This window comes from Scleropages formosus, chromosome 8, assembly GCF_900964775.1.
Source record: "Scleropages formosus chromosome 8, fSclFor1.1, whole genome shotgun sequence".
Taxonomy (NCBI): domain Eukaryota; kingdom Metazoa; phylum Chordata; class Actinopteri; order Osteoglossiformes; family Osteoglossidae; genus Scleropages; species Scleropages formosus.
In genome coordinates, this window is record NC_041813.1 from 20,598,753 (window position 1) to 20,720,162 (window position 121,410).

The 121,410-nt window shown below is 44.5% G+C and overlaps 8 protein-coding genes across 12 annotated transcripts; 5 read left to right on the forward strand and 3 right to left on the reverse strand.

Annotated features, from left to right (window-relative positions):
• Positions 1-9,538: 9,538 nt before the first annotated feature.
• On the reverse strand, positions 9,539-15,161 carry prdm13 (PR domain containing 13). The gene is made up of 4 exons (XM_018757012.2): positions 15,021-15,161; positions 13,355-13,486; positions 13,148-13,268; positions 9,539-10,998 (listed from the first exon to the last, which is right to left on the reverse strand). Exons 1-4 carry the CDS (start codon positions 15,159-15,161, stop codon positions 9,539-9,541), a joined length of 1,854 nt encoding a protein of 617 aa, XP_018612528.2.
• An 8,329-nt stretch (positions 15,162-23,490) lies between these two features.
• On the reverse strand, positions 23,491-29,502 carry LOC108937216 (desmin). The gene is made up of 11 exons (XM_018757011.2): positions 29,287-29,502; positions 28,804-28,972; positions 27,385-27,534; positions 26,846-26,965; positions 26,459-26,554; positions 26,205-26,339; positions 25,736-25,846; positions 25,228-25,338; positions 24,974-25,098; positions 24,586-24,756; positions 23,491-23,584 (listed from the first exon to the last, which is right to left on the reverse strand). Exons 1-11 carry the CDS (start codon positions 29,496-29,498, stop codon positions 23,491-23,493), a joined length of 1,494 nt encoding a protein of 497 aa, XP_018612527.2. The 5' UTR covers positions 29,499-29,502.
• A 2,211-nt stretch (positions 29,503-31,713) lies between these two features.
• tstd3 (thiosulfate sulfurtransferase like domain containing 3) lies at positions 31,714-33,959 on the reverse strand. The gene is made up of 4 exons (XM_018757107.1): positions 33,767-33,959; positions 33,325-33,507; positions 32,464-32,623; positions 31,714-32,079 (listed from the first exon to the last, which is right to left on the reverse strand). Exons 1-4 carry the CDS (start codon positions 33,897-33,899, stop codon positions 32,013-32,015), a joined length of 543 nt encoding a protein of 180 aa, XP_018612623.1. The 5' UTR covers positions 33,900-33,959; the 3' UTR covers positions 31,714-32,012.
• Positions 33,960-34,856: 897 nt separating this feature from the next.
• On the forward strand, positions 34,857-67,894 carry usp45 (ubiquitin specific peptidase 45). The gene is made up of 18 exons (XM_018757349.2): positions 34,857-35,019; positions 35,708-35,816; positions 37,353-37,516; positions 37,626-37,726; positions 38,833-38,933; positions 52,395-52,543; positions 53,646-53,741; positions 53,935-54,065; positions 59,741-59,828; positions 61,681-61,762; positions 61,903-61,994; positions 62,500-62,556; positions 62,643-62,777; positions 63,118-63,643; positions 64,276-64,373; positions 64,460-64,546; positions 65,484-65,625; positions 67,094-67,894. Exons 2-18 carry the CDS (start codon positions 35,714-35,716, stop codon positions 67,222-67,224), a joined length of 2,283 nt encoding a protein of 760 aa, XP_018612865.1. The 5' UTR covers positions 34,857-35,019; positions 35,708-35,713; the 3' UTR covers positions 67,225-67,894.
• Positions 67,895-71,121: 3,227 nt separating this feature from the next.
• On the forward strand, positions 71,122-78,704 carry pnisr (PNN-interacting serine/arginine-rich protein). 2 transcript variants are annotated; one of them, XM_018757339.2, is made up of 12 exons: positions 71,122-71,163; positions 71,760-71,874; positions 72,776-72,955; positions 73,117-73,337; positions 73,450-73,606; positions 74,077-74,270; positions 74,454-74,603; positions 74,693-74,792; positions 75,359-75,412; positions 75,799-75,990; positions 76,102-77,176; positions 78,182-78,704. In XM_018757339.2, the coding sequence occupies exons 2-12, from the start codon at positions 71,787-71,789 to the stop codon at positions 78,210-78,212; spliced, it is 2,442 nt and encodes an 813-aa protein (XP_018612855.2). In that variant the 5' UTR covers positions 71,122-71,163; positions 71,760-71,786; the 3' UTR covers positions 78,213-78,704. The 2 variants fall into 2 exon arrangements, with proteins under 2 accessions (XP_018612855.2, XP_018612856.2); XM_018757340.2 differs by having other exon boundaries at positions 72,776-72,922.
• A 708-nt stretch (positions 78,705-79,412) lies between these two features.
• Positions 79,413-84,844, forward strand: coq3 (coenzyme Q3 methyltransferase). The gene is made up of 6 exons (XM_018757045.2): positions 79,413-79,644; positions 80,449-80,595; positions 81,235-81,334; positions 82,102-82,344; positions 83,861-84,020; positions 84,466-84,844. Exons 1-6 carry the CDS (start codon positions 79,466-79,468, stop codon positions 84,681-84,683), a joined length of 1,047 nt encoding a protein of 348 aa, XP_018612561.2. The 5' UTR covers positions 79,413-79,465; the 3' UTR covers positions 84,684-84,844.
• Positions 84,845-84,899: 55 nt separating this feature from the next.
• faxcb (failed axon connections homolog, metaxin like GST domain containing b) lies at positions 84,900-94,419 on the forward strand. 3 transcript variants are annotated; one of them, XM_018757302.2, is made up of 7 exons: positions 85,785-85,830; positions 85,919-85,995; positions 86,991-87,126; positions 88,176-88,372; positions 89,267-89,484; positions 90,081-90,197; positions 93,696-94,419. In XM_018757302.2, the coding sequence occupies exons 2-7, from the start codon at positions 85,955-85,957 to the stop codon at positions 93,983-93,985; spliced, it is 999 nt and encodes a 332-aa protein (XP_018612818.1). In that variant the 5' UTR covers positions 85,785-85,830; positions 85,919-85,954; the 3' UTR covers positions 93,986-94,419. The 3 variants fall into 3 exon arrangements, with proteins under 3 accessions (XP_029109865.1, XP_029109866.1, XP_018612818.1); XM_029254032.1 differs by lacking the exons at positions 85,785-85,830; positions 85,919-85,995 and adding an exon at positions 84,900-85,731; XM_029254033.1 differs by having other exon boundaries at positions 85,751-85,995.
• A 16,778-nt stretch (positions 94,420-111,197) lies between these two features.
• fbxl4 (F-box and leucine-rich repeat protein 4) lies at positions 111,198-120,905 on the forward strand. 2 transcript variants are annotated; one of them, XM_018757300.2, is made up of 8 exons: positions 111,198-111,270; positions 112,760-113,357; positions 113,468-113,804; positions 114,479-114,723; positions 115,933-116,146; positions 116,645-116,716; positions 117,057-117,369; positions 118,782-120,905. In XM_018757300.2, exons 2-8 carry the CDS (start codon positions 112,864-112,866, stop codon positions 118,988-118,990), a joined length of 1,884 nt encoding a protein of 627 aa, XP_018612816.2. In that variant the 5' UTR covers positions 111,198-111,270; positions 112,760-112,863; the 3' UTR covers positions 118,991-120,905. The 2 variants fall into 2 exon arrangements, with proteins under 2 accessions (XP_018612816.2, XP_018612817.2); XM_018757301.2 differs by having other exon boundaries at positions 118,827-120,905.
• The last annotated feature ends 505 nt before the right edge of the window (positions 120,906-121,410 follow it).

The following is a 121,410-nucleotide window of genomic DNA, read 5'->3' on the forward strand; positions in this document are numbered from 1 at the left end:
TTTGTTCCAGTCCCAAGTGCCCCTCCTATCAACTCCTGCCTCTTGTCCTCCAGTCCTGGTCCGTCGTTCCAGTCCGGTATTTCGTCACGTCTCCGTGTTAAAGTCCTGCACGTAGGTTCGCGACTCGCTGTACAGCTTTGCGCGAACTCGCTGTTTGTTTCTTTGTCCCACGTTCATTTTTTCACCGGCTTCACCCAGTACTTTACAGTTTGCACTGTGCACTTTTAAAAACACTCTGCGCTTGGGGTCATTTTACTTTTCGTCCGTGTTCGGATGTAACAGCAACGCGCGTCTCTGTCGAACTCCCGTCCGGACGCAACACCGTTCCTCCAATTCTCTGTGTGGAACTGACTCAGATGAGTCTTTTATTCATATTGCGTGTGTAATATTAAAATTAGCTGTAGCATGAAGCCCATAGTTTTTTTTTTTTTTTTTTTTTTTTTTTTTTTTAAACCCTGTTGCATAAATGTATGTGTCTTCAATAAATGTACGTGGCACAGCGAGTAGCGCTGCTGTCTCAACACCTGGGTGGTACGAGAAGGCATGATGATGGGTTCGATCGCATCTCGGTCTCTGTGTAGTTTGCATGTTCTCCCCGTGTCTGCGTGGGTTTCCGCCGGGTGCTCTGGTTTCCTCCCACACTCCAAAGACATGCTGGTCAGGTTCCCCCGTAGTGTGTGAGTGACAAAGAGAGTGTGTTCCACTGATGTATGGATGAGTGACCCAGTGTAAGTAGTGTATCTAGCAGTGTAAGTCACCTTGGTGAATAAGGTCTGTGGGCTGGTAACACTACATACAGTTCATTGGAAGTTGCTTTGAGGAAAAGCATCTGATCAATGTAAATAATACTGCTCTGATGTAAAGACTTTATTTTACATTCTTAATATTCTGAAATCCTCACTGATGGGTTACTACTTTATTTTATTTTCATTGTTTTGTGTACTGGGTGCCATGTATTTCTTTTATCATTTTTTTTTCTCCCCCCATTCATTTAAAAGTGTAAATCCAAAGTCAAGCGCTGCTTTGTTTCTCTAATATATACTTTATGCCTTGTTGCTATGGTAACTTTAAAAATTACAGATTTAGACAAGCTGTTTCAGGGTTTAAATTTTTTTTTTTACTTAAAATTTTTGTGGTCTGAAAGCTGTGAATAAAACGACTAGCTGTCATTGTGAAATGTATGTCAGTTATGAGTACTGGAGCTTAGTACAGCTCAGTACACTATAGGGGCATTACACCTTAAAATGCTTATTGATTATAGCTACAGAAAGTATTAAAATAAAGACAACATAATGAATTTTCTTCTTACAATACAATACAATACAAGCTTTATTGTCACATCATCATCAACATAACATGTAGAGAAGAGTGAAAAATCTTGAGTGCAGCTCCAGAAAGTGCAGTATTAAGAGTATGTCATAAGTTACGTTAAAACCGAGTGTATATACCAATTGTGTTCGCAGATACAGAAAACTGTATTGGCGTGCTGGAGCATGCATCACGGCAGCCATCTTCGGCGCCATTTCCAATGTGCAAAGGACCAATCACTTTCAAGAACTGCTTGTCCAATATATGATTGCAGTGGTTCAGAGCCAATTTCGGGTGGCATGTGGCCCTATTCAGGATGCGCTGCAGATGGAGCACCTGGCCATCGAAGGCCAGTCAGATGCACTCGCACACCATGGACGATTTAGATTCGCTAGTTTGTTTGAAACAGGTATTTAAATGAAATTCAGGGCAGGATTGCATTATGATGGAAAGACTACTGTTGCAGCAAGTATGGTAAGACTGTTGGACTGGAGGGTAGAGACTGGAGATAATAGACAGCACTGTACTTTGTGTAGGACGGCAAGGGACAGTACAGTGTCAGTTGCACACCCTTTGGTTATCCCAGTGCTCCTCTGCTTCAGACACACCCAGCTGATGTGCTGGGACTCAATTTCTGCAAAGGGGATGTGGGATAAGGCAGCTCAACATCTGCAATATACAGCAAATTCTGAAGAATTTCTGAAATTTATAGCATGTCTGCTTGATGAAGAAGGACTTTTGAGCAGAAAAATAACTGCAAGGGGACAGCATTAAAATATGAAATGCTGTATTGAAAAACTTGAGCTTACTGCATATAAAGGCAGTTAGGGGAAAAAAGTCTTGGTTCCAGCCCATAGTAATGCTACTGGAGCAAACAGTCTATACTTCTGAACCCTGTTACTTTAGTTGTGCTGTAGAGTGATTATTAATAAACCATTTAATGTGCAATTTGTTTCTGCCAAAGTTTCCCCATTGGCTGGAATGTTCGATTATCTGACCACGTATAGTTTATGTTCAGTTGGGATACTTAGCATTGTAAGCAGGGTATTTTTATGTCTGTCTGCATGCACTAGCTTGGGTGGTATTGATCGCTAAAGTATATTAACTTTAAGCCCCAAAGCTCCAGCAAGCTCTTAACAAGCTCAAGCAGGGCATGTTAATGAGCTGGACTGGGCCCACTGGACTGCATATAACCACTAATCAATACTTACAATTGAAAGCTTAGGTGGGCAGTCCAACTGGGCATTTAAGTACATGTGGGACTCAAGGGACAGTGGCACGGGAGAGGAGAGGAGAGTTAGCTGAGATCTCCGCATTGTAACGCTGAAAATGTGCGTTTGGAGAAAAGCGTCAGCTAAACGAATAGATGTAATATTTATGCTGCACACAAGCTCAGATGATGCTCAGATGTTACCCAATAATAGCGGAACAGACTGAGCACTTTCCACCGCTGAAGTGTGCGTGTGTTTTAGATAAATATACAAGCTGTCGCCAGCAATCTTTTTTTTTTTTAAACAGTCTAAATTCATGGAAATGCATCACAAAGTCAACGTCGTCATTATTGATCTTCCTCAGTGATGACCGAGTAGCACTGACTAAAAGTTATTTAAGTGCACCGCTAATATGATCTGATATGAGGTCAACTGCAGGTAGAGTGTAGACAGTCCCGCGAATCACCAGGAACTCCCACCTAACCCTTTCCCGTGGTGGGAACAGGGTGGCTCTTTACAGGAGGTGTGTTTGCTGCACTGCAAGGGGGGCTGTTTTCCGTTCCATCCCGGGCCTCTGCGCTCAGGGTCGCACAATGGCCCCATACAACAGAGATCCAGGCCTCACATCAAACAGGGACGACCTCATTTGCAAGTGAATGTGCTGCCATTGTAGGCCCAGAGGGAGCGTGCGCTGCGATTAGCATGTGCTTGTGTGTTTCTGTGTGCGAGGGAGGAGAGGGCACCAGTGGGCCTCAGCTGGTGTGTCCCACGCTTCTACCTGTTGCTCCAATAGCGCGGCTGCATTGTCATGGCAGCCGAGGCGCAGAGGTCAGTGTGACATAGTGCATCGGCCAGCAGTGGTCAGGGTACCAGTTGTCAGTATGCTATGCATTTATGCTTACGGTTACATCAATTCTTTAGCAGACACTTCTCCAAAGCATCGTACAGCAAGTTATAATTACAGATGTGTCTGTAGTAGTAAGTTTTAATACCATAATTTTTGCTTGTGCAAATTGTATTATAGAAGCTGTACACATTATGTTCAAGTTTGTCATAAGTACAAGTACTGTGTATAAGTATCATGAAATTCTTTTGGAATGCTTCTCCACAGACTGTGAACAAAAACAATAGAAATACTGCACAAAACAATAACGGTGATGATGACAATGAGTAACGTTAATAAACAATAACAGTAGATGGCCAGAGAACTCAGAACATGAGAATGGGTAAAGTACCAAGTGACATCCATCTATCTTCCTTCCATCCATCCAGCCATCCATCTTCCACCCATCTTCCATGTAATATAGTATCTGTGTATAGAGTAGTTCAGTCATTGTATTTTTCTGTAAGATGTACATCACTTTGGGGGGAAAAAAGTGTCTGCTAAATGAATAAATGTACATGTAAACAGTAAAATTGATAGGAAATAGAGGCGCTCAGGGTGAATGCTGTGATGTAAGTTGATATGGGAGATCAGGACAGAATTGAGTCTCAAAGATGTTTTGAGAGCTTTCTTGACTTTTGAAATGGATTCAGCAGCACTGAGGGACTGATGGAGCTCTTTCCACTACATTGGAGCTAAACCCAAGATGAGTGGCATAGTGTTCATGGCATCATTTCTCAACAAAAACCGGTGGTCCTTCTGAAACAATGTAAAGCAGGAGATCAGTAATGAGTTGTGGTCGCCGTGACACAGTTGAAAGTTCAAACTGAACAGCAAAATGGCAAAGTGGGTGGAAGATGTATAGATGGACAGATTTTCAAAACTTTCCATGTTTTATATACATAGGTAGGTGATGCTAAGTTCATAAATGTAAATGATCATTTCCCCAAAACCAGAAAAGTTCACTTTTCATATTCTGAAACAACATGACCAGGTACGGTTTCCTTGTTCATGCAACACTTGAACCTTAAACAGACATGCAGTTCATAGAGGTGATTCTTTTACCAAAGCCATGCAGGTGAAAGAGGGCTTGAAACAGAAGCCTCCTGGTCACAGAAGTGTGATTATTGCCACTGGATTTGAACCCACATCCAAATACACACCCCAGGAGCTGTGAGGCACCAGCTCTTCCAAGTAACGCAATAATAATTTTTTTTTTTTTTTTTTTGTGTGTGGGGCAGCAAGAGGAATATACTATTAGTTTATTCTGAGAGAAGTTAACCAGGGGATGATCAATCACAGAATTAATATTAAACATATAGGTTATATCAGTCTCACCAAAGCTAGTATTTAATAGCAATACAAAAAAAAAAAAAAAAATCACAAATTTCCTGTGGATTCCTCCTGCAGGTTGTTTTTCCCCAGTGGCTACAATATTTTGTATTATCCATGCTTCTATCCAAATGGCTTCTGTACTGTTTTAACTGAACATTTGTGCAACTGGAGTCATTTGTGAGAATGTGACATTGAAATCCTTTTTCTCAAGGACGCAACAACAGGACTTGTTCTCGTACAAGCGTGGATCTTTTCGGTTGTAATTCAAATTCCGTGTCCCTTATCTGTGCGGTTCAGGTAGCATTCAGCTGAATTCAGAAGACAAATCCTGCTTAGATCAGAGTTATGATTACCAAACATACCACGAGCAAACCAACACAAAAAGGCACATTTCATCTTTTCAAGACACAAATACCAACAAATTTTTTGTGGAAGGTGTAAGACAAGGCAGACATAGGTTTGTTTTTGTTTGGTTCGTAGATGAACTCAAGGCCACCCAGTGAATAAGGATCTGATTTAATTAAATGTTTTGCTCTCTTTTGTTGATATAATTAGTCAAATTTAATTAAACTGTATCCCCCTGCTGATGTGACTGGAATTATACTATTAACTCCACAGGTACTGGTGCAGGGACATGTTTTCTTAAAGTAATACCACATGTAGTCTTGTAGGCATATGTTGCTTTATTGTAACTCACAAGTAATCTTCAAGATTGAAATTGTATTAATTCCTCAGATAATTTACTGTGATTTTTGTGTTGTGTGGTAATTTGCTTGTTGTGCCATTTTTGTTATGTCATTTACATTTATTTGTTTCTCCAAAGTGACTTGCATTGTTAAGGAACTTATTGATCTATTTATATATACTAGCTGATTCCTTTGTTAAACATATGAGAATAAGTGCTTATGTCCCATTTGTCCATATGTACTGTACTACAGCAGTGAAGAGTTTGAAGAGGCTGAGTTTGGATCCAAATTGGATTAATATTTTGCTTCTCAAATCCTTCATAGCAATTTTATGAGCTTAAGTTTTCTTTCTGTTGAACTATAGTCATCCTAACGCTGTGCTTCTTGTCTTGAACAAGCCACATAGTTCAACGCAGTGCAAACCTAGAGCAAACTGGGACTTGCTTCATTTTTCTTTTTTTTCCTTTTCCCCTGTTAAAAGCCATGATGGCAGCAGGTTTTAGCGAGTAATTAACGGGTGGATGAAATTTCACTGAGTTCCGGGCTACGTGTAACCACTCTGGTTTTCCCTGCAATGAATGGCTCTCATTGATCACAGGGCTGGTGGAAGTGGGTGCAGTGGCCTCAAAACACACACACACACACACACACACACACACACACACACACACAGAGTTGTGGATGTACATCAGTGTATGGTACCCATATACTGAACACACACTTTTCTCCTCACTTGTACTCTCATACACTCTCATATGTTCACATTTATTAGCATTTCTTCCTTTTTTTATAGTTTTCTCCAAAGCGACTTGCAATGTCAAGATACTTAAGCCAATTATTTACCCATTTATAAAGCTGGGTGATTTTACTTGAGGAATGTAGGGTAACTATAAGGCAAGCTGCAACCTTTGGATGTGGAGGAAGCACCTGGAGCAGAGTGTGCCAAAGGGCCAGTGTTAAGATATTTATACATGCACTATCTCATATTCATACACAGGGAATCCAACAAACACTCACACTTTGCCATGGTCACATACATAGGTAAATATACTCGCATTTAATCATTTTACAGATGTGTTTTTTTTCCCCCAAAATGAGTTACAATAACACCAAAGTGCATGAAGCTTAAAATCCAGTCATAAGTTTATCACCAAACAATATGTTCCATTCTGTTTAATTGGTTTCTGTATTACCAAATTAATAGCTCATAAAAATGATTTCTCAAGCATGTGTAAGGAGATGCATTATGTTAAGACTGAGTTTCTTAAGGAGGGAGAGGGGCCAGTGCTGAACAGAAAGGTGTGTGTGTGCGCGTGTGCGTGTGTGTGAGTGCACGCACAGACACTTTCCTATTAAGTCACAGACTTTTAAATGCCCTGTATTCTAAATAATGTTTTATTCCCTGTGTATGAACATGCATGTGGGAGAGAACATATGTTTTTGTTCCTGTGTAGCAAGTGCATACAGAAGATGTGTGTAAATGTATGCTGCCACATGAATGTGATGGAAGAGCTCAGTTTAGCTAGTTTTCTTGTTTGCTTGTATTGTAGCAGGATCTTGCAGCGAATGGGAAATGCACTGAAGGCCATGTTCAGAATGAATTTGTCTGCCTTTTGTATACCATCTGAAATAGGAGGTGAATTATGACGGAGCTACTGGTTGCAGATTCAGTGATGGATGACGTTTGACCGGTTGTTCTGTGGGAGGGAATGACTGGCAGCCTTGTGTATTGGTGTGGTCAGACATGTTCGCCGGGCCTGAAAAGGCATGCTGAAATAACTGAATTAACTATATTATAGAAATAAAAGCACATTGCACAAACTAATTCTTGCTGTTAATAATTTCTGTTGTGCAATTTAAGAATAGCTCCCAGTTAAAACAAAATCACATAAATGCACAGGCAGCTTTGTGGAAGTAACTGAAATTTATTTTTAAACGCTATTAAAATCGGAGGAGGTGCTTGGCATGCTGCAGCAAACCTGATATGCAGTTCTTAACATTTTTCTTACACTTTTTTTTTTTTTAAGTTGTCTGGTCTCGTCGCCTGTACCCCTTGCTCTTTTGTCTCGCTGAAAGACTGCACACAATACCCTGGTAGGCTACCATAAATTTGTGGTCTGTTTTCAAGGGAGAGCAGGACTCAACCTGACCCTGACAGGTTGCTGTTAGAGGGGTGATTGGTGGCAGGAAGAGGCACCGGAGTGTGTTCTCGACTGTGTGACCCGGTGTGTGTGCTGAAGTGTGGTGGGGAGTGTGTGACCTGAGTTTCATCAGTCCACCACTTCAAAAGCTCAGATTATACTGTTAAATACCATATTTTATTCATTGCTAACAAAGAGATGTGGCAGATACTGTAGCTCATTGTACAAGAATATATTTTAAGTGAAGTGCTTAATTTGGTTCTTGCAGTGGCTGCCATGGGGGACCTTTTGTATTTCATAAGGAACCATAAATAAGTTTGTATTGTAGTCCTGAGAAGTGGGTCTTAAACCAACTAGATGCAATAGGTTTCAACTGTTGTGCTTTTCCAAATGCTGTTGGTTTTTTTTTTTTTTTTTTTAGCCATTTCAGTGTGAGGGAATCAAGTCAGTCCCAGTTGATATTGCAGCATAAACAGTTTTTCGATGTCTTTCTGTCGTTTATATGAAAAGAATCAGAGCCTAATAATAATAGTAGTAGTAGTAGTAGTAGTAATATTATCCCGTGCCATTTTTAAAGCACAAATAAATTTAATGCTGCCGCGCTTGGCCCAGGTCAGATGCTGCCCTTTCCAGATGTTTATCAGCTGCTGAAAGAGCGCGCGCCGTTTGTCTCGCGCTCACCGCACCTGCACTTGTAACGGCGCTCTGCTCCTTTCGCACACGATTTATTGCGGATTTACTGTAGAGTTCACAAGTGAACCATTTAGTCTGGACGAGATAAAGTTCCCAGCGCAGCGTCGAAAGAGCAAATGACGGAGTAAGGAAAGCCACACAAATAAGAGCAAACTGTATTGTACTATTAATTAAGGCATAAAGAAATCTGGTCTTAAAATGCAATCACATAAATAAACACGCATCTTCAGTCTTAGTTGCTTTGTTTGGTTTTTCTTCTTAAATCATTCAGCAACAGTAGGGACATTTATGTACATTTAAAATATACTTTGGTGTTGGTAGCGCATTTTACAGGATAGTCTTAATAGTCGATAGTTATCACTTAAATTTCTCGGAAAGTGTTCATGATACGTCCTAGAATTCATGGATCACATCTTTGAAGGTTTTAAAATTATATTTATTTAAGAAGGAACAACAGAATAATGAAGGAGGAATAGCTGTACAATATTCATTAACAAACGCACATGATTTTAGCTCTAAACAGTGAATGATTGTATAATACATTTATACATTACGCGGGTTTTATTTATCATGCTTTTCAAGCTAACGATATGAAAATTTCGAAATCGTCTGAGCGGTGGTGCACATTCTGCGATTGCTATGTCAATAAAAACGATTTTTAGATTATCTTCACATCCAGGATATTGACAGTCATAATGTAAATGGGGTGATTCGTAATAACTATTCCATGATCAAGTATACATGAGCTGTGTAATTTAAAAGCATTTAGTTCATGGAAAAATACGTGTAGATTTTAATATCCAGTCTGGTGGGTTAAAGTGCAGCTGTTAAATATTGCCGGTGTGGCGGCAAATAAATGCGTTATATCAGAGTTCTTAATTACGGTAAAACACGAAACATTGGACAAGGATGAAAATGAATAGAAAAGAAAAAAATTAAACATACTGTCCATTGACAAAGTCCAGTTTATTGTGCCATAAATTAACTTATCAGCGTCCAACAGAGAGGATGACATTTTAAATTACAGCTTCTTGGAAGGGAAACCAAACACAATTAATATAAAACCGGAATACTGGGGAGGGGGAAAAAAAAAAAAAAAAAAACTGTGGAAATGTTAGTTTCCCGGGTGTCAAAACTTCCGTCTGAACCGACGTTATTTAATAATAATTAATTATTTATAGTATCTTTGCCTTATAAATAAATTGCGACCTCTGCGTGTATAAATGATGAGGTTAAGTAGTAAACGTTCTTTGCGCGCGCGCGCACGCGCGTTCAGCCCCCCTACGGCGTGCCGCGTTTACTGGGCTCCGCGTCGCTCTGGTCGTCGGTGAAACACACGTCCACGTCGCTGTCATTGTCACTCTTCTGCTCCTGCTCGTGGAAGATGTCCCCCGCCTTGTCGCTCGTTTTCCGGCCCGTCTGTCCCGGATGTCTCGACTTGACGTGTCTCTCCAAGTCCCTGCGGCGCACGAGCACCTTGCCGCAGAACTCGCACCTGTACGGCGTGTTGCCCTCCGCGTGCAGCCGGATGTGCTTGTTCAGGTTGCTGGGGTCCCCGAAGGGCCGGAAGCACACCTTGCACTTGAGCGGCTTATAGCCCGTGTGAGTCCGCATGTGGATCTTGAGGCCGTACTTGCGCGAGTACAGCTTGCCGCAGTAGAGGCACAGGTGGCCCTTCTTGGGCTTGCCGGAACCCGTGGCCGAAGCGGGGATGGGCTCGAGTCGCGCGCGGCTCTTCTCCGCGGAGATCTCGGACAGCTGCTGCGCGTGCATGGCGATCTCGCGGTCGATGTTGGTGATGGAGCCCAGGTCGGGGTTGAGGCCCGGGCTGCCGAAGTAGGACACGGACTCGGGGTACTTGAGCAGGCCGCCGAAGTGGAACTTGAGCGGGTAGTAGGGCGGGCTGTACAGCAGCTCTCCGTTGTAGACCGTGAGCGGCACCAGCGGGATGTTGCAGTCTGCGCCATACGGCTTGGCGCCCTCGAACTGCGGCAGCGAGAAGCGCTCCACGTGGAACCCGGACGGGATGTGCGGGTAGCGCGAAGGCGACAGCGCCGGGTGCGCGCGGCTCTCCAGGTGCTTGAACGCGGAGGGCTCCTCGAAAGGGGGCAGCAACGGAAAGCCCCGGATGGCGTTGGTGCAGGGCACCACGGGTGAGGTGGGGTCTATGGGGTGCACGCACTTGGAAGATGTGCCACCCGTCAGGGGCTCGCTAACGGAGCGCGGGGGCTTGATGCCCCCTAGGAATTTTCCGAAGGCCACGCTCGGCTTCACGCTGGGCTCGTCTCGCGACGCCTCCCCCGCGCTCACCTTTGACAGCCCGGCCGGTTTGAACGCAGAGCGCACTCCGGGGTGGAAGCCCACGGTGAGGGCGGAGGACGCCCCGCGCAGTCCAAAAAGATGGTTCCTCGTGGACGTCACGCTCATGTCGAGCGCCCGGTCCTGCTCCTCCATGCTGGACTTCTTCGGTGTCCCGGCCTTGCCGAGAAACGGGGAGGAAGACACGGTCCGTTTGAGGGCCTCCGAGCTGGACGCGCCGTGGCCGCTCCGTGGAGACGCTGGCGTGTTGGCAAGGTCGCCAGACTTGGGAGACCTGGAGAAGTTCTCGGCGATCCTGCCCGGCTCGTTGGTCAGGAAGCCGCGCCCGGTGCTCGCAGCGCAGTGGAAGTGCACGTGCGCCTTCAGGGTGTTCGGGTACTTGAATATCCTCCAGCAGTACCAGCATATATAACGTTCCTCACCTGTAAATACATGCAAGCAGAGAAAATGAGCGGTTTTGCATACAGACACCCCGCCCCCCCAATTTTATGATATTGCAGTCGGTACCTGCGAGACTAAAAACCAGTTGTTACTGGTGTTTTTATCCTTCTCCGCCGTTTTAAGTTATTTTATTTGGCTGACACCATTGCCCAGTGCGACTCAGTGTAAAGGTGTTTGCAGTGATTTACTCATTTATAGAGGATTGTCTTACTATAATAACTCGGTAAGTACTTTCATCAAGGGTACTACTGAAGGGGTGGGATTCAGACCCAGGACCTTCAAATTACTAGGGAATATTTCTAACAGGGACACTACCTGCTACCCCGACCAACACCCCCCCACGACCGATCCTCAGTCGAAACCCATTTACGCGCAGTGATTTTATAATCCCTTTATGGTCGTTGTTTATGATTGCCCTAAAAGAGCAAATGCCGGGCCAATCTGGTCAGGAGCGCGCAGCGCGCTCAATGGAGACGCTCTGCGCGTTTTCCCGTGGAACTGATAGCAGCTGTTGCTTGAAATCGGACGAGCGGAGAGACAATGCGACCGCCCATCTGTTGGCCTCTAGAATAGGACGCGTATGTCGGGGAGCGCGCAGTGCGCCGGCCGGAGGGAGCGCGCCGCGCACGCTGCCTTGTAGCCAATCAGCCCAATATACATCCGCATAAAAGTTAGTATTCATTACAGAACAATTCTTTATGTAGCCTGCTAATTCACCGTATAGCACCTTTCTCACTTTCATTCGTTTTGAATGAATGAATATTAAGGACGTGACATTTTAACCCCCCTTTACCCTTGAATTATTTTTGGAAGACTCTAATGTTAAAGACAAAGCTACAAACATATATTGTTTCCTTGCGTTTTACAGTATTAAGGCTTTCCTCTTTAATCAAAGCTAAATATTTTTAGTCTTAAGCAAAAGTTTTTCATTTACCCGGCCAGTGGTTGTAAACCATTATTTTTGCTATTAAGGAAGATCTGTTTAATCGGTGAAATGGTTAAAACATTATGGAGGGAAAATGTTTTGTTTCGAATAATTGTAAAACCTAAAAGTACTCGAAAAATGTATTAAGGCCAAGGAGCTGTCAGAGGAGCTCCGTTAATCCTATTTGTTTTGTCTGTAATCCTGTGAAAAGTTGAACGATTATTACAGGATTTTGGGCTTGCTGTTGATACGCATATAACGTTTTTTTCCCCACCTGGAAGTATTTTATCATTCTGCGCACCTTATACAATTAGTCGAGTGTCTTGTAGATGGCAAAAAACGGGGTAACTTACTGCTGCAGCTCTTTCTAAAGGTCTTTTACTTATTTGTACTGTTCTTGCCATGGAGTCACTTAAGAATTAACGAAATTATGAAATCTTTATTTTTAAGCACTGTTTCAGTTGTAGCATTTAATTTTTTTTTCTTTTCAAAGCATCCGCACAATATCAATTTATTATCCTGCAGTTCGCATTATAACACACGTTTAAGTAAAACGCAATTTTACAATGTAATATTTTTCATCCGACTATAAAATTACTTTATTAAAGCCTGATACAAATATTAAATGATATTCGTGGAAAATTCTAGATTCACTAGCAACGTTAGGCAATTCCGTTAAGTGTTGTGAATCAATATTTTAAAAATTAAATCACGCTTAAAATATTTGAAATCGACTTAAAAAAAATAAAGTAGCACCTTGAGTTGGTCGAGGCTGAAAAATACCCCGGGCATAGTGTCCTCTGCATACAATCCGGGAAAAAAAAAATGATTTAATATCTTAACATTTATAACATAACATAATTTTCTGGACTTTCTGGCTGGGAATATTACGCAATTTCGTCACTTCACATAACAGCTGAACACCTGTTAGGTTAGAACCGATCATTTTAAAAAATAATAAATGGTAAAAATTTATTTTTGGTGGTTTTGGCACGGAGCCTGTTTTCGAAGGCGTGTTTAATAAATAATTTCAGCCGGTACATGTGCGACATTATTTAATATTATCCCGTGATAGAAAAGAGACAAACGCATTCGCGTCTGGTTGGAGCGTCACTCTACCGCTTTCATCGCAGATGTAGGAAAGATAAATCTTGAAAATCCCGGAATGTTAGACAAGGATGAGTTCAAAGAGAAGCCGTGTGTACCTTTCTCGTCGTGGGTCGGAGTGGCCGTGGTGGGCATGTCGAACCACTGGGCTAGGGTGCTGGAGTACCACACACTCAGCTCCTCTCCTTGCTGTACGTCTCTTAGAACCCGATAGAAGATCTGCAACAAAACAGTCATTTCACTCTTAATCACGTGCAGCACTTCCAACCGCAGACATCGTGTGTGTCCACAGGGTGAGGGTTTACCTGTCCCCCAGGTGAGTCCGACACGGCCTCCAGGTTCTGCTCCTGGCCGTTTCGGGCAGCACGGATTAAGCCGATCCAGTCCGGCACTGAGCATCCCGATTCGTCCACGAACTCGCCTCTCAGTAAACGAATCTATACATTTAAAACACACCAAATGTTGGTTAGAACTCTCTCTGTTTCTCTGCAACTTAGAATTTAAAATTTATATATTACGTGTGCTTTTCGCTGAGATGTACGTCGCTTAAGAGAAAAGCGTCTGCTAAACGAATAAATGTAAATATGTAATAAAATGTTACATGTGAAAAAAATCGGTCTCAAAGTCAAACTAATGAATGAATGATAAAACACTGCGTACAAAAATTAAGGTCACTAAACATTTGGTTTCACTTTGTTTCATTATTTTTTTAAAAAGCAGTATTAAATACTCATCGGATTATTAAAAATAATTTACCGTCCTCATTATTTATTCCTCGTCATTTAATTAAAGTGCTAATTAAAGAACGGAACTTTAAGATGTCCTGGGCGACGCGGCCGTTAATGCGCCTTTTATTTGCTCCATTAAGTAGCGCCCATAATTTCCCAAAGAAAACGACCTATAATTGAGTTGATATGAGAAACGAATTTGAAGAGTGTCAAAGCGTTTCTAAATTGTTGGGCTGAATTAAAAATTAAAGCGTGACATTTGACAGGGCGAGTGCACCTGATGATTGCCCCAAGGGCCACTTTCAGAGTCATCAGTCACGGACGTGGACCGTGTATTTATACCTCAGTTACTGCGAAAACAAAATGCACCAAGCCCAAGGGGATACAAGAGTTAAAAAAAAATAAATAAATAAAAATTACAAAAAAGAAACGTCTATTTTTCGATTCTTTATTTACATTATATAAACTAATACAACACATTTAACTATTGTTCTCTATCAAAAATAAATTTGTATTAACTGATTTAATATTTTCCCCCCCCCAAAAAAAACCCGGTGTTCGTTTTTCGTTCTTTTGGAACATCTTATTGTGGTCTGAATTCACAGGAATCAGTTCATCGAAATAACTAGCCCGATATGGGATTTTCAGTGGAAGAAGCCATGAAATCCCTATTAGGGCGGTTAAGTAGAGGCGCTGAGTGACAACTTGTCTCACTAATATAACTCAATTATTTACAGTCTGACAGCGCAAACCAATTAATAACTGAACACAGGACGATTCATGACAGGTTCGTTTTAATGTTAAAAGTATCCGTCCTTCTTTCACACTACCTGGTGCCCAAGTATTGGTGCCAATTAATTTCTGATTCATCAGTTCTGTACACTACTGTTTAAAAGTTTTTTTTTTTTTCTTTTTTTTTTTTTTTTCCCCCAAAACATTATTGCGCTTAATTTTTATTGCAGTTTTTGGTGAGGAGTGTAGCGTATATTCCAGAAGTTTAGCCTGATCAATTTCTTTGCGATGCGCCGTTATCATTTAAAGTAACAGTTATATGTGCTCAATTAAATATTCGAAAATGCTTAGTTTGATTTTAACACATTTACTTTGCTAGAGTAATTTATAGTACTAACATGAATGACTTTGCTTTCTAGTCTTAACGACTTTACCGTTTTGCACTTTGATGGAGACGGCTGAAAATGAAAGAAAATGAGAGAAGCCCCATGACACGGCTCGTTTCCTTTACCTTCTTCTTGAGGCCGAGCTCCTTACGGTCCGACATGTGCTTCCCCAACCTGAAGGCGCCGGGAACGGGCCCCATGCGCAGGCCCGCCGGGATGCTGCAGTCCGCGAACACGCTGGACACGGGCGCCCGCGTGGCTTGCATGGCAGCAGGATGAGAAGCAGGAAGACCAGGGAGACCAGGCGGGGAGTGACTGAGACAGACAGGGAGTGAGACGGCGAGATGAGGACAGGGCCAGTCTCCGCCTGCGAAGTGACGCGGTGGCGTGCGTGATCCCGCTTTTCAAACGGAGCGGCAAGGTATCCGTGGGCTCATTAATGCGCAGGGGGGCGCGCGGCCCGGTGAGAGAGTTGGCTCTTTTAGCAGCTGTGAAGAACCCTCGGAGCGGGTCACATGGACACTTTCCCTCACCCTGGCGCATAATGAACTGCTCCAAACGGACGAGAGACAATAGGCCGCTCGACCTTCCCATCCCCAAAATCCAATTTGTCAAGGGCAGAGAAAAGAGAGGAGAGAATCAAAGGTCTGGGGCATCCATTAATCCTCAGCATGTGGCTTTGTCCTCCAGACAGTTCCGATATTTTAACTGACAAATCCACTGTATAATTTCTCCATAAATTCTCCCTCTTTTTATTGTTCCCATACAAACCGGTTTTTTTGGAAATCACCGACTACTTTAAATCTACTTGGCTGCATCCTTTTAGGTTTAATATACTTCAAAGCTCTTTATTCCATCTCCTTGGTTGTATTGTGTGGCCGGGCTTCACAAAGAGACGGGAATGTTTGGAAGACTTGTTAACTTCTATTGACTCCTGGCGTGTGCCTGGCTGAAATCGGGCAGGTACTCGACGGGAGAACCACCAGAAAAATAGCAACAGCGCTCAGAATAACCACCATCTTATCATTTCACACTTGTGGTTTTTCTTGTCAAGAGCTCACATCCCAAGATGCTTGCAGTCAAGCGGGTTTATAGAGAAATGCAGATTCCAAATGTTTGGACTGCAGGGCGGAAAAATAAACGTACCTCTTTCAGATAAAATCAATTCAGAAATTTCAATCAATGTAGCGGATTACAAATTTTGCACAAATTTTACCCAACAATTAACTAATGCAATTTCTATTTTCACTGAAGGCATTTTAGGAAATCTGCGACGATTTTTTTTTTTAACGGAAAACAAACAATTCTGACCAAGAAATACATTAACATTTTTTTAATTTTCGTAATTGATTTTTTCAAAAGTTAAAATTTAAAATATTTTAAAGCAACTATATCAGCATTATTCTGGAAATGATTTTAAATTTTTTTTCCCCAAATCATGATCTTCGAATTGTCCTCTTTTCTGGTGTTTAATATTTTTCGTTGTTTTAAATGAATTACTTTATTATATTTCAGTGCTACTATTTTCATATTTCCTGTGAAGAAGACAACAGTTGAGGTCGCCAGTAAATTTTCATTAAACCGAAAGTTTGAAATCATTACATTTTTAAACTTTTTGCTGAATGAAATTGTTGAGGAGAAAGTTGACTATAAACCATGGAGGTTTAAGACTTCAGAAATTAACTCCTCTGTCTTTGTGCTGCAGGCTTTAAAACTATGCCTGACCCCTTTGATCACGGGCCTGAAAGCCACAACAGAAGAAGGAAAAAACACGAAATTGTGGGCGATAAATTGAAGCCATGAACATGTCCTGCTAACCCCTGCCTTGGAGACGCGGAGGAGACTGTGGTGTGCCATTGGGCCAGAGGAGGCGAAGCCAGCGCTGCGCAAAGGTACCCCACGGCTCCCTTCTGGGCCCCCTGCTTTTCCCCGCTTAATGAGTCAATGAGCGTGAACGACACGCGAACAATTTTATCAATAGATGCTTGTAAAGGCCGGCTGTGCGGAGGGTTATTTATTAATGTTGCCATTTGTGACTGGTTCCCATCCACCGGAGAATAGCCGGTTCGGCCTCCAAAGGGCTCACACCAGCCAGCCAATTCTTATTCTTATCCTGTGGCTCAAAGTCGGAGTTCTCCAAATGAAATAAATTCTGCACAATAGAGAGAAGGAAGACATTTCCTTTTATATTTCTCCTAGCTCGAAAGCAGGGGTGCAACCCAACTAATGCGCGCACTGGAGCACAGGGCACACTCAAAGGCTCGGCCTTAAAAGTGAACGTAGTGTTCAGAGCCAATGGGATGGAAAATTAAATGAAATTAAATAGCTTGAAGGACGGCTTTGTCTCCCTTTAAAAAGACACATTAATTACATGGTCGCAGCTTTATTCGAGAACAATATTGTGGTCTCAATCAAAACATTCCACCACTCTTTTTATGGACTTCCACGCTCTTCAGAAAGTTTCACCGCGGAATCGGACACTGAGCTGGAACGACGGAGGACTTATTTCACCTCCTGGAGCCGAAGCGTCCACCGGCCGAGGCTCTGCTTTACAATCCGAGTGTAATGCGGGTTTTGATTTAACAGGTTGCCACATAGTGCGCCCTAAACGCAGAGGAACAACCCATCTGTAAAGCAGCGCAGTTGCGGCTTCCAATGCCTCTCCAGGGGATCCCATTCAGAGAGTCAAAAGCCGCGGAGCACCGAGGATTCAGTACCTTCCACATGGACCACAATGGACCACAGCGCCTTTTTCCAAAAAAAAAAAAAAAAAAAAAAGCCATCAGGGGAAAAAAACTTTCAAGCCATAAAATCAAAAATGACCTGTTCCTTGTTTGTTCGTCTCTCCCGTTTCCTCATTTAATACACCTCTGAAATTTAAAATATGAACGAAGCGTCCGATCGTGCCGAGGTGCGAACGCCACGTTAACGCATAGTCATTTCAAATAACCGCATTCCAGACGCATGTATTCGTGACAAAATTTCAATTTCATTAACGAAGCAATACGAAATATTTTGATGTCTAAAAAAAAATTCCAGATCTTATAATTAGCGTTAGAAAGACAGAAGTCATATTGCATTTAATTCCCACAGATGACAAATTAAAATAATTGCGGCCAAATGATTCTGCCGTGATCTGTCATGTGATGTTAATAAATATAGACGTTTTAAAGTAGTAATTGATTGCAGTGTAAAAAAAAAAAAAAAAAAAAAACTCAATGATTAAAACATTTTGAGTATGCTAGTAATGCGTATTCCTCTCTCGTGAATCCCACAAAGCGTTGACCAGCTGCTCGCGCACAGGACACGCGGGTGGGACATTACGGGCGCTTTTGAATAGTAATTATGCTTGTATGGGAGTCCCACCAGATGACATGATTGGGATTTTAACCCAGACTAATATTCAGAATCACATTAGAAAGTGTCGATATAAGTGGCGGCGGATTGGACGCAGCTCATGCGTGATCTCATTGTTAAACACCCCGCGCAGAAAGGGATCTTCAGCAAACTTAGCTGTGCCTTTTGAACCCAATTTCCCTAACTTTGACTCGCTTGTTTCGCTCGAAGAAGCGCACATAAAGGATGGCGAGCTCATTTGAATGGAAATGTTTTCGGTGTACCTTATAAATTCATACCTTTTTTCAGTCGAGCGCCTCAGAAAGAGCCCCCAGTCCCCCCCGATTCTCTGTGCTGTCGAGCGCTTTTGGGCCGGGCTCCATTCGTGAAGTTCATTTCTAGGCAAAGCCATTCAAGGAGAGCTCCTCATGAATGGAGCTGTGTGTCAGCCGCCCCTAATTGGTGTTAAAGCACCTCAACCATATGCATGCAGCGGAGGAAGTTCTCAAGTTTTCGCAGCGCGCAAAGCCCAGCCCCCTCGGAGAGACTGTGCCATTATTCCGCTTCTCTCCGGGACATTTAACCGAGATTTTCCACCTGAATGTGCGCACTTCCCTGCCTACTTCATACATGTTTCTTTTTACTAGCATGCCACTGCATCTATCGACTTGTCTGCAGCTGATTTTTTGTGGCTGCCTTCATCTGGATGCTAAATCTACCTACAGGGATTGCAATAATTCAGGATCATCACGTATGATTACACAGCAGTATTATAATAGAATAATGTATCGGTAAAGAATATCATAGTTAATAGCGCACTATTTTAATACGAGTTTTGGCTTCCGCTGTATCTTGAATTCTGGTCTCAGATTTTTTTTCGTGTCAAATTCCTTCACATATCTGAGATTCAGTCCGTCCAGCATTCGTGTCAGTCCTTTGTCTTTTCCTCTTGTCCTCTTCTTTACCCCGTACGCCGTTTTAATTGGTCTGACTGATATGTTCATAATAATCAACAGAATTTTTGCAGGATCTCCATGATTAAATTTGGCAATGCTAAGGTCTGATTGTCATTTCAATAAGATCATGTATTTAGAATTTAGAAACATCTCTCCATAGATTTACGGAATTACGTGACTTTACTGTAACGTGAATCTCTAAACATTTTGAAAAATGTAACTTTTAACTGAAAACGTACATGCTCCCACGAAAAAGGAGAGCCAGTTGTTCTTCTAATGAATTAGAAAAAGGTCGAATTTTAATTTCGTCCTTTCGTCATTTCCCCTACTCAGAAAATCAAAATTCGTTCCTGTTATCGCAGCACAAACCATATTTATTATTGTTTTAAAAAAAATTCTGTGGGGGGGAATCTGAAGCCGCACCTATTATTATTATTAAGGAAGCAATTTGTGTTCCAGTCCAGTTAATATTCTAAATATTTCTACATCGTTTGAAATTAACGGATTTTATTTAATCGTGGTGTGCTCTTAGCATTTCTACTAAGAGGAATGTTCGGAGTAACTGTGTTCTGCTTTTAACTTTATTTAATTTCATATGAAAATACCTTCCACCTTCCTATCACTTTGAGACTCACGAAAGCGGCGTGAGCGGCGTCACGTTCGACAGATATCCGAATAATGGTGCTTTTCGTGAATATTAATTCCCCTGATAGAACGCTTTTTATTTCGTTAGGGAGATGCGAAGGCTGCGCGCGTCCGACGAGCGATCAAAGGCTGTGCGGAGATGGCCTTGACAGGACCCTGGAGAGCTCCCGGTCGCGCGCCTTCCTCCGCGCAAGGGCGCGCGGCCTCCTGCTAATTATACCGATAATAAGGAGTGTCCGGCGCGTCGGTGACGTTTCCTTACGGTGGCTTCTGTTGCTTTAAGTCCTGAAATTTGTGTTCGTCGGATGCGCTTTCAGTGCGAACTAATGATGCGAGTGAGCAGTAATCAGTGACGGTACCACGGTACAGAAGAGTCCAGTACCGCGTTCTCATTAGAGGGCCCGACTGACAGTTGTAGAATTAACGATCCCCGGTGCGTTTCTACCGCGCCTGCTCTTTAATTGCGCTTCAATTTCGTACGCAGTGGGTTTGTGGAAATGACGGCCAGAAGATCCCGCTTAACTAGCATCTCCTTTTAGTCCCCACTTCATCTGGATAATTGTGAACATGTCAAATTCCAAAAAGACTGCAGGTTCAGTTGTGTCCTTCTCGCATCCAGCTTCGCATCCATCTGTGCCAGTCCTGCTGTAGCGTCCTGGATCTTTTTCTCTTTATAGTTCTGCACTTATTTCAAATGTTACAGATTATTGTTCTTATCCTATGGAGCGTCAGATCATATTGCAGGACAGGGAATAAATTAATAAATAAAAAATTAATATTGTGACTATGGCAACATTTTACAGTAAAAAGCTCAAACTAGAAAAATGCTGTGTCTGAACCAAAGTTGGCTGTTTACACTTATATTTATGGTTTAAACAGATGAATCGTTACCACCAGCCCAGTGATGGACAAAATCCATGCTACATGCATGTTATTTCCTTGATTTCTGTGATGCTCCACTCAAGTCCACATATGAAAATTTCAGTTTCTAATAGTATGATTTTTCCAAAATGACTTGTCTCACTGTTCCGTAACTACGTAAAAAGGATTTAATAGTTTTGTCATCTATCATTTTCACAATATGTCACTCAAGTCCACATGTGAGAATTTGTTTCCAAGAGTATGCTTTTCACTTAAAACATTAAACATAACTACTTAAAAAGATAACATGAGAATTATTTTGTGGAAATGCAATGCTGCTCCCTCTAAAATATATAAATGCTACATGAAGTGTCTGCGCTAACATGAATTTCATATTCACATGTGGAATATAACTGTTGCATTAGTATTGGTTATAAGTTGTAACTTCTCAGTTAAATGCATGTTTCATTATCTTTTTAGTAATAAAAAAAAAGGTTTACACAGATGCACACGTCTGTCAATGCCTTCTCTCGTTATAAGAAAACATCTACCATGATTTATATGCCTTGAAACATCAGCGTAAACACAGCATTCCTCAAGTTCTGAACATGTCTTTCAGTGAAAAGTGACACAAAGTTGACCGAATCTTGTGATGCCGTTACCATGGAGATACACTCTACATGTCTGGTGCTGTGTAAATGTTTCTGGATATGTGCTTTACTTAAATTTTTATTTTTTTTTAATAACCTTAGAAAGCTTTAAATGTCTTTCTGAAAACATTCTTCATGTTGCGCACTGTAATGGCACTCTCTATGGCTCCTTGACCTCTGGTTAAAACATTTGTACTGTGCGGCAGCTAAGGACAGAAGTAATAAAAGCTGGACTTTTTTGAACATTTGTGCAGTGACTGTGATGCCTATGATTTAAAAGCGGATTGTCTGTGGGTCAGGTGTCCATGTCTGCTCAGTAGGATTCTTGCCCCCCTGCACACCTGGGGTCTCGATCCTGGATCCCTCTTCTGCACTGATTCCCTGAAGGCCCTGTGCTTCTGCCAGCAGCACGCACTTGCACCCTACTCTGTAAACAGAAATGATGGCACTGTCTTGATCTTGCAGTTACCCATCAGTGTGATGATTTTTGGAGCTTTTCCGCAAGATGCAGTTTCAAGCTTGTTCTCGTTTCAGCTGCACTTGCTCTGGCTGGATTTGTGCTGGTGATGGACAACTGCTGCGATCACATCCTCACCCTGAGCTGTGGGACCGTCCCCTGCGATGCACTGGCCCGCTGGGACGCTGAGAGTGTTTGGCATGTGGCGGGAGAGCCGATCGGCCCTCATCAGCGGCAGATGGAGAGGTGTGAGTGGGGATGGAATGAGGACACCGAGCGACTGCTCCATGTCACTTCACTGCATGCCACGTCTGCGAGGGTGAGGCTTCCTCAGCTGGGAGCAGTTGTCGGCGAGATGGACGATACCTCAGGTGCCAGCCCTCTCCTCACACTCCAGTACACCAAGGTTCAGCTAATCAAGTTTACGCCATGCACGGTTTGGACATGGAGTAGCAGTCATTTCATGTATGGTCCAAAGATGGTAGTGAGAATTAGTCTTGCACACAGTTTAGAGACAAAGAGTGTAAAAATCATACACAATTTGGTGTCGGGGGCATGAGAGCCATTCCTGTTTATGGTGTAGAGAGTAAATGGGGCTCATTTTGGATATGGTTTGGAAAACAGAACATTCTCTCCTATGTACAATTTAAAATATTAACCCTTTTGTTCAAGAAAGTATAGTTTTTTTTTTTTTTATCTAAATTTGTGCATCCCACTATGTTTTATGAAAAATTTGTTTAGTAGATGTTTTTTCTCCAAAGTGACTTCCAAGAAACTCTAGTGTTATCAGCCCACACTACTTATTCACTAAGGTGACTTACACTGCTAGATACACTACTTACAATGATTTACTCATCCATACATCAGTGGAACACACTCTCTGCCACTCACACTATGGGGGAACCTGAACAGCATGCTTTTGGATTGTGGGTGGAAACTGGAGCATCCAGAGAAAACCCATGCAGATATGGGGAGAACATGCAAACTCCACACAGACTGAGTGGGGATTGAACCCATGCCCTTTCATACTACCCAGGCGCTGCAAGACAGCAGCACTACTCACTGTGCCACCATGCCACCAGTCAAAAAACATAGATTATCATTTAATGCTATGCTACACATTTTAACCAACTTCATTCATAGTTTCACACATTCTGCACTTTGTGGAATTTATGGTCTATAGACCTCATTTACCTAAAATAATACCACTTGTGTGTGTCTGAAGAACTAAATCTGGTTATCATCCCATTAAATTGAGTCAACATATGTGTGGTTTACAGCTGAGGGAGTTTTCTCTTAATAGGATATTATTGATTAAAAAAATAGAATAATTATAGAGGAATTACCATGCTATGCCTCATTTTCACCCTGTACCTTTTTCTTCTTGCAGTTTCATATAGTAAATAAATGTGACGAAACCCTCTAAGGACAGGTTTGCAAACATTTCGTATTGTGACTGATACTAGATACCACAATACCACAGTAATGAAATGCTGGAAACTTTATTTGTTGTGTGATAAGGCAGTATAAGCAAAGGCAAAAAAGGGGACATGATGCCAGTACAAAAGTCATGTTAGACACATTAGTTTCGCCTGATTTGCATTGAGGTTAAAGCCCATGTTGTCTTGAAAGTGTCATCAGTGCCAAGCTCCAGAACAGGTTAAGGCAGCAGCTGCAAGGTCTGCCAACTCTAGTCTTCATCTGTGTCATCAGCCGCACCAGAAATGGTGATGGTTCGTTCCTGCGTGTCGCTCTGCATCGTGTCGTCCTCTGTTTTAACTGTTCTGAGTAAAAAACATGGCAAATGATTACACACCCATTTTCTGCCTCGTATTTACTTATATGAATCAGAGTCTTGAGTTGTAAAGTTTGTTGATTACTCCTTTCCCTCATATAAAGGGGACCAACAACTGCTTATGAAAATATTTACTGAATAATAAGCCTGTTTTATAAAAAAATAAAGCTGCATTTTCCTGATAATGTGGACACAACGGAAGTACCTGGTGTACATACTTCCTGTTTCCTGTCACATGAACAATCTCAACCAATCATAACACTGATTATGGTAAATCTAGCTCTTTCAGAAAATAACCTGTATGAAACATGTAAATATTAATTCTAAAAATCACAGAAACAGCTTTAATATTAATATAGTAATATAAATTAATTTAATCTATGAATATTGTAATTAAAGTGTTTCTCTTGTGGTTTACAAGTCAGGACTGAAGGTAACAGTGACAGTCCAAAAAAATGACTGTTGCACAGGGCCTGCTACCAGTTTTTACAATTTGGATAATAAGAGACAGAATTCGATAATGTTTTACAAATATTATAAAAGATGCTCGTTTTACCATTGTTGTGCAGGAAAACTTTTATTTTGATTACACACACACACACACACACATTTTCAGAACCACTTGTCCCATACGGGGTCGCGGGGAACCGGAGCCTACCTGGTAACACAGGGCGTAAGGCCGGAGGGGGAGGGGACACACCCAGGACGGGACGCCAGTCCGTCGCAAGGCACCCCAAGCGGCACTCGAACCCCAGACCCACCGGAGAGCAGGACTGTGGTCCAACCCACTGCGCCACCGCACCCCCCTTATTTTGATTATTTTTTTTAATTTTATGTGACATTTTTAATTTTTGAATATGTCTTCCATTACCCTGTTAGGCATGAGAAGATTGAATTTAGACATTAAGATGATGATATTTTACTTATTGCTCAGTCTGGCTCATCTTTCTGTTCTGTGTTTTTTTATTGCCCTAGAGAGAGTACGGTTACCTGATGAGCACAGTCTTTCTCTCGGTCATCTCCACCGCCTGCTCCTTGGCATAGGTCTCGATGGCTCCTAGTTGGCCGACACCGCCAGCCATGACACCCAGTCTGCCGCTTATCAGGGATATGCCTGAGAATATACTGGCCAGCCGAGAGTCTTCACCTTCTATCAGCTTCCTGTCAGAAAAAAAAAATCAGGTATGAGGGTTAAAAAAAAATTACATTGCTTAACTGTTAATAATGTTGCATTTCCCAATAATTCTGTGGACTACAGCTTATTTCATAAAACCTGATGGCTTTTACCAAGTCAGATCATCTCCAAACACTATTTATGCATTGTGATTAAATATAGATACAAGGGTGCTACACCTTAGTGTCCCTGTATTGAAGCTACCTGTAGGTGGTGATTTCAATCTCAAGAGCCATTTTCATATTGAGTAGTTCCTGGTACTCCCGAAGATGTAACGCTATTTTCTCCTTCGTAGATTTCAGTTCTAGCTGCAAACTTTCAATTTTTGCCTATTAAACAGGAAGAACAGTGGTAGGATTTAGAATGGTTATTTTTGCAGTTGTATTGTGTGCCGTAAGGCAACTATAACTTAAAATAATTTTAATGGTGCGATTACTGATACATTCTAAAAAGCACACCTGTAGCTCTTCAAGCTCCTTCTTATGCCTTTCTTGTGCCTCACGAATCTGTGCTTCCAGTGCCTCCTTCTTGTTCTTCAGGGCCTCAAGGTCACGTTCTTTGTTTTGGATCTGCAGACCGAATAAATAAATCCTACTGATTTATTCCTGGTAATTCTCTTATTATTCTTTCTTTAATCTCTATATATTAGTAGAGTTTTAGCTTTAGTGGTAGAAAGGTTTTCAACTACTTTGTTTTAACTTTTAAAATTTCATACTATTTTACTATTTATAACCCCTTGTCTAGTGAAGGGTTGCAGTGATTCAGAGCCTATCCTGGAAGCATAGTGCACTAGGCTAGGCAGCGTACTCTGCAGATGGGACACCAGCTCATTACAGGGTTCATATATAAGACCTATGTCCATCATAATTAAGCCAATACAACAAAATATCATAAATAATAAACCAGCATGAGATATTACACACAAGACATCCGGATAAATTTTGTGCATTCTCAGGATGAACGCACATCTTTTTTGGCTCCTGCGATTTCCTGTCGCACACTTCGAATTCTGTCCACATGTTTTGTAGATGCCTGATTTAGGTCTTCAAATTTTGTGCTATACCAAGTGTCCATTTCCTGAGAGAGAGAGAGAAAAGTTAGTTTGTAGAAGTATGTAACAACTACAAGTACAAAGACATTGTAGATACTCTGTGTATATATACATATAGTATATATAGCAAATACATAGCAAAATAGTTGGCCTTTTCATTTTCATGCACAACTGGAATTGGAATGCTAGGTCTCTTTATAGAAAGAAATCTACTAAATATACTAATAAGGTGTGTGGGCTGATAACACTACATACAGTTCATTGGAAGTCACTTTGGAGAAAAGCATCTGCTGAATAAATGTAAATGCAAATATTTCTCAAAAATGTTTGCATGTTTGTTACTTGAAAGTTTGTAGGTTGAGGACCCGTTGTAGTTGAATTCACCTGTAAACTCTTTGCAGCAATTTCATCGTACTGGTGCTGGATCTGTTTAAGGGCAGTGGCAAGGTCTGGAAGTGAGAAGGCCACTCCCACTACAGCTGTCACTCCATATATTTGCTTCATGAGCTCCTCAATTTCCTACAGGTAAAAATAACGTTACGCAGTTTCATATTACGTCCAAACCTGTGGAAAATGCTGCAGAAAGCGACACAATGACACAGTTAGGCTCCCGTGGCTGAAGAACACCCTCAGTTCACCTCTTTGTGCACCCTCTTCAGAAACTCAAGTTCCACCTCCAGGTTCTCCAGCTGTTTCTCCAAGGCAATGCGAGCAGAGGTGGCTGCATCCACATCCTGGACAGCAGAATGCAAGGTGAGACTAGCAAATGTGCGTATCGTATCATTTTGATTTTACCACAGCTGTTGGCAGCTTTAAAAGGGCACAGCAGGTGGTGGAGTGGTTGAAACCGCTGCCTCGCACGTGAAAGAACCAAGATTTGAATCCTACCTCCTGCTGCAGTACCCTTACCCTGAACTGATACATTAAAAATTACTCAGATGTATAAATTATGGTAAGCTGCTTTTGGAGAAAAGCATCAGCTGATTTAATATAAAAGTATTTTTGTAGTATTGGAAGTTGATTACTGGGCGGAAAGCTTCTATAGCCAACTCGGCCTTCTTCCTCAGCTCCACTGCCTCTTCATATTTTGCTTTCAGCATCTCAAGCTGGCCTGCCATAGCCTCTTTGGCAGCAATAGCCATGTCCTAGAAAACAGGAAACAGAAACATATAAAATGAAGAGTAATAATTATCACTAGGATACAGATAGCATCAAGTTATATAGCGTTCAATAATCTATCAATAAAAAAGATCAAAAGGGCTAAGTGTTATGATCATTTGCTATTTGACTTTGTCGAGACACTGTAATGCTACGATGAGTTACAAAAAGATGCCCAAAATAACCTGAATGTATGTGACCAATGAGTGTAATTTATGATGGTCATGTCTAACATGACATTTCAAATGTCTTTCTGTTTATATCTTAGTGTAACGATATGGTTTCTGCAAGTAGTCATGCCCTCACAAACTTCTTTAGTGGAGCCAAGATGTCTGTCAATGCAGGTGTTACCGGGGAGTGGATAGAGGACAGTGTTGGCGTGTGTGTGACTGCCACGCCTGCGCACCCGTTGCATTCTCATCTGATCTGCAATCCTCTTCATCTCCTTCAACTGCTCTTCGTAGAGTCGCCGCAGCCCCGAAGGCTTCACAAACCGGTTCTGCAGGGCCTCGATCTCAGTCTCCAGCAGGCGATTTTGCTGCTCCAGTGATCGAACCTTTTTTTTTTTTTTTTTTTTAGGAAACAGGAATACTCAACAGTGAAGGTGCAATGTGGAACGGGGAACAACATGCTAATATACGTGCATGCCAAGTGAGGATAACGTATTTCTCCATCTCTGTTGCCAGAAGGGGCTTTCTAGGTGCTGCTGCTTCTCCACCATAACCAAGTCACACACATTATGTCAAGATGGACCCGCATCTCTGCAGCAGGTTACAGAACCCTGCATGCAGCATTTTACTGGAAAGTAAACCTTGATCTGAAAAAGTTTCTTCAACCTAAACCCCAGCTTCATCCCTGTCCTTAACCCTAATCCAAACCATGTCCCTAACTCTAACTATCCATCCATTGTTAACAACCGCTTGTCTCAAGCAGGGTTGCGGCAAGCTGGAGCCTACCCAGCAACACAGGGCGCAAGGCCAAAGGGGGAGGAGACACAAACAGGAAAGGACACCGCCCGTCACCAGGCACCACAAGCAGGGCTCAAACTCCAGACCCACTACAGAGGGCACCAGGCAAACCCACTGTGCCACCACATTAACCCTGAAAACACATAAGGTATCAGTATGCCTGCTTTAACAAAGGCTCACTTGCAGAATAATTCAATACATTACTTGCCTTAAGGATGGATGACCCTTTTTGCTATATTTGCTACCAATACCATTCTAAAAGCATGTCTCCATCACAATGTGGATATATATTTATTTTGGGATGCAGTAGTGTATATGAAGGGGGCGTGCGGTAGTGCAGTGGGTTGGACCAGGTCCTGTCTTCCGGTGGGTCTGGGGTTCAAGTCCCACTTGGGGTGCCTTGCGACGGACTAGTGTCCCGTCCTGGGTGTGTCCCCTCCCCCTCCGGCCTTATGCCCTGTGTTGCTGGGTCAGGCTCCGGCTCCCCGCGACCCCGTATGGGACAAGCGGTTTCAGATGGTTGTGTGTGTGTGTGTGTGTGTGTGTGTGTGTGTGATGAGTAGTGTATATGATCTATAATAGGGGACCAGCCAGTGGAGGGTGCGGTGGCACAGCGGGTTGGACCAGGTTCTGCTCTCTGGTGGGTCTGGGATTCGAGTCCCACTTGGGGTGGCTTGCGACGGACTGGCATCCCGTCCTGGGTGTGTCCCCTCCCCCCTCCAGCCTTACGCCCTGAGTTGCCGAGTAGGCTCCAGTTCCCCGCGACCCCATATGGGACAAGCGGTTCAGAAAATGTGTGTGTGTGTGTGTGTGTGTGTGTGTGTGTGTGGAGGGAGGGAGGGAGGGACCAGCCTCACCTTTTCAATGTACATGGCCAGCCTGTCATTGAGCACAATCATCTCCTGGCGTTCACTGCTGCGTATGCTCAGGAATTCCTGGTTCTCGGCGGCCGCTGCTTCCAGGTCGAGCGCGACCCCAATGCCTGCTCCCACACCCATGCCCACGCAGATGGCGCCTGTGCCCACGCTGCAATGACAGTCGAGCCGTGCTGGTATATTATATGTGACATTGGCATGAAGGCAAAAACCAGCTGCATGAGTGTTGAAATTGAAAAGCACAAACTGCTGATTATACTCATGTATACAAATATATAAATAGTACTTGACATGTGTGATGGAACAATAATTGTAAGAGAATGTGTTTTTAAACATTTAACTGACTTATTTTCAACCATCTAATCACATTACTGCTGGTTCAGCCTCATTGACCACCCTGTTTTTTACAGTACAGGCAGACAAAATGTGTTACCTGTGTGATGTGATATTCTGGATGTGGCTTACCTTGCAGGGCGGGCCCTAAAGGCGGTGGAAATGGTCCTCCTCCCCACTGCCTGAGCACGCAGGCTAGATGTGGTGCCACGGGTGAAGCTGGCAGAACGGTGGCGAGTGTCCTGACGGGTCGGCGAGGGGCTCGACACCCGCACCTGGTAGGTGGCGCTGGTGTCTTCGAAATGACGCCGGTAGGAGGAGATTCTCTCTGGGCTGCGGCTCATGGTGGTGCCGATGGGCTGGTCTCTCTTTGGGTGGTGTGGAGAGGTGTTCGCTTGGGTGTCAAGTGCAGTACTGATCTTACACACAGCTGAAACTGCTCTTATAGTCCTGACTCGCCCACTCCAGCGCAGTCCAGCCCATGAGACAGTACCTCCAGAATGTAGAGCCTCTATACAATTGGGAGCCTAGCTGTCCCTCAGACATCTGTCAAAGGGCTGTGAAGAGCACGGCATGGAAAAGAGCAGGGTGGCACTAGATTGTTGGCAAGACTGCCAACACACTGCTGTAAATCCATGGTACGTGGAGTTCTTTGTAAAGACTTTACATATTCAGTTCTCAGTTAGTCTGCACTATCCATACGAGGAGAATCAAAGTGATGACTGAGCTGTGAGTGGAGACTGCGCAACAGCACGAGTGAGGAGAAACGCAGGCGTCAAACTTACGGCTGACACTTCTCAACCAGACATGCCAGATGACACCTATTTGAGTCATTTGGCATCGCAAAAATGTAATATTGCCTTAGCTGTGTGTGACACGGAGACAGGATTTATTTGTTTAATAACAACCAATGAATAAGATGCTATTATTATCTGATATTATCATCCTTGGTGTACTTAATGTTCAGGATCATATTATATTGTATTAAATATTTTATTTCATGTAAATATATTTTCAAAACAATTTTTAGAAATGTGTATGGTGTTAGTGAAACACTGTCATTCGTGGGGTGTTTGATTTTGCCTGGTAGACACAGGGTACCACCCCTGTCCTTTACAACAGTCAGTGGCCCTTTGATTTTTGTTATTGCTGGTTAGAAATAATGCATTTTTCAGCAGCTTCTTGAGGAAATGTGTCAAGTGTGTAAGGTTATTTGAGATTTTTAGGGCTGATACTGTCTCATCTGCATCTTGGATTTCAGTAGCGCAAGTTATGAGTAGTACACATTAGTGAAGTCCTTGGGCTGGAAAATAATATATCAAGTTTATTGACTATATCTTAATATACCTAAGTGGGAGGCATAGTGGGTTTGGTTGGGTCCTGCTCTCTGATGGGTCTGGGGTTCAAGTCCTGCTTGGGGTGCCTTGCGGTGGACTGGTGTCCCATCTTGGGTGTGTCCCCTCACCCAGCCTTGCGCCATGTTAGGCTCCAGTTCGGCGCGACCCCCCCTTGGGACAAGTGGTTTCAGACTCTGTGTGTGTGTGTAATATACATAAAATGCAGTATATCAACTATATTCACTATATGTCTTAATGTAAATATTGCTTATCTTAATAGTGTAAAATGTCAGTTACAAGAATGAAGGACATGGAAATCTTTTAAATTGTGTGAAGCAGCTTTTCAAAACTCTGATTTTCATCACTATTACCACTTGGCATAATAGTGATTTTCTTCCAATTATTCATGAACTGTCTTGCAGTCATATTAGTCTCCTCAATCTCACCCCAGTACAGTAAAAGGTATAGGGTATTTCTCATTAAGGAACATAAAGCTGAGCAGGAGAAGATGGTACCGTATTATAAAACAGAGTGATGGTGTGTGGATGCAGAGGGCCATTTATACAGTGTGAGTGGTATGTAGTATTCATTTTACAGGACTCTGAGTTTATCTACAACATTCCTGGGGTGGAATTTCCACCCAGGCAGTGATGTTGGCATCCCTAGTCACACCTCCGCACCCTGCATTCCTTCTGAGCGGCTCAGTGCTACAACCTTCAGCTCAACATACTGCAATCCTGGTATTTATAAGGCCTTTTTGATTAGTTGGGTGAGGGCACCAGGAATAATATGGCTGTCAACCAGGGGACTGATATGAAATATGAGTGGTACACCATGGTACTGGAGGTAGCATTAACCGAAAGCCAACTGCCATCCATGTTCCTCTGTAGACTTATGTGTCTGTTCATTAAGTACTTATCAGGGCTGCTGATGTACCACACCCATTATACCTACAGTACATAGATGTATAAATTTTAAAGTATAATATTTACTCCTGAAAGTTGTGAAACAAATTCTCAAAGGATTTTGGCAGGAAGACAAGTGTGAAATTGAATTAAGTTGTACAGGTTAAGACTTTTACATCCTATAACTGATGTGCACCTTATCACTTATCTTGGCATAGAATTTCAGATACTGGATGGAGACATAAGAAAATGCTTCTATACAAAGGCATGGAAACAAAACTGTGATACAACACAGAAAACACTGAGTGAATACGCAATTAAGTTTTTATATTGTTTTTTATTCCAGCTATTGCCAAACAAATTTGATGGATACCACTGAGAAAGAAATGATCAGCTTCAGACATCGGAAGCTTTCTAAAACATTACGAAATGTGTAAAGCAGTGCCCTTAAAGAATGGCTGATTTCAAAAGTAACTGTAATCGCAGCTGCTAAGATTAGAAAACTCAGCTTTCATTAAATACAGTTGATTAAAAAAAGCACATTATGAGGCACAGTTTCTTATATTTCCTGAACATATGGTAATGTGAACACTCCTAATCAGAGTGAAATATAATTTCAGTTTTTGGTCTGTAACACTTCACGTTTTGCCCATTCCTCCCATCCACCAGGATAGTGATGAACACTGCACAGACAAGAGGGACAGAGAAAGAGTAAAAAAAACACAAACTCTGGGACAGTATTTCTGAAGTGACATTTCACACACTTACAGTAATTACAAATAATTCTAGGCATACTACAAACATGCATAGCACGAAGCCTATATTTTAAGTGTTTGGAATTGAATGTATTCAAATGCTCTAACTAAACAGAAATTCAGTCTGCTCAATAATGCATTTCAAACCCAAGTCCTCTTATCGCTATTTTGCATTATTTTAGTGTTGTGGTCTGTATCTGAATGGTCCATATGTATGTGGACATATTCATAACATTGGGCCATGACCCAGTGTTGCTGCTAATATTAAATAATAAAATAAAATGAGAATGTTCTCCTGTGTGAGACACTTACTTGGAGTATCCTAAAGAGATGGCTGTATCCAAGGCTGTTTTACTCCTGACGCCTGCCAGGCAGGAGAATACAATGAGGTTGTTCTGAGATGGCATGTCAGACCCGTACTTCTCCCGAAACTCCTCAGCACTCATCTGAAGAGCCTGGTGAACCTGTCCCACTGAGACCAACACCAGATGAGTTTAAGGCTAAAATGCACGATTACAGTGACACTGTTACCATTATGGGCATATGAATCAAGCAGAAGAGGATCTTTTAAATTGTCATTACGTGATGTTTTAAACTTTGCCCGTGAGCCCTCAGTCAGGCCAAAAGATAACAAATACCGCATATGCTTATGTGGTAAATCCGCCGCAATGCGGCTTGAATACGAGGTTTTGGAGGTGTACTTTTATTTTCAATAACTCTGAATTAGTTATGCAAACCACATTAAAATTAAGTGTTGCACTGCAATGAGCTGGAGTCCTGTCTATGTATCTTGCCTCACACCCTATGCTTCTCTAATAGGATCCAGACCTTTGCAGTGCAGAACTGGACAAGTGGTTACTGATAACAAACTGATGGATGAGTGTGTTGCAGAGGATTTCTTATTTATAGCTTCAATCTAAGGTTTTTACTGAACTTCAGGTGACTTCAGGTCCCAACTGTGAAGAGCCCATGATGTACTGGGCTGACAGATAAGGCCTCCCTTAATGGGGGGGGCACATAGTCTACATGAGCCCCACTGGTAAAAAAAAGAGATTACGATTACTGTAACTATGCTTAAAACACTTCCGTGCCCATTTTAACACGTTAACAGCCAGTTTATGGCACAGATCATTGTTCGGCTGTGCCGAAGGCCGGAAGGGCCAAAATACTCACGGGGAACATTGACAGATCCGGGGATGTTTCCGTACTCGCGCAGCTCCCACGGCTCGCGCACGTCGATGACCACGGCGCTGCGGGACGACAGCAGCTGCTTCAGCTGCTCGTGGGACACGGAGTGCTGCGCCTGCGCAGTCGAACTGAAGCTGCGCAACAAGTGTGCTCTGCGAGTCGCTCGAGCTGAGGGAACAGAGACCAACGAGACAAGAGACACGGTGCATCATGATGAGTCGATTTTTAAATAGTGCTACGGAGCTCAGTTTCGAGATTCCTCCATGCCATACTACTATGGCATGATTAACGCTTATCCAACCCTGCGTTTCGACGGGAAGCTACCTGCTCTGCGCTGTTTCACGTGACATTCTAGTCTACGGTTACTGCTGTAAAACACTTCGAACAGTCTGAGCTCGGCGCCCCAGGCGAAGCTGTCGACACTCACAGAGCGCGCACTTGCACTGAGTCCTCAAGGGAACCGCCGACAGTTCTCTGGTACAGGCGGTGGCTACATAGCTCCTGCTTGACAGCACACGGCAGACTATCCGTGTCAGTTTAAGACATTCCCTCACAGCCATGTTGAGTTACGTCGCAGCCGCACGTTGACTAGCTTATGGCACTAACACTTCTTCCGCACCCCAACGCTGTACGTTCGCTGTCATGACGTGAGTGCGTGCGCGGCGTCCCGTGCGTGCGCGCGCCCGACCGAGGACAGAGGGCTACTCCCAGAACTACAGTATAATTTCAGTTGAGTGAAGTAATAGTAACTAAAAACTAACTTTTTTTTAATAGTTCAAAAAAAGTTTAAAAGAAATTAGTTTTATCTTTTCAGACTGATGTGTAAGAGTGTTATGTTTTTGCAGTGGTCGTATGCTTCAAAACTTTGACTCAAACGGAAAGATTGAGAACGTGACGTGATGGGAGACCGTTTCATTCTTGTTACTTCCAGAATTTCATATTGATAAAATTAATTGGGAAAAACTGTTGTTTTTTGTGATGACACCAAGCGGTATATCAATACCATCTTGACCTACAGTAGCCTTAGCCCTAAAGACTGCTGAGTTGTGCACTTTGCCAGCTGTTTTGTGTGGTGTCCCTAGCTAGGCTTCCCCTGGAATTTTGTTTGTTGTGACCCAGGCGTGTTGTTGTTTGTGCTATTAAAGCCTTTAATGGTAATTTTAAGTTAAGAACAAAACGCTCCATAAAAGGAAAAAATGTAACCTGTTTTACAATAACTTTCAGTATTCTTGAATTTCATAAATAAACATGTTGTAAAACATCAAAATGTATATTGTTGTGTATCCAATACTGTTTAACTTATATTTGAAATCCATACAGCTCTTTTAATAACTAACGTACAGATTTACTCAACATCCAACACGTACAATAACCAATGTGATAACTCCTTATAATCAACATTCTCTTTGTACTGTGTTGTACGGGAGTGTCCCTACGGTAAACCGCAAGTGTCAATCTGTACGGCCCTAACAGCACATCGCGCGATGGGTAGGTCTAGTTTGTCCGCTCTCGCTCTCCGTAGTCCGCCGCGGCACTGACACTGTCTCATCTTCACTTGATGCTTTCAAGGAAATACAAGAAAGGTACACGGATACCGCAGAACCTGCTTGTACAAAGATTTTACAACTTTTTGGAGAGTCACTGTTCGCCTTCTTAGACAACTAAACGCGTTCGCAGCAGGTGAGTTGTGTTCAGATGACGGGATCATGACATGGCCACTTCAGGTGAATGGAGGCCCGGCGGCCCCGGGCGGCCCGCCTCGCGACACTCTCCCCGTCCCGCCGGTGTCTTATTTATTATTTACTTACTGGTGTTAAACTCAGTCTCATACTAATATAGCAGTGGTCTTCCGTCTTGTTCTTAAGTTCCCGCTGTTGTTGCTGAAGTAAGGTTTAAAAAGTATGGTAATGTGTTTTTGACAGCCACGGTGATGAGGAGGAGGAAATCTCAGTCAGTCAATCTTAGACAAATCAAATTAATGAGGGGAGTCCTGGTGTCTCCACACAGCTGCAGTGATTGTGATAAAGCAGATCGTGGTTTTATACTGTATTAAGACACAGCTATTATAACCACCATCCAGTTCTCACACAAGGTTCTAACAACGAGATAGTTAAAAACAAAAAGCAGAGGGTGAAGTTAATATACTCATATTCCACAGGGTGGTTAATGAGTATGAATATGAATTTGGGATGCGACCTGATGGCTGACAGTCACAGTCAGTGTGCGTCATTCCACACACTCACCAGTCTACTCAGGAGTGGGCGTCCTGTCCAGTTCTGTCACTTTATTCCATCTTGTGTGAGAGTTGCGGAAACGTACCTCAGTGCTCTTTTGCGCCGATGCCGAAACTGCTGGGCTCTGTTTGCAGGTACTCATGCGGCTGAAAGACCCATTCTCTATAAAAGCCGCTGACATGACGAAGCGGACAAACCGGCCGAAAAAGCCTTGTGATGAGGAGTCATCTGATGAAGTCAGCGGTAAGACGGCATAAATGATTAGCACAGTTACATTTAAAAACACGGTCCTGTAACTAATTAGGATGGCAGTGTAGTGCTGTAGTAATTGAGGAGCACAAATCACTGTGAAAAATGTTCTGTAGGGGTTGACAGTGTGAAGTTGTACCCTGTTTTACAGTGAACCTTACTAGACTGCTATGTATAAAATTTCCAAGAAATGTAGACTATCCCACAAACATTTAGATTTATTCCTTTAGCTGATGCTCATCTCCAGAGTGACTTACAACTTAGGGTAAGCAAAACTGCATTCAATGGCAGATGAAGAACTTGCGTAATTGTCCAAACATGGTTTTCTCATAGTTTTACCATTTTTCTGGTACGCATCCCACTGGGTCCTCACCTTAAAAACATTGTTCGAAGATCTACCCACTCCATCACAATCAGTCGAGGCTTAGGAATGCAGATGTCTCTCGATTTATTCACTGTTTAGGTTCTGTAAAAATCTCAGCTAAAATTATAATTAACTCAGAATGAGCTATAAGACATTATTAATTCTGTTTTCCTCAATTACTTGTCCTGTGTCGGATCAGTGTGACCCAGAGCCTGTACTGGAATCATAGGGTGTGAGACTGGGAACAGCCTGGATGGGGCGCAGTTTGAACTTTTATTATACTTTATTAACTTCTTTACTTAGGCAATGTGCTATCCAGTATTTACTTTATTATGTATGCATTAAATACGAGGGTAAGAATAAACACATACCTTGATTTATTTGCTGAGTCGGTTCTGCAAAATACCTCACAAGGCATATTTTAGCATTTTCGTTAACTTTGAATTACAATAAAATTAGAACTGAATTAAACTGACTGAAAATAAGAAATGTTTCCCCCACAAACTTTTCAGTTACACTTGTTAACTAACTTATACAATAAACACACAATGTTCTTCATCTTTCTTTTGATCATCTGTACCCAGGAACAGTAGACATGAGCTGTAAACACTCTGGAAGTGAGTTGAATCAACTTGGTCCCACATTCCTGTTCTATTTACTGTCAAGTAATGGCTGAGTGTGGAAGCACAGGTTGTGTTCATGAGCAAATTTTTGAAACTAGGCAAGAGCAGAAAATAAACAAAAAATACACTGAAAAATGTCCATGTCTTTGAGAATTAGTAACTCAAACATTTCTAACATTAGAATCCAGTGTACTTAAGCTGCCTATTGAGGTTAGTTCCGGATAACAAATACGCAAATGTTACACACAGATTCACGCAAGCAGTGCTTATAAGACTATCACAGCAGAAATGCACAAACTGAAAACTTTCCTAATCGAGGGGTGTGACGTTCTATCATGATGTCATGCCCCAATTTTGTGATATAGACATTGTCTTTCATGTGTTACTTTTGCTGCCATGTTGCTCAGAGTGTTTTATGTAGTTAAAGGAATGAGACAAGGTGGTAATATTTTGACGTCAGCAACACTATCGTATTAGAGTGAAGTGCTGAGTGTTCAGGCAGCAGAGTCTTCCATAGCTGCTGAGTCCTCACTGTCTCCCCAGGGCTTACGTGTCAGCATGTGAGCAGGGCGGTTGATCTGAACTCGGTGAAAAAAGCGGTCACACAAAGCCTCTGGTCAGTATGTGCCGAATGTCTCAAGGAGAGGACCCCATTTGAGGGAGAGCCATCGGGGGATGTCCTCATCTGTCTCAGGTGTGGCTTCCAGGTGAGACGAAAGGCCCCCCAGTGGGCCCAAGTGCTCTACACACTGCTTTGACTGAGCTTTGAGAGCAATTGTAAAGCAGTTCCATGGTGCACTGCGTCTGGCTCCGCAGGGTTGTAACCAGTCAGAAGCTCAGCATTCAACGAAGCACCAGCTGGCCCAGCACCCTGAGTCTCACTGCATTTCCATCAGCCTCAGCAGCTGGAAGGCCTGGTGAGGATCAGTTGCCTGTTTCCACCACCCACACACGCATCACTAACTAATGTCAAGGGACCCGAACATGGCGCCCATTAAAAGACACAATGTAGTCGGTTGTGATTTTGCCTCCATCGTGTTGGCCTCCAATTATCTCTGGCAGTGTGGTACAGACAGTCCTCGACTCTCAAAAATGCTGATGAAGATGCAGATGATGCGATTAGTGATGTCACACGGTTTCTTTATTGCGATGACATTGGTTGTTTTACATTTATTCATTTAGCAGACGCTTTTCTCCAAAGTGATGTTCGTCTCACAGAAAATACAATGTGCGCATTACATCAGCTGAAAAAGAGAGACTTGGATGCAGACGTGTAATTCTAAAGCACAGTTAGTTTGTTACTTTCCACCATATGAACCAATGTACATCACACGAGTAGCTGGATGAAGAATTATCCAAATAATCGACAATTCCTAATCGCATTCCTATTATTCTTTATTTTTTTAAATTAAACATTTACATTACAGGAGTAGCTGTGTGAAAGTTTATCTGTTATTCAGCAGTTATGATCTCAAAGTTATAGTGCACGAACACATTTACACATTACACGAACTTAAGAGAACATAGGAGAAGCGAGTCCGGAAGGGTTGAGTTTTAAGACCCTTTTTAAATGTAGACAGAGATTCAGCAGTTCTGAGTGAAGGAGGAAGTCATTCCACTACATTGGAGCTAGAACCGAAAACCTTTCTGCTTTTCCTTTTGGACCTTCTGTGCGTGCGACCACTAAGCAGGCAGAGATGGAGGAGCGTAGCAGTCTGTTTAGGGTGTAGCGAGTGATCAGGTCTTTTTGATATCTGGGAGCAGTTCCGTTTTTGCTTTTCTACGCCATAACCAGAGTCTTGAATTTGATCCGGGCAGTTTTAGGAAACCAGTGTAGAAAGACAAAGGGGGGGATACGTAGGAATTCTTTGGCAAGTCAAACACAACTTGTGCAACACTGCCCAGTGATCCAGTTCAAGCCACAAGCCGGACTTGTCTTCAAATACACGACTTCACCACCCTTACAGCAGCTTTTATCACCAAATGCGGAGTAGCCTAATGTGCGATACTGGTGACCCTGCAGGTGTCTGGAGTGCAACGAGGAGCTGTCCACTCACTGCAATAAGAAGGTGCTGGCTCAGACGCTCGACTTCCTACAGAAACACTCGGTCAAGGCTGCATCAGGTATCCTCCCCCCCCCCCCAGCTGCATGTGCAAGTGTGCCCTCGGTTCATAGTGCTCCAACTCCACCTGGTAACCACGCTTTCACATTCCTCTGGTCAAAGGCTGTAGTGAAGAGTGCAGCTCAGGATGTATACATACCATTTCCATGAACAAAATAGACATATTTCTCTTTTCCATCTGCGCATTTCTTTCCTCTGGACTGGGGGTATGTTGTTCTGCTGATAAAGATGAATTTAAATTCTTATTTTGTCATGGTGCTTTTCAGCGTTAAACGCTTCTTTCACTGTGAACTGCTTTCCTTTCTATAAAGGAAACCCTAAACGGTCCACCATTGAAGGAAAAAATTACAAGTCAGAGCAGAAGGAATAACAGTGAATAGAACCTAGTCTTAATAAAAGATGCACCTACTCATCTAATTATTGATTTCAGCTCTCATTACAAGGACATTTAAGTAAAAAAAAAAGTTCTTTATCGTACCTGTAGAGTTCACAATATTTTTAAACTCCCATTTAATAATATCAAAGAATTTTATCTAAGAAATTTTTTTTTTTTTTTTTATTAACTGCTGCCTCACCTCAGTTTGACACAATGGTTGTAATGGTGAACTGGAATCTTTATCCTTATACTTAATAATTGCACATAGGGAAGTATTAAAAGCTGATAACGAAAATTGTTTCCCGTGGAAGATGACTGCCGATGGCTTTCGAGGTGAAAGGTAATTCCAAAGGGAAAATGTGTATACAAAAACCCTTTGGCTTTGGATACCGTGAATGGCTTTTAAAAATTGCTCCAGGTTCCTAATGAAAAAAGGGAAATAATGTAATGAAATATATTCTCTGGAGATACTTTTCCTAATAAACATAATTATGTTGGATTTCGGTTATGTTCATTTATACTCTTAACTTATATAAAATATGTTCATTATTGCTTGATTTGAATAGATGTTTTCCAGATTCCCTTTACTGCCATTTTTTTTGCACAAATCAGTAACACAGAAAGGTGCTTCGGTTTGCACAATAGAGATGCTTTGATTCAGTTGAATGCGCTGTTCCTTTTCTCTGTTAAAAATGTAGTGACCCAAGGTGGCAGAGATCACCGCAGCACCATGGCGCCTCCTGGTGGCGACCCGAGTCCTCAATCAGGGTCCCCAGGGCAGTGGGCATTACTGAGCTGTCAGTTTGCGTGCGCTTCCTGTCTGTTACTTTATGGTTTCATTTCACAGTCAATATATATTGACTGTTCATATCATAACCGTTTCATAAAGGAAACTGCACGGTCGTGGTTCTGAACGGTTTACCATTGATCGTTCTCCCTTTTTTTGCGTAAACATGCAGATCTGTGTTTTTAAAGAACAAATAATACTGATCGGACACGTGGAGCAGGTGTGTGTCAGTCCACGAGCAGGGAAGGTGGTGTGTGAAGCAGTCCACGGCTTCTTGTGAACTATAAGGAGCTCTCTGTCACACACAGTAACTAGAGCGTTAACATAACGCGTAACAAATGTGTACCACCCTGACAGTCAGCTGGCACTGAATCGCTACATCCTAACAACCATAATTTACACTGAAAGGCAGGTTGTGACGAAGATCGCGTTGTGCTTGTTCCCATTGTGCTATATATAATCATTAATGTTTTGCTTTAAAAGATCCTCAGATCATGGACTGCATTTTAAGACGAAATGACTTGTGACTTGTGTTGCTCGTCCACATCACAGGTGGGAAATCCTTGCATTAAAAAAGGTGCGAGAGCTTGTTAGGTGTGCAGGTCAAAAGCAGTTGGTAGCAGAAATAATAACCGATTCATGTTTCTAGGCCTCAGGGTCTGTATCCATTTTTTAGGAAATGCAACATTTTGGTGAATAGAACAAGATTACGTGCATTTACATTGTTAGTTGCAGTAATATTTTAAAAGAACTTGTCATTCTGGGAGTGGGGGAATACAGATAAAGGCAAATGATCCTCAATGTTCACTTAGTCAGTCCAGTAGCACTGTTTTGCTAGCTTACATTACACAAGTAGCTGCCTGTATAAATGATGAATAATTTAAAAAAAAAAAAAAAAAAGTAATGCAAGTTCATGGAGCAGATGGGAAATCAGAAGAGAAGTGAGTCTGAAAGAGATGTGTTTTGAGACCCTTCTTGACCGTTGAGAGGGATTCAGCAGTTCTGAGGGACAGAAGGAAATCATTCCAAGATATTGGAGCCAAAACCAACAACTTAAAGAAAATGTATGGGTCAGTATTTTTTTCAGTTTCCTCTTTTGTTTCTTTACAGTTGCTTTCGTTGTGCAGTTGTTTGCCGAAGCCTTTCATTTTACCGCAAACCAGCATTTCCGCCAAACAGTAATGTATGGTATCTTCATGGTTGTTAATCTTGTGTTGGAGTTGGGCATGCGTTACAGGAAGCTTGGCATGTCTGTGGGAGGAGCTTGATGCTAATCATTTGATAAATTTAGCCTGCACGGCGCCGGCCGACCAGGGCTGCTCCAGCCGAGCCACGTGCTCCAGTTTAGCTCCAATTGCGTTAGTGCCGTCTGAGCGCCCTCATTAATGTTGTTAGCCGCTCCAGCGCCGCTGCGGCTGGGCTCCTGGAAGAGCTGGAGCAGCTGTGTGCGTGCCCAGCCCCCACCCTGCCTGGCATCCACCGCTCCGTAGAGGCATCCTGCCTGCCATGCACGAAGGGGTGGGGATGGCATTGCACAAGTAGCAGATCAGGACCCCCCCCCCCCCTCCACACACACAGTCCTACTGTGCTGCTGTTTCTCCCCAATATACATGGGCACTTTTCACAAAAGGCTTCTCTCTCCTGGAATGAGCTGTATGTGACTGATAGAGTGTACTGACCTCAGGGCCTTGGCCTTTCCCCAGCGCTCACACATTATCTGAGCTGTCAGGAGACACTGCAAAGTGTGCGGTGGTTAGGTAGGCAGAGCCAGTGCTTTAATGAAACCACTATACGCTGGAGGGGTCACACCCAGGTCGGGACGCTAGTCCGCCGCAAGGCACCCCAAGCAGGACTCGAACCCCAGACCCACCAGAGAGCAGGCCCTGGCCAAACCTGCTGTGCCACCACGCTCCCTGCGAGTAGAAACACCTTACATTTATTAATTCCTGAGCGTTTTCTCCAAAAGCGCTTATAGTGTTAAGCTACTAGTACTGATCCATTTATAAAGCTGGGTAATTTTTTGCTGGAGCAGTTTTAGAGTAAGTACCTTACTCAAGGTAACTTTTAAATGAAAATCTTTTGGTATCCAAAAGTGGCCCAGGTAATATTATTGGTACCTTCTACAAGTAGTGGGATTTCTAGCCTTTACTTTGCTGAACAGCTGAACTCACCTGTGGAGAGTGTGGAAAGTGTCCACAGTATAAAAATCACTTATTTCCCCAGTTGGGTTAGAGGAAAGCCCTCCTTCACCTGTTCTGTCTCCTTGAGTGTACTGCAGTGAGCATGGAAAAAGAAATAAAACCAAATAATTAAATGAGGAGGTCAGACAAAAGACTGCAGTCAACCATAGACAACTTCATGGCTCCATCTCCAGAGACCTTAACGCTCCTGTTTCAAAGTGGATGTAATGTTATCAAGAAGTTGGGCTGTAGCCAACCTCCCTGTATGTGGAATCAAGAGAAAATTTAATCAAAGATGGCAATGAACGATTGTTCCAGTGCTGGAGGAAACACCTCAGTCAACTGCGACACAGACTCAAGCTGACCTTCAGATACACGGTGCGACAGTTTCAAGTTGGACAATCTGTCGCCAGCTCAACGAAAGTGGGTTATATGGTAGGGAGCTTAGGAGGACCCTGTTGCTGAGAGAGATGTAAGAAAGTTTGGCTTCAGTCTGCCAGAACACACCTGAAAATCCCAAAATCCTTCTTGGTTCCCTGCACAGTTGAGAAAAAAATTGGAGCTTGAAATGAAGCCTTCAAAGACAAGAACACCTTCCCTACAGTAATACGTGGAGGAGGTTCAGTCATGACGTGTTGCTTTGGTGTCCCTGCCGCTGGGTGCCTTGAATATGTCCATGGTATCATGAAGTCAGGAGAATACCAAGGCATTTTGAAGAGCGGTGCCATACTCAGATAAATCCTATATTGATCACTGGGGAGAAATTCTGCTCATACAGAGACGTATAGGCTCCACACAAACAGGTGGCACAAAGACTCACAACAAGCGTAGTAGTGGTTAGAACTGCTGCCTTTGGGCCCAGAGGTTGCACTTCAAGTCTCACCCCCAGCTGTAGTACCCTAACCCTTAGTACCTAAGCAAGGTACTTACCCTAAATTGCTCCAGTATAAATGGGTAAATAATTTTAAGGAGCTTAACATTGTAAGTTGCGTAGAGAAAAGCATCAGCTAAATGAATAATTAAATTATGTAATAAATGAAGTATATTTAATGCATTAAGTATAAATGAGCAGGTATGGTACACCATTGACTGAAACAACACCTGAACTGAGACGTACACTTCTGGATACTTAGCCTGTGTGAGTGTGTGGTTTTACCCTGTGATGTACTGGCATCCTATCCAGGGTGTACACCCCCCCCCCCAACCTTGCACCCAGTAGTTTTGAGATAGGCTCTTGACCATTGCATTCCTGACCAGGGAAGGCAGATAAAACAGTGAGTGAGCAAGCAATGGTGCTAATATTTTTGGGCATGACTTTCAATAAATAAATAGGTAGGTAGATGTGTCCCATAAATAGGAAGCGGATTAAGACTGGAAGCTCAGATGCCACAGTTCCTTGGAGCCGGGAGCCGAAGGGCGGTAGGAAAGCGTCTCCAGAGTGAAGGCCAGCCTTGCAGTGAAGTGTTTGGTGCTGTGATTGTGTGACACGTGTTCCTGCTTTATGCCGAGGTCTGAAGTCCCAGTGTGACATTGCAGGTCTGTCCCTCTGCGGTCTTTCCACAAAGCCCATTGTTACATTCTGGCGACAGTCAGGTGTCCTGGCCGTTGTCGTCGGAGGTTTGGGAGCGAGGGAGGTTTGCGTGGCGAGGAGTGAAGGGGCAAAGTGTGCAGAGCCCTTTGCCATGTCCCCCCCCTCAGCTCTTTAAATGACCTGTTGCCATTATCACAGCGGAATTGTTGCATACGCGGAGCGCTGCTTATTGTCTGGCCGAATGGACCGCTGCTCACAGAGGGAGCTGGTGAAATTGCATTTCTGCTGAAGGCCAGGTTGGAGGCAGGGATTGTCCTGCATTCTTTCCCCATATACCCTCTGCACAAAAGAGCCCCAGCAAGAATTTAGAATCCATTATAGTTTTGTACAACAACAGCTTAGAAAAGAAAGAAAATCTATTAACTGGGCTCTCACCAACAAGGCCTTCAGCTGGAGTACCAGAGTCCTACTGGAGGGAGACTTGACCTCAGCAAGACTTGTATGGGTTTGTATGGGCTGGAAACACAGCTGGGATTCTTTGTTGAGGAAATTAAAATGTTTTCCTGAATAGGCATCAGAGGTTGGCAGTGGGGTATTTTGGCAATTATTGTCTAGTATTGATTTTTCATCCACCTCCTTTTTATAATTATTCCTTAATATTGCCACAGTGGAGCTACACGTATGGTTAGAATCAAGAGAGTCGTTTGCTTATGGAAGCAAAAACAAACATATTGTATTGTGGTAATTGAATTTTAAAAGGGAACAAAAATGTGTTGTTTTTTCTGCTAGCTATTAAGGTTTTGATATTCTTTTTTTTTTTTTTTTTCTTCTCAAGTAGGCATCACTGTTGCCTCTATCAGCGGTAACTACAGTAGGCTTTTGACAGATGTGTGTCTGTAACCTTGGTTTTTAGTGACTGTTCCTGCTAACGTGTGTCTGTGCGAGTCAGACAGCCCGCCCGCCCGCCCGCCCGTCCGCTTCCTCAGCTGTGTGTTTACAGTTCTTGTAAGCGCCACAGATTTTTTAAAAATAATTCTGGTGTTACTTTTACAGAACAGAGTTTTGCTTCATGTATGTGGAACTGTGTTTGAAAAGGACTCGGTACCTGTAACGATAGCGAGAGCGAGAACTTTTTGTGTCTGGATTGGCCCTGTTGCAGCGGTCAACTAAGAGTCATCTACTTAAGAGTATCTGGTTAGTAATGGGGGGTAACTGAGTGGACACCAAGACTAGATGATGGAGGAGAGGTGATGATGCTTGGAAAAGTTGGAGGAAGAAGAGGATTAACAGTAACCAGATGGATATACTCAATCACAGTGACAATGGACGCAACCCTTTCAACGCTATGGACAGAAGTGAAGGACAGAACATTCTGGCAACATCCTTCATCTTTGTGCTTGGTAAGAGTCAGCAACGACTAGACAGTATTCGTCACCAGCACGAAGGGGATTGCAGTGTTTCTCAGAAACAAGCAATGGGGTTATCTGCAGGCTCCACCAGATTCACTTGCATTTAGTCACCCTACCTTTTACCTGCTGGTCTTTATTTATATTTACATGTAGATTTATTCATTTGGCAGAAACTTTTCTTTAAAGCAGTTTACAAGTTGGAGTAAAAAAGTACATTTCAACAAAAGATGGAGAGCTTTACGTAGAGACACGACTGCTTAGGCGCAGCCGGTTTGCCTAATACCGCCGTTTTCGTTGTGACACATTACATGTGCAGCTTCCTATGTTATTGATAGGAAATACAGAGGGGATTGTAAAAGATAAGTGTGATGCAAATTTGTGGAGTTGTTTAGGTAATCAGGAGAGAAGTGGGTCTGAAGAGGTGTATTTTAAGACCTTTCTTGAATGTTAAAATGGATCCAGCGGCTCTGAGTGGCCGAAGGTGGAAGAGCACAGCTTTCTTGTTGATGTGTAGTGATCAGGTCCTGTAGATATTGACGTGCAGATCCTTTGACTGTTTCCTAGTCCATAATCAGCGTTGAATACAGATAGCTACAGGAAGCCAGTGGAGAGAGATGAGGAGATGAGGTTCATGGTACTTTTGAGGACTTCTGAGCGTTAGCTAGGTCTCCTGCTTTTGATGTTCCAGGAGTTTCAGCCCTTTTTCATCTTGACTTTCTTTCTGAACCGCTTGCATGTTTCTATTCGTAAATAAAGTAAAAATGTACTTTTTTCCAGGGAATTCCTTAACTTTAAATGACAAAAATACTAGGCCGTACCACAGTGGTTATTAGTGGGAGCAGAATGCATGTTAATGGACCCTTCATGTGCCACATGTTCAGGATTGCTCCTGCTGCCGCTCACCCTTGCTAAGTAGGCCACACCCGGGCCCATGCAGGGCACAGGGCCAGCCATCGGCTGGAAGTGTGCAGTCGGTCCTGCGTGGTCTCAGATGGCAGGGGGGCTAGCTTTTCATGCCCTGCAGTCACAACAAATGAATAAGACATTTGGTGTTGCTCGTCCTTCCCCATGAATGCACTGCTTCTGCAGCATAAAACAAACTGTCCTCAATTCAGCAGTTATTGGATTAAAAATGGAGCATCAAGAGTGCTTTCTGGTCTTTGGTCCTCAAAGCAACTTTTGTAACCTGTTAGTGCTGCCGTTTGCTCTCCAGACCAACCCCTGCAACCTGTTACAACAAATCGAGATCGCAATATTTTGGAGGCACTCCGAGACACGACAGTGTGTTAGTAGTGCTTACAATGCTTTAATATGCCCTTTCCCAGTATTGCACATTGTTTTCCCCTACCTTGTGGCAGTAAGTGGTTTATGGAAAAACCAATCCTAAGGGGAGTTCTCATATATAAAAGACATAATTGCTATTGGTTTAGATGGTAAATTTTTTTTATGCATTCCAGAGCCCCAAAAATTGACACCCATTTATATTACAATATCATCTCATTATTATTATTATTATTATGGACGCAGTTGTCCCTCATTGCTTTATAATACTCTACAGCTGTCTACCTATAGTTGTTCAGCTCTTTCTTACCTATTTTGTACCGTTCACTTAAACGCTCACTAAAAACTCCTTTTGCATGATACTCAATGTTTATGCATTAATACAACCTTTAATGTTTAAAAAAAAAAAAAAAAAAACAAAGTCAGAAGAAATCCATGAAAACAATCCAAATAAATTGACACTCGAGGGAGATATGGACACAGTTTGGAGAGTGCAAAATGGCTGTGTTCACCCAGACTGAATTTGTAAGCGGGGACTATGGCGGTTGAGAATTTAACGTAGTATGAGCCAAATTATAACTGAGAAGAAGACCATATAGTGGCTCTGGCCTTGCACCGCTCAGCTGTCAGAAGGTATAACATCCAAATTCAGTCCTCTTAAACGCAAGGAAATGTCTTAAGCTGAAGCAGGAATATTATGTGAAAGTGCTTTTAAAGTTGAGTTCTGATAACCTCAACGGTCGCATCTCAAACGTAACTCTTTGTCTGTACGGTATATCTTTGTAATCTAACTCTATAGAAATCTTGTGAAGTGTGCAGTGAAGAACCACGCGCCCGTTGTCAGCGTGGAAGAGCCACGTTTATAGCGCGCTCTGGGCCTGCGATCATCTCGTTTGCCCCGGGGACAGGGCCCACAGTGTCACTGCTGCCCATACGCGGTGGCTGAGCAAGGAGAGCCAGGTGGTGGAGAGGAGCCCGCACAGTCAAGCGTGCACGCAGTGCATGGCGACGTCGGTCTCTGCTGACTGCTGCAGGGAGGAGAAAAATCTGCTTTTCCATATGCTAGTGGTGGCCCCCCCAGCCCCGCACAGATGGCTGCTTGAACATTGTTTACCTTGAGTGTACCCCAGATGCTCCATGTGACCATGGGGTGCCCTGTCTCTCCTCAGGACCAGGCCTGGGGACTCCTGTCATCTCCCACTGCACCTGTTGGCTTGGCTCCACGTCCTTGCCGTCTCACACAGATGTTGTCTGCAAAACAGATGTTGTTGCACCTAGGTCTCGTTTAGGATACCAAGAGCATCGGCTCTGATTTTTCGTGACTAAAGGGGTCATTTTGATTCTGTTAAATGATGTGGAGGGTGGGGCATTTAATTGATTATCAATTCCCCCGGGGCCCATGCTACGAAGCACCGAACACTGAGGCCTGGAGTTGTGCTTTTTAAAGCGCTCTCATCCACAGTGTTTAGCAGGTACCTTAGACTGAGCTCTTAGTTCTCCATTTACATGCTTAGCCTGAGTCAAGGCTCTCGCATGTTGATACATTTTACTAATGATCTGTGCAAACCGTACATATACAAGTGCAGAAAAAAAGCAATTTTCTTTCCGTTTCAAAGATTAGGAGTAACCTTGGCAAATGTCTCCAAAAAAGGAGTCATGAATTTAAAGGCAAATTTGAGGGAAAAAGAAATATGTAGTCTCTGACGGAGATGATGAGCCATTCATCCCTTCTGTGGTTGTCGTCGATGCTGCTTTGTTCCGTGTGGGAGGCGCATGTGTGTGTTTACACATACATGTTGGGGCACCGTGGGGGCACCGTGAGGGCTGGCCCGGTGTGGCTTCCTGGGGAGTCAGCTGATGTGGCGCCATGTCCGTGACTTTGTTGACCACCCGCTGGGTTCACCACAGTCATGGTCCGGCTCACACAGCATACTGGTTGAGCGCACTGGTTAACTTGGCATAATTTTTCCTATGAAATCCCCCTATTAGAAGTCCCATTGTGAGAGGTTTTAACTGCTGTTATTCCTTATGGCAAGAAAATATAATTGCTTCCTGGATGAAAAATGTTTCACCTAAAATTAAAAATCAGCCCTAGTAAATGGCATTTTTATGCATGACAATGCAATGTCAGTGTTGTGTCAGTGGTCAGATTTACTACATCAGTGTTGTGGTTGGTTGATATTGGCCATGTAACAGGAGGTACATACAGTAGTTGGTTTGTGACAGAAGTATAATGTCTGCGTACTTTGCACCTTAAGAAATAGTAGACAGTGAATCAAACGCTTGAGGACATAAATCGCCACACTAACAGGACAAGGCATCATTTTATTGAATAATAAGCCCATTGTATGAAGAAATGGGGTATATTTTCATAAGCCATTGCAGCACTTTCTTATTGTATGAGACCCCGTTGTGCAAAGGAAGGTTGTACACCTGTTTATGTAGCTGGGTAGAAGCTATTCAGGCTGAGTACTTTACTCAAGGGCAAAGTAGCTCTTTTCTACCACTGCACCTTTTTGGTCACTAAGTGATTGTTTGACCACCTGTAGTGGCTGTTCTGTTGGCTGTTGTCGACTCTCGAGGCGTTGATGACGTTCATCCCCGCTGTCCAGGATGGACCTCCGCGAGCCCCGTAACGCTGCCATTGGTTTCTCGGTAGGAGTGCTCACTTGTTTTGGGGTTAATTTTCACTGACTCTGGCTACGTGGCTCTGTGCCTCAGCTGGAAATTGTGCAGCAGCTCTAAGATTTGCACCCCTCTGTCTGCCGCCTACGGTGTTTTCATTTGCTTTGGTCCACAGGCTTAATGTGGTGGAAGATCACTTGTCTTTTCCTTCATAACTGACACCAATGATAATGTAATGGAAAACGATTGTAGTAATGTGTTAATTCTATATATAATGCTGTAATTCCCATGCTTAGTCTGGGTGTCACACATTTATATACTGACAGACCTGTGTAACATTTTCTATGCGTATAGTAGTCCCGTCTGCTTTGTGTTCAAGAAAAACAGACTAAACGGAAGGCTGATTATGGCTATCAGTGGGATACAGGGAATTTCTAGACTCATAGCATGTGCTGTATTTCTTGCAAAGGTAATTTGCTTAATTTTTTTAATTTTTGTAGCTCGACAGGTAGAATCATTCTAATACCTGTCAGATGGATATGTGGACAATAAATTGAGGTAAAATGAAGAAGTTTAGTGCAAAAGGACAACTGCCACCATAATAAAGAAACCGTATGAAATCTCTAATTGCGCCATTTGTATTTTCATCTTGAAATGGTTTTTGTTAGGAAGCACCCAAATTTGTCAAAAATTGAACAAAATATCCCCAGTATCTTTTTATTTTTGGACAATTTCTTTATGTAAGTTTGCTCAATTTCATACAGTGCTCTGATTCCTTTACTGTCATTACAGTTAACAAGGGAATTGTAAATATAGACATTTACTTATGTCTCTTTGCTATAGTCCAGAATTGGACACGTTCAAAATTTGATGGGACGGATGAAATGCACCTGTTCTGTGGACAGCCAAACACAAAAATCAGTGTCAGTCCTTGGTGATGCAAGGTAGTTTGAAGGTAGTTAAAAGTACTGTCCATTCCATAGGTGCACAAACTTGAATAGTTGAGGGACTCTTGTCATTTTTTGGATTGGGTTTCATTTCTGACTTGCGTCCAAGCTATGACTTTTAGTCCATTCTGGTAATTTAATACCAGTTTCTCCACATGGCATGTGGAGCAAATAGTGATGAGTGGAAGATTTATAAAAACCCACCCACCCACCGTAGATACACGTTGGCATGTTTTCCATTTAGAGCCGTCTTTGTTTTTGTGTGTTTAGTAATGATATCATCACATGGTGAACACTGTTTTGTTACTCACAAAAAATTTTCAACTCAGAGGTTACCTGCACATTCAGTGCAACGCAATCCAGCATTCTTGTTTTTTTGTAAACCCTGGACACGCATTTTTCGTTTCAGTGAAATGAGAATAGAAATTCCATCACTGTTCGTTCTTTTTTCTCTCGGAAAAACCAGACACGTCTCTTTCAGCAAAAGGGATTCCGTGGCCAGCCAGGGTATATACATACGTACAATAAAGTCTTTTTTTCCTTTGGAGACTGATTTATCCAAAGCAGGTTGAGAATTTGCAATGTGCAAAAGTCAGGCATCCTGGAGGTACGCCAGGCCACGATCTATTTAACACACTTTAAATGGTGAACTGTGCTGTAGCTGCTCTGATGCCTTTTCTACAAATACATCCAGGATCCACTCTTCCGGCATCACAAATAAGTGTTGAGTAAAAACTTTGTTCCCCCATGGTGATGTGGGCATCCGTTTGTTTGGCCCACATTGGTTAGGGGGTTGGTTAGTTCCTGCTTTTTGGAATTTTTTTTTTCCCCTCCTCATTTCCCCTGTGGTGGTTTGGGCAATGGTTTGTTCCCCCATGGTGGTTCAGGGGATGGTTCATTGCCCCGTGGTGGTGTGGGAGGTGTTTAGTCTGTTTGGGCGGAGGACGTGAGGAACAGCTGGCCCTGGCACTGAGGTTCTGAACCAGCAGAAGCATCTACAGATGTCACCCTCTTGCCCAGCTGCTGCATTCAACCACTCAGCCCTTAACACAGCCCCGCTGTCCCTGCAGTAGGGGTAGGGGTGCGGGTGGGGGGGGTAGGAGGGCATCTGGGAGCAGAATGAAGTGGACCAGGGACAGTGTAAGACTATTGTCTGCTGTCGCATCATGCAATACAGGTGGAGCTGGATTGATGACTCGCTTCCATTCTGATGACCTCTTCGTGTAGAAAAAAAATCCCATATGAATCATCAGCATACATAAGCAATTAACGTGCATGAATGTTGTACAATTGAGCTTTGTTTGATTTCACATATTGTTCATGTTAAATTACCAGTACAGAATAATAATTACAGTACAGTATTTTAGTTATATTTTTGCTTTTCTCCATCATCAAAACATGCACTTTTTTCATTTGCTGGCCATTTTAATTAAAAAAGTAAAACAACTTGAAGAGAATCACAAAGTTCTGAGAAAACGCAGTCACTGTTAGATACCCAAACATTGACTGAGACCCAAAAAAAATTACAGACACGGTGGCCAGTCGATGTTACCGTACCGCCATGTTACCATCGCACATGTCATAACTTGAGGACCACCTGTATAATGTTTTAATGATTACTCTGAATGAGTACAGCAGCAGTGAACAGTGTGAGTACATCAGATCAACACCTCTGCAAATTACTGCAGAAGAGCTGGGCAGAGACGTGTTCGTCGAATAGCTCACAGAAACCAACTCTTTTCGAGCAAGTGCACTCAAACTTTTGACTGGTACTTGTGTGTTTTAATGGAAACGGGCGCATCCATGTTTTGTCCATTCAGAAATAATAATCACGCAGACACAGTACAGGAGCATAATACAACGGAACAACTAGAACAAAAGGGATCAGATGATGGGAGAAAACCACAGTCTACGGAAAGGAAGGTCTAGGTAGTTTTGGTATACGTAGCTTGGCATTAACATAAAGAAGAGTTTTTTTCCAATTAATTCAGAAGTTCACTTTTTTGCTAGAAAACAAGAAGATGATCATTATATATCTCGTAAATATGTTAATATAGCCACCTTGCCTCCTTGGCTCCTCAGCTCTTAAAACAATCATTTTGGCCCAATAGGTGATCGAAACAGTTCTGTTTCCTGGAATTAGCACACCCCCGAAGCCGTTTTAATAGCTCTTGTCATTTTTCTGTAAAGTTTCTCTGTAGTGCTTGTAGTAGCAGTGTTAACAACGCCCGCATTAGTGGCTTGGCTGCATTCCGAGTGAGGAAAGCTACGCCATCTGCGGGGAGATATTTTGATTTTGGTGCGATCTCAACCTCCTTCATTGCAGCTACGTCATCCAAGGTCATCAGACTTCGAGAGGAGCCTGAGGACAGTGCCGACGCGCTCAGAGGGAGGGGTCCTGCCATCAGCACGCTCATCCCTGTGAAAGGCATCAATAACCTAGGCAACACCTGCTTCTTCAATGCTGTGATGCAGGTGAGTTTAAAAGTTTAAAGGTCTTTAGTTACTTCTCCAGGTCCTCACTGGGGTCTTTGGGTTTGTGCTCCGTTAATATGGCATTCATCCCAAGTGTTTCTGGTCCTTGAGCTAATTCTGAACTCAACTTTGTACCACAGCGATGGCTGCACATGGCTTGGTTTGCAGTGCATTACAACAAGTTTTCTCACACGCTTCCTACTGTGTTAAAGACATTAAATGTTCTTTGGTTTTTATATCTCACTGTTTCCATTGTACTTGACTCCTTTATACTTTATTGGCATTTTAGCCATGGAGCAAGCAGAGTAAATATGGGTAGGAAAGCAGCCTGGTGTGTCTTACAAGAGGACACAATCTCAGAATTCAGTAGGCTTTTATCCTCAAACACTTGGAGCTGGAACAAGGGTTTCTGGGAGATGTAGACTAGAACTTCTGGTCTCTGGTCCCTGTCCATGTCTCGCTCCAGGGGGTTTGTGCCCCACTACACTTAAAGAGATACTGCTTGTGTATTGTATTATATCTCCTGCGTACTACAATGGGTCTTGCATTTTTTAAGTTGTACAAAATAAAGCAGGGATTCTCACTGTTCCTTGTTTTATGCCCTATTAATATAAAAAATTTCCTCCTCCTCGTTTAGCAGAAGGGTTTCATCAATAACCGAACTATGCATTTATCACAATGAAATATCTTGCTTAAGAGATGGATTTATTGAAAGTGGGTTGCAAATTTACGCTGTATAAAACTCTACTTTTTCAGTAAACAGGAAGCATAATTTAAAAAAAAAAAAAAAAATCACCCAAGGCTTATATATGTGTGTGTGACTGTTCTCAGTGTGGGACAAAAACCTGATTTGTTCTGCCTCTACAATGTCAAGTGCAGGCAGCATTAATTCACCCTTCCTAAAGGTGTGTTTCACATGTTTTAAAGTGTCCAATGAAAGCTTAGCGTGGAATCAGCCTCCTCCTGGTGATCCCACAAGGCCATGCTCTTTATTGTGCTGCTGTGTAAGCTCTCTCCAGACTGGTGTGCTGAAAGGGGCTGTGCTGGTGAGTGTGTGACAGTGTTTATCTAGAGTGTTTATCGATTTGCTCTGGTCCGGCAGAACCTGTCCCAGACGCACCTGTTGAATGAGTTGATTGCGGAGGTCAAGGAGAAGGGACACAAGCTGAAGATCTGCCCTTCTCCAGAGACAAACCTGGTACTGTAGAGCCTAACGTTGTCCTATGTCTGTCTCACATAAACACGAATGCACACGCTGTTCTCAAACCGTCTGCCGTTACACACTAGTTTACCCACGTGTGGTGTAAGAGATGCACTTTGCTGTGTGTGTCTGTAATGCAGTGTTTGTGCTCCTGTGTTTGTGACGGCGTGTGATGTTCTTTTGTTCCCAGGGGCCGCTGACAATCACTTTGCCCAGTCCAGAGCCACTCACCTCCGCCATGTTTCTGTTCCTCCACAGCATGAAGGAGGCCGGCAAAGGCCCCGTCTCCCCCAAGGTCGTCTTCAATCAGCTGTGCCACAAGTAAGGCCAGAGTTTGTCCCTCTTTCAGCTGCGTGTGTTTGTGTGTCTACATGTCACACATACATTTTCCAGTGCATCGTAAAAAGGCAAAGTAAGAATGTCCTCTTTGTTTTAAAACTTTAAATGTGTTTTCACCTTTTTATAGTTCATAAAAAGCTAAAAGTCAATAATTTCATCTAAAATTTCAGATTTTTTTCAGGAGAAAGGGTTACCAATCATTTATTTCATTAGTGTCACTGAAAAATGCACCAAAGTTTTAGTTATTGCTAGAATAATAAATTACCAACTTTTGTTCAGTCATTAGTGAATGTTACTTGAAACTTGAACGACAAGCCCTTAGTTGCCCTGAAATCAAGGGGCTTGCATTTATGTTGTTGTTGAAAGAACAGGCATTGTACCATCTACATATGAAAATGGTTGAGTGCAGGTACAACAGTCAGAGAAATACACAGCCAGACTCGAGAGAAATATATGACAGACATCCTGATTATCAATAAGATAATTAATGTCTGATATTAAGTTAAAAAGTATCCGCAATAATTTGTATGAGACTTTTGTTATTGCGGATGGTTTTTGACGTACCCTCATGTATCAGTCACCGTTGCTTGCTTACTGAAGTAGACTGTTATTTGGCTGGTTGGAAGACAACAAAGAAGCCGTAGCTAGCCATTCACTCGGCTGAGTCTTCCGCGTGAATTCGTATTGTGGCGCGTGAACAAATATCGAAGTGTGATGTGGCCTTGCTCAGTGAACATTGAGCAGAGATGTGATTATGACCAATGGGGATTAAGTACTTACATCTGAATTAGCATTAACTGCGATGTATGTAAATTAATGAAGACTAGGATATTGTATGAAATAAAATAAGATGAAGCTTAGAAATATGCTTTTAATCAGTATCATACTTGCTCAATGATTGATTGGAAAGGGAAAAAAATGTAATCAGTTGATTTTGTGTTTTTCTTAGCAATAAGGTTAATAGTAGTAATGGTTTTTTTGCTGAAAGACTCTGACTAAAAACATACCATACAACGTTACATTGAGAGTTGCTCTGATCTTTATGAAGTGAAGGGAAGGACTGTGGTCTGCAGGAATAAGAGCTGAGTGCTCCTGCTATAGTGTGTCGTGTTGCACTGCACTGCAGCATATCCTCTTGACGTCTCAAAATTCTTGGCTTTCAGAAAGGCAAAAGTGATGAGCTACAAGAAAGATGAGAAGAAGGTCTCTAGTGAATTGCTTGTGTTCCTTTCTGACTTTCCACAGTAACAGAACTATTCAGTAATAGTAATAACCTTTCAGTTTTTTTCTAACTCTGGAACAGTTCCCTTAACTCCCAAGTATCAGCCTCCATCCAGGGATGTACTTAGTATTAGGCGTGGTATTCTGTTGAGAAATATCGTTGTCCGACCTTGTGCAAAATGCAGTCACAGTTTGTGATGTCTAGTAAAGCTATAATACGTTGAATAAAACCTTTGACTTTTAACATTTGCATTAAGGTCAAGCTAGATTACAATTAAAATCAATGTAAATTGTCTATAAATAAAAGTACATGGTCTCCACGAACACCTATTTAATACTGATTGTTGTGGCAGTAGGCCCTTAGCTTAGAGCTGCTCCCTTTGGATTTGAAAGACCTGGGTTCGAATTCCACCTCCACCTGTAGTACTCTTGATCAAGGTACTTATTCTGAATTGATACTGTAAAAAATTACCCACCTGCTTAAATGAGTACATTACTGTAAGTAGTTTAACACCGTAAGTCACTTTGAAGAATACACACACACTGGTTGAAACCGCTTGTCCCGAGCGGGGTCTCGCCCAACCGGAGCCTAACCCGGCAATACAGGGTGTAAGGCTGGACGAGGAGGGGACGCACCCCGGACGGGATGCCAGTCCGTCGCAAGGCACCCCAAGTGGGACTTGAACCCCAAACCCACCGGACAGCAGGACCCGGCCAAACCCGCTGCACCATCACACCCCCTGCTTCGGAGAATAGTGTCAGCTAAATGAATGTACATATACATAAGGCTTGTGGAATGGATATAGCAAGGTTCAAGGATGCAGTAGGACTGTTGAAAAACTGCAGAAAGCTTGTGAAGAAGGTGCAGTGGTGCAGCTGAGAGACACAGCAAGACTCCAGAATGGAATCAGTAATGTTTCAGAAGGACTACAGGAGCGCTGTTCAGAGGCTGCAGGGGTTTCCTGAGGGCGTAGGAAGGGTATTCTAGGATTGCAGGAGGGTTTGGATCAGTATGAAGTGCTGCAGCTATGACCACATGTATAGACAAGCTGTTTGGCTTGGAGGTCTGTGGGCTGGCATGGTATCCTCATGGCTGCAGCATTCACCTGCCCCACAGCCCTGCTGCCAGCACGCATGCTTCACGACAGACACACCGCAACCTGCCGGGCCAAGCACACACCTGACTCCCCAGCCCAGCTCAGGCAACCCGCCAGCTATAGCTATAGGGCTCGGGTACCAAACCCCTCTATGCCCTGCACCTCCCGCTGTCCGGCTCTCCCTCTCACACACACGCAGGCACACGCTGGCTGCCCACATGCGCACTGACCCACATCGCAAATGACTTGCTTCACACCTTACTCAGACCTTGCTGTCTGCATGTTCGAACCTGGGACCTCCCCATCCATGGATGGTGGCTTTAACCACTATACCACCTGCTACCCTCACCCAATGATTGGCTGATTTGGGAACACACTGCAGATGCAAACAGAGCAGAATCAGTTTAGCATTATTGAATTTGCTCTATCAGTGCTTTTGACCTAAAAATGAAATTGTGTCTGTGAGTTAAAGAGGTTGTGTATTTCTGTGGTGTTTCTGTGTGTGTGTGTGTGTGTGTGTGTGTGTGTGTGTGTATGTTTGTCTGTTCAGGCCAGCTGGATTGGTCACTGGCTAGGAGTGATGCCAGGCACCGTGGCTTTCATGCGGGCACCACACTGTGCTTTCTGGTGCCAGTGAAGGCACAGCTTGTACAGGACCTGCCGTCGCACGTACACCTCCCCACGTGCCTGCGCGTGTGTGTGTGCGTACACGGTGGTGGGTTTCTGACTGAATTATGCATTTCGGTGTGTTGAGCAGGTTTGTGAGCCCTGACCAGAAATACGGTAGTGATTTTCACGCGGCGCCGAGATGCATTTTGAAAGACGTGAATGCATCATTGTACGGGACACAATGGAGCGGGAGATGGGACCAGAGAGAGGACCGACACGCAGACAGCTGTCACTCCTGTTAAAGACCAGATTTATTCCGTATTTTATTAACAGCTGCCGAAGATGGACAGTGGGAGAGCATAGCCCGTTCAGTGTGTTCTTCATGCTGTCCTCCTCTGCATGGCAGTCACCATACGTGTGTCTCTACAGGAACTGCATCCATCCATGCATACGTACATGAACTTGTTTATATGACTGTGAATTATTTAAGGATACCTGTTTGAAAAAATATAGTTAAAAATATATTCAGTATGTATAGTTATTTCTTATAATATATAGTCACATGGGGGGTGGGGGGGGGTGGGTTGGACCGGGTCCTGCTCTCCAATGGGTCTGGGGTTCAAGTCCCGCTTGGGGTGCCTTGCGATGGACTGGCGTCCCGTCCTGGGTGTGTCCCCTCCAGCCTCACGCCCTGGGACAAGCGGTTCAGACAGCGTGTGTGTGTGTGTGTGTGTGTGTGTGTGTGTGTGTGTGTGTGGTCACACACCAAGATATGCCTATTCACAATAAATTGATTTTATGAGAAGTTTCATTTAATACTCCTACTTTTAATAATTCTAAGGCATTTCTTCTCCAGACCCACTGTGTGGTCTTCGTCTGAGTTATAGTTTTGCTCGTTCTCTACCTCCGTGACCTTCTGTTTGCTACTTTCTCCAGTTATAATCGTACAATCCTACGTTCTTAATTGGTTGTCAGTTTTGGGGCTCAGGAATGCATAAAATGTTTTATGATTGATACTAATGGTTATTATATATTTGATTAATCAGAACTGACCTTTAAGTGTGAGCGAGTCATGTCCTGTGTTTATGTGTAGCATAGCAAAAATGTGGTTTAGCATGCATGTTAGCGTGGGAGTGTGTGAGAGTGTGTGATTGGTCACGTGTTCTTGCCCAGCGTGTGTCTGGTACTAACTCATCCGCTGTTAATTGTGTTAGCGGTGCAGCTGTCATGCTGCTGCCCGGCCCAGATTGCACCCAGTGCCACAGGGCACTTCTGCAGGAATGAGCTCGTGCACAGCCCCATGTGGACGGACCCCACTGGGTGCGCCCACGCCCCCCGACGCTCCGTCGGCTGCCAGGGCTGCCCAGTGTTACTCTCTTTAGCTTTAATGATCGCTGGCTTGACGAGTCACCAGTGCGACCTGTTCTACTTATGGATTGTTAAATAGACACTCGGCACCGGTTCCTTGTTCAAGGACCACATACACTTGGACCTCGACTTACAAGCAATTCGAACTGCGAACCGTGTTCCGGTCCCATGTGTTCGTAAGTGCAACCGCTGTGACGTACTCAATAAAAGCATGATAATATTACTTAATCCCTCTATTCATTAAGAGGTTAGATTCTGTTTAAAAAAAAAATAAAAATTTAGATGCCGCTTTAATGAATTAAAAATTAGCTGACTTTATTTTATTTTCATCACCAGCTCAGCAAATACCAAAACTCTATGTATGGATTGTTAAACAGGCTTAGCACCAACTTCTTATTCAGAGAGTGTGTACACGTTGAAGGCAACTGCTTACCTGCGCGTGTTCGGTGGTGTGCGTGGACAGAATAGAAAATAACTGTCTTCTCAACAGGTGCCCTTCTGTCTGTGCATCTGTTTGCACATGTCTGCCTCCTCTTTACTGTCCACTCCACACACTCCCTGGCACACACTGAGTGTCACGTAGCTCGAACTCACACGAACACACATGCAAATACGCACTAACGCGCACATACAGGAGCAGCTCTTGGCATCATGTTTCCACCGAGCTTGGGATTTACCGGTGTAAAGCAGTTTGTCACAATGCATTTAGCTTCAGTAAGTTTCCACAACACGCATCTCATAAAGTGAAGATTTTCAAAATATTAACCCTCTTCAGGCAGACGTTGCAAATTAGCATCAGATGGTAAAATCTGATTTTTTTCCTACCACTAGAATTCATTTGGCCCTGAGAGGGTTAATTTATTCAATTTCTAAACATTTATTCAAACGTCAGATGAAATTTGAAAAAGGCCATTGTCCACAGTGATGTTGTAAATGTGGAATTAGGCTTCTGTGTGCGCATGAATGGTGAAAGTTGTGTGTGAGGCTGGGTCAGTGAAAACCCTGTGTGTGTGTGTGTGTGTGTGTGTGTGTGTGTGCGGGCACACCCAACCTCCAGAAGAACCACAACAGGTGCACTATAGAAAAGTCCTTGGAACTGGATAAAGAGCGTTTGTTTTCTCCACTCCTGTTTGTCTGTGTATTTACGCGTGCCTCTGCATCGTGTATGTGTTTCTCGCTTTGTATGTCAGTGGAATATACTTAGAAATCAAGTCGGTGTTTGCCTACGCCATTGTTTGTGTGTATCTTCCTTTACACCTTGATTATTCCTGAATGCCAGTAATATACAGTGAATTTGTGCCTACATTGTGTGTGTGTGTGTGTGTGTGTGTGTGTGTGTGTGTGTGTGTGTGTCTGACCCAGAGCTCCACGCTTCAAGGGCTATCAGCAGCAGGACAGCCAAGAGCTCCTTCACTACCTGCTGGACTCCATGCGAATGGAGGAAACTAAGGTAAGATCCCCTTCACTCTCATTTACTGTGACCTCTGCCTTATCCCTCTTTATGTCCCTACCAGTCACTTGTGTATCCACCCATTTCTCCAAGCCCTTATCATTGCAACGTCTGCCCACTCTCCTTTCAAGTGTGCATCGGTCAGCTCTGCACTCACACTCTCTGTTACTACTGCTTACTGTCACATGCTCACTCTCTCTGTGTGTGTGTGTGTGTGTGTGTGTGTGTGTGTGTGTGTGTGTGTGTGTGTTCGTTCATGTCTTTCTCTGTGTACCTCTGGCAGCAGTGTGTGTGCCCAGCGTTGGCGCATGTGTCCAGACAGTGCGGTGCCGCAGCGCAGCCCTTTGTGCGCAGGAGCGGGTGGGATGGGTGGGCTGCCGGGGGCCCCTCCCCAGAGCCACTCACACTTGTGAACGCTGACAGTTGTGGCCCTCGGCAGCCAGTCGCTGCATTGTGTGGCCTGGGAACCACACAGCTGCTGAGTGAGCCTTTGTCTTTAAGTGGCAGCAGCATGCGGGCCTGAGCTACTGAACTAGCGTGCCCCCCCCCCCCCCCCACACACACACAGATTCCTGCTCCAAAAAGAGTCCCGTAAGGCTCTTATTTTTGTTCTGCTGTTCCGATTGTGGGATATTTGTCCAGGACCTGTTTGAGCCCCTTCCGGCGGTTTGGGTCGGTCGTCAGTTATTATCCCCGTGTGCGCGTTTCTCTGTCGGGCTGGGGTTGTGGAGGCTTGTGACCTAAATAGACACCCCCCCCCTCCCCGCCGGCGTAGCCCTGGGCCCAACAATGGGGCGAGCCGTGTGCTCCATTAGCCATCGATTAGTCCTGAGCACGGTGACCGGCAGGAGAGAGACACCGTTACTGAGCGGATCGCTTCTCGTTAGTGTCCGGGTCTCTGTCAGCAAAACACTGTACCGCGTACTGATTTTCTACGCTCTCTCTCACACACTTGCACAACACACAGTGGCAAACAAACCAGTAATCGCGCACCAGCTTCTTCTCACCAAGATTTCTCGTGCCGTCGTCTCGGCGCAGTGACCCCACCGCCCTGTAACTGCCGGACTTGATGGAAAATCCCGACACGTTTGGTCTCCTTCTGGCACATTCCAAAGGGGTCCATGCAACGTTAATAAAGAAATGAGGTTCATTTTTTGTTTGCAGTAAGAAAGACGGCCAGGCCTCAACTTCAGCCTTAAACACTGACAGTCGTAGACATGAAGAAGTGTTTATTGAAGGCTTAACACAAGACTTCAGTACTAACATCCATTTTAAGTGTTATAACCTTCAGTCGTATTGTATTTTCTTCAGACTTCGTCACTTTACACTGCATTACTTTATGGTTCTTCTGTCATATTAAATGTGTCTGAGGGATACTCCACCTGCCTGACCAGTAAAGTGTGTCTGTCTGTCTGTGAGGGATAAGTAAAAAGTATATACAGTAATCTTTATAAAAATGAGAACAGACTCTTGTGGATGCTTTTCGATTTACCCTCATATTATCTGTCCGTGCGCATGGACACACTCGTGTTCGGAAGAACCTGTTCGCTCACACAGTAACACATCAGCACGCTTGCACACACAAACGATAAAAACACGGTCATGTGTACGTGGACGCATGCTTGGAAACGGCGATCTCTAGCTCTTTCATTCTGAGCAAATATTTTAACTTCTTCTAATGATTTGTTAAAGTTAAACTGTTATTTGCATTTAACGAGTACAGTTTCGACACTATGTTGAAGACTTGTGGACGTTGAAATTGGAGCTGTCTATATTGGCTCTCAGAGTAGGGGTGTTATTTGGTTTAAGCATTTTTTGAGCATTGTTTAAATGACACTTTTCTAATCCTCAGCGCATCAAGGCAGGCATCCTGAAAGCGTTTAACAACCCCACCGAGAAGACAGCGGATGAAGAAACTAAACGGCAAGTGAAAGGTAGGCCCGACTGCGATGGGTGAACATCGCCATCTGGTGGCACTCTGCCTTCGGGCAAGCCTTTCAAGATCCTTTCCAGTCTAACCTGGATGCACAAATCAGAATCAGAAAATCCACAAATGTGCTTTTCTGTGCGGCAGCATACGGGAAGGAGGGTGTGAAGATGAACTTTGTGGATCGCATCTTCGTTGGGGAATTAACCAACACTATTATGTGTGAAGAGTGTGCCCATGTAAGTCTTGCATTATATTTACATTTGTTTCTCATGTTTTTCTCCAGTGCAACTCAAAATGTTATGCTAGTCACACTGATTTAACCATTTATATTTCCAATTTTTACTGTGTCAGGCCAGGGTAAGTATCTCGTTCAAGGGATCTACAGTAGGAGGTGGGATTCGAACATGGGTCCTTTGAGTGAACAGTGGCAACTCTAACCACTACACCAGCTATCTATCTGTTCAAATGTGATTTTGTGTACAGCATGTACTTTTGAGCATGTTTCCTTTTATGCATGACTCAGTTTTATTATAATTATAGTTACAATAATTATGGGTAGAGTATGCTTTTTTTTATTTTGACAGCACATTCAGTGACTTTCATGTCCATGGTGCCATACTTGTGCTGCTGACAAATAAGAGTGAGCAGCTGTGGTCATGTGAACTGACCACTCGTGGTCATAAAAGCTTGTTGGCTTTGGTCTCGAGACGCATGGCTAACGTGCTCAGTTTCTTGCCGCAGATCTCCACCGTGAAGGAGGCCTTCATTGACATCTCCCTCCCCATCATCGAGGAAAGGGTGAGGCAGAAAGGAGAGAGAACTGTACGCAGTCGACTCTTTGAGTTTGCTGGGCCATCCAGTGACGATGTTGCTGTCTTTCCCAGACATCCAAACCCACCAACCTAGGAAGAATGAGTAAAGGTGGCCGGGAGCTGGATGCAATGGTCTCCCACGGTGATGAGATGCTGTCCACCTCACAGTCTCACGTCAATAGGAACATCAAGAAGTCAGGAGTTCAGGTAGGACATACAAGCAAAAGGAAGGATCCACACACCAGCTGACTGTCTTGTGCACCTCTCCAATTTTATATAGCTACATTTCCGATTTTAAAATATCCTTATAAATTGTAATCAAAGCAAGAGAGGCACCATGTGAAAGGAAGTGTACTTACAAAAAATGCTCCAGCATGAAGAAAAAGCCCAAAATTGCAAGATATCAATGTTGTTTCCCTTTATTTTTGACAAATTTTGGCACTTTGTAGTAAGAAAACGATTGTGAAATGAAAATGCAGATGATGCAATTAGTGACGTCACTCAGTTTCTTTATGACGGACAGTGATGTTATCTCTGTGTTGTGTAGGTGAGCCAGAAGAATCAGGGGAGGAGGTCACCGGAGCCGGCAGAGCGAGGGGCCGACTGCGTGTCCAGCCCGCAGGAGGAACGCTGCACACGGGGTTGCCGCTCAGACGGCAGCGAGAGAGACGCTGCTCTGGACAGCAGCAACGATGCGGACAGCGAGGCCTCGGAAAGCGAGTGCTCCTCGCGGCCACCAGGTGGTGCTGTGGCTACCACTGCCGCCCACAAGAGTCGTCAGGCAGGCGCTGTGGAACAGCTTGTCAGCACCGTGTCCAGAATGGGTCTGAGCCACACCTCTGGCGAGCGTATACCTGCCGGTGTGTGCTGTGAGGAGCAGGGAGATACAGCACGCCAGCCCCAGGGGGCGTTCCAGGCCCTGTCCCACAGCTACATGCCCTGCTCCAAGGAGTGCTCCGTGCAGTCGTGTCTGCACCAGTTCACCTCCGTCGAGCTGCTCATGGGCAACAACAAGCTCCTGTGTGAGAACTGCACTGAAAGGAGGCAGAAGCAGCTCAAGAGAAGCACAGCAGGTATGGCCTACATGCACCTGCTGCAGGTACACATAAGGAACACTCTCCCAAAACCTGGCACGTACATTAAAGAGCTGCGTGATGGACTGGATTAAGTTATTTGCAATTAACAGTAATGATAGCGATTAAGCTATGTTGTTGTTGTTGTTATTGGGTGGCACCATGGCATAGAGGGTAGTGCTGGTGCCTCAGCTTAGTGAGTGTGTGTTTGTGTTTCACTATGTGAAGGACTGGGCAGGATGTAGCCTGCATTGCACCCTGTGCTTCTGAGATGCACTCTGGACCACTGAGATCATAACATTATTATTATTATTATTGTTGTTGTTACTGTTGCTGTTATTCATAATCTTTATTTACCTGACACTTTTTGCTAAGGTGATTTACAATGTTAAACAACTTTACAATGATTTACCTTTTTATACAGCAGGGTAATTTCACTGTATCCGTTCCGGGTAAGTACCTTGCTCAGGGGTACTGCAGTAAGAGCAGGATTTGAACCCAAGTCCTTCAGCTCAGACCACTGTGCCGGCTGCTGATACAGCGCACGCTGCAGCAGAATGGTTAAGAAAGGCACTCATGAGAGCAGTGCGTGATGCCACCCCCACTCAACTTTGTCTGATGTCCCCCTGCAGACAAGAGGGCTGAGAAGGTGTACACGAGCGCACGCAAACAGATGCTCATTTCCGCACTGCCTCCCGTGGTCATATTGCACCTCAAGCGTTTCCATCAGGTTAGAAAGCCACCTCTGTACACTAGTACTTTTCTAACAGTACTTACTTGGACTTTTGCTTACATTGTTTGGTTCACTCTCTCTAGGCAGGAATGAATCTGCGGAAGGTGAACCGTCATGTCGACTTTCCCCTCATCCTCGATCTGGCTCCATTCTGCTCCGCAAGCTGCAAGGTATGACTCACCCGCAGGCTGACGTTGCTGATGTTGTTAATTGTTTTGTGCAGTTTCTTCCAGAAGTAACATACGGAGAATATGGACCAGCGTACATATTAATCAAGAAGTGCCAGGGACACGTTTAGCTGTAGAAAGGCATAGCGAACAGCTGAATATGTTGCTCAAAGTATGTTCCCTTAAATTACATAACAAATGAAATGAATTGCGCCCTTGTGTTATGGACACTTGAGTTATGACTTTTACTGTTTGTTGAATTTTTATTGTATTTTCTTCACTTGCCTTCACTGGATTCCTACATTAATTGCCAGTAAAGGGCACCCAGACATCAGAGCGTGCAGCTCGATTAATTTGACTTAGATTTTTTAGTGTTGCCATTCAGTTGACAATAATGTCAACATTACACGTTTACCAGATGAATCAGCCAAAAATTGATTTTTATTTATTATAGTAATAGCCAAGACTTCTTATTTTCTTTGTTACTGCCAGGGTCAACTTTTACAGAATCTACCCAGTGAATAAATCTGTATTTATTATTGTGTCGTTATCAGTTGCATAGATAATAAAGCCAAATGAAACTGGAGAGACTCTATCAAATCTTGCAGCTACGTGAAAGTTAAATTATAAAAGATAATACCATTTTTAACTCATTACGGCTTTATTTGAGCTTCTCACAGAAGCCGAGATATGATGAAGTCAAGGGACATCTCTTCTAATAATCTATTATTGACTCTGATTCAGTGGTTTACCTACAAACACATCGCGTTGCGAACAGACTTCTCATCAGGTCCACCTGTGTTTGTGAACTGAGGGCCCAGAGTTGGAGATGACGCCTTGTGAATTTTTGTGAGTGGCGAGGAGAGATGCCGTTTCAGCCGCGGCTTTCGGTGCATTTCTCAATCCTCCTGCATCCTGTTTTATGTTTGTGCCGTCGCAGAACATGGTGGCAGGAGAGCACGTGCTGTACATCCTGTATGGGATCGTGGAGCACAGCGGCTCGATGCGCGGAGGCCACTACGCTGCATACGTGAGGATCCGGGCCCCACAGCGCAGACCTGAGCAGCGCAGGAATATGTCAGGTGAGGTGCTGGACTCTTGGCAACCATCTGCTTTTCTACAGTCCTTCCTGTTCTTTGCATCACATCATCCAGCAGTAGTATTCAACATGAATACTACTGCTGGAAGGACTTTTGGCTTTGTTAAATGTGCTTTTTAACCTTGAAACTATTTTACTGGTTTCATCTTGAGAGAGTATCACGTTTTTTTAAATGCTGAATTGGCGATAGGTCTGTGAATTGCATGTGTGGCTGCTTCCAGGACCGCAGTCCACTTGTTCGGCCTTGGAGACGACAGAGGGCAGCCCCTTGCTGCCATTCTTCAATGCCGATATATTGATTTATTTTCTCAATTCCACTTAAGGAGTGTGTTAGCTTTTCAACTCCAGTTAAATGGGATGAAAAGCCGGTAGGAGGAAGCACTGGGAGCCATTGTGCTCGCTGGTAATTAACTAGTATAGAACGTCATATTGCATTGTCCGATTGATAATTATGAGCCACCATAGTGAGGTCAGAAGGTCCCACTGCCCACTGATTCTTTCTCATACAAAACAGCATTGAGCACCACATGTATACCACCAAACTACAACCCTAAGGACTGACAAGAGTGCCGCGCACCACCCGGGGCCCTAGTTAACGGCACCGAGAACCCGATTCAAAGAAGGACTTGTGAATTTTCTGCATTTCAAATTGAACCCGTGTGCCTGTGTGGGGGTGTCACACGCACCTCCCCTTCCTTCATATACTAGGGGTTCTGTGCAATGAATAGGTAGTACAACAGCGTGTGGGAATAATAACAGTTCTTTCATACAACCTTTTTTTAATCAGTAATCCTGGTACGTGAAAATTTTCATATTTAATCCTGGTAATGTGACAATTTTATATCCGTATCATTTAATAGTTTACTACCTACTGTGTTTTCACAGTCAAAGCACGGGGATGCTTTTTTCCTCCATAACACAACCAGCAACCAATCAACTACTCAGTTATGTTAAGCATGAATACCCTCAAACAATTGTAAATAAATTCTTTATCGTTTAGCTTGTCAAAAGAGGATAATGACAGTCCAACACCCTCACGCAGTATACGTGGTACCATTTTTAATAGTTTGCATAAGTGACAGAATTCAATAATTTTCGTTGCAGATATTACATAATATGCTGATGTTGCCATTATCGTGCATTTAAAAAATGCCATTTGTTTTGGTTAATTTGTCATTTTAGATGACATTTTTCATCCGAGATCCGATTACATGTTTTCCATAAGAAATAATGTTTTCATGCCATCACAACAGAACTTTCCCTAGCAGGATGATTCCCCAAAACAAACGAATGCCATTAGGTGTGGGATGGTTGTATCTTTGATGTATGTTGCAGCAGCTTGTTTCCATGGTGATGCTAAGGGCTTGACACATGCCCTTGTTAGCTGGTAGCTTCTGATGTATAAACAAAGCCTTACTTTATTGCTCTGATGTGTTTTTGTTGTATTTCAGGACCAAAGGAATGCAGTACGGCAATGCCTGGTCAATGGGTATATGTCAGTGATACCAGCGTGCAGGTTGTTCCGGAGTCAAGGGTCCTCAGTGCACAAGCGTATTTGCTTTTTTACGAGGAGCTGCTATAAGCCTGTGAGCCCACAGAACTGCCCACGCAGACACCCATCAGCACAGGGAAAATCTCCCATATAACTGCCTGCGTGCCGGTCAGCCCAAAGAGGAGCTCCCGTTATACCACGTTGGGGTGGACGCCTGCACCCTCCACTGGCTGAGATCCACAGCGACATACAGACCGGTCTGAAGGCTTCACCCTTTCGCTAGTGCAAGAAGGTGATGCTGAAACAAGCGAGATGCAGAGTGGCCACCCAACAACCTGCAGCACCAGGAGGATAGAGCTTTCTAGTTTTACAGTTCAGCGTGCTGGTGTATAGATATTATTAGATTACCATTTGACAAAGTATAAATGCGTGTTGTTCTTGAAATATTTTGAATGCCAAAGATGTAAGGAAGAAAACTGTACACCAGTGGTGTAAAAGCAGTGCCAAATCAGTTTTTTGTGACCAGGTTACAGTAAGCATACCTGCTACAGGTGTTCAGCTAACCTGGTTTGGACAGTTCGCGTCCCTTCAGGGTCTTTACTTATCCTTCCTGTCTTTGGGGACAACAGCATATAGACAACTCTGGGTTTCCAAGCTTTTTGGTGATCTTTTGATTTAGCTTTATTTATTCAAATTTTAGTTTTAATTTAAGAAGTGGCTAGCCTCTGAGGCAGGAAATGATTTCAAGTGGAGAAAGTTTAGAAAATATGTAAGTTTTTTTTTTTTTTTTTTTTTTTTTGGTGTCTTACTACTTTGTCTTACTTTCCCTCAGCGTTTGTTATAATTTATAATTTAGCAGATGTATTATTGTAATATCAATATTTAACCTTTGCTTTTAATGAATGACTTACCAAAGGGTGAAAAAGATTAAAGGAAAGGGGATAATAAATCACATTAGTTTGTTAGAAGGTGTTTTGTCCAGTGATTTGAAGTTTTGTTTTTACTTAATCCTCTGGAAGCATTTTACTGAACCCATTCAGAGTAAGTAAATAACAGAAGCATCAACTGCCCATCATCCCACGTTAGGGGGAGCTCCTTACGAGGAGACTTCCGGTATCTTTTGGGTTTGCAACTTGAGGCACTAGTGCTGGATAAGTAGGGTTTTAGTTATTTCAGAGTCGTGATGCGCAATTCCCAAAAGATTGTATCTGGATATACTGTGCTCTAACCACATGGCGAGCAGTGCAGCACATTGTGCTCTGCTGTAGAATCACGGCTTTCTTCTGAGGAGGAGATGCGCCTGATGCATTAACCTGTCCTGTCAGCGAGGACGCGGGGTGCCGCTCCGGCTCCGTGGCTGATGGCGATCAGTGCTGACGGGAGCAAAGCAGCGCCGTTTGGGAACATGTTGGGAGCTGGTGAAGAGGAGGTGGGTGTGGATGGAGAAAAGGGCAACGTCAAAACGATCCTGCCGGATGCCACACGTCCCCCTGCTGCGTGACATCCGAATCAAGCCTTTCTAACAGTAAGCTGGGGTGTCAAACAAAAAAAAAAAAAAAAAAAGCAATCTTTGAAACATCTATTTTTAAAGCCGTGGATTGCCACAGGGTATTTTGTTGAAGGTTAAAGATGATTTAATCTCAGTAATGCAAGGCCTGGTTATCTCACTCTGTCACCGTGGAGATGAAACCCTAACAAGAGGAGCGCATCCCCCATGAGACTGTGTGCGTGCCTCGCTGTCAGCGGTACGGCTGAGCTGTGTCGGGACAGTCCTGCCAAACGCGTCCGCCTTGATCTTCTTGACACAAAAGCACATCACCAGAATCAAGCTTGTTCTGCTTCCTGCCCAGAGGGCACTTACCATGAGTGTTTGCCCAATAATGTTCATCTCACTCAATGTTTTCCGCTGCAGTATACAAAGTACAGACTCCTTAAACATCGTAAAATATTTACCAGGCTTTACTGGTGAATACAAACAATTAGAAAATCAAAGAGAAATTCTGTAGGTTGCGGAGACCAGCTCCAGCATTAGTATCTTCAATAAGCCCGGATGCTGCAGAGTATTTTCAAAAACGCAAATCACATAAATTTAATCGGACAAGACGTAAGATTGTGCGTTATCTCAATAATCTTAACCGTAGTGACCCTCTAGTCAAGTCCCAATGCATGTCAGTCAAATTACAAGCACCTTCTTATAATAATTATAATCTCCCATTATGAAAATCCTGCTCTTTCAAATGTCCATCCTTTACACCCCCCTCCTGTCTGAAATATTAAAATTAATACAGCATGCAAGCTGTGGGGAAGGAACATTAGCATTGTGTGAGTGTGAACAGATCCGAACATGGAGCAAACCATTGTTGAGTCGTCAATGTAAGAGTTTCCCAGTGGACTCGGATAAAGAGAGCAGTGGGGCCTATACTGGTATCTCCGCAGCTCAGAGGTATCAGGCATCACTTATTCATATTGTCGGGCTCATCTGTTCAGTCCAGTCCTGTGTGCTTTATTAATTTTTCTCCTTCTCCTCATACAGTTTTCCCCCTGGGGTAGCGTTCTTGTCTCAATGTTCATTTCTGCGGCAGAGCTGTTGCTTTGTAATCAGAAAATTCTTTGTTCGAATCTCTCAGTTTTAAACTTTGTAATTTGGGTCAGAAATGCTGTCAATGGAAAGTTTTGTCTTGTGGCCTTATGAAGAAAGGATTCGGGTTGTTAAATACACTCGTGGTGTGTTTCTAATGTAAATTAGTAAGATGGGTCCACCATGAGGAACCTCTTCCCCCTGCAGTTGCGCAACTACTTGTATTTCCTACCATCATCGTTATGTAGCAGGTATTTACCAGTCGGTGTGGTACGTGTCGCAGTGTAAACCACCCCCCTCCCGGTCGCACGGTCTCTGGCCCAGGGCCTCCCCGCTAAGCGGCGGGTGGGTATCGAACCCGAGTCGTAGGGATCGTCGGGCACCGCGCGGTTCTACCGACTGAGCCGCCCTGAGAATGGAGCCGAATGGAGAGGAGAAAGGAGAAAAAGACATGGGTGCGATCCGGTACCCTCACGGTGCTCAGAGCCTCTCCTTTTCATTTAAATTACAGTCAACGAGAACATTGGTCGCTCTGTCAGTTGACAGTTGTGAGTTGCTGCGCTGTGATTCTCAGAATGGTTTATAATTATAATTCGCTGTTTTGCAGTTCATGAGGCTACTTCCGTACCTGTATACTGCCATGCAACAACAAAATGACTGTACTCAGGAATTATGTCTGCATCCAAATCTCTCCTTCTGTTGATGTGATGCATGTTTGTATTGTTCTTGGAGATGTACGTCGCTTTGGAGAAAAGCATCTTGTGAACGTTTAAATACATTTACCATCATTACAACAAAAGCAATGGGAAATGAATAAAATTAATAAAATGAGAAACTATTTCAGAATCAAATAGACCTGAAAACACCTGTCTGTCGGAGTTCGCAATGTGCGGGGATGTCTGTTCACATAGGTAGGCCCATGTGTTTATGTGTATGTACACACAGTATGTGTATATTAATATATAATATATACACATACTTGTGTCTCAGTATTTCAAGAGAAAAAATAATCATGGAATTCACTGGTTCTGTTATTTACATTTGTAAGTAAAGAAGGAAGACTGATTCTGGTTGTGTTAGTCATAGCAGCTAAGAAACGCTGTTACACCTCCGTAATTTTTAGTTGCAGATCACAATTTTTGTAACAAATGGGACTGCGCTGGCTACACGTGTCCGTGCCAAACTATAGGTTGAAAAAGTTTGCGGCCAAACAGGGAGTGAGGACACACGGCTGATAACGTCCGCCAGTGTGTTTTTAATTGAAGGAAATACAGTCAGAAACATTATTTCGGTCACCGCAGGCGGCCAAACGCTGCCCTTCGCCAACACTTCGCTGCGCTGTATCGTACAGCTGTTGCTGCACGTGAACCCCGGCGGCGTTAACCCCTATCACTTCCGGGTCGCGCGCGCGCCTGCCGCCATCTTGTGCGCGAGTCGGAGAAGGAAAGAAGGTAGGTTGGCGATGTGTGTTCGTTCGCTGCCGTCTACCTCATTGTAACCGCGCTGAAGAGGGACACAAAAGTGCACGAGTGGTTCCGGGACCGTTAAGAACACGTTGAAATTGATTAAAGTTGCACAAGCGATGTTGAGACGACCTGTTTTTGTATTTGCTATTTGACGGGCCCGAGCGGGGCGACGACGTCGTCGTCGCACCTCACGGTCCAGGTTCGAGCGCAGGGCGGGTAGACAAGACGGGCCCCTGGAGTCAGGCAGCCTCGCATCGCGTTTGTATTTTCGTTAACAGTTGTAACTGAGTGTCATTTACTTTGCTCCGTGAAAAAAAAAAAAAACTGCTGGGTTCCGCTGCGCCAGTTTAGCTGCTTAGACACTACGAATCTTAGAACTTCCTGAGATCGAATAACCGATGTCTTCAGTGACGGACAGCTAACTATTTCTCCACAAAATCATCTTAAAGATGCTTCCTTCTTCAGTGAGCTATTACGGTGGAGCTGCCGGGCTTGGTGGGACAGATCTTCATGGGATTGGATCTGTGTTATTTCTGTCCACTGAGTGCTGATGTTTGTGCTGGTTTGTTCTGGTGCTTCAGGCTCAGGGACAAGAAGAAGTGGCAGAGATGTGGGATCAGGGTGGGCAGCCCTGGCCACAGTGGCCGCTCAGCCAGCAGCAGTGGATGCAGTCTTTTCAGCACCAGCAGGACCCAGGTGAGATGTCCAGCATGGACAGTGACGCGCTGACGAGCGCCGGATGTGAGAAGAAGAGCCTTCGATGGCGAAAACCAAATTCAGGGGGAGGGGCGGACCGGATAATTCTTAAAAGTGGTGTAAATTAGTGACGTGTGCAACTTTACCTTAAAAGCGTTAAATATAACACAGACATGTTTAAGACGTCTGGAAGTTTGAGGACAAGTTCAATATTGAGAGTAATTAATGCCAGACTTTCCACTTCAGTCGGCTGTTTAGAATACTGGACATTGGCTGCAGTCACATGATCAGGTTTTCCACATTATACATGAAATGCTCTTGCATATTAAACATACTGTCATTTATAACTTATAATTTAGTTGACTTGGGTATATTTTAAGAATGAAACATTATGTCTTTGTATAAAATTTCCATACAGTGCAATATGTAGACGGTGTTGGGCTATCATTAAATCTAATAATAAAATTTTAGATTTTTTTTTTTTGCTTTTCTTGATTACAGTGCACTGCCCTCAACATAGCTTTGTCCATACACATTAGTGGATGCTCTTCCAGATACGCAACAACATAAGAGAACATCATCAATGTTGTTGGAAAACTATATAGTAACAGATTTTGAAGGTGTATGAATGAATAATATACAAACAGTACAAAGAATGTGGTACAATTCCTTACAGTGATGTGTATGAGGATCTTTAAGTTATGTGGACAGACATATGGAAATAGCAGCAAGGTTACGTATAAGTTGGTGACATCGCTATATTACTTTACCCTACTCGTGGTGTTACTAAACACATATAAAAGGCAAAATGCCTGTAAGGAAACTAACTGGTTAATAATATCCACAGCAATGATAAAGAGGTTGTAAATGAACAGTTGTCTGTTTATCTGGGGGCATTCAGGTCAGGTGGACTGGGCAGCACTGGCACAGGCATGGATTGCTCAGAAAGAATCATCTGGACCACCGGTGGATCAGCCAGGCATTCAGCCCAACGGGCAGGATATCCAGGGACTGGAGGCGGCCCCAAACAACCATGGAACCTTTCAGGGTGACTCGGCCTTCAACAGGATGTGGCAGCCAGGTCTTCTTTACTGTTTGCCCTCTGATGCTGCAGGGCACATCTTGTCTCTCTATTGTCTCTCTCTCTAAGTTTAGTTTTGTCTTTACTGTATGTCTTGTGTGGGGTTTGAAATGGGGGTTTTTAAAAAGTTGTGTGTGACATTTCTGTTTCTCCTGCTACAGAGTGGGGGATGCATGGCCCACCTCCAGACCAGGGCTGGCTTCCACCAGGACCAGGTCCCATGGATGTGGTGGCCCCCTCTGAGGACAGCAACAGTCAGGACAGTAATGAATTTACTCCAGATGCCCACCAGGGGGGATTCCTGCAGAACAACCATGGCTTTGGGGGGCAGCCAGACAATTTCTCCATGGCACCCATGGCTGTCAATCAGTTTGACTATCAGGTATGGTCAGTGCCTGTGACCTGGTCATGTCTATAGCGAACTGGTACAGAGCAGGTCCGCACCTTTAGAGGTAGCATGGCTCCTGGTGATACTGAGGGCTCTCTCTCTTCAGCACGGGGCTGCAGCCTTTGGCCCCCCCGCCACTGGGTTCCACCCACCGTACTGGCAACAAGGCCCTCCACAAAACAGACGGGACAGGCTTCCAGGATTCAGGGAGCGCCAGAGATCCCCTCTTCAGCTGCCAGTGAAGCAGGAGCCCCCAGCTCTAGGTGAGCAGCTTGATGCAGTTTCATGGATACTTGCACTAATACTTCGGTAGACACATCTCTACCGAATGAATGTTTCGACCTGTGCTCTTACTCCTTCATGCTCTTCCACAAATACTGAGGTGTGTCTTTGTGTAATCCTTTGTTCGTACTCATGTTGGTGCACTGTTACTTGAAAACTCGCCTGTTACAGATATCACATCATTACGTACATTTTTTTACATGAGTAGGTGGTGACAGTAGGGGAGACATCAGTATCGCATGGTTTCCATATGTATTGTTATATTCAAATTGCTTGGAGTATTACTCTTATGCATGAATATCTATGTGGATGCTCTTTAAAAGACTTTTGCCAGCAGCTAAAACACTCATAACTCAAACTTTTGTCACATGCAGGCCACTCACTGTTTTTAATCTGCACTGCACCCTTTGCACAAGTGAGGTAACAGTGTTGAGGTTCCTGCCTCTTACAGATGCAGTGAAAAGGAGGACTCTTCCTGCATGGATCCGTGAGGGGCTGGAGAAGATGGACCGAGAGAAACAGAAGAAACTGGAGAAGGAAAGAATGGAGAAGGAGAGAGCAGAGATGGCCAAAGACCAAAAGAAAGAAGATGATTTGGCAGATGAGGAAGGTGATGGACCAAGACTGCCACGCAAAAGCAAATTTGTAAGTACTTCCAGGAAATTCGCTGGGAGTTGATCAAGGTTTGTATCTCCTCCTTTGGCAGAATTTGGACTGCTTCCCATTATGGGTGATTGTGAGTAACTCTGGTCGACCATTGAACCCTGGTCGTCTTTCACCAGTCACAATAAAATTATTTTTAAGCAGCTTGCTCTCCCATGTTCACAGGACAGCGATGATGACGACAACGACGAGGACGAAGATGAAGATGAAAGAGCACCGGCAAGGAAGCAGGAGTTTGTGAAAAAGAGCCCTTCCCCCTCTCATGAGGACCAGAGTGAGCCAGAGATGACGGATGAGGAGAGAGAGTTTCAGATGGTTCGTGAAGCATGTACTCAGGAAGTGTCTTTTTGACCCAGCCCCGATGGCTGTGTTTTCACCTGAATGCTTCCTCCTGCCTCCAACAGATGATGCTGACCAAAACTCTACTGACAGAAGTGCTGTTAGAAGTCACCAATGAGGAAATCTACCAAGTGGCCAAGGAAGCACACCGAAAGGCCACTAAAGGTAGGCTGTCGTAACTGCTGCTGTAATCTATGCAGCATCTGTGTCGTTCCAAGAAACTTAATGAAATTGCATTATGGCAGGAAGTAGGCTGCTGAAACGGCATTCAGTTTAAATGATAAAATGTAGCCTGTGTGTGTTATTGGAGTATTTTGAATTAAACAGTTACTGAAGTATAATACCTTGTTTGCTGATGCAGTGGACAAACTGAGAGGAACAGAGAGGAGCGAAGAGCCGGAGGTGATCGGCTGGCCTAAAATAAGCCTCTCTGCTGGTCCTGAAGTGGCATCAGAATAGTTGTTTTCCTTATGACTCCTTGTGATCACTCCTGTAGAGCAGGTTGACCAGGCATGGTCACATTGAAAGTGCATTAGAGCAGAGTGGTGCTCCTCCTGCTGGGGGAGTCAGTGTTGTGATTGTGAACACGGACTGTGTTGCTAATTTTCTCTTCTCTCCTTTACAAGGCAACTTTGAATAGCGCATTGTATCTGTGCCCCCTCTCTAGAGTCTTGCCTTTGAAATGGTGGCTATATGTTTTAACATGTTGTTCCTGTTGTTGTGAATGAAAGCGCCTGCCAAACAGCTCGCACAGTCAAGTGCACTGGCTTCTCTGACTGGCCTCGGTAAGTGTGTCCTTGTTCGCAGGGGCGTCGGGTCGGGAGGGGTGGGGTTAGGGTGGATCCAAGGTGGACAGGCTGATTTTTTTCATTGGCAACATTTTGCAGTTTTTAAGTTAACTTAATGCAGGTTCAACATTCATGAAACGGTGTCACTGCAAAAAGTGGTTTGCTTTCACTGTGTTTAGCGCCAGGCTCACTTTGACTAGATGTTTGTGTTCAGACATGTACAGCATGCCATGTTTACAGTGGGTTCGATGTGTTATGTCTGACCAGTCCACATGGGTCTAAAGAGAGAGAGGTTTTTGTGTGTGTTTGTGCTTGCGCTCGTGCGCACGCATGCATCATGGCTCTCCTGTCTGTTATAAAAGAGAGGGGCATTGTTGCCACAGGGGGTCTGGGTGAGTACGGCTCAGATGAGAGTGAGGAGGACCGCAGCGCCAAAGGCTCTGATTCTTCTGACACGGACGAGGAGGAGTTGCGGCACCGCATCCGCCAGAAACAGGATGCGTTCCGCCGCCAGGAGAGGGCATTACTGCAGCAGGAAGACACACGAGGAGCGCAGGAGGGTTCTGTTAGCCAAGGTGTGTGTCACTGTGCGGCAACTACGGAAGTGGTATAATTTCAGTAACTTTCAATGAATATTACACTTTGCGGCTCAGATATAATTGGGTTTCTTTTTTCTTTCTTTTTAGACGATTTGATGTTGGACAGAGCGGGTCGGGACAAGGTCGACTGTGATGAGTCCCAGTTAGAGAGCACAGACAAACAGGAAGTGAGGGAAACTGAGGCTGCTGTAGAGAGGCGCAGGTCGCGCAGTGAACAGGAAGTTAGTGAGGGCAGGTGGACGGGACAAGGGAAGGAGCAGCCTGGGCGCAGTGCAGGAGGTAGCAGTGTGTCTCCCAGTGACGCTCGTAGCAGCACCTCACGGTCCAGTTCTAGTAGCTCCAGCAGTCAGTCCTCTTCCTCTTCCTCCTCCTCTTCTTCCGGCTCCTCCCGCAGTTCATCCCGCTCCTCTTCCCCACGGAGGAAGAGAAGACGTAGTCCCACCCCCTCGCACCGGATACGGCAACGCAGCCGCAGCCGTAGTCGCAACTCACGCAGGCGGCTCAGCGAGAGAGAAAAGGGCAGGGAAAGGAGGCGGGGCAGTCGGACCCGCAGCACAGAGCGCTCCGGGCATCGGAGGAATCGCAGCCGATCCCATGAGAGGAGGTCCAGCAGGGGGCACAAGAGCAGGTCCAACGACAGGGTTAAAGCCAGCCGTAGTCGTAGTAGAGATAGGCGTCGGAGCCGAGAGCGTAGACGCAGCCGTAGCCGCAGCCGACGCAAGCAGAAAGACGTCAGCAAGGACAGGGACAAGAGGAAGGACAGGAGCCGCAGTCGAGAGAAGGACAAAAAGAAAAAGGAGGCAGATAAGAAAGACAAATCCAGGCAGAGAGTGAAGGAAAAGGAGAGGCGAGAGGACAAGGAAAGTGTGGTGCAGGAGGATAGCAGCAGGTCTAAGAGGAGGAGGGAAAGTGAGCATTTGGAGTTCCACAATGAGATCTCCACTCGACTTGCCCAACAGGACAAGCACAACAAGAAGGGATCTGCCAAAACTAGTAAGAAGTACTCTGACTCTGAGTCCAGCAGAAGCAGGTCCCCCTCTCCTGAGGTTAGCAAGGACAAGAAATCCAAAAAGTCCAAACGTAGTCGCTCAAGGTCAACGGAAAAATCTCACAAGTCTGGTAAGAAGGCAAGCCGCAAACACAAGTCTAAGTCACGATCAAGGTAGTATTCTGTTTTTTTACTATTACTTTTATATTCTGTTTTAATGTTTGTGTGTATGTGAGAGAATGAATAAAAGCTGTTCTCCAGCAAGTTATATTTGTAATTTGTTCTGAAACATTTTGGCCATGGTTAATGGTTACAGGATGCACACAGTTATTGCTTACTGGATAAATATTGCAGTTAATTTTAACAGTTAAGTTTCCTGCTCGACACTCATGACCAGTCTTATGCCTATAAGGCTGGGTCCGTAGGCTTGTGATCCCCCCCCACCTGTCCCCCCTGGGCAATATGACTGACTGACAAAGTACATTTTAAAAATGTATGTGGCACTGCACAGGAGAAATTAAAACCATTTCATGCAGAGTTATCTCCTATACTTATGGTACAACCTGAAATGTCAGTAGAAGAGGCTTTATTCTTGGTTTAGATGCCACTCCTCCTTTAAGAATGACATGGCAGAGGCCAAAGCTGTGGTGTAACCTGTAGGCGTCTGCATTTTGCTCCCATGGATCTGCATCCAAGCCTCAGTCCTGAAATCCTGATGGCTGTGCTCATTAAAACTGAAAATATGTATGTAGCCCAGTTCCTTTTTAGGCAGCAATTCAGTACCAAGGCCTGATATGTGGTGTGCAGTTTGGTTGGCCATTGACTCCATGTTATGCAGGGTATTGAGGCAGGACAGATTTGTAGTTTTATTTTTCAGTGAAAGTTTAAGCCCTTTATGAGAGTTGATTGGAAGGAAGAGCTTAGTGGAAATGCTTAACTGAAATTTTTTTTCTGCCCTAATACAAGGGCTGTTGTAAAATTGTGTCAGTGGGGTCAGTGGCCATCCCTGTGCAGCGCCACTCTTGGCAGAGTCATTTGGCTGTGGTTGTGGCAGGGTGTGCATGTGTGGTGAACAACCCCAGGACGGGACCCTGAACATTTTGGACTGACTGTTTTCATTGCAGACTCGTCCATAGTGGCATTTGCCTGCCCTAATACCCTTCCTTGTTTCTCTTACAGGTCAAACTCTCCTTCCCGCCGTTGGCGCTGAGGACCCTGATATGTGCACTTATTTTAAAATTCCATGAGTTTTAACGGCTTGTCTCATTATAGAGGCAAATGTGTAGGTGACCTCCTTCCTTAACCCCATCTCACTGTAAATATGCCATTTTTAAGTGCTGTCTGCAATACACAATATTTTGACTGCTAGGTTTTGCCATGTATTCCACAGTTCTGAGGGTTAGTGGTGTGTAGAATCTTGAAGTTGTAACATTTTCCCACACAGAAGGTGGGGAAAAACATTACTGTACATTGTTGTCCAATAAAATTAATGATTCTTGCTGGTTTGGCTGTTATGACTGTCCCTCCTTGCACTGCAGTATTTAGGAGTGTGGCCTGATGCCACAGTGGAGTTAGTGCCTGTCAGTGAGCTTCACTGTGTCGCCTTAGCTACGGTATCCAATGTTTCCTGACACCAGTGTGGGGTGGTTGCAAAAACTGTCTTTTGTTGGTTGTGTGCAGCTTCCTTCCAATAAAATATTAAATTGAAGACATCTTGGACAGTATTCTTGACCGTGTTTCTGTTGCTCAAGATCGAGCAGCATACACTTTCATATGAGGGTCGAAAAATTGGCTGACTGTACTGCGTTGCGCCTGTGTGTGTGTGTGTGTGTGTGTGTATACCAGTAGTAGGACTTGCTTGTTTAGTCCTTCAGCTGTTGCACCCAAAAGCTTCGCCCCTGCTTTGGTTTGGGATAACGGCCGTTGGTAACTGAATTGTGACTGAAATGCCTGAAAAGTTTGGGAAAAGTGGTTAGTTCACCTTGGAAACGTTGAATTAAGCAGGTGGAACAGACGATGAGAAAATGGGAACATTGTCATCTGATGAAGAGGTGAAAAAAGCTGCGGCCTTAAAGACAATATAAAAAAAAATTAGCTGACATCTGAAATGATTTTGGAACGCTCTAAGGAGTTGAAGATTGAAGGACGGTACTTTGAAAATCGAAAATGTTCCCAACCCTGAGTAATGCTCAGTAAAGGAACACCCCTGCTGAGTTCAACCACAGCTAATAGTGCTCACTTTGTCTCTTTGGGTTGTAATTGAAGCTGAAGTCCGTTAACTGAAAGAATGCAGGGTTTTTTCTTCAGCGGAAGCGTTGTCTGCGGCAGAACAGTACGGACAATATAAACGCGGCACCAGGAAAGGCAGGTTCCCTGCACGTAGGAACCGTTGCTCGCTTCGAGAGCCGTTTCCCACTCGGACCGCATTGAAAGGTGCACGCGGAGTCACGCTACTGCGCCGTTATGTACGGCAGGACGGCGCGCGCCGCGGCAGCCAGGCTGCTCGCGCACCGAAGCCCCTGGGCGTCTGAAGATTCGGCCGCGGCTGGTTTGAAACGCGTGCCTCTCGGGACGTTTCCATGGGAACCGCATGCGCCGACGCGGCACGCGAGCCGCTGCCTGCTGCTGTCCACCTGTACAAGGTCAGTGACTGCGCTCAATCTTTGGGAAGCGCACGTTTACAGCGCGACTGTTGTGTTGTATCGTGACATGTCATGAGTGTCGAATTATTGGGACACCAACATCGTTTCAATTATTGATTCTGGTTTAACTTTAAGTTCTCATCTTCTCATCGGGGCGGATAGAAAATATCGCTTTCTGGAACTTTTTTTCTTTTAGTTATAACTAGATATTTAAAAGCAAGTGACTTGTTTAACAAGTAACTCCTTAAAAAACATCATTAATAAAGAGCACAACGACAACAGACTTAATTATAATGAAATTGTAAACACCTGAAAATAACACATTCAACACTCATGATTAAGACATAAACGTGTTATAACAGTAACAGACTTTAAAATCACACCCATAATCAAAATAAACCAAAGGCTGTTAGAGTGCACATACCTTTTTGTATCTTCCAGCTGCTCTACATCACATTTACATATTTATCGGACACTTTTTTTTCCAAAGCAGCTTAGTCATTTACCCATTTATACAGCTGGATAATTTGTACTGGAGCGACTAGGGGTAAGTACCTCGCCCAAGGGTACGGCAGGAGGTGAAACTCAAACCTGTGACCTTTGGATCCAAAGGTGGCAGCAGCAGCTCTAACCGCTACGCCACCTGCTGTTCCTGTTAAAATAACCACAGACACATTCAAGCCTAAATTAAGTAAAAACAGCAACTAAAATAGCACCGCTCCTAACAAAGTATTACATTCCAACACGCATTAAAGTCAGCGCCTCGTGGGGCGACGGTTTTCACTGTGTCCTCCTCTCTGGCAGCGGCGGCGGCGTTCGCTCCATGTCCCAGACAACCCTGGACCCCGGCGAGAGCAAGAAATTCGAGGCGCTCGCTAACAAGTGGTGGAACGAGCAGGGCGAGTTCTCTGCTCTCCACGCCATGAATGACCTGAGAGTGCCTTTCGTACGGTGAGCGCGGACGCTGCGGAACGGCGGGGTTCGAGTGGGAGGATTTGCGGCCGGTAGAGCGCCGGGGGGGGGGGGGACGAACGTTTCCCCGTGGCTCTGAAGTCGAGACGAGAGCGGTAACATCGAGCGGTGAGACGCGGACACCTGTGCCAGCTCGCGGTTTCGTTGACGCGGGGAAAGGCTCGGCGAGAGGAGAGAGCCGTCCTCGCTGCCTTCGGGGCGCTTAAAGTAGGCCGGCGCTGTTGCCTCTGCTTTGCCGCTGATGTCTGTGAAGCCCAAATCGAGGGAGGCAGGATGTCGCTCACATTTGGCGCTCCGCCGTTTCCCTGACGGTCTCGTCGGGGCCGTCACGGCGCGATACGGTAAGCGCAAGCGGCGGGACGGAGACGACGGAACAAAAGGGCGTCTCTTCCTGACAGAAGCGGTGTGTGTGTGTGTGTGTGTGTGTGTGTGTGTGTGGGGTGGGCTGCGCTCCGCTCCTGTCGGCGAAATCGGCTGTAGAGCCTTTCCACAATAATGTGATACATCGAGCAAAATTTGACTCTTTCGTGGAGACGCCTGCAGCTTCCATCCTCTCCAAAAGGCCGGTGGCAGTCGTGCGTGAGAAGGGGGCTTTAGATCTCCTCCTTTGGTCCGCAGGGACAACCTGCTGAATGTCCACGGGGGCCGGCAGGCGGGGAGGCCCTTGTCCGGGCTCAGGATCCTGGACGTCGGCTGCGGAGGAGGCCTGCTGACCGAGGTACGGTCTGCTCTGCGACTGCGCGCGTGTGTTCGCGGTGCTCGACGTCAACGGTTGTCCAGCTGTCCAGTTTGCGTAAACTCTCGCGGCCGCAGGCTGGGTCATTTTGGTACCTCTCTGACGGACAATAAATTAAAACGTTAAGAAATTTGCTGCAAAACAACAACCGCCATCGAAACGGAAACAGGATGTGATGTCGCTGACTGAGTCAAAATCGTTTCTTGCTGGACAGACTGCTGGTAGAGCAGCAGTTAGAGCTCTGCTGTCTTTGGACCCAAAGGTCGCAGGTTTGAGTCCCACTTCCAGCAAGGAACTTACCCTCAATTGCCCAGCTGTATAAAGGGGTAAATAAATGTCATTAACATTGTAAGTTGCTTTGGAAAAAAGCATCAGCTAAGTTAATAAATGTAATGTAAGCAAAAATAAAGCAAAGCAGCCCCAATATCTTCATATTTTGGGCGATTTATTTATGTTGTGCCCTTGTTGTAAATACATGCTTTGTTCCGATGCCTCTGGTCTTGCTTCAATTAAAGTTTACGAGGGTATTTTAAACCTGGGCATTTACAGTACCTTTTTTTTTTTTTTTTTCCCCTTTTCGCTATGTTCCAGAGTTGAACAGATGAAATGTAGCTGACCTGTGGACGACCGCACCAAAAGAAAATTGTCGAGTCTTGGGTTGCGTGTGTGGGTCTTTGAGGCGGAGAAATGCACCCTTATTTTTTCCTAGAAACCTATGCTTTGATGGTCGTTTGTCCCGTCCACTGCAGCCCTTGGGGAGACTGGGAGCGGACGTCACCGGTATTGACCCCGTGGAGGACAGCGTGCGGACGGCGGAGCTGCACAGCTCCTTCGACCCGGTTCTGCGGGAGCGGGTACGCTATCGGGTCTGTACCCTCGAGGAGCTGGCGGAGGAGGAGGCGGAGGCGTTCGACGCGATCGTCGCTTCCGAGCTCGTGGAGCATCTTCTGGACGTGGATTTTTTCATCGGGTGCTGTCATCGGGCGCTCAAGGTGGGTCACGTCAGCAGCGTCCCGCCGGCACCGAAGAGGACGGGTTTTGGCATGAGGGTTCGCCAAGGCTGTCGCAGTGGCGACTGAACTCGACAGGACAGGAGGGCCAAGGTGCTGTGGACAGCCGCTCAGCTACGTTTAAAGCCACTTCAGCTGCTTTATTTAAAGTCTCTCTAAGAACATTGATTCTTCTGCAAACCAGTGTGTCATCAGGGCCTTGGCTGCACAATCTCCAGTACTGGGTAAAAGTTTTAGGCACTTGGTTGGGGGGGGAAAAGTGAGAATGCTTCCAAAAATAATGCTCTTAATAAACTTCCTACAAAGCTTAGTAACCATCCATCGTCAACAACCGCTTGGCGTGATGGGCTTGGCCGGGTCCCGCCCTCTGGCTGGTCTGGGGTTGGAGTTCTGCTTGGGGTGCCTTGCAATGGACTGGCGTCCCGTCCTGGGTGTGTCCCCTCCCCTTCCAACCTTGCACCCCGTGTTGCCGGGTTAGGCTCCGGTTCGCCGCGACCCCGCTTGCGATAAGTGGTTTCAGACTCTGCGTGTGTACTTTGTTTCTTTAACAACATACAAAACCTTTGCTGTAATACTGTAACTTTTTGCAGAAGGAATGCTTGGAAATCTAAAATATGCTCTTTCCCATTGACCCAAATGCAGAAGACGTTAAATAACCGTCTAAAACAAACATTTTTGTGAAACATCTAAGTGCCGAAGACTTTTGCTCAGCACTGTATGCCGTGACAAAGATGAAGGTCCTCACCAGCCGTCTGTCCCTTCTTGCCGTTAGCACTAGAGCTGTTAGCGGATCCTGCACTTTAATGGTTCCCTTAGCTAGCTTTTATTCTTAACTGACAGTGCTATTTTAACCATGACTGGTTTTCTGATCTGGGCATCTGCTGAGACCAGGTTGTCTCTCTGGCTTCTCTATGATCTATGGGTTCCTGTCCCCATCATAGACTTGGAAGAAAAAAGGCACCTCTCCAATGACCTCGACCATCTCCAGAGAGAGAGAGAGCCCATGTGTCGCGGTGCTGCAGTGGGCTGTTGCATTATTTCCTGTTGCCAGGGATTGTGTTTGACGGTAGGGTTTGCTGGTGATGTCAGTTACCGGGTCTGACAGCTGGGTCAGCTGCTGTAACTAAGGATTAGTGCTCGTTGCGATGCTGGCTGGTGCGGTTTGTTACCGGCTCTGACAGTCAGCGTGGCTGCTGTAGCCGGTGATTCGTCCTGATGATGATGGCTGGTGCTTTTCGTTACATTCCCTGACAGCGAGTCTGCAGCTGTAGCTCGTGAGCCGCTCTGATGGTCGGTGCCTCCGTTACCGGTTCTGACAGTCAGGTCAGCTGTTGTAGCCGGTGATTAGTTCTGATGGTGGGCTCGGCTGGTGCCGTGGGCAGCAGGGCCGTCTCTGATCCGTTCCGATGCAGCCGAGCGGCATCGTGGGTAGTGCCCCGCCCGGGCGGAGCCCGGCGCGCATGGCGACGCGTCATCGAGCGTGTTTTGTCTTCGGCAGCCTGGCGGCGCACTCTTCATTACCACCATCAACAAGACCAATGTGTCGTACGCGTTGGGCATCGTGGTAGCCGAGAACATCCTACGGATTGTTCCCAGAGGAACCCACGACTGGGAGAAGTTCGTTACTCCAGAAGACTTGGAACGAGCGTTGGAAGCCAGTGAGTGTCTTCGCTTCACGACTTCTTCTTAACACAGCCCTCCCTTTTTTTGAGACCCAGGAAAAGCGGTCTGTTTTCCCTCCCTCCACACCACACCACACGCACACTATGTGCTGCACCCCAAGATACACCTGCCACGAATTCCAAGAACTCGAGGGTCCAGCGCCGTCACGTGGTCGTCTTTTCTGTTAAAATTTGACCTGTGCTCCATTAAGTTCTTAACCTCCATTCGCTCCTCTTTGCTAGTTTCACCCGTTATGATCTCAGTGACCCCTTTGGACTGTCCAACCCAGGTCCACTTCTTCAGAGTGTTAACTGTTCAAGTAACAGTGTCCTTTTCGGTGGGATTTAGTGATATTTTGCCATAAACGGGTGTCAGTTTCGGGCCTCAGAAAATTACCGTGGAAATCAGTGGTAATTACGACTTTGATTTCCTTCTTCCTAGGTGGGTTTCAGGTGAAGTCCATCCGAGGCATGCTGTTCAACCCGCTGTCCGGTTCCTGGAGCTGGGTGCAGAGCACCGCCGTCAACTACGCCCTCTATGCCGTGAAGCAGAACGAGGAACTGCGGGGTGACGGGGCGGAGACACCGGGTGATCGCAAAGAGCAAGAGGAAGCGAGAGGCACCGGGGACTCTCGGAATAGCGGGCCGGGACACGGCTGACAGTGCTGGAGAGAGACGAGGGGCAAGTGGCAGGACCTTCCTGCTCTGGGAAATGGGTCCCAAAGTCTGCTCTCTCGGGATGTCCTTATCGAAGAAGCAAAATCTGCTGAGGTTATTGCCGTCTGACATGTTTGTTTGTTTGTTTTTTTTTTTGTTTGTTTGTTTGTTTAAACATAAGAGTCTTGATTTTGGGTTTGATTTAACACGTGGCCAGGGGTTTCGGTTTAAGTTTGAATAAAACTGGCTGTTTGATTTGACCTCAAGGTCTCTGTTTGGTAACGGCGATGGAGACTTGTTCTTGTACCTTTTTTTTTTGGTCGTCTTAACACTACGGTCAGAGTGCAGAGAGAGATCAGTGCAAAGCAGAAACCAATAAATGCCCGTGGATTAAACACTTGCACAAACACAAGTGGATAAATGCAAAAATCCAAAGTTTTTAGAGCCTTTCAAGAAGCACTAGGGTGACATGACTGACATGTGTTTCATGGGGACCTGAGACAATAACACAATTTTTGTGCCATGAAATGCACTTTGGAAGAACTGAATTAAGGGTTTTCTTTTTCCACGACCAAAAAAGCTCGAAGAACTCAGCGCCTCCCGTGACGCCTCAGGCGGGCGGTCGCTCTAGACGCGGCACGTGCTTCGCCGTCACGCCCCTCCGGAGGAGCCGTTCCCTTCGGCCAGTGACGTCAGCGCGGCCGTCCTCGTGAACGCCCGCACGCGCCCTGGCCGAGCGTCCGCGCCGCCGGCTCCCGGGCAAGCGCGGCCGGGCGGGAGGGAGGATCATGGTGCACTGGGCCGCCGCCTTCGCGTGCTCCCGCTCGCTCGTGCTGGAGCTCGGCCGCACCCGGAACCTCTCGCTGGAGCTGTGCGGCCCCGACGAGCAGTGCTCGCTGTGCGGCTTCGCCCTCGGCTTCCCGCTGCACGACTACGGCGCCTTCATGGCGGCGCTCGGCTCCGACTCCTGGTGGCGGAGGACGCTGTACCTGAGCGGGGGCGCGCTGCTCGCCGCCGCCGCCTACCTCCTGCACGAGCTGCTCGTGATCAGGTGCGGGCGGCCGGGCGGGTGACGGGGCTGCGTTGCCTGCAGGTCATCATCATCATCGTCCTCCTCATCCTCCTCGATGTGCACTCTGCTTGTTGGCTCGTGAGTGATGATGCGTGTGTCCACGAGCGGTCACGCAGCGTCGATGAGTCGAGGGTCATTCATGTTTTGAATTTGATCTCGCGGCCAGGATTCGTCGGAGATTCAGATTGTGCAGCGCGGTGGAATGGATGGAGTAATGAGTGTAAATTACTGTAACACGACACAGTGAGTGTTCTCAGTCGTCATTGATCTAGGCGGATTAAAATTTCTCAACATTTCTTACATACTAGATTATTAAAACAGTATTACATTATCAAATCTGACTGAATGTTTTTCACAATAACATTATCAAGTGTTATAATCATGTTAGTATAAATAGCTTAGTATAACCCAAGACCGGTAGGGTCTTCCGTTTTTCTTTTCTTTTTTTGGATCAAGGGCACGAGCTGTATGGTCACGTGCCGTCGGTGTGGCGTTTAAAGCCCAGCTTCAGCAGCATCTCACACTCACTTCTACACAAAGAAGTGTAAATGGAGTAGAGTAAGACTGGCGACAGTAGAGTCTGATATCTGTCTACACTTTATGAAATAATTTCATTTTGTTTTATGGAGGGGACCTGGGTTGTGGGTTCTATTGTACCCTGTCTTGTACTTATTGATTATTGATATAGTGCAAGTGTCCTTCTAAAATATATTCTTTACTCAGTAATACCTGGTGATCAGAGCAGAATTCATGGTCTAAAACCACACTGATCAGGCATGTTGAGTTATACTGTTATCTGCTCATATCATGATCCTAAAAAAAAGAATTTCTTGAAAAGAGTTGCACTCATCATTTGTGCCTGATGCTGAATTCTGCTGCATTTTTTCCCTTCAATTTGAAGGTATGTAAAGGAGTTGTTTTAGGATTTTTTTCAGTGACAACAAAAATAGCCCTGGTGATTGGTATTCAGCATTACACAATTCACTTTTGCCCGCTTTTGTGTGGTGTTGACAATATTACAGTACACTGGATATAGCTTAACATTTATTGCTGTGACTTTATTGATTTATAGCTGGAAATATGTAAATTTGGGCTTTTGAACAGCATCATTTTGTTATTGTTTCCTCACATGTCAGTCTTAGGAAGAATTCTATTTTCAGTGTGCCTTTTTTTTTTTACTGTATTGTATTTGTTTAATCAAATGTCTTTAAAGCTGATCATGTCCGCCTGACGTGCAGGAAGCAGCAGGATCTGGACTCCACAGATGTCATCATTCTGCACCAGTTCTCCAGGCCCTGCACCTCAGCCCCCAGCCTGTCGCCTTTCTGCCTGATGCTGGAGACGTACCTGCGCATGGGAGACCTCCCTTACCAGGTGTCCTGCTTTTGTCCCCGTACGTAGGCACAGGACGCATGCACATTCATTAGAGAGAGGACATTATTACATTATTATTGGACTAACCCTGTAATAATTGTACTTACCCAAATTGCTCCAGTAAAAATTATCCAGCTGTGTATAAGGGTAAATATTCGTAAGTTACTTTGGAGAAAAGCATCAGCTAAATGCAATAAATATAAATGTGCTGATAAACAGGTAACGTCTCTCAGCCACATGATTTTTTTTACAGAGCGGCGCTTCTACAGTTCATTGGCAGAGTGGGCATTTTAAAATATCAGTTGGGCATCTATGTTCAGTATGGTTTTAAAGCTTTGCAGGTCATTTTCATTCATGAACAAATTAGACAAAGACAGCTGCCTTGGCTGCGCCACTGTGTTAAATAGAGATACATATATCGTTTTCTGAATCATTTTAAGATACAAGAGTAGCAGTCTGTTGTGTTTTGGTACAGTGTGGTACACGTGTAAAATGTTGGAAAAAGGACAGTTTTTTGGTACAAATTCACACTCAAAGTTGTTGTTTCTTTAAAAGGACAGCTGGTAGTGTAGTGGTTCAAATCTCAACTTGAGCAAGGTACTTACCTTAAATTTCAACAATAAAATTATCTAGCTGTATAAATGGGTAAATAGTTGGAAGTAACTTAACGTTGTGAGTTGATGATGTGGAGACTTCCTCTAATTTGGCACTGATACCATCCGGCCGACTTTCCATAGTGGTCAGCTTGGCATTTGTACCTTTTTATTCGATTTAAAAACTCATTTATTACACTGTTCCCTGTGTTACTTCTTTTCAGTTTTTCAAAGTGTTGAAAAAAAATCTGGTAATTCTCATTATCCTTAGAACAAGACATACCCACAATGAGAAAATATATATATAATACAGTATATATTTTCTATCATAATATCTGCAAATACAATATTGCTTGCAGATGTATAGGATGACAATGGATGTAATGAGGGATGTCAAAGGTCAGACTCTGCAAAGCTCGTTAACATGACTAATACACAATGTTGTTCTCCTTGCAGAACTACTTTGATGGGAAGCTGTCTCCGCAGGGTAAAATGCCCTGGATAGAGTACAACCAAGAGCAGGTGTCTGGCATAGAGTTCATCCTGGAGTTCCTGGAAGAACAGCTAGGTGTCAACCTCAACAGGAGCCTGACCCCGCAGGAGAGAGCCGTGTCCCATGCCATCACCAAGCTGGTGGAAGAGCACTTCTACTGGTTAGTCATTTCTTTAAGTAGTGGGTCAAGCATGCTTCTGTGATGGTTATTTGTAGCTTCAGTGTTAACGTATTGTCATTCATTCTTTAATTCATTATCAGTAACTGCTTGTCCAGTGGGAGGGTGCGGTGGCGCAGCGGGTCTGGGGTTCGAGTCCCGCTTGGGGTGCCTTGCGACGGACGGGCATCCTGTTCTGGGTGTGTCCCCTCCCCCTCCAGTCTTACGCCCTGCATTGTCGGGTTAGGCTCCGGCTTGCCGCGACCCCGCTTGGGACAAGCGGTTTCAGTCAGAGAGTGTGTGTGTGTAAAAATTAACCTTCTGTATAAATGGTTACATCACTGTATGCAGCTTTGGAGAAAAGTGCCAGCTATATTAAGTAATAATAATAATGAATCTTATTTGTTGCAGTATTATTTATTATTTACCTTAATCAATTGTTGTGAGTGGGAGTTGTCATTGTGAAAATAGTAAGCAGTAAATGAGATGCCTGTTGCTGAAGCTGTGAAATTATGATGTTACTGGGGAAAAAATGTAGTTGTACTCAACAGAATGACTGTATGAAAAAATAGTATATATTTCTGTAAGCTGTTCATTGAGCAGGACCCCTACTATGTAAAAGAAAGGTGTGTGCGTGTGTGTGTGTGTGTGTGTGTGTGTGTGTATATATATATATATAATCGTAGTAGAACTATTGTGTAATAAACTGTGTATATTTTAAAAAAGTGTGTATATCTTCACTTTATGAGGGTTGAGTGTAATATATATTAAAGCACCCACAACTGAAGTTACTTTCACTGTGCATCAAAAAATGAATTATCCCAGAACTGTATTTTTGTGTGACGCAGGGCCGTGAAATGCTGTAATGCTCTCTGTGTGTGCGTGCATGTGTTGCAGGACCATGGCGTACTGCCAGTGGGTGGACAACCTGGAGGAGACCCGGAAGATGCTGCCTGTGAGCGGACCTTTCAGTTCTCTGATCAAGTGGATGCTGAGCCACCTGACCAGCGGCATTGTGAAGCGGGAGATGTACGGCCATGGAATCGGACGCTACCCTAAGGAGGAGGTGTACGCCCTCATGGAGAAGGACATGCGTACTTTGGCCACGTTGTTAGGTACACATGAGGCGCCGAGACGCCTGTTTGCTTGCTGTGTTTTCCGGAATGGGTGTGTCGGTGGTGTTGGAGAGGACAGGGAGAACAGTGCTTCATGTGGTAAACAGGATTGTACCCTACTGACCAAACATCAGTATTGTGATAGTTTCACTTTACTGCGGTATGAGTTTGGGACAGCTGATAGCATGGTGCTTAGACCTGCTGCCTTTCCAGAGGTCACAGGTTCAAATCCCACCTCCAGCTGTAGTACCCTCAAGGAAGGTACTTAATATGAAGTAGCTTCAGTAAAATTACCCAGCTGTATAAATGGGTTGCTTTGGGATAAAGGTTGCGTACCTCATTTTGGCCTAGCTGGCTCTTTGGTACATAACCAGTGTAATTTTTCTGACTGCCATGAATCCTGAACTGTATACCAGGTTGCCGTTGTTCACTGGAGGGCCATGTAGAGCTAGTCAGAATGCGTTTCAGCTGACTTTGAGACAGCGCTAGAGCATGAAAATGGACAACCATAAGTCAGTTACTCATTTTCCCTATTGTGCTGGGTGAGGGTGTAGACCACCAGCAATGGTTAATGGTTTCTTGGGTCTTGCTTGCAGGGGATAAGAAGTACATCATGGGGCCGAAGTTGTCATCAGTGGATGCCACCGTCTTTGGCCACCTGGCCCTGGCCATGTGGACGCTGCCTGGCACACGGCCCGAACAGCTAATCAAAAGTAAGGTGACAGCGAGAGGAGCTGCTTCTTCCACAGTTCCTTCACTACCCTGTACAGATGGATACCTGCATAAATATATATGTACACATACAGTTATATAGATAAATACATTCATATGTAGATACATACAGATAGAAACATTGATTTATTGAGTAGATGCTTTTCTCCAAAGCAACTTCCACTGAACTCTACGTAGTGTCATCAGCTCACACACCTTACACCAGTGGAACACACTCTCTGTAACTCACACACTATGGGGGAACCTGAACAGTATGTCTTTGGACTGTGGGAGGAAACCGAAGCACCCAGATGAAACCCCTGCAGACACGGTTAGAATGTGCATACACATAAGAGACGAACGCACAAACACACACTCGTTGATTGAAGTCGCTTGTCCCAAGCGGGGTTGCGGCAAGCAGCAGCCTACATTGATCCATTTAGCGGTTGCTTTTCTCCAAAGCCATGTAAAATGTTAAGGGTTCAACTACCCAAGCGGGACTCGAACCCCAGACCCACTGCACTGCACTGCACTGCACTGCACTGCACTGCAGGCGCAGGACAATCCCGCTGTGTCGCAGGGGCCCTCCCAGCACCCTAACAAACAGAGTTACATTTATTCACTTAGCTGATGCTTTTCTCCAAAGCCAAGTAAAATGTTAAGGGGTCAACTACCCAAGCGGGACTCGAACCCCCGACTCACTGGACTGCAGGCGCAGGACAATCCCGCTGTGCCGCAGGGGCCCTCCCACCACCCTAACAAACAGAGTTACATTTATTCACTTAGCTGATGCTTTTCTCCAAACCCAAGTAAAATGTTAAGGGGTCAACTACCCAAGCGGGACTCGAACCCCAGACCCACTGCACTGCAGGTGCAGGACAATCCCGCTGCGCCGCAGGAGCCCTCACAAACATACAAGCAACTTAAAATGTTAAGGGTACAATTATTTACCCATTTCTAGAGCTCAGTATCTTTACTGGAGCAATTTTAGGGTAAGTACCTTGCTCAAGGGTATTATAGCCAGCGCTGGGGATTGATAGAAAAACTAAGTACACCCTTACTGCTTCCATAGGAATTAAGAAGGTAAGTAGCAGCCAGATGCTGCTAATCAAATGCCCTTGATTAATTGATCATCAGCAAGTGTGACCACCTCTATAAAAGCAGAAGTTTTGGCAGCTTGCTGGTCTAGAGCATTCAATTGTGTGGTAACCCCATGTCAAGGAGGAAAGGCTTCAGCAATGATTTTAAGGAAGCAATTGTTGCTACCCATCAAGCTCGGAAGAGCTATAAGGCAATTTCCACACAATTTAAAATCATCACTCTACAGTGAGGAAGAGTTCTCACAAGTTGAAAACATTCAAGACAGTTGCCAATCTTCCCAGGAGTGGCTGTCCCAGCAAATTCACCCCAAGATCAGACTGTGTGAGTTACAGCTCAGACTCTACAGGCCTCAGTTAGTATGTTAAAGTTCATGACAGTACGATTAGAAAAAGACTGAACAAGTATGGTTTGTTTGGAAGAGTTACCAGGCATCTGAACAAACCCAAAGACTTTTAGAACAATGTCCTTTGGACAGACAAGCCCAAAGTGGAGATGGTTGGCAAAAGCCAAACGCACCATATGAGCACAAATGCCTCATATCGACTGTCAGGCAGGGTGGTGGAGGGATGATTTGGGCTTGCTTTGCAGCCACAGGACCTGGACACTTTGCACTCATTGAGTCGACCATGAACTCCTCTGTATACCAACGTATTGTAGAGTCAAATGTGAGGCCCTCTGTCTGACAGCTGAAGCTTGGTCGAAATTGGGTCATGCAACAGGACAACAATCCCACGCACACCAGCAAACCTACAACAGAATGGCTGAAAAAGAAAAGAATGAAGGTGTTGCAATGGCCCTGTCAAAGTCCAGACCTCAACCTGATTGAAATGCTGTGGTGGGACCTTAAGAGAGCTGTGCATAAACAAATTCCTGCAAACTTCAATGAACTAAAGCAATGTTGTAAAGAAGAGTGGGCCAAAATTCCTCCACAACAATGTGAGACTGATTACTTCAAGTTACTGCTGAAAAAGGTGGTTCTACAAGCTATAGAATCATAAGGTGTACTTAGTTTTTCCACATGTGGCTTCTCTAGTTTGGCTTTATTTTTGTTAAATAAAGCATGACATGGTATATGTCATGTGTTGTTCATCTGAGGTTGTGCTTACCTAATTTTAAGACCTGCTAAGGACTTTAAAGATGGGTGATTTTACTAGTACAGATATCCGCTGCTTTTTGAAAATTTGCTTTACATCACTTTTATGAAAGACCTCCATTAGTACCTGTTTTCACGAACCAAATGAAATCTGAACAGGGTTCTCGCTTCTGCAAAAAAAGGCAAAAAGCAAAACCAGTGTTTGTTTATAAGGGCTCGCTGCAAAAGGCAGCGCTGCACCCCAAGCAGCGAGAGTGGTGCCACCCAGCTCCTTCCACAGAAACTACACTCACCATCAAGCTGCCCTAGCTTTGAATTATGTCCATAAGTGCCTGTGCTTCCTTATTTTGTGCACCCATTAGCAAGATGTGTCCTAAGATATCAGAAAAGCCTAACAGCCTATAATTTCTGCTTTTACTGTTACTTTATGCTTTGTGTTTTTTTGTATGATTTGGTTATTTTTGGCCTGGGAGTGCTGAAAATTTCCCATATAAATTAATGGCAACTGATTCTTTGTTTTATACCATTGTGGCTTATGAAAAGTTTCATAGCAATGCCCTATTTTCAGATAGCAGGGAAACCTATCTCACTGAAGGGTACTACTGCTGAAGGTGGGATTTGAAGTGGAAATTTTCACATTCAGAGGCAGCAGCTCTAATCAGTACAGTGTCAGCAACATCTGGCAGTGGTCACCGTAGTAATTATATGCATGCACGCAGAGTCTGAAACTGCTTGTCCCAAGGGGGGTCACGCCAAGACGGAGCCTAACCTGGCAACACTGGGTACAAGGCTGATAGGGGATGAGGAGGGGACACAGCCCTGAGGGGATGGCAGCCCACTGCAATGTACCCCAAGCAGGACTCGAACCCCAGACCCACCAAAGAGCGGGCATTGGCCACAGGCAGACAGACACCCAGCTGCTGACCTTAACATTATTTCAGTTGTTTTGTTGGCTTCAGTGTCAGACTGTAAATTTCTTCATTTTGCTGAGCATATATTTCACTTTATATATGCATGCATATGTGGATAGACAGAGAAATATGTATATGCATAGACATATACTTTGTAAATGCAGGGGAGAAAAGATGGGAAATCGAATAGTCACAACATGAAAAACCCATAAAGAGAATGTTCTGTTTTGAATGCTGCTGCTATCATCATTAATATTCAGAACTCTGTGCAGTGGGTCATTCACCTTCACACAGATGCATTTGACACTTTCCTCTGGCTCTGTTGATCAGACCAGAAGTCCTACAATGTTCCGAGAAACACATTAACCCCGTGTTGTCATTAACCTCATTCCTAGGTGAGCTCATAAACCTGGCCATGTACTGCGACAGGATGCGACGCAAGTTCTGGCCCGAATGGGTCGTGGATTTCAGTGACTTTGAGTACAGCGAGGGCGGCGCATCAAGCGACACCCCCTCCCTCCTGCCGGACTGCGACTCGTACTCAGGCACAGAGACCTCAGAGGAAGAGCTGACCAACTGCACCCTCTCTTGCTCACACACGACCGATACGGAGGGCAGCAGTGGGTCCCTCTTTGACTCAGAGTTGGAGATGGAGGCATCCGAGGTGGAGCAGCTCAAGCTTTAAACAGACAGCCACACACAGGAGTGTGAGACAAAAAGCACCAGCTATGAGCAGGATGCAGAAGGACATCATCACTGCGTGACCCAGCTGAGCAGGGTCAGAGATCTGGGGCATGATGGGTATTGTTGCTCAGAGTCCTTCTAACAGGATGGAACTGATAGCTTTTTAACATACAATGAAACACTGCAGTTCAGCTGTCTCTTCCTTTAGCATTAGCAGGTGAACAACAACAATATAATCATAACAGATATAGTAAGAAAGGTCAATACATACATGTACATAACTGGAAGGCCATAAGCTACAGTAACTAGTAAAGCCCTGTATAAGATTATGCAAAAAGTAAATCAAAGTCCATTCAACTGATGCTACAGTTCTAGTACACACACACACGTTGGCTGAGGCCGCTTGTCCCAAGCAGGGTCGCAGCGAGCCAGAGCCTAACCCTGCAACACCGGGTCCAAGGTCGGAGAGGGAGGGAACACACCCAGGACAGGATGCCAGTCCATCACAAGGCACCCCAAGCAGGACTCAAACCCCAGACCCACCAGAGAGCCAAACCCAGCCAAGCCTGCTGTGCCACTGCACCCCCCCGTTCTAGTACATTTACATTTATTTATTTAGCAGACACTTTTCTCCAAAGCAACTTCCAACGAACTCTATGTAGTGTTATCAGCCCACACACCTTATCCACCAAGGTGACTTACGCTGCTAGATACACTACTTGCAATGAGTCACTCATCCATACATCAGTGGAACACACTCTGTGTCACTCACACACTATGGGGGAACCTGAAAAGCGTGTTTTTGGACTGTGGGAGGAAACCGGAGCACCCGGAGGAAACCCACGCAGACATGGGGAGAACACGCAAACTCCACACAGACTGAGCGGGGATCGAGCCCACGTCCTCTCGCACCACCCAGGCACTGTGAGACAGCAGTGGTACTTGCTGTGCCACCATGCTGCCCTAGTATGGGCCCTTGAGTCAAACATTCGTTCATCAGAAGATCTGACTGAGGATCGAGGTGGTCAAGAGTAGCTGTATGCAGGAGGTCTTTTGACAGCACAACATTCAAAAAAATAAAACACTGACTTTGATGACACTCCTCAGTAAAAGTGGTCTAGGCCACCTGGATGGAGGCTGATGTCGCACAGAAAGTAAAGTCCTGGATCTAAGGCCTTGGGATGTGGGACATGGATAACTGGATGTAACTGTAACTGCAACTGTTGGTGTTGTTGATGTGAGACTGCACCTTCTTTTTTTCCTAATTATATCTATCTGATGTGTGTTTGCCAATCAATCAGTCTTGTCTGTTATTTCCATCACACATGGTGCCTAAAAGGGTGCAGAGCTACTCCCCAGTATTAGTACATAAGACAGTCCCAGCAGGGGCATAGCCAGAACTTTTTTTCAGGGGTGGCCAGGTAAGACCCAGTGATTTTTGGGGTAGCCCAAAAAAATTACAACTGACTGTGACATGCTGTACCAAAAGCAAATTCTACAGACAGAAATTCTGTGAATTCTACAGAATTTTTAGATTACAAAAGTATACAAGAAATTTAAAGTTACCTATTTATTTCCAATGCCATACAGAAGAAGGAAAAAATGTAGGCTGATACTTTCAGAATAAAATGACAAAAATCTTAAAGTCAGCAAACAAAAAATCTTATGGGACTCTCATTAAACAAAGTGAGCACAAGTCTTTCACACATAAACAGAGTGTAGACACTCTTCCCCTGCTTACTCAGTCTATATTACAGCAGACATTCCTCAGACTTTTCATGTTTATTCCTTTGTTTGGCCAATCAAGCTTTTGCCCTGAAAACAGCTGTCAAGTAACATTACAGAAAGGGAAATGTTACAAATTAGGACCATTAGGCAAGTTATCTGAAACAACATGGAGAGAAGTGTATAAAAGAAATGGAAACTATAGCCATTTTCTGCATCCAAATGCTAAATAAATTAAACTCATATAATCCTATGTCCCCTTATAAATAAAAATCAAAATGTTCAACAGTACTAAATCTCTGGACACTGACAGGTGAAAAATGCACTTTATTTACCAATAAAAAAAGCAAGAACATTGAGTCTTTGCAAGACTGTGGGAAGACAATAATGGATTGTGCAAATCCAAAGGACATATCACTGCATTACTCAACAATATCAGTTTACTCAAGGGCCTTAACATTTTACTTGTCTCCAGATTATAGCAGCTGAATCCTATGGTTCTTGTGATTTCTGACAAAGATATCCACAAACTCATCCAGATTTACCAAGTTTGCGCTTCTAGATCACTCAACCTATCTTCTGCCATGCTACTTCTGAGATGAGTTTTAATAAGATTCAGGCAGGAGAAGCTGCGCTCACATGCAGCAGTACTGACTGGAATTGCAACTGCAATTTTACACAACCGGAAGAATTCCCGGAAAACATCTTTAAAAAACAGCTAGGTCTAATATACCGGATGTTTTCCGTATCCCTTGTTTTACCTTTCGATCCAAAATTATCTTTACTCAGTACAGCTTGTGTACAAGGTCTTCAAGATCAGACCCATACATTGTAGCAAATGGAATCAGAACATCCTTTTCACAGAATGTTGCACTAGATGGATGTAGAGCTCAGATACCCCTCATTATGTCACAATTTTGTTCTGAAAATCTAGTCCTCAGCTCATTTAGCATCATAAAACCTGGTAGAATACTCCTGCTCTGAAACACTCTTTGCTGTTCAGAGCTGCTTCGCTTCCCACTGTGGACACGACACAGGTTGCTTCTAGCTTAGTTTACTTTTTCGTTTGGGAACGGTTTCCGTACAGATATTGCACTGCTCAGCTATACCCAAAACTTGTCCAGATGTCATCAGGTACCTGCTCATTCCTATAATTTTTAAATGTGCAAATGAGTGCCTCCACTAGGTCTACTGCTTTTGCCAAATCAAGAAATGAAGACTGGAGCATGCCAGAAAGGAATGCTGCATCTCCAAAAAGTTTTCTAAATTTTGCTAGAAAAGCAATAAATTCCAAGTCAATCTGAAACAGAAGGCCACGTGTATTTACAGACCTTTACCCAATTTGTTCCCCAGCTATTTCGTACTACCGTCGGCAACCTGTCCACTAAATTGCGACAGGCCAAATTCCTACATCCTTACCACATGTCACTCAACCACTGAAATTCTCGGGGAGCACCCGGATACATTTCACCTTGAATTTGCAGCCACTTTTGGTGCACCACTGATCTAGACTTGAAGACATACACCTTTTGTAAGAAGGAAAAAAAGCAGTTAGCTTCTGGGATGGCTTTTACTGTGTCAACAAGCACAAGGTTGAGGCAGTGAGCATTACAGTGCACATAAAAGGCCTGCTTTGCCACCTGTTTTACATGTGTCTGTACACACCACAATGCTTGCCACTCATGACTGCAGCCCCATAAGACTGACCTACCAGATTACTCTTGTATTCCAGACCATATCTTTCCAGAGTGTCAATAATCCTTCGTGTCAATCCTTCTGCATCTAAGAGTTCAGCCTGTTCAAATTGTAAAGAACTTTCATTTATTAAGTTAATTAATTAATTATTCATTATTATCTACAAAAGAAATCTGCTCTTTTTTTTGCTAGGGTCTTTAGTTTCATCTGCTAGTATGATGAACACCTCACTTTTCTTGACCTCTTTCATTATTGAGGTGCGCACCATCTCTGCTATGCAAGACAATGTCATTCTGGATATCAGCACTTGTATATTTGGCACTGCCAGCTGCATTCATTTTCTTCATAATGTTAGGATTATGTTTTGCAATCAGCTCTGCGCACGCACACACACACACTATCTGAAACTGCTTGTCCCGAACAGGGTTGTGGCAAAGCGGAGCCTAACCTGGCAACACAAGACGTGGGGCTGGAGGGGGAGGAGACACACCTAGGACAGGACGCCAGTCTGCCGCAAGGCATCCCAGACCCACCAGAGAGCAGGACCCAGCCAAACCTGCTGTGCCATCATGTCCCCCTTAATCAGCTCCAGTATGCTTAAAAAGTTCCCTTTCCTGTCTGATTCTATTGTTTCCTTGTGCCCTTTTTGGCCAGTGTTTTTTATTTCAGTGTAAAGCAAAACCTCAGATAACATTTTAATATAATCCCAGTTTTCTTTAACCTTTTTATTGTACTCTTTGTTTAAATTTCCAATTAGAAATTCCTGCTTTTTTTCAGATATCTCAACTTCTTTCCAAACCATCATCGCATCCCTACAATGCTCAGTTCTACTGCGCACGGTTAATCCTTCATCTTTGAACATCGCCTTCTTCCACCTTAGAAACGTCATCTGTAAAACAACATTATAATACCATTTAATACGATCCTTTTTCTACATGATTTGTAGTATATTTAGATGCTAATGATCCAAAGTGGGTATTGCTATTAGAATTTTTTTTTTTTTTATGTTGGCAGATACAACTTATGCCAGCTACATAGCTGGTGGGCAATGACTGATACATGATGAGAGCAGAATCAGAGATGAGCAAAGACACTGTCTGTGTTGTCTAGAGCTTCTCCACAAGCTCCCTGCTCCTCTATCTCTGCTTCCTCCTTGCCTTTAGCAGCAGACATTTTTCCTGCTTCTCCCCTCTCCGTAGCATTCATTTCTCCTGCCTCTTTCCTTCCTTGTCATTTCAGTTTTGCTGCTACAACTAGTCGGGTTTGTGTAGGAAAGTATCCTCCTACTTCCTTACAGTTTAGACAAACACACCTGAAATACTTACTATTATGGCATTGAAGAAAAGCTACTTACAAAAATAGTGAGTGCGTGACAGACTCATAAATCATGAACGTGACGTGGCAACGTTTCTGAGGTAAAATTTTTTAAAATCAGCTAGCTAAGGTAGCAGTAACTTTAGCTAACTTTTAGGCTAAGTTATGCGATATTATTATTATTATATTCGTGAAAGTTTGTTAAAGTTGAGGTACTGCGAATGTTCGCGGAAGTTTGTTAAGCTGAGAGGTACTGCGATTGTTCGTTTTCGCGAACATTCCCCCCCGACCCGACACCGTACCTCAGCTTTAACAAACTTTCACGAAAATGCTAGTGAAATAGGTTTTTAAAAAAAATAATAATAATAACACTGATTTCACTCACCTGATTACCGTACCCTCTTGCGTTGCTCACTTGCGCTGGAGAAACGTTACTACATTACATTTTTTTACCACTGCTCGTACACACACTGAGGTACTTCTTGTAACCGGTTCGCAGCTGTTCAGCCTAATAGCGCCGCACACTTTGTGCGTCATAGAACTTGAGCGGCGAAAAAAAGTCACCCGTCAGTGTTGTCAGAGTGTTTTGTACTGGGGTGGCATTGGCCGCCCACGAGTACCGGACCAGCATGGTGTCGCATTAATGAGTCTCTGTGGTCCAGGTCGGTGTGGCGCTGCTCTGCTACCATTCGCAGTTGATTCCTGCAGGTGGCGCTGTTGACGTGGATGAGGGGGGAAGGACAGCTTGTGTTCTGCAAACATGCAAGAAATGTCTAAATAACGTTACAAATTTTCCAAAAGCATGTTTGAACAGACATGTCCAGTCCTCATGTGACAGCTGGTGGCGTACTGGTTAGAGCTGCTACCTACTAGATGCGAGAGGTCACAGGTTCAAATCTCACCTACAGTACCCTTGAGCAGGATATTTTCATTTATTTAGCAGATGCTTTTCTCCAAGTGACTTCCAATGAACAAACACACACACACACACCTTATTTGCCAAGGTGACTTACACCACGAGATACACTACTTACAATGGGTCACTCATCCATACATCAGTGGAACACACTCTCTCTGTAACTCACACATTATGGGGAGACCTGAACAGCATGTCTTTGGACCATGGGAGGAAACCACACAGACACGGGGAGAACATGCAAACTCCACACAGACTGAGCAGGGACTGAACCCACTACCTCTCACACCACGCAGGCATTGGGAGACAGTAGCGCTACTTGCTGTGCCACCATGCTGCCCAATATTTATCTTAAACTGCTCCAGTAAAAATTACCCAGCTGTATAAATGGGTAAAATAGTTGTAAGAAGCTTAACAGTGTGAGTTGTTGAGAAAAGCATCAGCTAAATGAATGAATGTCAATGTCATGAGGTACTTAAATGAAAGGATATGTAAAGGTTCAGCGGAAAGTGTGAAATAATCAGAGTTGTTGGTTTTTTTTAAATAAAATACATTCCACCCACTGCTCCTGGACCGTATGTGTAAGTATGCGTTTATAATGTGGTTTCCTAGCACCATGGGGCTGATTTTGAAAAGAAAATACCTCCAAACTGATATTGGGGCAGCAGGTGTCGTAGTGGTTTGTGCTCTTCCCTTTGAATCCCTTTTTGCACCTTCAAGACACTGCACTTACCCTGAATTCATATAGGAAGAAATTACCCAGCTGTATAAATAGATAAATCGCTATAAGTTGCTTTGAAAGCAAGAATCAGCTAAACAAATAAAAAAGAAAGAATTTGAAAAAAAAAATGCCAACACTACCAAATAGTGATATGTCTGCTGTTTTTATAGTGGAACCATAAATGTAGCAGTTAGCGTGAAGATCAGACAGTGTGAACAATTGCACTGTCTGTGTGTGTGTGTGTGTGTGTGTGTGTGTGTGTGTGTGTGTGCGCGCAGCTCTCTTGGAGTGCTGTGCTAACAAGAAACAGCCTTCCAGCTGCAGAGGCCGGCTGTGGAGCAGGTGCAGTCTGTGAGAGAGGCCTTTGGGCCAGAACAATCATCACAGCATCTTTTTAATTTGGCTTTCTCTTTAGCCTGCCTCTGCGTGCGTGTGTGTGTGTGTGTGTGTGTGTGTGTGTGTGTGTGTGTGTGTGTGTGTGTGTCTCCTGCCACTCAACACATCACTGCTCCACAAAGAGGGGTAAACAGCGATGGAAATTAAAACAGGGCTCCCCTGGTACTCCAGACCAAATTACAGCAAACAAATTACACAGAGTCAACACACACACTGCAGCATCTGTGTTTGTACGAGACCGACTCACACACAAACACACACACACACACTCAGGCACAGAAACGTACAGCTAAAAAAAACGGGTCAATTACCATACCACCATTGCTCAGTTACCATAAGTATAGTGGTGTCATTATGCAGCAGCACATCTTTACATCCCTTACAGACCAAAACCTTGAGAAGTCCAGAAGTGACCAAAATGAGCACTAAACGACAAAGAGGCCCAGCGTGCATCTTCAAACCTGCCAGGTGGGTGGGGGCTTACACCAATAGGTGGCGCTGCTTTCTTTCTGGGCTGGGCTGGCCCGGGTCCAGGCAGGACAGCGGCACCGGTTCTGTCCAGCTCAGCCCCTCCTCCACAGATACTCCACTATCATATCGTATCACATCATATCCAGCTCTTTGATGAGCAGAAGATGGTGTAACAGTTCCAGCTGATGCCTTTGGACCTGAAGGACCCAGCTCCTGCAGTTGGACCACTGCTAAAGGTATTTACCTTGAAGTGAAACAGTAAAAACTGCTCTGCTGTGATAGATGGGTAAATGAGTGTGGCTTGCAGTTAAACTGCTTACAGTAATTTACCCACTCACGTACAAGAGTACTCTTTACCATATTACTTTAGGGTAGCTACCTTGCTTAAGGGCTCTGTAGCAGGAGGTGGGATTCAACCCCACAATCCTCAAATCCAGAGGCAGTAACTCTAACCACTATGCCCCATACTGTCACTGCTCTCCCCCACTCTGGGTTTTACTCCAGTCCTTGTCTCGAGTTCCTTAGGGTTAGGGGGCCGGTCTTGCCCGCTAAAATAATGAGCGATCCCGACGAGACTTTTTGAAATGATTGTTTCTTTGTCCATTGTTTCTATTTCCTCTTTATCACCCCTCTGTGAGCGACACGATGCTAGCAAGGCACGGGCGGACTCATGGGAATAAGTGTGGATTAGAACGCAATCCTGCATTCCCATCAGCCGGGACAGACGCCGAAGGTGAAGAGCTTGCGTCACACTCGACTGCTTTCAGAAATTAAAAAGACGGAGACAAAAGCGTAGGACGTGCACTCAGAACCAGGAGCCTTCAGGGCTAACCCGTCTCGGCGGGTGGGGGTGGGGGTGGGGGTTCGGCTTCTGCCAGCTCGGTCTCTGGAGTGTGCTTTGCACCATCTGCCATGTGGGCATTTGTTTACAAACAGAACCATAAAGATTGCAGTAGGGTTCAGGACTCGACAGAGGACATCGAAGACACTGTGGAACTATAAATATATCTATATTTTCTATAAAAATTATACGTATATAGATGTGTAATGATGGCAACATATATTTGTACATGTATATGTTTAAACCTTTATATGTATATATATCTCCTTCATTTATTTACACTCATATGTAACTTTAGACATTTGCCTGACGCTTTTCTCCAAAGCAACTTAAAATGTTAAATTACTTACTACTATTTACCCATTTAAAGAGCTGGAAAATTTTGGTGGATCAATTTGGGATAAGTACTGCACTCAAGGATACTACAACTGGAGGAAGGTTTCAATCCCATCACTTTTGGGTCCAAAAGCAGCAACTCCAACCATTATGCTACCAGCTGCCCCTGACATAGATATTTTGATATATACTGTAGATGTATATGTGAATCAATGTATGCATAAATTAACATATTACATTACTTCATTTAGCACACACATTTCTTCCAAGTGACTTCCAGTGAACAGAACATCGTGTGATGAGCTCACACCTTATTCACCCAAGATGACTTATAACAAGTCATTCATCCATACACAAGTGAAACATACTCTGTCTGTCACTCAGATTACGGGTGATCCAATCCACCTGGACAGCGACAGGAAACCGGAGTACCCGGAGAAAACCCACACAGACCCAGGGACAACGTGCAAACTCCACAGAAATTGAATGGGGATCAAACCCACGTCCTTTCACACCACCAAAGCACTGTGAGACAGCAGCGCTACTTGCTGGACCACCAGGCTGCCTGGTATATGTATATTGAAATACATATCACACACACACACACACCAATAAATTAATATACACAATATGTATTTTAAGAATTATTGATACATGTGAATTCATTCATTCATATTTTGATCCAAGAGTGACATGGTGACACAGCGAGTAGTGCTGCCGCCTCACACTGGGTGGGTCTCCTTCAGGTGCTCTGCTTTATTTTCATGTACATTCATATATATTTATATACAACGTTGTATTACACTGGTATGTAACTATCATACAGCTGCACAAATATATGCAAATACCCACAGAATTCTACATATACTGCAGATATAGCTAAGTAGTCGATAAAAGCATGCGGCGCACGGTGAGCCCTATGACTCGGGTTCGATCCCGGGCTGAGCCACGCGCCAACTGAAAGATGGTCTCGGAGCCACAGAGATTGTCAGCGAGGGGAGTCAGCACCTCCTAGTCAGCGCTTATGTTCAGAGAGCTTCATCACCACTTAGCGGGGAGACCCTGGGCCGGAGAGCTCTAGATCCTTGATGTGGGCTCAAGGGTGCAGGATAAGTGTATTTGCACCATAGTAAAAAGTTAAGGTAAGAATCAAACCTCCTCCCAACAGTCCTCCGCGTGAATCGAAAAGTGTTGCGGTACCTCGGACTGGACAGGCGGTTACTGATGATGGACGGAAGTGTCACAGACTATTTTAAATTCCTTTCTGAAGTATAAAAGTACCACTATAATGACTAAACTTCATAACACAAAATTACACACCCACATAGTACTATACGAAAACATTTATACATATTTTACCGATCAGTATATTATAAACAGTGATTTTTTAATTTATAATTAAATTACAGCAGGCGAAGCTTGAACCCCAACAGAGCTAAGAGGGACTCACAGTAACTGCCTACAATGACCGTTTGTCGATCCACCAGGACACACCGACAATAATCAGCAAATACACAGCATATTGATATAGGTTCTGTTTTTGCTTAACTTTACTGAATAAAGTTATTAAAAACTCTCCATATATAAAATACACATCTCTCAGTAAAATCCTCAAATTACCAAGACATCACAAAAAGACCTCATCAGTTCAACAACATAATCCTCCATAAATTCCAAAAAAAAAATGTGCTGGGATATTCTTGACCTGTTGTTTCTGGGTAAATAAATCTTGCTTGTTTCATATCGCTACACCATGTAGGAAAGTCCCAGAGACTCCTCGGTGAAACTCTTCGCTTCACTCATATTTGCTGGCTACGAATAGACGTTTGACAGCGTAGACAGAATGACCCATCACTTCTATCAAATTCCCAATAAACTGGTAAACCTGATTAAAAACACACACACACACACACACACACTTTGTGAACCGCTTGTCCCATACGGGGTCGCGGGGAACCGGAGCCTACCCGGCAACACAGGGCGTAAGGCTGGAGGGGGAGGGGACACACCCAGGACGGGACGCCAGTCCATAGCAAGGCACCCCAAGCGGGACTCGAACCCCAGACCCACCAGAGAGCAATCCACCAATCCACTACAGCACCGGGCCCCCTTCTGATTAAAAACACATATGAGTAAAAACAGGGCTTACACAAGGAAGACTGCTGCCCCCTCTCCTCTTCCTCATCATCGACCGGATTATTAAACACTGATGAATTAGAAGAAAAACGGGATTTGGTGGCTGCTGTCTAGAGGCAGTCCGTTGCTCTCACCCCATGGCCAATGGCAGGCGTAGACTGACAAACTCACAGCTCTTTAGGAAAGATTTCAGGGGATTTAGATGAAATGCAAAATGAATGTAGTTGGGCTGTGTGCAAAACAAGGGACTTGTGCACAAAACGATGTCATGGCAAAACTAATCCATTTCTGAGGGTCTAACATGTACCTACTTTTTCTGCCTTGGCTGATGTGAAAATGTATGCAATGTTTTCTCTGGTGTGCAAGTAAATTCCGCAACATTTTCTGCGATCCCCAGCATCGCTGCCGTAATCCCAGCGTCCTGACCGTGCAGCAGGACTGCTGACGTATTTGTTGGCCCGGAAGTGCTCTGTTGATTGTCAGCTTTCGCAAACTTAAACCACCTCAACCGATCATTGCAAAACAGGTCAATATTTTGGATGTGAGTCGTGATGCCTGCTCCTGCAGTTTAAACTCCTTCTTCGGTGGGGGGGTTAGTGCTCTGCTTGGGCATAGTGCCAGGGAGTGGGGGCAGATATGGGAGTTGACCCCAGCTCCAGGAGAGGTGTCAGGTGGAGATAAGAGCATCTCGCGCTGGCAGCCACCCAAAGCTGGGTGTGCGGTTACAGACGAGTGCCGCACGGTCACATAACGTTCCTTCCAGCGGGATATATTAATCTACAATGATCCAATGACCTCCTGGTGTTTGTGCTTGCATTGGCATGCATTCGAAAGACATCCATGTATCAGAAGGGGCGATAAAGACAGGAATTCACTATTAATATTAGTAAAACGATACTCTGTGTTGAAGTGCAGATGGAGGACAAGAGGCAGGGAACAATAGAAGGCAGAGGGGACCAATGAGCTCTTATCTTGTTATATTTCCTTGGAGGTTAAATATATTTGCCTTTAGACATAATTTATGTTTGTATTATAAAGACAAAGGGAGGTGAGGTGGCGCAGTGGGTTTGGCTGGGTCCTTCTCTCTGGTGGGTCTGGGGTTCGAGTCCTGCTTGGGGTGCCTTGCCATGGACTGGTGTCCCATCCTCCTCTAGCCTTGCGCCCTTTGTTGCCAGGTTAGGCTCCAGTTTGCTGTGACCCCTGCTTGGGAGAAGCAGTTTCAGAGTGTGTGTGTGTGTGTGTGTTATAAAGACAAAAAACTCGAATCACACACACCAAATATTTAAATGGCTTTAAAATAGTATCCTTTTACAAAGTAACACCAAGCTAATCTCTCTTTTTTTCCTGATAGCTTTTACTTTGTGACAAGCAAAAAGAATCAAAATTTTCCTCAGAACTGGAAGCGGAAATAATGTTTTCACCTGCTCTATCTACGGTATTAAATTCCATTGTCTGCCATAACAGGACAGGACCGGTCCCGATGCAGGGATTTTATCTGCTGCCTGAACCAGCAGAACAAAGCCAGTGTTGGCTGCTCCCCTTTATTCCACAATTCACACAGTTCATTCTACAGTCTTCCCCGAAATGCCACAAAGCCATCTACTTAACTGATGCAAAACGGGAGCCAAAGGAGCACGAGGACATTTTTCTTGAAAAAAGAAGGCTCTCCGCTGGCTCTGTTCCACTAAGTTTTTCCTTAGCCCCTTTCCTCTGGTTCTCAGTCCCAGTGGACTCCTCTTGAGACTGGCACTGAGATTTGCCCTTTTCTATATTTTCTCTTCTTACAGCTTTAATAACCTTCTGACGGAACAGACACAGATGTTGGGATCAGTCAACAGATGTGTCTTATGTGTATGAACAGACCTCCACTGAGAGACACCCCAGCAGGTACTGGGGAAAAAAAAAAAAAAAAAATTAAAAGATTCTCAAATGTTTTGTCTTTGGTCACATGTCTTCAATATGTATTCCTTTTCCCTCACAATAGAAAATTATTTGTTCTTTCTAACAAACCCAAAATATTCAGAAATATAGACAATGTACAGTTTTACAGTGTGACCCTGTTTACTCAGGTTATAGAGCACATACCACTTTGCACACCACCTTCATACATACTTTTAGCGTGGCTCAATGTGAGAAAATCAAACATTATATGAACCAAAAATCAACATTATAACCCAACACTCCACTTGCATCTGGGGTGACTGGAAGTGTAGGGGTCAGAGCTGCTACCCATGGCCCCAAAGGTTGCAGGTTTGAATCCTACCTCCACTAGTACCTGTAAGTGAGGTACTTTGCCTAAATTGCTCTAGTAATATTACCCAGTTGTAGAAACAGGTAGATAATGTTATAAATCACGTTGGAGAAAAGTGTCACCTAAATGAATAAATGTAATGCAAATGTTCCAGTAATCACCCTCTACAAAGTAGGAGCCAAAGTATTATATAGAAGATTCTTTTACCTTCATATCCATGTTTTTCCACTGTGTAGTCCTGAGGAACAGACTCGACCAAAGTGTGTGGAGTTTGCGTGTTCTCCCGTGTCTGCGTGGGTTTCCTCCGGGTGCTCCGGTTTCCTCCCACACTCCAAAGACATGCTGTTCAGGTTCCCCCATAGTGTGTGAGTGACAGAGAGAGTGTGTTCCACTGATGTATGAATGAGCAACCCAGTGTAAGTAGTGTATCTAGCAGTGTAAGTCACCTTAGTGAAGAAGGTATGTGGGCTGGTAACACTACACAGGGTTCATTGGAAGTCGCTTTGGAGAAAAGCGTCTGCTAAATAAATAAATGTAAATGTAAAGTTTACTGATGTCAAACTAAGCTAACGTACCAAAAGGAACGGTGGCAACTGGCGTTTGTAAAGCTAGCGGTCTTAAAATCATCTTTAGTATAAACCTGCAAACTGTTCTGCACACAGTTTCCAAACATATACCACTACACATTTATGAGGTAGGTAAGTGTATGGTAACACCCCGGGAACAGGCGAGGAGACCACCCTTCTAATGCGAAGGAGTTGCCAGGTAAGTTTCCTTTAACTATTTATGGTTTTAGCCTTGGGGTATGTCTTTTAGTGTCTGAAGATCCCATCATGTAGTGTTTATATTAGTATTTACTTATTGAACAAAGACTTTGAATGGAGAAATTTTACCTGTTGAGCTGGACAGTGTGTGGTATCAGACCCTTTTAGTGTTCTGGTAATCCATTCTGATCCGCTAGGAAAAAAAAGAAAAAAGTAGACGTTTAATATTTACATACATTAATTTCTTTTGCTTTCAAAAATAACATTTCCAAGAGCTTGTAACATGCAATTTAATTGATAAAATCAAAGTCGTCTTCAATAGCCAGTTGTCACGTCCACCGTACAAGGTTCTAAAACTTTTTAAAGTCATCATCCTTTCACAATTATAAATTTCAGATCACTGTGGACACTTTTTCATATAATTTATGTATTTTTGCACATCAACCACCTGTAAAAACAGGATTGAAAGATGAGGCACGGGGCGACAGCCCGGCACTCCGGATTTCCCGCTCAAACTGAAGGGAATTTTCGTCTCCACTTTCAGCCCCGCGAATGCAGCCCATCGTCACAGCGATCCCTACTGGTGCACGTAAATCTGCACACATATCAGGACTAAATCTACATCCACATGTGCAGATTTGGACAAACAAAAGAAGGCTTTAGCAAGAATAAATAATACTTTTGAACAATTGTGACTACACATTGTATGTGTCACATGTACTAGAGGAGTTGCGCGCATGGTCCCACCCACAATTGCTGGGAACAGTAGGTGTCATAGAGCTCAAGACACATTTCCACACATAGGGACACAGCAATGTGAGTGTTTGCAAATTGGACTGGCATTTTCACGCATGAGAAGGTGTACTATACCATATATAATGAAGTGATTCAGCAGACCTATGGAAATTGCCAGTTTCCAGTTGTTTTTGTGGCTCTGCAAATCATTTTCTTCAATGACCAAGCAAACATATAAAACCCAATTTTTTAAAATAAACAGAAAAAGAGCGAATAAGGGAAGAATTATTAAAATAACCCAAAAATTAATCAAAGACATGATTAGCAGGGTGGATTATTGTCTGCGCTGATGACACCTTGATATGTTCTCATTCTTTTAAAGAGCATGTTCATCATCTCTGCTTGGTGTTTAAACATTGGCTGGAAATGGTGCTTCCATCAGTCCATGGCTCAGGCTTTAAGTTCACAGAGTGTCCAGATGGACACGGGTGAGGTATAGGTTGTGCCAGGCTGGCTTCAGATGTTGAACGACTTACTCAACGTCTTAGGGATCGTGAGCTTTTTATCAAGGTTCACCTGTAACTTCAGCTCAGTGTCAGAACCCTAAGAAGATTCACTGAGATCTTGTAGCACTCAAGGCATTTGAACTTAAATGATGGTTCTCCTGACCTCCCAATTCTTCTCGCTGCCCTTTGCAGTCAAAGTCCATAGGGAAGAGGGAGGGCCATCCTGTCTTTTGTGCTCCCCACTAAAAAGACACCAAACTCAAGCTCATCTCCAAAAATCTCTGTCGAAACTATGCAAAGGGATTGCTCCACGTTCCATTTCTGCCCACATTCGGGGCCACCCACAATTTTTACTGATGCTGGCTGAAAGTCTCTTAACTGACCATGGTAATGACCATGGTAACTGCATCCTTATTTGCTCTTCAAAACAAAAAATTGTGAAATGGAAGAATTTATTTAACAGATTTGGTCTAAATATCAAAGAAATTTTTTCTTTCTACAATAAATATTATTCTTGACAATTCAACGTCCCATAAATTTTTCAGTAAAAATAAATATGCTGCTTAAAAACAAATACCGTCACAGATTTTAAAAAAGTTAGCAAACATGTGGACACCTTTATTCCTTTGTTTGTGGTTAAAAAGAAAACCCAAGTGACATTTATAACTGCTCACATAAAAATAAAAGTTGAAATATAAATGGCTGTGATGATGTAAGGGGTGTTTGGGGACGGGTGGCTGAGTGATTCAGAGGTAATTATCTGGTCCCATTGTGGTTCGGTCTTCCTGCTAATGAGCTGTTGGCCGGTCATGGTTCCGTGGAGACCGGATGCTCTTTGTGCAGACAAAAGGAACCCAAATGAGCCGAGAACCGATGGCTGGACGAATCCTTCATCCTCACAAATGCCAGCCAAGAGGGGGGTCCATGCTTGCATTACTCTCTTCATTAGTGAGAGCACAGCGCGGCCACGGCGACACGAAGACGGCCCACTGGGGAACACACACACACCGCTCTGCGAGGCACTGAAATGTCAGCATCGCCACATTCTCAGAAAATTCCTGCTAACAAATGCTTTATTCACTACTTCACAACAATGACAGTTTTCCAGACAGATAATAATAATAATAATAATAATAATAATAATAATAATAATAATATTATAGGCGGCACCATTAAGGCAGATCATTACAAGAGAAAAATACTTTTACAAAGAGCTGACCATATCTTGGACAAAGGCCCAAGATAAATAAGCAGTAGTAATGCTCCTCTGTGAAGTAGAATTGGTTTATGCTGTAGTGCAAAAAGGCATATAAAAACTGAAATGTAATGAATAGTGAAGAATGCATTCCGACACCACATTAATGTGCTAAAATAATAATAATGATAATAATAATAATCATCATCATCATCATCAACATCATCATTGTGCGTGCGTGCCTACCCTGTGATGAACTGGTGTCCCACCAGGGCATAACCTCCCTAACCCCTTGTGCTCAATACTTTCTTGATAGTCTCCGGTTCACCATAACCCTACTCAGGACAAAGGGTCATTGAAATTGGATGGATGGATCAATGTATCATCATCATTTACACACTGTTAAAAATGTCTTGAAACTATATCTGTTGCAGTTGCACTAGATTTTACAATAAAAAAAAAAAAACACTTGATAAATTTGTAAACGTAAGATATATAATAAATATTTTTAAGTACTCTCCAGGTGGCAATATTCTATAGGAGAAATTTTACACAACAAATTTTGACCCAGACCTGTAAGAATTTCCATTATTTTCGGTATTTTGCGACAGATACAGAAAGTCATCAGATGCTGTATAGTAGTGGTTAGTCTAGAGCCCTCACCTCGCTCTCTGGTTAGTGGTTCGAATCCCACCTCCTACTGTACCCTTAAGATACTCATTCTATATTAATACATCACGAATTCTCTCGCGAAAACATAAGTAAACCCTTGTAAAACTGATCATGCAGCTTTGCACATCACCTTGTATAAAAGAGTCAGCTAAACGAAGGTTCATAATGAATCACACACACACACACACACTTTCAGAACCGCTTGTCCCATACGGGGTCACGGGGAACCGGAGCCTACCCGGCAACACAGGGCGTAAGGCCGGAGGGGGAAGGGGACACACCCAGGACGGGACACCAGTCCGCCGCAAGGCACCCCAAGCGGGACTTGAACCCCAGACCCACTGGAGAGCAGGACTGTGGTCCAACCCACTGCGCCACCGCACCCCCCTCATAATGAATCAATTCAGCTAATTTCTCAACATTAACGCCTCCACCGCGCAGCCCAAAACGGCGCTTTCAGTAAAACTACATTACCCACAATCCGCCGCACACCGCTTGACTTATTATACCGGATGTTTACATTAGACGCCTGCTGTAACGTCCATGCACGTCAGTCTCCGTGTGTCTTCCTAATTTTGAGATGGCACGGAGACATTTACAGAATTTAAACAGGTATTCGGATATGCCGTAAGTAACTTTAGGAAATGTATGAACTGTAATTAGCTGTGGGACGACGTAGCAGGCTAGCTCAGCTGATAGGCGCGCGGCTGCCTAGCCAGCCTCCGACTCACAAGCTAATCTGCCAGCAGTGCTGCAGTACCAGCAGCAGCACTGTGACTGTCCCCCTGCCAGCCCAGGCTGCTTCCACAAGGCACGACTTGAGCAGTACTCGCTTGATTGTCCGCAAAGTGAGCCGCGATCGCCGTCCGTCGGTGTCCGCGTGCGGGGAGAGCATCGAGGAGGAGGAGGAGGATGATGATGAAGACGATGGTCACGGTGTTTGTTGCCCCGCCGCGCTTCTGTCAGTGACTTGTAGAGGTGCACGTGACCTTGGCGATGCGCCGCAGTGTCATTTGCCTCCTTAAAACGTGCAGTTGTGCTGACAAACATGATGACACAGCTGTGCCCTGTCACCCCGGCCAATCCAGCCGTCCCCATGAGTTCATAAAGACATGATCCATCGGTGCGCTCTGTCCTCATCTGCTTGTGCTGTGTCTGTAACCTAAGTTCACGTGCTTATGTGTGCGCAGTTGGCGCAGTTGGCGCAGTTGGCGCAGTCGGCGCAGTCGTGGGGTTTTCCCACGACTGTTTCTTTGCCTTCTTGAGTTACACTTACAGGGCCCACTTTGGACCATTTTGCTGGGGCCTCCTGCATTTAAGATTATTCCACGTTATCCACCAGGAATCAAAATCTGGTGTTACGCTGCGTCAAAAAACCAAACAACATCTCTATTAATTTGCTTGCGTTTTCACGAAAAGCACGGCAACTGAAAGAGAACCGTACTTCCGAAGACATCTTTCTTGCAGGCTCTTCCGCGCGGTCCGTGGATCTGTCTATGGATAATGTTGCAGGGGTCTCGAATCTCTCTGGGACCGTGTTTGAACTCAGACAGCACTGGATCGGTTTTAATTTGGAAAAGCTCCTTTGCCCTGGCGCCCGTCACTGGTGTTGTCAGTAATGCGCAGGGCGACAAATAAACCGGAAATCCGGCAGCTCGTCGTGCAAGAGAAGGAGTTCCAGAAATTTTAAAGACCTTCCGGTGCAGAAGGAAGAAGCGGCTCCGGTGGGTCAGACAGGTTCAGCTGGCCCAAGGCTGGCCCTGCCTGATGGCTGGAACAAAAACAGTGTACACCAAGTCTGCATTAACATGACTAACAGCAGATGTGTAACTGAGATGTAGCCTTGTGCATTCTGAAACCGCGTCTGCCCGTGTACTGACCGGTCCCTGGAGCTGCGTGTTCCCGTCATGCCATCCGCTTCCGTGTGCTGAATCGGTTATTTTTTCAGTTAGCGCCGGTTAATGAACCTGATGTTTTTATTTTCACCTGCCACACCTTGTAGAGTCTCCCCCCTTCTGACCAGGGCCGGTCGGTGCGGTGCCCCAATCCTCCTGTCGTACGGCTCTCACGCTCCGTATGTCTCTCTCTCTCTAACCTGCAGGTGCTGCATGTGGTTGGGCCTGTAGCCTGAGCTCTGTAGTACAGACTCCAGCCTGGTTCTGCTGCTGGTTCTGGTCGCTCCTCGGTCCCAGCCCAGTCTTCCCTATGCTAACCCTTCTTAGCATGTTTTACTATATCTGTCTACGGCGCCGGTCCAGGAGCGGAACCCGCGGTGAGGTTCTGAACAGCCGGCGGGCCGTCGAGTCGGGCCAGCGAGCGCTGCCCCTGAGCGTGGAGGTGGAGCAGTACGTCAAGGAGGTTCTGGACTTCAGCTCGCACTATGGGAGTGAGAACAGCATGTCCTACACCATGTGGAACCTGGCTGGCCTGCCCAACGTCTACCCCAGTTCGGGGGACTTCACTCAGACGGCTGTGTTCCGGGTCTACGGAACCTGGTGGGAACAGTGCTCCAGTGCGCCCCAGCCTTTCCGCAGGACGCCGCAGTCCTTCTACAGCCAGGACTACATTGAGGTGGCCTTTGAGGAGCCTGTATATCCCACAGCCCTGGAGGTTCTGGAGACGTACAACCCTGGGGGCATTGTCCAGATCCTCGCCTGCTCGCTGAACCCCTTCTCCCAGAATCCACCGGTTGACATCAGGTAGCACCGGTTACCACCACCTGCACCCCCAACACTTCGTCATAACCCTGGAGCCCACGGAGGTGTAATGCAGTGGTGCTGATGTGCCAGTGTTTCTCTCTGTCTCTCAGGTGGGAGGTGCTGTGGGCTGGTGAGCCCACCAAAGCCCTGAACCCTCAGGCCAGGCAGTTCTCACCCAGCATCAAACAGATTAACTTTGCCACCAACCTGATCCGCCTGGAAGTGAACAGCTCCTTGCTGGAGTATTACACCGAGCTGGACGCCGTCATCCTGCGTGGGGTCAAGGAGCGGCCTGTCCTGGCTCTGTACAAGATGCCCATGATTGACATCAGCGACCTCAGCGACGGCGAGGAGGACAAGGAAGCAGAGCTGGCACTGCGCTGCAGACAGACTGGAAACGGGAAGCACAATATGGGCAATGGCTACTTTGACAAGCTACCCTACGAGGTACACACATACACAGACTTTGCGTGTCCGTGAACAAGCGCCCTGGTTACAGCATGCAGTAATGCTGGAAAATCACACACACACACTTTCTGAACCGCTTGTCCCATACGGGGTCGCGGGGAACCGGAGCCTAACCCAGCAACACAGGGCGTAGGGCTGGAGGGGGAGGGGACACACCCAGGACGGGACGCCAGTCCGTCGGAAGGCACCCCAAGCGGGACTCGAATCCCAGACCCACCGGAGAGCAGGACCCGGTCCAACCCACTGCGCCACCGCATCCCCTGCTGGAAAATGGAGAAATAAAAATTTTTTTAGCTAACTGTTGATTTTGGTAGCTTTAGCTGGCATGAAGCTTGATTGACTGACTTTCTTTGTCGCAGAGTGAATTAACGCTGAACGTTTGCCACCTTCTCCTTGGAAACCAGTAGTCTTTTCCACCATTCCCGTTTCTTAGAATTTACTCATCTGCGACTTAACCGCACATCAGGCAAATGCTTTCCATACTTTGTTCTGAAGAGTCGCTCAGCACTTGCAGGAGATGATCGGTGCCATCTTTAAAGGATACCTGCTACTGAGCTACTAGTGGCAGATATTACGATTCAAACATACATGAATAAATACTGGGCAGAATTTTGGGTAAACGCGTCTTTCTCGCTGTGTTTCCTACACGGAAGCTGATCCAGTTGATCATCAGTCACCTGACTCTGCCGGACTTGTGTCGACTGGCGCAGACCTGCAAGCTCCTTCAGCAGCACTGCTGCGACCCTCTGCAGTACATTCAGCTGAGCTTGCAGCCATACTGGGCTCGCCTGAGCGACGCCTCGCTGGGCCACCTGCAGAAGCGCTGCTCCCTTATACAGCGGCTGAACCTGTCCTGGACGGGGAACCGCGGGGCCCTCACCCTCACCGGCTTCTGCAGGTACTTGCCTGAGCCGTCGCAGGAGTCGGAGGATGGGGCTAGGGGCCGGCCGCCGAACTTAGCACTGGCGGGGGTCACCTGTAGATCATCTTAAAATTAGTCTTCTTTAATTTTGTAAATACTGATTTGCTTCAGAATTCAGCCCTGTGAGGATGTTTGGAGCATTAAAACAATTACAAAAAAAAACAGCTTATTCACAGCCTGTGAGTTACTTGGTATGACACCTGTCTTTTAAGGTACCTCGGAGTTTTTAAACATATCTTATGGAGGGGCATGTGTACGCACATTTTTACCCCAGTTATTAGTCCGTTTTGGCAGTCCATTTGATATTATACACTATTTCGAAATGGCAAAATAATCCTCAAGTTGCAGTCTTACATCCAAATGAATACTGGATTTCACTTTCGTCCATACGATTAAGGACTAATTGGTCCAGCACACACATCCCTCAATCAAAATGTGATTATACGGCAGCATAGCATATGGTACATAATGTAATGTGTATATAATAGTGTAGTTCAGTGCTATTCAACTACAGTCCTGCAAGAGCACATTTAGAAGTTTTTTGTCATTCCTTCTGGAATATTCAATTTAATGCATTAATTGAACCAATTTACCAACCTTTTTGAGCCTCAACTGGTGTAAAGGGAACTTCGCAAGCTGTGAGCCCGAGCTGACATAACGAACATGACGGTATGTATAAAATATAGCGTGTCAGGGAGGACTAGTAACGCTGTATGAGGGCCACATGGTCTACGAATTTGTATGCGGTCACTAAAATGATTACTTAGGGTTATCATTTGGATACAGACTGTAACATCACCTGGATTTAACAGTTTCCAGTCAGTACTTTTTTTTTAATGGCAGAAGTTATTTAATATCTAAACAATGACAATCAGCGTAGTACTGAGAATGACTAAAACCAGCTGACCCCGTAGCCCTTGTTGGACAAGACTGATCATCCCCACTCACTGGCTATGTTACAAGGTAACCTGCTACTTAATGCGAACAACCTACTATTCCAAACTGCAAATCATGTGCCTGCACCCCAGTACCTATAAAACATGAGGGCAGGGTAGAGATGTTCAGATACTACTGGAAGAAGCATTGTGCGGTGGATTTACCTTACCGTTTCTTCACTGTGGTAAGTGCGATGGACTCCAACAGCATTACGCTAACTTGGCTTCCTCCTCTTCCTGCTGGCTGCAGCTTCATACGGGCATGTGGGCAGGGACTGGTTTGTCTGGAGCTGTCCTGCTGCCACTTCCTGACAGAGTCGTGCTTGGAGACGATTTCCCAGACCTGCACCGGCCTGCAGGAGCTCAACCTGTCATCCTCCGACAGGCTCCGCCCCCATGCATTCAGTCACATCGCGAAGCTGACACAGCTGCGGCGGCTGGTACTGTACCGCACCAAGGTGGAGGTGAGGCTCCGTCTAATTTTTGGCCAAACAACCCTGCGTAACAACGATCATATCTACCGAGCAGTTTCTCGATCCGTATTGATTCCGGTGTTGCCATGTGGTCTTGTCCAATAAATCGAATCAGCTAGTCATCGCAGGGTGGTAGAAGCAAAAGTTTATCCTACCTGTAGTACACTAGGCTTGGAAGAGTATGCATGCAGGAGTAGGTTAAGCTAGGACAATGCTGATTTTTGCTGCTCTGCAGGATTTGTTCAGCTAAAATATGTCACAGACAATGGAAGCATTCTCTAGAGCAATTAGAAACTGAAAAAACATTGCCGATAAGGGTGTCGGTACCAAAATGATGTTTCTAATGCAACTTTGCGACAGGTCCTATTGATGCTGCGTTGTGCTTAAAAACTATTACGAAATAGCATGACTGAGCTGAGAGCTGCTTGTTTCGCCATTTCCGTCTAATGCTGCCTTTTGCTCCCACCTCGCTCCCCTCCCTGATGGCAGCAAACGTCCATCCTCAGCATCCTCACTTTCTGCACTGAACTGAGGCACCTCAACCTGGGGAGCTGTGTGATGGTGAGCATTCCCTCTCTTTCACGCGTATCAAAAACGAGGAAATTATAAACGCCAACAAAACTCTCAGGACAGATACAAATCATACGCTTAAAAATGAAATCACTGGTTAAAATTAGTCCAGTGTAACACTTGAAACTTTCACTTACCTAGGGCATAAAAAGTATCGGACTCTGAAGGGCTTCACGTTTCTTTCAAGGTCTTTCGGCAATATTAATATCGAATTAAAAAAAGAAAGAACTTTCATACAGACTTAACTAAATATCAGGTGTCATGCAGGCACACACTGATGGAGGTTTGGCTAGTTAATGGTAACGGATGTGTCCACGGGTGGGCGTTTCAGATCGAGGATTACGACACAGTGGCCAGCATGCTGGGAGCACGGTGCCCCTCCTTGCGCTCGCTGGATCTCTGGCGCTGTAAGAACTTGACTGAGCGGGGCCTAGCTGACCTCGTGGCCGGATGCCGTTTCCTGGAGGAGCTGGACTTGGGCTGGTGCTCCACCCTGCAGAGCAGCTCCGGATGCTTTCAGAACCTCGCCCGGAAGCTGCCGCGGCTGCGCAAGCTGTTCCTCACTGCCAACCGCACCGTGTGCGACACTGATGTCGAGGAGCTGGCCAACAACTGTTTTGCTTTGCAGCACCTCGACATCCTGGGTGAGTCGTGCTGCTTTCAGCTGGAGATCAGCCGTTCACTTCCTGTGCAAGTAAAGGCAGTTCTTATCCCTCATTGGAGAGAAGGTATTCAGTGACTATAGGACAGTAGGTGGTGTAGTGGTTAGACTTGACACCTTTGGACCCAAAGGCCCTAGGTTTAAATCCCACTCCAGTTGTACCCTTGATCTAGTTACGCTTGTATCTCGTGTTACATACATTTGAGTTACAAAGGTTTGCACATATGCACATTTCTGAGTTTTTTTTTTTAAATAGCAGAAAATTAATTCCTAAAATGTTGGTGTGAAAATGGGCTACATATCCACTTTCTGCCCCTGGTTTGCAGTAAAACACACTCAGAAGCAGAGAGGAGGAGGAGTGTGGTTTCGCAGGCTTACTACACAAATTTCACGTGGCGTATTTTTAATTATTATAGTTTTGGATATGACTTTTAAAAACTATACATAAAATAAATAAAATACGCACGCGCACTGACTGAAACCGCCTGTCCCAAGCGGGGTCGCGGCGAGCCGGAGCCTAACCCGGCAACACAGGGTGCAAGGCTGGAGGGGACGCACCCAGGACGGGATGCCAATCCATCGCAAGGCAACCCAAGCAGGACTCGAACCCCAGACCCACCAGAGAGCAGGCACAGGGCAAACCCGCTGCGCCACCGCGCCCCCTAGTAAAATACATATGTATATTATTAAACTTTTTGATGGATAGGTGATGAAATCCTGAATGACTCAATCACTTTAAAGTGAAACGCTTTTTAATACTGCCTCCAGCTTGCTCTCTTTTCTTTAATTCACTGTTTCGGTAGCACCTGAAGCGCAGAAGGAATATGTGGAAAAAAACACGGAACTGTCTCTCATGCATAAAGTAGAACTCAACACACCAAATACTGTAGGTGGTGGTGAACATTACATTTTTTTTGGAATTTTAATGTAGGCTTATCTGTGATGTTGCTTCATGTTAATAAAATACAGGCATCCTCTCCACAGTGTATCCTGTCTCCTGCCTAAATTGTTTCCAGTAGAACACCAACCCTCGATTGTATGAGCTGCTGATGAAAATAAGATAAATATATATTACAGTGAAATTTTAACACATTATAGTGTTATCTTATTTTTTGAACAACCTATGCATGAATAATTGAATGGATTAAGCCATATTATTGAGTCTTATTGTGATGTAGTCAGTGGACTTACGAACAATTCCAGCTTACAAACAGATGGCCCCAGTAGTGTCCGTCGGCTGAGGTACGTTATTTACCCCGAATTGCTCCAGTAAAAATTACCCAGCTGTATAAATGGGTAAATCCTAGTAAATAGCTTCAAACTGTAAGTCGCTTTCGAAGGAAACATCAGTGTAAACGTTTTTGACGTTTGGAGTATGTTTTGTGTCATTTGAAGGTACCTGTGGAATTCTACATTTGTTGTGGACATGTTGTGCTCCAGGAACACGGATGGTGAGCTCAGCATCGTTGTGGAAGCTGCTTCGGTCCTGTCCCCAGCTGCTCCTGCTCGACGTCTCCTTCTGCTCACAGATTGATGCTCGCACTGTGCAGGACTTGGCTTCCCACTTTCCCAGAGTGGCCATCAAGAAGAGCTTCACTCAGTGACCACCACAGTAAAAGTGCACTGTCGTTATCACCAGTTCATGGCTGATCCCAGAGCAGGAGGTCCAGAACCATGCAAGAATACCACCCTTTTGAGGCTGATCCCCAAGGGATCACCTGAGCGGATCTGCAAAGACGGGCTAAAGTTTGTGCAATAACTTCAAAGCCCGGAAACGTGATTGGTTTCACGTACCTCTGAGAGTGACACTTTAAAACTTTCCAGATGGTTTTTTTTTTTTTCTCAATTTTCTGCAAAATGTGCAATTGAAAATTTAAAATGCAAAACTCAGGGTATTTTTTTTACTGTATTTTTAAACCAGAGTAGCTGGTGAACCCTGTTCCCTCCTCCAGTGGGAGAATTTGCTAATTCTTGACTCTTTTCATCATGTTGTACTGTTCTATGCAGAAAGATGGTAAATTGCATAGCGTCAAGAAAGCTTAATATTTACATTTCATATTTAAGCACTGAGGTTCCTGGAAAAAGGGGAAACCATTCACAAGATTGTTAATGATATACATTAACCCAGCTGTATGTAATGTGTATATTCTGTATGAGTCTTGCATGATTAAGCTGGAGTGCAGGTGCTTTATAACAAGTTCTTGTTTCCCTTCTGATCAAATACTTACATGTGACATATTATGGTGCCTTAAATGTAGTAATACGTGTTACATAGTGCCGTATATTACAAAAACATGTACACACCAGTCATAACACCAAGCACTGAGATGCTTCACACCACACTGCAGTACATCAAAACAGCCACAAAATCAAAACGTCAGAACATACAGTACCTCGTTGAGCTAAACATGATTTAATACAGACAAACATCACCGTACGATGGCACAACACAGTTCGCCGTATACTGTACAACGAAGCAGCACAGAGTACTTAAAGCACTAGACAAATATGTCGCGTTAAAGAGCGCGGTAAAAACACGTTGCTCAAATGCAGAGTGGTACAAACATCACGTAAGCTGCTGCAGTGTAATAGACTGAGGTGTGGAACAAAGCATCTTTTTTTGTCCCGCCTACATGCAAGGGCGTATTAAGAGTGAATTAAAAAGCAGCTGTTTCAAATTAATTTATTGGTTTAGCAGATGCTTTTCTCCAAAGTGACGTGCAGTGATTATTCGCTAGTATTTATGTGATACCTTTATCGAAGGCGACAGAGTGTTAGATACAGGGCACTAAACTCCCTACAATCATTCACGCGTTTATATACCACAGTAATGTAACACACACACAGCAATTTAGAGTCACTAAATCACCTGAAGCGCACACAAACACAAGGATAACGTCACTTCTACGCAAACTGAACTGGATTTGACTCCACAGCACAGGAGCTTGGAGACACCAGTGCTATCTGCTGTGCCACTTTTTTTTTACACTGCAAAGATATGTTGTTTTCTTGTTTGCTGTCAAGTTAAAACAAACAACTGCATAATGTCTTCTGGGGTGTAGAAGTGGATGGATCAAACTCCACACACCAACACCAAGGCAAATGTGACTGCAGACACATGAATGCGAAGCATGCCGGCTTATACACACCAATATCCGTAGCTTATATCTAATTTTTTAATTCATGGATATAGAGGTAGATTTATTTCTGATTTGAAATGGACAGTGACTTATTTATTTATATGTTTTTTAAACTGAAACAGTTGCATTTTGTGCTTTGGTTTTATGGGACTCAGTGCTGCTTGTTGATCTGAAACTGGTGTATCCACAGACTCCTCGCAGAGCTCAGTGTTTTTTTCTCAGCTCGGAAAAAAACAGATTCTTGTTTCTGTCCACCTGGTATTAATAAAGTGAAAGATAACGGATGAATCCAGCCATGTTGCGGATACCTGCTGACCTGGCTTCCCTCAGTCACTAGCACCATCGAAGGTCTCCGCAGCTGGTTTCATACTTCGGAAGAGTGGTGATGCCGCATCTTGCGTACAGGTGATGAGTTGTGGGGCAATGGGCTAAAAAACCCATTGCAAGCATTGCAAGATGATTCTCCAAAATTGAACACATAATTGTCATTAGTTTCAACAGTTAAAATTTTGTCTGTGTTCCTGATCCCCAATATTGACACCCAGTTATACTATAGAGTATCTCCTATTGAAACGGACATTGTAGTTTCAATAGTGGGGGGGGCCGCACAACGGGTTTGGCCGAGTCCTGCTCTCCGGTGGGTCTGGGGTTCGAGTCCCACTTGGGGTGCCCTGCGACGGACTGGCTTCCCATCCTGGGTGTGTTCCCCCCCTCCCAGCCTTGTGCCCTGTGTTGCTGGGTTAGGCTCTGGATCACTGCGACCCCACTCAGGACAAGCGGTTTCACCCAGTGTGTGTGTGAGAATTTCAATAGTTAATATTAGTTATCCTAACAATATACCAAGGCTGTTTCCCTCCATTTATTACTCCATAATGCTGTACGAC

Bases quoted from the DNA above. Each gene is read 5' to 3' on its own strand.
- tstd3 (XM_018757107.1), bottom strand. From the start codon at position 33,899: ATGGCTGTGAGGGAATGTCTTAAACTGACACGGATAGTCTGCCGTGTG. The intron at 33,508-33,766 runs GTGAGTGTCGAC...CTGTTCCCTCAG, and splicing joins TCAGTGCAAGTGCGCGCTCT to CTCGAGCGACTCGCAGAGCA. The intron at 32,624-33,324 runs GTGAGTATTTTG...TGTTGGTCTCAG, and splicing joins CGGATCTGTCAATGTTCCCC to TGGGACAGGTTCACCAGGCT.
- LOC108937216 (XM_018757011.2), bottom strand. From the start codon at position 29,498: ATGAGCCGCAGCCCAGAGAGAATCTCCTCCTACCGGCGTCATTTCGAA. The intron at 25,847-26,204 runs GTGAATTCAACT...TCTCTCTCTCAG, and splicing joins TTGCTGCAAAGAGTTTACAG to GAAATGGACACTTGGTATAG. The intron at 24,757-24,973 runs GTAGCTTCAATA...TTTTTCTGACAG, and splicing joins ATTGAAATCACCACCTACAG to GAAGCTGATAGAAGGTGAAG.
- faxcb (XM_029254032.1), top strand. From the start codon at position 85,469: ATGGTGCACTGGGCCGCCGCCTTCGCGTGCTCCCGCTCGCTCGTGCTG. The intron at 87,127-88,175 runs GTGTCCTGCTTT...TTCTCCTTGCAG, and splicing joins TGGGAGACCTCCCTTACCAG to AACTACTTTGATGGGAAGCT. The intron at 89,485-90,080 runs GTACACATGAGG...TCTTGCTTGCAG, and splicing joins TACTTTGGCCACGTTGTTAG to GGGATAAGAAGTACATCATG.
- fbxl4 (XM_018757300.2), top strand. From the start codon at position 112,864: ATGCTAACCCTTCTTAGCATGTTTTACTATATCTGTCTACGGCGCCGG. The intron at 116,717-117,056 runs GTGAGCATTCCC...TGGGCGTTTCAG, and splicing joins ACCTGGGGAGCTGTGTGATG to ATCGAGGATTACGACACAGT. The intron at 117,370-118,781 runs GTGAGTCGTGCT...TGTCATTTGAAG, and splicing joins GCAGCACCTCGACATCCTGG to GTACCTGTGGAATTCTACAT.
- pnisr (XM_018757339.2), top strand. From the start codon at position 71,787: ATGTGGGATCAGGGTGGGCAGCCCTGGCCACAGTGGCCGCTCAGCCAG. The intron at 72,956-73,116 runs GTCTTCTTTACT...CTCCTGCTACAG, and splicing joins CAACAGGATGTGGCAGCCAG to AGTGGGGGATGCATGGCCCA. The intron at 77,177-78,181 runs GTAGTATTCTGT...TTTCTCTTACAG, and splicing joins AAGTCTAAGTCACGATCAAG to GTCAAACTCTCCTTCCCGCC.
- usp45 (XM_018757349.2), top strand. From the start codon at position 35,714: ATGCGGCTGAAAGACCCATTCTCTATAAAAGCCGCTGACATGACGAAG. The intron at 37,517-37,625 runs GTGAGACGAAAG...CTGGCTCCGCAG, and splicing joins GTCTCAGGTGTGGCTTCCAG to GGTTGTAACCAGTCAGAAGC. The intron at 38,934-52,394 runs GTATCCTCCCCC...CCTTCATTGCAG, and splicing joins CTCGGTCAAGGCTGCATCAG to CTACGTCATCCAAGGTCATC.
- coq3 (XM_018757045.2), top strand. From the start codon at position 79,466: ATGTACGGCAGGACGGCGCGCGCCGCGGCAGCCAGGCTGCTCGCGCAC. The intron at 81,335-82,101 runs GTACGGTCTGCT...CGTCCACTGCAG, and splicing joins GAGGAGGCCTGCTGACCGAG to CCCTTGGGGAGACTGGGAGC. The intron at 84,021-84,465 runs GTGAGTGTCTTC...CCTTCTTCCTAG, and splicing joins GGAACGAGCGTTGGAAGCCA to GTGGGTTTCAGGTGAAGTCC.
- prdm13 (XM_018757012.2), bottom strand. From the start codon at position 15,161: ATGCAAGCCACGCGGGCGCCCGTGTCCAGCGTGTTCGCGGACTGCAGC. The intron at 13,487-15,020 runs GTAAAGGAAACG...TTAAATGTATAG, and splicing joins AGCTCGGCCTCAAGAAGAAG to ATTCGTTTACTGAGAGGCGA. The intron at 10,999-13,147 runs GTACACACGGCT...ATGTATTTACAG, and splicing joins TCCGACCCACGACGAGAAAG to GTGAGGAACGTTATATATGC.